At 46.5% G+C, this 143,650-nt stretch overlaps 2 protein-coding genes across 2 annotated transcripts; one reads left to right on the top strand and one right to left on the bottom strand.

The window, feature by feature from the left end:
* The first annotated feature begins 13,106 nt into the window (after nucleotides 1-13,106).
* Nucleotides 13,107-49,683, top strand: SMAD4 (SMAD family member 4). Its single transcript, XM_060236168.1, has 11 exons — nucleotides 13,107-13,408; nucleotides 17,663-17,837; nucleotides 21,820-21,849; nucleotides 24,242-24,457; nucleotides 26,341-26,460; nucleotides 26,592-26,705; nucleotides 30,238-30,288; nucleotides 30,684-30,867; nucleotides 41,009-41,177; nucleotides 44,873-45,011; nucleotides 48,438-49,683. Exons 1-11 carry the CDS (start codon nucleotides 13,160-13,162, stop codon nucleotides 48,647-48,649), a joined length of 1,659 nt encoding a protein of 552 aa, XP_060092151.1. The 5' UTR covers nucleotides 13,107-13,159; the 3' UTR covers nucleotides 48,650-49,683.
* Nucleotides 49,684-69,367: 19,684 nt separating this feature from the next.
* MEX3C (mex-3 RNA binding family member C) lies at nucleotides 69,368-135,244 on the bottom strand. Its single transcript, XM_060236281.1, has 3 exons — nucleotides 135,030-135,244; nucleotides 134,543-134,906; nucleotides 69,368-72,957 (listed from the first exon to the last, which is right to left on the bottom strand). The coding sequence occupies exons 1-3, from the start codon at nucleotides 135,219-135,221 to the stop codon at nucleotides 71,729-71,731; spliced, it is 1,785 nt and encodes a 594-aa protein (XP_060092264.1). The 5' UTR covers nucleotides 135,222-135,244; the 3' UTR covers nucleotides 69,368-71,728.
* Between the last annotated feature and the right edge of the window lie 8,406 nt (nucleotides 135,245-143,650).

Below are 143,650 nucleotides of genomic sequence, written 5' to 3'. Positions count from 1 at the left end.
ATGTTATAATTCCAATGGGTAACAGTGCCTTGTTTTATTGGTTTCCAGCATGGTCCCTTTCCAGGTGCTCACTAAGGGTTTCAGAAAGTGGGAGGGGCTCTTGCCCAGCAGGGCTTCTGACTGGCCCTTGGGGATGCGACTGGCAGGTCAGAATGTTGATTCAGTTGTTGCCATCCAACTGTTGCTTTTATTCTCTCTCACTCCTCTTTCCCAGTGTATTTTTTTAAAATTACCCCTTTTCTCCCTGACCCCTGGGTGTCCTATGGGTGGTTGGCACTGCATTCTGCAGCGGCCATTTTGCAGTTATGTCTACCACCTTATGTCAGAATTCTGAAGGCACTGGCAAGCTCGAGAAAGTTTGGGGACTCCTGGTTTGGAGTATTGGAAATAAGCGGTTCTCTCCTTTCCCTCTCCTCTTCTGCATAGTTGCACTTTCATTTTACAGCTAGCCATGGTTTGCTGTGGCTTTTGCTTGGTTTGCGTCCCCCCCCCCAACCAGAATTGGAAACCATAGGTTGAAATGGTATACTTTGGCAGTTTCAGATGTCATAGCCAATGATGGTTAACTGACAGTCTGAGGGCCAAGACTTCAGTTCTGAACCTTCAAGCCCAGCAATTGAGACCCATTTAATTTTCTTGTTTCATGCCATTTTGAGGGCACACTTCAGGTTATCATGGAGTTGCCAGCTCTGGGTTGGGAAATACCTGGAGAATTTGGGGGGGGGCAGATCTGGGGAGGGTGGGGTTTGAGGAGGAAAGAGAACTCAGCAGGGTATAATGCAATGGAGTCCACCGTCCAGAGCAGACATTTTCTCCAAGAAAACTGATCTTGGTGGTCTGGAGAACAATTGTAACAGCAGGAGATCTCCAGGAGCTACCTGGAGGTTGGCAGCCGTAGATTATCATCTGACATTCTTCTCATAAAATCTTAATTTTATTTCTGCTGTTGTGCCTTCTAAGCACTCCTGCCATCCTTCAGTTTGACTGTTCCTCTTTCCCTTGCTTCTTCTTTTCTTGTTTAATAAAATGCCTGCTGTTTGGTCTGAGCAATTCTGTCAATACAGCTGATGAGTCTTTGTTTTGCTTCTGAATTAGGAGCATCTATTTGTATCTCTTAGCCTTTGCACTCTCTTATCTCAAGGTATTTATACTGCCTGGCGAAATCTCTCCTTTATCTTTTCTTTATTTGCTCCCTTTTCATTATCCTTTTGTTTTGATGCTAAACTATGCCTGCTTCTCACCCAGCAAATCTGGTGCTTGTTTTTTTCGCAGTGCCTGGGGGCTTTGGAGCAAGGCTGACCATCATTTTACATGCTGCTTTGGCACAGAGTGTTAAAGCTGCAGTACTGCAGTCCTAAGCTCTGCTCAGGACCTGAGTTTGATTCCTGGCGGAAGCTGGGTTCAAATAGCCAGCTCGAGGTTGACTCAGCCTTCCATCCTTCTGAGGTCGGTAAAATGAGTACCCAGCTTGCTGTGGGAAAGTGTAGATGATTGGGGAAGGCAATGGCAAACCACCCCGTAAAAAAGTCTGCTGTGAAAACATTGTGAAAGCAACATCACCCCAGAGTTGAAAATGACTGGTGCTTGCACAGGGGACCTTTCCTTTCTTCTCTTTGTGATTTGTGGCTTGCGTCTTGACAGCTGATTTGAAATAGTGAATTTCTTGTACTTCTCCTATTAGGAAACCCAATCTGTGCACAGCAGTCGAAACAGAACAACTTCACTTATGTTGATTAGATTCCTGCAGTTGACCTTGGTTCCCAGTTAATTATCGCTTTGGTTTTTGCGTATTGTAACTTTCTAACCAAGAGACATTTTGTGTATGCATGAATCTTCTTTGTTAGACTTGAACAGCAAAAAGGGTTTATTGTAACACAAAGAACTCGGGCAGTAAGGCACATTTCTGTGTAAATATGTACATCTTAGTGACATTGCTTGATGTAGAAGCACTTGCTTCCTAAAGATAGATCAAGACGGGTAGCTGTGTTAATCTGTCTGTAACAGTAGAAAAGAGCAAGGTCTACTAGCACCCTTAAAGACCAACAAAATTTGTGGAAGTGTATGAGCTTTCATGAGTCACTGAATCTGAAGAATTGAGCAGTGACTCACAAAAGCTCATACCCTGCCACAAATTTTATTAGTCTTTAAGGTGCTCCTGGAATCTTGCTCTTTTCTATTGCTTCCTGAAGTAATCTGTAATATTACCCAGGCTTTAAATTTAGCTTGTAAATAGCATATTCCCCAGGGCACTTGAAAATTACCTGGAGAGGCCTTGTTTAGAGTGCCCGTGAAGTCAGAGGTGAGGCCACAAGGAACAGGACTTACTCAGTATGACCTCTTGCTGTAGAACAGAGGCAGTCAAACTGCGACTCGGGAGCCACATGTGGCTCACACGTTTAGTGTGGTCTCGAAGCCCCCACCGCCCCATTAGCTGGTTTGGAGAAAACATTTGTTGCTTTAAATCACTTCGCCAAGCCAGCTAGCTGGGGGCTTGGAGAATGCATTTAAAGTTACTTTCTTTCCACCTCCCTCCCTCCCCTCATGTAGCTATTATATTAAGCAAGTCTGACCATCCCTATAGAACATTATTGAGTTTTCATAGGATAATTAAGAAGTGGCTTCCATGCAGGCCTTTGGTGCTTAGTGGATATACTGCTATTTGATAATCATGATGACTTCATGCAAACCTTTTGAAGAGTTTTGAGAAGTTACAAAATGAGAATAAAATGTCTTTTTTTAAAAAAAAAAAATCCAGGTTTTACAGAATTCCACCCATGTGCTCACGGTTGTCGAACGGAAGGGAGTACATGAGCATATAGAAGAATCACATTTGGATTGGGGTGCTCTTTGATGGCTGTGGTATTTGGCACTGAGAGGAGAACACATGTTGGGACACCTGTTAAGACTCTCTCTTTCTGGATTCTTTTTCTGCAGTCACCAGAAACACTTAAATCCCCTTGGTAGTAAAGATGTCCTGATTTTTGGAAAGAAGGAAAGGTCTTATAAAGCGGGAAGAAGCCAGCTGGAGACATACCCAAGGCTGACGTATCTCCAGAATGAATCTAAATTGGATTTAGCCCAGTAATCTAAATAACGATTTAAATAATAAAGCAAAAAAGGTATAATTATTTTCACTAAACCCACATATTTTTTAAAAAAATCTTGACAGTGGTGGATGTCATCTTTACATTTATTTACGGTAGAAATTAGTAAACATTTCAGACTCTGAAAATAAATCTTTATCTTGTTGGGTGTGTGAATAATATTTTCACTAATACAGCCTTGCAGTTAAGCCCAAGTAGCAGTGGCAAACCCTGACCTGGATGGTTGAGGCTCTCCCGTTCTTGTCAGATCTCAGAAGCTAAGCAGGGTTATCCCTGATTAGTCTTTGGATGGGAGACCACCAGAGAAGTCCAGAGATACTAAGCCAAGGCAGGCAACGGTAGATCCCCTCTGACTGCGGATTTGAGCCTGGAGAGAAGGCGGCTGAGAGGCGATATGATCACCATCTTCAAGTCCTTGAAGGGCTGTCATATAGAGGATGGTGTGGAATTGTTTCTGTGGCTTCAGAAGGTAGGACCGGAACCAGTGGGTTGAAATTAAATCAAAAGAGTTTCTGGCTCAACATTAGGAAGAACTTCCTGACAGAACGATTCCTCAATGGAACAGGCTTCCCTGGAAGGTGGTATGCTCTCCTTCCTTGGAGATTTTTAAACAGAGGCTAGATGGCCATCTGACAGCAGTGAAGATCCTGTGAATTTAGGGGGAGATGTTTGTGATTGTCCTGCATTGTGCAGGGGGTTGGACTAGATGACCCTGGAGGTCCCCTCCAGCTCTATGATTCTATGAGTGTCTCTGCCTTGCAAACCCTACAGTGGTCGCTAGAAGTCGACTGCAACTTGACAGTTCTTTACACACATCCAGCCGTGGGAAACCACCTCTGCTAATCTCATGCTTGGAGGAGGGTCTTGTGGAAGCATTTACAAACATGGATTAATTTGTATATTCAGAATATTTTCATACCTATTAAAAATGGCAACTATTTACCAGGGCTTACTTGAAGTGAGGCCATGACCTGGATAGCCTAGGCCAGGGGTGTCGAACTCATTTGTTATGGGGGCCAGATCTGACATAAATTAGACTTTGTCGGGCTGGGCCATGTGTGTCATAAAACGCAATGCCAGGTAGCAGACACAGACAAACACAATTAAAAGAATTATTTTAAAAAAAACTTAAAACATGCTTAAAACATTAGCACTCTTGCAATATTTTGTTTATTTAAGTCTCTGATAACTGACACTCCTTGTTCTGAATTACTGCATCAAAAACTGGAGACAATGTCTGTGCTGTAGCAATCTTGAGTATGCTGCTCAAGTGTGGGCAAATGTGTATCTGTAAGTTGCAAAGCTACTTTTGATTTGTTTGTGGGCCTGATAGGACCCCTCTGGAGGCCTGATTTGGCCCCTGGGCCACATGTTTGACATCTCTGGCCTAGGTTAACTTAATCTCTGGAGTGAAGCAGGGACAGCCATGGCTGGTATTTGGATGGGAGACGTGCAAGGAATACCAGGGTCATGACACAGAGGCAGGCACTGGCAAGCCTCCTCGAAATGTCTCCTGCCTTGAAATTCCCTGTGGGATTGCCGTAATTCAGCTGTGACTTGGCAACACTTTCCATCACCACCAGTGAAAGGAGGCTGTTGTTTTCTGAAGTAAGTGAAAATAACTTTTGTGAATCAATATCAAGGCCTGATGTTAGGTATGAAAATAAAGAATCGAGCATTGTGTGCCCAGAAAAACAGTAAAGATATCATTTAAAAATATCAGACGTTTCTCGAATGTAAATAGCAATGCTGTCTCAGGTCACTATGGTGAAATGTACAGATATATAGCAGGGGCAGGGTGTGCTTCTTGTTTTTAAAAACCCAATTCGTCTTCTCTGTGCTTAATTTTTCTATGGAAGAGAGACACATTTTCTTGACGCCCCCCCCCTCCCCGTTTTGAATGAACTGGTCCATATGAAAAACCTATTGCATCTGTACAATGCTATCAAAAACCCGGTTATCGCTTCTATAGCCTGTAATAGATCTAAGTGCTTGAAAGGCTTCCATCAGTGTAGTGGTGTGACTTTCTTCCGCAATGACTCACCCCCTAGACCTGAAATTTATTGTAGCTGGTGTCAGTGATGAAAACTACAGGATTTAATAGCTGTGTTTTCAGCAGCTAAGCAATTACCCTTCCTATGAGTTTATCAGTAGTACTGGTGATTTCATTTTGTTTGGGCGTTTCTTCAGTGTTTTATCAAATATTTCAGTAACAGCACATGTTCTTTACATCACGGTTGAATGTCTTTTCCATTGACATTTTCATTTGTCTAAAGATTTTCTCAAGAGTGTATCCAAAGATGCCGGTTCTTAGTATATTCAACACAGCCAACTGTTTCAGCATAATTTATCCATATAACGTTAATGTATGTTTATGAGTGCATGTTTGTGCACATTGTCCTTCTATGCCACTTCATTGGCTTGGGGTGTGTGTCGGTGCACATTGTCCTCCTATAACACTTCAGCAGCTTGGGGAAGGAATGATCAAAGCCTTAGAAAGTGGGGAAATGGTGGACTGGATTTAGTCTCTCTCAGTCCCATGAAATACTAATTGTTGTTTATTTAATTCTTTTGTATTCCACCTTTCTCCCCAATGGAGACCAAGAGTGGCTTACATAGAGAGCCAGTTTGGTGTAGAGAGCCAGGTTGGTGTAGTGGTTAAGTGTGTGGACTCTTATCTGGGAGAACCGGATTTGATTCCCCACTCCTCCACTTGCAGCTACTGTAATGGCCTTGGGTCAGCCATAGCTCTTGTAGGAGTTGTCCTTGAAAGGACAACTTCTGGGAAAGCTCTCTCAGCCCCACCTACCTCATAGGGTGTCTGTTGTGGTGGTGGTGAGGAGGTAAAGAAGATTGTGGCCACCCTGAGACTCTGAGATTCAGAGTATAGGAAATTGTATTTATATTATGTTATGTAAGCTGCCCTGAGCCTGCTTCGGCGGGGAGGGCAGGATACAAATTAAAAATTATTATTAAAGGAAAGGAAAGGTCCTCTATGCAAGCACCAGTCATTTCCGACTCTGGGGTGACGTTGCTTTCACAGCGTTTTCATGGCAAACTTTTTACGGGGTGGTTTGCCATTGCCTTCCCCAGTCATCTACACTGTCCCCCCAGCAAGCTGGGTACTCATTTTACCGACCTCGGAAGGATGGAAGGCTGAGCCAACCTTGAGCCGGCTACCTGAAAAACCAGCTACCGCCAGGGATCGAACTCAGGTCGTGAGCAGAGCTTAGGACTGCAGTACTGCAGCTTTAACACTCTGCACCACAGGGCTCTTTCCTGAGTATAGAGCGGGATATAAATCCAATATCATCATCATCACTTCCTCCTCCCATTTTATCCTCATGACAACCCTGTGAGGTAGGTTAGGCTGGCCCAAGGTCACTTAGAGAGCTTCCATGGCATGTGGGGAATTTCAGCCTGGGTCTCCCAGATACTAGTTCAGCACCCTTAACCACTATGCCCCACTGGGAACTATGTCGAGGCTGAGAGTGAGTGTGGGGAGCTCACTGGATGATCTCAGTCATGGCAGAGCAGAGTTTCAAGCCCAGCTCGCTCTCCCACCCGCTCCCCCACATTCCCAATATATTGCCTCCGGTTGTTCTGCCTGAATGTTGTCTACTTGTGGTTTCAAAATAGCTGCTGTTAGGTGGTGTGCTTTCTAGCCTTTTCTCCATCCTCAACCAATACGCTACTTGCATCGCTTCTTATAGTATCTCTGTGCTTATCACCATCTCTCCATTGATCTGAGCAAGTCATATATGCAATTGCCATCAACCAAAAGGACCACATGGCTACTATATGCACTGTGACTCACCCCTAAAATAGAGGTAACATTTCTGGAAATATTGAAGGTGGAAAGAAAAAAAAGCCCACAAATCTTGGGGGAAATATGCCATATCTACTTTTCCATCAAGCCTAAATATAAGTATAAATAGTATAACGTATACTATTTATATTTATTTAAATGTTTTCTGTAAGAAAAATTGCAGGTAAACCTTGTCCTTGAGAAAGAGTTGTCAGCTGCTGTTCTCTATACTGCTGTCACACATGCCACAAGTATTGCTTTCTGAGAGGTAGGGAAAAGTAAAAGTTCAAGGCACAAATGCTCAACAGAAATTGCAATACCTGTCACAAAGAAGAGGAGGAGGAGATTAGATTTATATCCCACCCTTCACTACCCGAAGGAATCTTAGAGTGGCTTACAATCTCCTTTCCCTTCCGCTCCCCAAAGCAGACACCCTGTGAGCAATACTCCCTCTTAGATATGGAGTCTTGTGAGCAAAAATTCTACTTTGTGAGCTACTGGCGTTAAAGTTTCGTGAGCTACTGATGTTATGAGCTTCTGCATAAATTAGTTTGCTCTGGGGCCATTTTACCTGAACTAAGACAAAAATGTGTGCGCCAGAGGCTTAAAAACTGTGAGCTAGCTCACACAAACTCAGCTTAGAGAGAACACTGTCTGTGAGGTAGGTGGGGCTGAGAGAGCTCTGACAGAAACTGCTCTTGAGAGGAACAGGCCTGAGAGAACTTGTGACTGACTCCAGGTCACATCAGCTGGTGCAAGTGGAGGAGTGGGGAATCAAACCCAGTTCTCCCAGATAAGCTTCCGTGCACTTAACCACTACAACAAACCAGCTCTCTGGTATCAGCATATTTGAATATTAAGTTAAACTATATCATCCCCGACTCCACGCTCTCTGTTGCTGCACTCTGCACTCTTTCTTCATGTAGAAAAGAGCAAGAGCCCGGTAAGACCGTTAAGACTAACAGCATTTGTGTTTTTTAGCACACAAGAGCTTACATCCTGAATAAAACATTGTTGGTCTTAAAGGTGCTACTGGTCTCCAACAAGGTATGGGGCTACTGCACGCAAACTTTGTCTGAGACGCACAGATAGATTGCCATTCCCAGAAAAAGTAAAGATGTTGGAATGAATTCCCCTGGAACTACACTGTGTTGGGGCCACCTGGAAGCTGGCAGAGGTGAGCAGACCAATGAAAACAATTAGGAAAGGGGAATCGGGCTCTAAATACGTGCACCCTCTGAAGCTAATGCCGCTCCCTGTGACTCTGATCAGTCTAGCAGAATAAGGCTGCCTCTCTACAGACCCAAGGAAACATAGGAAAAAGGGGGGATTGGACATATTTGAATGATCAAGAGATAATTTTTCCATTTGTAATTGGCGTGCTGATCACAGTCTCCTTTGAAGTTTGATATTGGTCTAAATACCAGTTCATAGAAAGCACTCTCGTTGGAGCTGTACAGAAGCCCGTAATGACATTTAAAGCACGCACGGCATAATCTTTGTAATGCACGCTTGCAAATGCTGTCCCTTAATCGTTCAAATGACCTTTTGGGTCCAGAAATATCCCGAGGAATGAAGAGAGGCAGCATGCCGCACCGACACAAGTGCTGTTAATTGGAAGAACTCCCTGTCTGCTTTGAATTCCATTGCCTTTTTAAAAAGACCAGCTTAATCCCCTATCAAACGGATCCATTGATAAACTGGAACTGGCAGTTCGTAGAGACCAGCAAGTCACCCACGCAGGGGGAAAGTCTTGGTGACGAAGCAGTGATTCAACAAGACACTTGTATGTTACTAATGTTTTCTTGGAACTGATCATTTTGCATTTCCTGGTGATCCTGAGTGTCAGAGGTAATGTAATTGGAGCATTTAGGCCTGGACAGGAGAGATGGACACAGTAATGCCGCCGCAATGTGACAGAGTAAATTGGTACTGCTTATCAGGATTGTAAAACGGTTTCACTTGAGGTACTGAACAGAAGAAAAGGCATTTATGAGAATCAGAAATACTGTTGTGATTCCCCCAGCTTCTTACGGAAGGGCGCTCATGAAATTGATGTTGTATCTTTGAAATTGTTCGTGGTGGCTGGCGCTCACCATTGCATTACGGTGGAACCTGGATTTGCAGCTAATGACATCTGTCCTTTTGCCCCAGGAGGTTAGTGCATCCAAAGGGAAAGTGGATCAAACTAGAAGTGGTGGGGCACACTTGAAGCATCTCTTAATGGGAGCCTTGCGTGAACATAAGAACATAAGAGAAGCCATGTTGGATCAGGCCAATGGCCCATCCAGTGCAACACTCTTTGTCGCACAATGACCAAAACAAACAAACACCAAGTTCCATCAGGAGGTCCACCAGTGGGGCCGGGACTACTAGAAGCCCTCCCACTTTGCGTGATGTAGTGGTGAAGAGTGGCGGACTCTGATCTAGAGAACCTGGATTTTATTCTCCCCACCCCCTTCACATGAAGGGTGCTGGGTGATCTTGGGCTAGTCACAGTTCTCTTAACTCATCTTCACCGGCCTTACAAGGTGCCTCTTGTGAGGAGAGGAAGGGAATGGGATTGTAAGCCCCTTTGAGAAAAGCATGGTATAAAAATCTGCTCCTCTTCAATTTTGCTTTGTTTTGTCCACAGAAATCTCCAGATTCTCTTCTGATTGCACTGGTAGGACCATGTTGTACCACCAATAGTTTTCTCAACCGGCCTTTTGCATTCCCCGCAAAACCATTCTGAGAGACTATAGCGCTGATGCACACTTTTGTTCCACAATATTTTGTGTTCCCTGTCAAAACTGATGATATGATTATGAAGAAGAGTAGGTTTTTTTATACCCCACTTTTCTCTACCTTGAGGGGTCTCAAAGTGGCTTAAGGTATAAGAAGATGATGATACTGGATTTATATCCTGCCCTATATGCTGAATCTCAGAGCGGTCACAGTCTCCTTTACCTTCCCCTCCCCCCCAGAACAGACACTCTGTGAGATAGGTGGGGCTGAGGGAGCTCTTGCAGCAGCTGCCCTTTCAAGGACAGCTCTGTGAGAGCTGTGGCTGACCCCAAGGCCATTCCAGCAGCTGCAAGTGGATTGGGGAATCAAACCTGCTTCTCCCAGATAAGAGTCTGCACACTTAACCACTATACCAAACTGGTTTACAATTGCCTTCCCTTCCTCTCCCCACAACAGACACTTTGTGAGGCGGGTGGGGCTGAGAGAGTTCTGAGAGGACTGTGACTGGCATGTGAAGAAGTAGGGAAAGTGGTACAGCAGGGCTTCATCTGGAGGAGTAGGGAATCAAACCCGGATCTCCACGTTAGAGCCTGCTGCTCTTAACCGCTACAACAGTCCGATGCCTGTTAATGTGTTTTGATGTGTGCTACTTCATTGATACAATTTTTAAAATGGTTCTTTCATAATAGTAGAAATATTTGGGGAGTACAGTAACAGTTGAAAAGACTAATTCAGACTAAATATATTCAGAACTTCTTGCCTTTGGCACTTTTGCTGGCACTCCATTTCTCCTTTATTCCCCCCCCCTCCCATTTTCTCCTCCTTCACTTCAGCTGCTAGAAGATTTATGCTAATAACTTGGACGAAAATAAGTTGTTAGTTGCAGCTGCTTACACATTTTGCAGTCTTTGTTCATCAGTAACTCCCACCACCTTGGAATTTAATTCCTGACTTGTGTAACAATCTACATAAGGACAGTAATTTTAGTGTCTGTGTGCAGGAGGGCATTTACAAACAACACGGTCTCCGGATCGGCTCATGATCATTTGCTATTTACACACTGAAGTGTGTAAACAGAGGTCCCCAGCTGCTGGGGCAGGACAGGCATAGTTTAACCGGGAACGACAGAAACAATTTCTAGCATTATTTTTCATGCTTTTCTGCATATATCACTGGAGTTGAGCTCAGCTCTTCCTTTAATAAGAATTGGCTTTAATGTGAATGTCTTAAAACAGCTACCGCTTGATACTAATTATGTCTTTGACTGTGTTGATTTGTTATCTTAAAATGGTTGGTGGAGAAGAAATTGGTAGTTGCTTCTGCTTACAACGCTTGCAACTTTTGATATTCAGTAATTCCCTCTGACTCAAAATTTGATTCCTGTGGAAGAGACCACAGCTCATTGGTAGAATATCAGCTTGGTACTAAAAAAATCTCAGGTTCAGCTCCCAGCATGTCCAGTTAGAAGGACCAGGTAGTAGGTGATTGAAAGAACTCCACCTGAGACCCTGGAGTGGAGAACCTCTGCTTGACTTGGCAATACTGGCCTTTATGGACCAAGGGTCTGCCTCATTATATAGAATGTCACATATGCATTGACTGTAGACTGTGGTCAGTTATTAATATCACTGCACAGGTGTAAGATCCCTTTTTATTTTATTAGTGTTTGTTGGCACAGGTAAGAATGAAGGGCTGCTTATCCCCTTTGGTCAAAAAGGTAGTCCCCTTTGCAAGCACCAGTCGTTTTCGACTCTGGGGTGACGTTGCTTTCACAATGTTTTCATGGCAGACTTTTTACAGGGTGGTTTGCCATTGCCTTCCCCAGTCATCTACACTTTCCCCCCAGCAAGCTGGGTACTCATTTTACCGACCTCGGAGGGATGGATGGCTGAGTCAACCTGGAGCCGGCTACCTGAGCCAGCTTCTGCTGGGATTGAACTCGGGTCGTGAGCAGAGGGCTTCGACTGCAGTACTGCAGCTTTACCATTCTGCGCCACGGGACTCTTCCCCCTTTGGCAAACCACCCCATAAAAAGTCTGCAATAAAACGTCATGATGCGAGGTCACCCCAGAGCCTGATACGACTGGTGTTTGCGCAAGGGTGTTTGTTTACCTCTACAGCAAACCTTGCAGTATAGCAGAATTTTTCCTTCTGGCCATTTGCTAAAACAGGGAAGCTTGCTGCCTACTTAGCAAAACTGCATTTTTAAAGATAGCATCTTGTTGTTGTATTTTTTTTAAAAATCAATTGCTGCTCGTTGATTCTTTTTTGTTGTCCGTTTTAAAGCAGAACTTTAGGCTGACCTTGTGTTCCAGGATAAATTCCAAAGAGGAGATCTGTTTAATGAATCATCCATGTATACGGGAACCTTGCCTAACTGCCACCCCTCTCATATCACACCTAATCCAATCACTCCTGCTATTGTCATTTACCTGCTGTTGTCATTCAGCGTCTGAAATCACTCCACTTTCCAATATATAGGACAGATGGAGTCACATTCTACCTGTATCTGAAGAAATGAGCAGTGACTGATGAAAGCTAATAACCCTGTCACAAATGTTGTGTCTTTGAGGTGCTACTGGACTCTTGGTTTATATAGTCAACAATAACACAGCACATATTTTTTTAAAAATGTAATTTCATTGGGTTGGACCCAGAGTTTGGTGTCCTAGTGACAAAAGACTCCTTGCACCAGATGAAGACTCTGGTGGTGTCTTATTATTAAAATCTGATGGTGGTTATTAATATAAAAACAACACTGTTAATGTGTTTAAACCACTTGACTAATATTTGACTGGTCAGTTAGCCAACCGGAGTGGGGACAGAAGGTTGAACTAGGGCAGCCTTTCAAACACTGTAAAGGTCTCCAGTGGGATCGCACCCCTTAATCCACTGAGGTTGGTTTAGAGAGTAAGGATAAAGCAGCATAGCCATAACCAGCATGCCATCTGAGCTACTTGGAGAAAGGATACCATACAAGTTTAGCATGTAAGTAATAATGATTTTGGCTAGGCTGATACAAATCTTCAGGTGAATGGGAATAGATTGTCTTTATTTAAACACACACACGCAGGTACATGCACACAGAGTCCTCTTTGAGTAACACATAACACATATCTAAACATTGATTCAGGGAGTGACATGGGCTGCAAATAAGGAATATCCCTGTTTGTAATTCAGTGAGACAAGCAGAGTGTAAATAAAATTGCTAACTTACTGAATTTTTATAAGGTAAGGTATACATCTTGATTAACCTGCTTGTATAGAATTAAAAAATAGGGAATAGGTTAAGTGTTAAAACAAATGAATGCACTAAAATTTTGACAAGGCAAATGAGGTACGATAATGTTGATAGGCAGAGATGCTGGCTAATGTAGTCGAAAGAATAACCCAAATTTTGTGGCCACTCCTGTAAATCTTGTTTTTGTTTCCTTTCTAGGTGTGTGTATCCCGGATCTGCTCCTTTTTTTTTTTTTTTGGTGGTCAGGCATTTTTGGTCTGGAAATAACTTTTCTACCAAATGGACAATATGTCGATTACTAACACGCCAACAAGTAACGATGCTTGTCTGAGCATTGTTCACAGTCTGATGTGCCATCGACAAGGAGGGGAGAGTGAAACATTTGCAAAGCGAGCAATTGAAAGCTTAGTGAAAAAGCTGAAGGAGAAGAAAGATGAGTTGGATTCTCTGATTACAGCCATTACAACCAACGGAGCTCACCCGAGCAAATGCGTTACAATTCAGAGAACATTGGATGGAAGGCTTCAGGTTAGTAGAACCATGTGCCTCAGTGATTGCTGTGTGCATGCAGGAACAGAGGAGAATATGTCACTACAGTGTAATTATCCTGGGATTCCAGAGCTTGCAGGTTTGGCTGGGCTGTTGCAGTAACATCCTACAGGGCATAAAGCTTTTTTTTCTTTTGCACTCCCCCCTTCATAATAAACTTTACTAAATTGATAAATGTTACAGAAAGAGTAAGAATTAAATAAGAAACAAAGTAACAACTTTTCATTGATGAGCTGAGTTACAAAAAATAACTTGGAAAAAAAAGGAAAAGAAAAAAAAGCTAATATAAGAATTTGTTGCTTCTAGTAGCATCCAGTATTGGTCTTTCTTTGCAAGATACTCTAGAAAAGGAAACCATACAGTCACAAATCTTGAATTTTACGAATCTGAGGCCTGTTGGATAAGAGAGTCTGTAAGCTTGTTGAGCATATTTCATGAGCGTTATTAATCCAATTCGAAGCTGATAGAGGTTCAGAGGATTTCTAATTTGCCTCAATTTCAAGGCAAGCTGCAGCGCTGAATTTTTCTTAATAATTTATAATTAGTGAATCCGGCCACTTTCAATGCCCACATGTTTAAAACAAAGTATTCAAATTACAAGGGTATTGTGATGTGTAGAATTTCACGCATATATTGCTGAATTAAGTGTTCTGCTACTTTAGGGGGCCCCCTAAGTTTTTGATCCTGTGGGCACCTTTGGAATTCTGGCAACAGAGAGGTGGGCACAGTGACAGAATGGCTGGCATATAATGGCTGCCAGAGTTTACCTTCAGTCACTCAGTGAACTGTGGTGGCAGCTACTGCCAGGGCAGCATTTTTAAGTATCTGCACAGCCTTGCTGGAGAGAAGCCCCAGCTGGCCCAGCCCGCTTTCTGAAAACGTTAGGCAGGTGCCATGGCACCTATGGGCACCGCAGTGGGGACCCCTGCGCTACTCCAGCATCATTCTTGGATTCCAGGGAAAGGGCCGTAGCAGTGCATCCACTTGGTATGCAGACGATCCCAGGTTTAATCCTTGGCACGTCCATTTAAAATAGGACCAAGTGGTAGAAGATGTGAAAGACGTAAGAAGAGCCTTGCTGGGTCAGACCATTGGGCCATGTAGTCCAGCATCGTGTCTCAAATGGTTACTCTGGAGGTTCAAGCTGCCTAAGAACATAAGTTATCATCTCTCTCACACCTCTCATCATTCTGGCCTCCATTGCTTAAGAACATAAGAGAAGCCATGTTGGATCAGGCCAATGGCCCATCCATATTTTTATCTAACCCCCTCTTGAAGCTGCCTATGCCTATGCCTATACCACAAATCATAAAACGTATAGCATTTAATATAGGACACACGCAAAAATGAATTTTAAAACATATGGTCTCAATATCAGACTGCATAAAATTTGCCACCCTATACAATTTCACATCTACATTTGATGAATTTCTAATCACTACAATAACCATATGTGTTTCAGCCCCTAAGGGCCTTCCTCAGTGGTTAATATATAAAAAAATGTACAAAGATCCCCATCTAGGAATGAAATGATAGAAAGCCAGGTGTTGCTTCTTATATAACATGTAGTTACTTAAAATTATATGAAGTTAAAAGTATATGAAGTAAAGTAATGCACATTGGGGCCAAGAATCCCAGCTACAAATACAAGTTGATGGGGTGTGAACTGGCAGAGACTGACCATGAGAAAGATCTTGGGGTCGTGGTAGATAATTCACTGAAAATGTCAAGACAGTGTGCGTTTGCAATAAAAAAGGCCAACGCCATGCTGGGAATTATTAGGAAAGGAATTGAAAACAAATCAGCCAGTATCATAATGCCCCTATATAAATCGATGGTGCAGTCTCATTTGGAGTACTGGGTGCAGTTCTGGTCGCCGCACCTCAAAAAGGATATTATAGCATTGGAGAAAGTCCAGAAAAGGGCAACTAGAATGATTAAAGGGCTGGAACGCTTTCCCTATGAAGAAAGGTTGAAACGCTTGGGGCTCTTTAGCTTGGAGAAACGTCGACTGCGGGGTGACATGATAGAGGTTTACAAGATAATGCATGGGATGGAGAAAGTAGAGAAAGAAATACTTTTCTCCCTTTCTCACAATACAAGAACTCGTGGGCATTCCATGAAATTGCTGAGCAGAAAGGTTAAAACGGATGAAAGGAAGTACTTCTTCACCCAAAGGGTGATTAACATGTGGAATTCACTGCCACAGGAGGTGGTGGCGGCCACAAGCATAGCCACCTTCAAGAGGAGGTTAGATAAAAATATGGAGCAGAGGTCCATCAGTGGCTATTAGCCACAGTGTGTGTGTGTGTGTGTGTGTGTGTATTTGGCCGCTGTGAGACACAGAATGTTGGACTGGATGGGCCATTGGCCTGATCTAACATGGCTTCTCTTATGTTCTTAAATAGTATCTGAGTAGTCCAGAAGACATCAGAATATTCACCTTATGGTTCTCTGGTGCAGAGTATCTAATACCACTGGATGTGAGGTAACACCATCAAAAGTTGTGTGGGTGAAGTCTTCTGGACTATTCAGATACGATTTACTTCATATAATTTTAACTAACCACATGTTGGATAAGAAGCAACATATGGCTTTCTATCATTTCATTCCTGGATGTGGGTCTTTGTACATTTTTAATTTAATGACCACCAGTGTTCCCTCTAAGCTGCAGAGTCTTGTGAGCAAAAATTCTACTTTGTGAGCTCCTGGCATGAAAGTTGTGAGCTGCTGCATCAATTAGTGTGCTCTGGGGTCATCCTTCCTGAGCTAAGACAAAAATGTGAGAGCCGGAGGCTAGGAATCTGTGATCTAGCTCACACTAACTCAGCTTAGAGGGGACACTGTTGACCACTGAGGAAGGCTCTTAGGGGCTGAAACACTTATGGCCATTGTATAGATTGGCAAATTTTATGTAGTCTGATATTCAGACAATGTGTTTAAAAATTCATTTTTGTGTATGTTCTATATTAAATGCTATGCATTTTGTGATTTGTGGTATAGGCAGCTTGACCCTCCGTTACACGGTAAATTTGGGTTGAGTTTTTCCTCTTCCCCCTTACTTTACTCTGGAGGTCCAACAACAGGCTGAGATCTTCCCCTGACGTTACCTCTTGGTGCCGGTATTCAGAGGTCAACTACCTCAGAACGTGGAGGTTTTCTTTAGTCGCCATGGCCAGTAGCCACTGATAGATCCGTCTTCTACGAATCTGTCTAATCCCCTTTTAATAAGAGCATAAAAACCTCTCTTTGAGACCTGGAGAGCTGCAGAGTAGGTGATGTTGACCTTGATGGACCGTTGTCCGATTCAGTCGAAGGCAGCTTCATGTGTTGTAGTGCCGGGGGGCACGTTTTAAAGAAGACTTGAGTCTCACAGTCACGGAACCTTTATTGGCATAACAACAACGGCATCAAATCAAGGAAGCAGGAAAAAAGGTGGTTAATTAAACATTCTAAACAGACTTCTCTTACAAGCACAGAAAAGGAAGTTTGCCACCGCTTCGATGGTTTCAGCCTTATTTGAGGCTAGTAAGCTTACTATCTTTGCTTTCATCAGATTTACCCTCCAGGGTAAAGAAGACTTGAGTCATATTAGGATGCCTTCTTTGTTGGATGGCCGCATGGTGGAGCCACCAGCTGTAGGTAATTAGTTCTGGAGGTTGCAGGCTGGTGGCTAGAAAAGGGGAAACCTTTTTCCCCATGATAGCTCTTGTTAAGTCAAGAAGCTTAGGTGACCTGAGGGTCAGTTTGGTATTTCTTGGTAACCCTGAAGGGTGCTTGTCCAATCCTGGAAAGAAGCTTGGAGAGACTCAGCCTGCTGGACTTTTACCTGTACCTTAGGTTAAGATAATTAGCTAACATATGTTGTTTTGTACGTGCACGATGTTGAGACTTTACCTGCCCTACTGAAATAAATTTTCTTAAGTTTCTGTGCTAGTGGCTTGCTTGGTAACAGTGCCTATTCGGCCCTGTTACAGACAAAGCGAAATCGTTGCCAGCTTTGGGGAGCTGGAATTGGGGAGCCCTTAATGGGAAGATAAGAGTAGGCTGGGCCCTAATTAGTAAAAATCTAGCCTGGTGGCAGCATAGAGATAGTGCCCTGGCAATAAGACTCAGGCTGGCCTCCCTTCAGGGAGTGGGGAGGTGGTTTGGGGAACCCCTGGGCACTACATGGGTGTTGATTGTTATTTTAGAAAGGACTGTTTTTCTCATCCGGTTTTATTACTCTTCCAGGTGGCTGGTCGCAAAGGTTTCCCTCACGTAATTTACGCTCGGCTATGGCGATGGCCGGATCTCCACAAAAACGAACTCAAGCACGTCAAATATTGCCAGTACGCTTTTGACTTGAAATGCGACAGTGTCTGTGTAAACCCATACCATTACGAACGTGTTGTGTCACCTGGCATTGGTAAGCATGTTTGTGTTATCATCAACGGTGTGCCATTGGGGGGAGGGGCGGGACTTAGTGAAGCATCTTTTTTCACTCTTGTCTCTGTCCTTTTCATGGTGGGTAGTCCTCTTCCACAACTGACTGATTAGATCAGGGGAGACAAACATGTAGCCTGGGGGATGGAACTGGCTCAGTCAGGGCTCTTATCCAGCCCGCAAGCAACTGGTGTGAGAGAAGGAAGGCAGAAGGCTGCTGCGGGGTGTGTGTGGAGATTAGGTTCAGGTGTGCAGGCGCACACTGTGATTTGCGTGTGATCAAAGTTGTGGAGCAATTAAAGGAATTGGCTGGGGGGCAGGTATGGTGTCCCTTGGAGAAAAAAACTTAAGTTTTGCATATGATTAAATACATTTAGTGGGGCTTTTGTGGGTTCTCCAGTAAATCAATTGCTTTCGCTCCTAGGAATCAATTGCTTTTGCTTGTAAAAAATAATACTGTTGATTCGGTTTGCCTGTGTCATTTTATAGAGTGTGTATTTCCGGTACCCAGCATTACATTTTATGGCAGACATAGCCTGGCCCACTAACATAACTTTTATGTCCGATCCGGCCCTCATAACAAACCAATTTGACACTCTGGATTAGACTTTTTTCAAAGTTCCTGGAGGCTGAATTGGGGATAATCTCTCCAGGGGCTCAGTTGTCTTTCCTTGGTCTGGGAGACAAAGGAGGAGAGAGAGATAATTTAGCCTGCATTTCAGTTATATCTGCAACAACTTCCTTTTGCCTTTTTCTGCTACCTCTGGCGGTTCTCTCTGCAGCAGCCAACCTTTGGCTTGAGTCGTTTTGTTCCTTTGCCTCCCCAAACGCAACATCAGTGTAAAAGATAACTGATAGAACAACCACTGGTGCTATTACAATAGCCCTAACCTGTCCCTGGCCGTGTAATAGAGGTGCAGCACAAGACTTCTAGATTGCTTCAGCAGGCGTAGGATCCTACCCTGCTGGGAGGAGTGGTCAGAGGATCGATCAGCCGTGCACACGGCATGAGTAAAGAATGTCTGGCTCCTTGGGTGGTGTTTGAAAGGTCATCACAGTGAGGACCAATGTTCCCTCTAAGCTGCGAGCAAAAATTCTACTTTGCGAGCTACTGACGTTAAAGTTGTGAGCTACGGCATAAATTCTTGTGCTCTGGGGCCCTTCTTCCTGAGCTAAGAGAAAAATGTGTGAGCTGGAGGCTAAATATCTGTGAGCTAACTCAGGCTAACTCAGCTTGGAGGGAACACTGCTGAGGGCTCCGGTAGTTTCTCACTGGCCTCAAAAATGGAGGTGTTCTAGGTCTCGTTATCTTTGCCCTTAAGAGATCGAAAGAAGCTGTTGCATCAGTTTTGTGTGCTGAAGCGTTCCTGTTCCAAGTCGGATCAGCTCCTCCACATCTTCAGAGATTTAGGGCCAAACTGAATTTGACGGCCTCCTCTTGACCACCATGAGGACGCTGCTGCTTTGAAGTGATTTTAAAATGCTGGGGTGGCAATCCTGATCAAGCCTGCAGTGTGGCACACTTATCGTCTCCCCCCCCCCCCTCAAGCACCTTTTCAAGTGCTGAAACAGCTGCTCTGTGTGTATGCGCTTGTGTGCAGCCATCGGGCAGTTGATGAGGCTTGGGGGGCGGCTGGGCTGGGACAAAGGCATCTGAACCTGCTGTGCTGTAGGTCGGATTAGGATTGAGCTCTCACTGCATTTTAAAATCATTTTTAAATGGTGGCAATGTCGCATCTATTTTGGCCCTTAGATCCTAACAACAGGCTGCATAGTGCGCACTAGAAGACCATGGTAAACTGGTGCGACTCATTAAACTAGTGGCAGAGAGGAGAAATGTACGAGGAAGAAGTTACTCTCCTCCCCATGACCTTATGCTGGGGTTCCTCTTCCCTTCAGCCTGGCCAGAAGCTGTTCCTCCCCGTAGAGCAGGGGTGGCCAAACTTGCTTAGCGTAAGAGCCATATGGAATAAATGTCAGATGTTTGAGAGCTGTGAGACATGAACATCAGATGTTAGAGAGCCATAAGACAGGGAGGGAAATAGATGGAGGGGATGGAGAAGTGGACAGAAAGCAACTTTAATCTTAAATGCATTCTCTAAGCCGGCCAACAGGATGGAAGGAGCTTGGAGAGCCACACGATATGTGTGAAAGAGCCACATATGACTCGCAAGCACCCATTCTGACTGCTGCAAGTGCAGGTTTCTTGGGTATGGGGTGTGGTGGTGGTGTGCTTACAGGGGACTTGGGGGGAGAACAGCCACCTCAGCTGCCCAACAGCAGACACCTTACACTGAGAAACCGACCATCCATACAATTATTATCTTAAACTGCCAGTATATAGTGCATAAATATCGTTGTTTAATAATATTCTCAGTCCATGGTCAAAGACCAAATATGGAACCTCTGTAAAGATTCCACAGTGGCGCTGAATAACATAACACAGTGTGCATGAAATTCTTTCTCTTTAAATGCAATAAAGTTTGTGAAAAGTTCCTAGAGGCATGTATGCTCAGTTGCACACATGCCGTGGCAGTATCTCTTGTACTTTAGATGAAGCTGAGAGCACAGAAGCAGGACGAATCTTCTTTTACATAAAGCAGATGCCAGTTGCACAAGAGTTGTAACGGTTACCCTTTTGTTAATATCAAGCGATTGTACAGAGGCAGGACATTTCTCCGGTTATATGGCTGTTTTGTGTGTAACACAGTCAGAATAAACACCGACTGACTTTATCAACTCACTTTTATCTCCTCCTGCTTGATCTTTAGATGGAACCCAATGAGAATGGGTTCCATCTACAAGGTCTCTATCTTTTCTTCCTACGAGGTCTCTATCTTTTCCCATCTCAGAGGTGGAAAAAGATAGAGGTATTTGGTCTTTGACCAAAGCAGGTATATGGTCTTTGAGCGCAGACTGAGAATATTATTAAGCAACAATATTTATGCACTTTGTTAGAAGTGCAAGATAACAATTATATTGATGGTCTGTTTTTCAGTGTAAGTTTCCGTTGTTGTTTTCTATTTTAGACACTGGCAACCTCAGTTGCCCAGCCTGACAGCCTCTCTTCCTCTACTTTGCTTCCCCACAGGCGGGAAGGTTTCTTTTCTGTTTGGCTCCAGCCCCCTCTCCTCCCTTCCCCAGCTTTCAGTGTTTGCTGTTACTGGCTTGTCTTTTGGTCTGTTCCCAGGCTAGGTGTGAGCATTGCCCAGGTTTGCTTGCCAGGGGACATCCCTGCATATCTTGATAGCAAGCTGCCTGTGCTGAGGAACAATATAATTTGGAAGGTACCCCAAAGAGTAATGGCTTGGCCAGGAGCCCTGGAACAGCCTTGCAGGATGACTTTCTAAGAACATGAGAAGCTGTGTAGGATGAGACCAGTGGCCAAGCCAATCCAACACTGTGTCATACAGTAGCCAAAACCCAGGTGCCATCTGGAGGCCCACCAGTGGGGCCGGAACTCCAGAAGCCCTCCCACTGTTGCCTCCCCCAGTCATTAAGAATATGGAGCATCACTGCCCTAGACAGAGTGCTCCATTTATACCTCGTGGCTAAAAGCCACTGATGGATCTCTGTTCTTCTCATGGTCGATCCACATGATTTTCTCTGAAGGTGCATGCTAAAAGGTATCCCTTGCTTGGTGGCTCTTGTTCAGGCCGTGGGGATCTTGTGCTAATTTGTCGCTTCATTGGCTGGCGTGGGAGCTGTTACTCATGGAATGGCACCTGGGGATGACACGGGGAAGCTCGCAGGAACCAGGTTTCCATTTCAGTGTAAAAAGGTACTGTTTAAATCTCATATCCCTGCAGTGATTTACGAGTACAATTTAATTGTGCTTCACAGAAGTATGTGTTGGGTCTGTGGTTACTTACCCCTCTTCCATCAGGTTGGGTTAGTGAATGATTTATATACAGGTGGTTAGAACTGGGCTAGTGACTAAACATGTTTTCTTTCCCTCTTTAAAGATCTTTCAGGACTGACACTGCAGAGTTCTGGTAAGTTGTGCACAATACTGTTTGTCCCATAGTCTCTTAAGCATCACACGTCTTTAATTTAAAGCAGTGATACTCTCTAAATCACGGAGAGCTACATTTTCCATTCCTATCAACCTAAAGAGCTGTGTGATTCCTGTATACCCTTTCTACAATCACAGCACACACAAGCCATAATTTATAACTATATTCTAACTCTTTCACTTGCTGTAGTACTTCTCAGCATGTAGGGTTGTCTCTCCTGTCTTTTGTTGCACTGTTACTCGGTGTCTGGGGTGAGGGGAAGGACTTGCAAGTCAGAATTACGACACAAAGCAACCTGTAAGCTTTCAAGTTCTCCACCCTATTTGGCTGGATATTAAAAAAGAAGTGCTTCTCTGTGTTAAAAGTTCCCTTCAAGTTTTACTCTGGCTGTATGAAAGAAGAGGTGGTTAGTATCTCCCTCTAGAATCTCCCTCTGTGCTAAGTTTCCTGATGGCAAAGTATTTTGTTTTATGAGTTAGCATTCAGCAGTGGCATGCCTCGTTTCTCCACTTCATTCAACTGCATATGTTGACCCACCCAGAACCCCTGTGTCCCTGTGATGTTGATATGGTCATCATGAGCAAGCTGTGTTTTAAAAATTAAGAACGTAAGAGAAGCCATGTTGGATCAGGCCATCCGGTCCAACACTCTGTGTGTCATACAGTGGCCAAAACACAGGTGCCATCCGAAGGACCAGAACTCCAGAAGACCTCCCAATGTGGCCCCCCCCCCAAGCACCAAGAAAACAACGCATCACTGCCCCAGACATAGTTTTCCAGCTGTACCTTCTGACTGATAGCCACTGATGGACCTCTGCTCCATATGTTTATCTAATCCCCTTGTGAGGCGATGCTTGTAACTGCTACCACTTCTTACAGCAGCGGATTCCATGTGTTAATCGCTCCTTAGGTGATGAACATTTATCTGTTCTAGGCCTGCTGCTCACTAATTTCATTGAGTGCCCCACAAGCTCTTGTTTTAACTCCTTTATATTGGACCAGTAGAAATGATGAGATTGTTCCAGGTTCTAAAGAAACAGGCTGCTTCCGGAAACACAGGGTGACCATAATGGGGAACAGTGCTCAGAAGAGCTGTATGTCGTGTGGCTCCCAAGCCTTTTGAGTGTCGCTGATTTAAAGCTTAAATTAAATGTTTCTAGGAAAACTACGCTTTCGCCTCTGGTGATTTACAAGTGCCACTAGAAAACATGCTGCCTTCTCCTTCAGATTAAATACCCTGACAACAGAGAGGGGGGAAAGGTGATGTGGTTATTGGTGGTCTTGTTCTGTCTTGAGAGGAAGGGGAAAAAGAAATCAGGCGATTTAATTTAGATGCGTTTAAAAATAGGTAACAGTTTTCCTTAGCTGGAGACCACTGGTTGCCCCTGGTAAGTGGCTTAGCTTTAGAACAGCTGCCTCTGATAAGCAGCTAATGAAAGCTCTTCTTTAAACAGTTAACCATTTAAAGTTATTTAGAGATCTTGGTGAGGTCCTGCATATATCTAAAACCACCGCTTTCTAATTCCAGCTATTTACTCTGCCCATTGAATTTGGAACGGATTTGTGAATCGCTTTGTCTAAACGAGCAGGTTATCCTGCGTAGAAAGTATCTCCCATGGGCGCTTGTCTAGCCTCCTTCCCCAGATCTCCCTTTGGCAGCGTGCTGCACTGCAGAACTGCTTTTCTAATTAGGGAGATTCATATAATTCGCTTATCCTGAGTTGATCTCATTGCAAATTAAAACCGTTGCCCAGAGGTGGCAAACATGTGGCCCAGAGGCCGAATCAGGCCTCAGGAGGGCTCCTATCAGGCCACCGAGCAACTGGCTGTCATCTGCTTCTTTCTCCCTCTCTCTTGCTTCCTTCCACATAACAACTTGCTTTGCAAGGCTCTGTCAATCACACAGCAGAGCTACTGAGTGAAGCCTCTCTTCTGTTGGCTGAGGCTCCTCCCCCTCCTGGTCCCCTGGGGAAGCAAGGAAAGAGCCAGAGCTTCCTTTGCCCAGTTCCCTGAATCCCATGGGAGAAATACCAAGAAAGCACCTTTAAGACAAAGTGCTAATGTTTTAAAGATAAGGTTTTTAAAAAAACGTTTAATTGTTTTTTGTGTTTCCTTTATAAAGCTTATATTTTTGCTATCTAATCTTAAATAGGAACACACATGGCCTGGCCCAACAAGGTCTCATTCATTTCAGATTTGGCCCTTATAACAAATGAGCTTGACACCCCTTCCGTTGCCACTCCTCCCGTCCCTTATGGAGTCACAAGGCTAATTCTCCTCTCGAGTTCCCTTTCAGTAGGGTAGCTCAGAGCAGAGTCTCTCCTGCAATCTTCTCATCTCTCTTAACCGGCACCTTTTTTATTTCCTCGCAGCACCCTCCAGTATGTTGGTGAAAGACGAATACGTTCATGACTTTGAGGGGCAGTCGTCGCTATCAGCTGCCGAAGGCCATTCGGTCCAGACCATCCAGCATCCTCCGAGCAACAGGGGGCCCACGGAAACGTACAGCACCCCGGCCATGTTGGCTCCTTCGGAGTCCAGCACTCCCAACACCACCAACTTCCCCAACATTCCCGTCGCTTCCACAAGTAAGAGAGCTCTGGCCGTTTGCAATCCCCACAACTCTCGTTTCCGTTTCTTTGCAAGCCGACAGAACAAAACAAAGCAAGAACAAAAACCTAGTTAGTTTTGGCTTTGGTATCAAAGAAGAAGATGAAGATACTGGATTTATATCCCACCCTATACTCTGAATCTCAGAGAGCTGTCACAGTCTCCTTTACCTTCCTCCCCCACAACGGACACCTTGTGAGGTAGGTGGGGCTGAGAGAGCTCTCCAGGAGCTGCCCTTTCGATGACAACTCCTACGAGAGCTACGGCTGACCCGAGGCCATTCCAGCAGCTGCAAGTGGGGGAGTGGGGAATCAAACCCGGTTCTCCCAGATAAGAGTCCACACACTTAAGCACTACGCCAAACTGGCGCTAGAGATAAAAGACTCAGTGCTCAAAGTGGTTTGGCTACAAATGACGGCGAGGGAGAGTAGTGGAGAGCAGTTACAAAGTCGTGATCCAGCAGCCATTTGGCTGATAGTCCTGCATTTCATTATTAGCTTTCCTGCAGCTTAATTAGCAGAGAAAGGTTAAAAAATTCTGTAATGATGTGGCATGCACACTTCAAGTAACCCCTTGGCTTGAGTAATAACGCTGGTGACAAGCACTTTCTTACTTCGACTGCCAGCACGAAGACAGAAGGTAAACAAAAAAAATAGTGAATGTCTACTAAGAACACAAGAGAAGCCATGTTGGATCAGGCCAATGGCCCATCCAGTCCAACATTCTGTGTCACAGAAAACAAGAGAAGCCATGTTGGATCAGGCCAATGGCCCATCCAGTCCAACACTCTGTGTCACAGAAGAACATAAGAGAAGCCCTGTTGGATCAGGCCAGTGGCCCATCCAGTCCAACATTCTGTGTCACACAGTGGCCAAAATACCCCAGGTGCCATCAGGAGGTCCATCAGTGGGACCAGGACATTAGAAGCCCTCCCACTTTGCCCCACCCCAAGCACCAAAAATACGGAGCATCACTGCCCCAGAGACTTCCATCAATACGCTGTGGCTGATAGCCACTGATGGACCTCTGCTCCATATGCTTATCCAGTTCCCTCTTGAAGCTGTTTCTGCTTGTGATCTGCAGTCCCCAAACCAGCAGCTTGAAAACAAAACCCTTGGCTGTCCTGCAGTAGGGGTATGGTTTCACACTACCGTAAATGGGGGTTGGTGGACTGAACAGGTTCTTCAGCCTGTCGAGAGAGAGGCTGTGCAGAGTCATCACCCTTGACCTGCCTTGCCCCACTCAGTCACCTCTCCTCTAGAGTGGTTAATTCTGAGTGTGTGAAAAAAGCCTCCATATACAAGTTTTCTTGGCATTAAGCAGCCGCCTCAATGCCGAAGCTTGTTAGTGCCACTACATTTTTTTACAGCCAGTGACAGGATTTGCAATGAAAGTGCCTCACGCTGGGTCAAACCGTTGGTCCATCTATCTCCGTGTTTGTCTGACTGGAACTTGCTCCTCCCAAGTTTCAGCAGAACAAAGTTTTGGTCCAGTTGCACCTTTAGAATCAATGAAGTTTTATTCTGGGTACAAGTTTTCTGGGTATTTATACCCGGAATAGAACTTTGTTGGTCTTAAAGGTGCCACTGGACTCAAACTTCATTTTGCTGTTTCAGACCAATGTGGATTCCCAATACCCATCTCTGTGTTACTCTTACCTGGGGGTGACGGTGATTTGAGCCTCTAGGCATTTTCTGCATGCAGAGCAGATGCTCTGCCACTGAGCCAAAGTGGTTCCAAAATTATAGCAGTCATCTCTTGCAGAACCGCTCCAAGACTCTTCTGTCTCCCTCCCCTCCTTCACTCCCCAGGGGTGGAGCTCTTCTCACAGAATGGACTAAAATCATTGTGAACTTTCCAGGTCAGCCCGCCAGTATGTTGCCAGGTAGCCACAGTGACGGACTCCTACAGATCGCTTCTGGGCCTCAGCCTGGGACTCAACAGAACGGCTTTGCTGCTCAGCCAGCCACTTACCATCACAGTAAGCGAACTCACCTATTCCTGTCTTGTACCTGCGGTTTGCTTGCACGCTCTTTTTGTGCTTGTGCAAGTGAAATGGGGGGCGCAAAACACACTGGACAGACCTCCCTCCTGTCTCTTTTTTTTTTCCAGATAGTACAACAACCTGGACTGGGAGTCGAACCGCAGCATACACACCCACCATTCCTCATCATCAGAACGGACACCTTCAGCATCACCCGCCCATGCCCCATCCTGGACACTACTGTAAGCACTTTTGCACTAACCACTGAATGGATGATTCACTTACCTGATACGAGGGCTATGGGAGAGCCGGTGTGATGTAGCAGGCAGAGTCTGGGACTTAGAAGAGGGAATTGTAACTTCAGATACCGGGCAGGAAATCTGCTGGGTGGTGTTGGGCGAGTTGCTCTCTCAGCCTGGCTTACCCACAAAGTAGGGAATGGAGATGGCCCCCTGGGTGCTGCTCTGGCCTTTGTGCTGGAAGGATGGGTTATAAAGAACCCAAGCTTAGATAAGCCCAGGGCTTTTTTGTAGCAGGAACTCCTTTGCATATTAGGCCACACACCCCTGATGTAGCCAATATTCCACGAGCTAACAGGGTTCTTCTTACAGGGCCTACTGTAAGCTCCAGGCAGATTGGCTACATCAGGGGTGTGTGGCCTAATATGCAAAGGAGGTCCTGCTACAAAAAACGCCCTGGATAAGCTTATTATAGCATCGGAAAAGGTACAGAAAAGGGCAACTAAAATGATTAAGGGGGTGGAACATCTCCCCTATGAAGAAAGGTTAAAGAGGTTAGGGCTCTTTAGCGTGGAGAAATGATGGCTGAGGGATGACGGGATAGAGGTTTACAGAATATACATGGGATAGAGAAAATAGAGAAGGAAACCCTTTTCTCCCATCTTCACAATACAAGAATTTGTGGGCATTCAATGAAATTCATGAGCAGTAGGCTTAGAACATAGAAAAAAAGAGTAAGAAACGCATGGAGTTCACTTTTGCGGGAAGTGGCAGCAGCTGCAAGCATGGACAGCATCAGGGAGGGGATTGGATAAGCACACGGAGCAGGCGTCCATGAATGGCTCTTAGCCCCATGGCATAGATGGAACATTGGCCTGATGGAGCCAAGGTGGCTTCTCTTATGTTCTTAAGCAGACTTGAGCTTGTTTTTCCTAAGCCGCTGTGGGTCTCCTGTAGCAACCGTGGCCTTCGAGGAAAGTTCATAGGCTGTTGTTCGACATGCCCTTTCTGTCTTTAAACACTGGCGTGCTCCCCCGATCCCTTGAGGCTGAGTTTATTTGTGAAGGCTACTGTACATCGCACTGACTGTTAGTGTCGGTGGAACCTGCCATAAAGTCACAGCCAGCTTATGGCGACCCTGTAGGGCAGGGGTGTCGAACTCATTTGTTATGAGGGCCAGATCTGACATAAATGAGACCTTGTTGGGCTGGGTCATGTCGGGTTGGGCCATGCGTGTGCCTACTTAAAATTAGGCAGCAGAAATATAAATTTTATAAAGAACACAGACAAACGCAAATATATATATTTTAAAAAACTTAAAACATGCTTAAAACGTTAGCACTCGTTGGTCTTAAAGATGCTTGCTTTGTGTTTCTCCCATGGGATCCAGGGCACTGGGCAAAGGAAGCTCTGACTCCTTCGTTCCTTCCCCAGGGAACTGGGTGGGGAGAAGCCTCACCCAATAGAAGGAAGAGAGGGTTGGCTCGGTAGCTCTTCTGTGCTCTCCCTCCCCGCTTCTCCCCAAGGCAAGAGCCTCAGCCAATGGAGAAAATAGAGGTTTTTCTCTGTAGCTCCTGTGCGATTGAGCAAGCCTGGCAAAGTAAGCTGTGATGCAGAAGGAAGCAAGATATAGGGAGAAGGAAGCAGATGACAGCCAGTTGCCTGGGGGCCTGATAGGAGCCCTGATTCGACCCCCAAACTGCATTTCTGACACCCCTACTAGGGCTTTCAAGGCAAGGGTCATTCAGAGGCGGCTTGCCATTGACTGCCTCTGTGTCACAACCCTGGTCTTCCTTGGCTCCCATCCAAGTCCTAACCTGGCCTGACCTTGCTTAGCTTCCAAGATCTGGCAAAATGGGGCTAGCCTGGGCCATCCAGGTTAGGCAAAGGACTCTTCATAGTAACTTTCAGACTTGAAAGGGCAGATCCCTTCTGCTTACGACAGCATGTTCTTCTGGAGTACAGAACCTTCTGCCAACGGAAGAGAATACACGAGAATCTGAAGATTCCAACAGTCCTTCAGCTGAAAGCTCTGGGGATTGCAGATCTCTTCCTGTCCCAGGGTCATGGGATCCATGTTAGGGGCAGTGTGCCCTCTAAGCTGAGTGAGTGTGAGCTAGATCGCAGTTTTTTAGCCTCCGGCTCACACATTTTTTGTCTTAGCTCAGGAAAAATGGCCCCAGAGCAAACTGATTTACACAGTAACTCACAGCTGTAATGCTAGTAGCTCACAAAGTAGAACTTTTGCTTGCATGACTCCACCACTTAGAACAGGGGCATCAAACATGCAGCCCAGGGGCCGATTCAGGCCCCTGGAGGGCTCCTATCAGACTCCCAAGCAACTGCTTTGCAAGGCTTGCTCAATCAAACAGGAGCTACAGAGCAAAACCTCTGTTTTCTCCATTGGCTGAGGCTCCTCCCTGGGGAGGAAGGGGGGGAGGAATGACTTGATTTGCCAGACTCTCTCAATCCCACAGTAGAGCTATTAAGCCAAGCCTCTCTTCCTTCTATTGGCTGAGGCTCCTCCCCCTCTTGGGGAAGGAAGGAAAGAGCAAGAGTTTCCTTTGCCTGGTTCCTTGGATCCCATGGGAGAGATACAAAGAAAGCACCTTTAAGACCAATGAGTGCTAATGTTTTAAGCATTTATTTTAAGGTTTTTTTTTTAATAAAATATCATATTTTTCGCACCATAAGGCGCTCCAGACAATAGGACGCACCTTCCTCCTGGGGGGCGATCCCCTGCCTCCGATCCCGGCGCTTCCTCCGTGCCTGCCTGCCTGGCTCCAGCTCTGATGCTTACAGCAAACGCCGGGATCGGAGGGCAGAGGGAGCGATCCTGGCACTTGCTGTAAGCGTCAGAGCTGGAGCCAGGCAGGCGCGGGGGAAGCGCCGGGATCAGAGGCGGAGGCAGCGGATTCCCCCCCCCCCCGCAGGAAGGTAGGTACCAGTACCTTCGCTCCATAAGACGCACACACTTTCCCCCCCACTTTTTTTGGGGGGGGAGTGTGTCTTATGGTGCGAAAAATACGGTAATTGGATTTGTTTGTGTCCTTTATAAAGTTTACATTTCTGCTACCTAATCTTAAATGGGTACACACAGGGCTTGGGCCAACATGTTCCGACCCAACAAGGTCTCATTTATGTCAGATCCATCCCTCATAAGAAATGAGTTTGACACCCCTGGCTTAGAGGGAGTGCTGGTTAGGGGGTCTTGTATTGTGAAGGAGGATGAGATGGCCCTTGCTGCTGCTTCGGTCAGGATAGATCTGCTGACAGAAGAACAAGGGAGAAACAATTTTGGTCTCTTCCTGTACCCCCATCAGCCTGTCAATCCCAGTGGCACACATGGGCCCTGCAGCCCTGGGAGTAAATTTCTGCTAACTCCAGAAGGGATGCTGGGGAGGGAAGCACAAGGAAGCATCCACAACCGTCAGTGTGTTCTGCTGATGGATTGCAACGTGCCTCAATAGCAATCACTTTTCAAGAACGTAATGGTAGAGGATAATAGCGCAATCTTTATCTTTTCTCTTTAAAGGGCCAGTTCATAATGAACTTGCGTTCCAGCCTCCTATATCCAATCACCCTGGTAAGTGCCTGTTAATGAGCTTTCCGTTTGAATGGCTGTTCTGACGTACCTTAATAAAGTGAACTTGAATATTTGCAATTCTAAGTCTCTCCCGTAGCTCATTTGTGATATGGGCACACTTTAAAAAAAAAAAACCTGAATGCCAAGAAAATGGCAGGGAGGAGAGAGAAACCATAAAACCCTTGAAAGCTTCAAGGCAAAGTTGAGCAGCCTCAGTGTTTTGAAGGGCACACAGTGGGCAAGGTTTGGCAGAAGCTTGAGTGGCTCTGTTCTCAAAACTGGTTCCCGGCACTTTCTCCCCATTGCTTGCTTTTAAGCTCTGGTGGTTTCACGACTCTCTTCATTAGTTAAGTCTCTCTCTTCTGCCCTCCAATTCCCCTCCCCTTCACGCTCAGCTCCAGAATACTGGTGTTCAATCGCGTACTTCGAAATGGACGTGCAAGTGGGCGAAACGTTCAAAGTCCCTTCGAGCTGCCCAATCGTTACTGTCGATGGATACGTGGACCCTTCAGGAGGAGACCGTTTTTGCCTTGGTCAGCTCTCCAACGTGCACAGAACGGAAGCCATTGAGAGGGCAAGGTCTGTTTGGGCTTCAGAAAAGGAAGCATCTGGGTTCTCGCTTGCTTTTGATGGCATGTGATTTTAACAGCTGTGAAGTGTTCCTTTCCCTTTTCCTTCCCCTTTTCCTTCCCTTCCTCATCATGCAGTTTGGTGTAGTGGTTAAGTGTTCAGACTCTTATCTGGGAGAACCGGGTTTGTTTCCCCACTCGCAGCTGCTGGAATGGCTTTGGGTCAGCCATAGCTTTAGTAGGAGTTGTCCTTGAAAGGGCAGCTGCTGTGAGAGCCCTCTCAGCCCCACCCACCTCACAGGGTGTCCGTTGTGGCGGGAGAAGATATAGGAGATTGTAAGCCACTCTAAGCCTCTGCCTCAGAGAGAAGGGCGGGGTATAACTGTGCAGTCGTCGTCTTCTTTAGATGTGTATAACCTTTAGTGACCCAAGAATGTAGCTTCGGGTGGGTGTGTTTATAGCGCTGTATTTAGCACCTTTCCATTAAAAGTCCCAAGAGCAGCATGGGGGTGGTGGTGGTGGTGGAGGAAAGTGCCATCGAGTTGCCACTGACTTATGGAGACCCCATGGGGTTTCCAAGGCAAGAGACGAATTGAGGTGGTTTGCCATTGCCTGCCTCTGCTTAGCATTGCCTGAACTTCCTTGGTGGTCTTCCATCAAAATGCTAACAAAGATACCCTGACCGGAATAGCCCAGACAAGTCCAATCTCATCTGATCTCGGAAGCTAAACAGGGTTGACTGTGGCAAGTACTTGGATGGGTGACCTGGGAATACAGGGGCCGGGAGGCAGGGGCTGGCTTTATTCAGCCACCTCTCTGAATATCCTCCAGGCCCCCAGTTGGGGTCAGCCACCAGAGGTCGCCATGACTTCCAGGTGCACACACACACGCTCACGCGTGCACACACATGCACAGAATACAAAATTAAATACTAACAAGAGCCAACCCTGCTTAGTTTCTGAGATCTGATGAGATCAGGCTAGCCTGGGCCATCCAGGTTGGGTAGCCAAGGCCACAGGCATGTAATGAAAAGTGTATCAAGTCAATATCAACGGCGATCCTGTAGAGATGTCATGGCAACAGATGAATAAAAGTGGGTTGCCATGGCCTGCCTCTGAGTAGCGACCCTGGACTCCCTTGCTGGTCTCCCATCCGTGCACTGACTAGGGCTGCCCTCGCTTAGCTTCCGAAATCTGACAAAGTTGGGCTCGCCTGGGCCATCTAGGTCAGGGCAGAAGCAGTGCATCTCCCCCTACTCTGTCCAAAAACAAATTGCACAAAAGCAGGCCTAGGGGAGGGCAGGGCGACACAGAACACGGCGGACGGCTGAGGAAGATACTCCCGACTTGTTGTCTCTTTATCTTCGTCCCGTTCCCTTCAAATGCTTGTCTTCCACTCGGGCACGGGCAAACGGAACTCTGGAGGAACCAGAGCAGCCTCTAGAGCTCCCTCAAGAACCCAAAAGGTAACTAATTTTTTTTTCCGGCGAGCCCTGACGCGACCGCTAACTCTCCCCAGCCTAATACTTCTCAGAAAATGGCGTCCGAAAACTACTCCGGCTCAGACGAAGGCCTTTTACTTACCTCTCAGACGTTCTGCGCAGTCAGAGCTCGCTTGGAAGAGACTCTTGGAGACAAAATCTCCAGTGCTATCGCTCCTTATTCAAAATGAACTCAAAAATATAAATGAAACTTGAACGGCGGTTACTCAGACTGCTGACTCAGAATTTGAACTGGCTTCTAAAGCCCGGGATGCTGCGGAGAACCTTCAGCGTTCTGATCTCTGGCTCCAAGAAATGGTGCTGTATTTGAACAATAGACTAAGGGCTACAAACCTGAAATTTAGAGGGCTGAAGAAAATCAAGAGATCAGGATTTTCATCGCGACTTGGCTCGCCTCCGCTCTAAACCTCCAAGATGACGTTGCCCCGCTTATTGATTCAGCCTATCATTTGGGCACCCTACAACCTAATTCTAAGGACTTTCTGCGAGACATCTTGACCACGGTCCCGGATTCCAGGACCAGAACCTCGATTTTACGGAATGCCCGTTCCGAAGATGGCTTACTCTACATTGGAAAGAAGATACTGGTCCTGGCTGACCTTTCACCAGAGACTTTGCTGCACAGAAAAGAAATTAAGCTGATTCTGAATCTACTCGCTGAACATAAGATTCGCTTTCGATGGTCCTCCCCCACACAAATTTCTGTGGTTCATCAGAGCCAGTTTGGTGTAGTGGTTAAGTGTGCGGACTCTTATCTGGGAGAACCGGGTTTGATTCCCCACTCCTCCACTTGCAGCTGCTAGCATGGCCTTGGGTCAGCCATAGCTCTGGCAGAGGTTGTCCTTGAAAGGGCAGCTGCTGTGAGAGCCCTCTCCAGCCCCACCCACCTCACAGGGTGTCTGTTGTGGGGGAGGAAGGTAAAGGAGATTGTGAGCCGCTCTGAGGGAGTGGAGGGCGGGATATAAATCCAATTTCTTCTTCTTCTTCTTCTTCGGTTGTCAGCTTCTGACTTTGTTCTGGAGGTGAAATCCTCTAGCAGCTACATATTGACCCTCTTCCAGCTACTGACTTGAACCTGGCCAACTCATCTCGACCACTTAACTTGCCATTTTCTTACAAACCAAGAAGGCGACGTTAAGTACACTATAAACTTTTATTCCCCCCAAAGCCTAGCTTAAACTTTTGTATAGGAACGTCGTTCTTACACTTGTTTTTCGTTTTCTCATTTTAAAGGGAACGGATTTGTTAACCACTTTGCTCTACGTACAAAGGGACAGTCGGGATGTCCCTTCCTCCTGCTCTCCATATATTGAATAGTTCTTATTACTACACAGAGTTCTATTGTTCTCCATTTAGAGACAATGAACAGCTTAGTTAGTTTTGTGTTGTATTTGTTGTTGTTGTTAACCTTTTTTCAAGGGGAAAAATGTTACTCGGTGTTGTTGCCCATGGAAGGGCTTTTCAGCTTGCTACTTTTAGACATCTTTGGTTCAGTCAGGTACTTCCTTGTTACGGTCCACGAACTAAGTGGGGTAATATTGCAGTTTTATGGTTTTTGAAACTTTTTAGTCTACTCTTTCGGAGTGGTTTGAGAACTATCAAAACTACAATGTTAAGTTTAGGCCCCAATCAAGATTCTGACCAATATATTTTTATTTTACCTTTAGTAGGTAACTCAACAGAGGATAAAATGGTTTTATATAGCTTTGTCCTTAAGGTTACTGATTCTATTCTTACAGTTATTGCATGTTCCTATCAAAATGTGAGCAATAAGATAATACAGCTGTTGACTGAATTTACTCAACCAAAGCTTCCTATCTTCACTGTGAAGAGAATTTGCGTAACGTCATTAGACCTCACAATCAATATGAAGCATAACTTAAAGGTTTTTTACTTATTTGTTTTCATTTCATTATCTTTTAATATAATACTGTTATGGCAGATTTAAAATTAATCTCTCTCAATTGCAGAGACCTTAACAATGTCATCAAGGCTAAAAGACTCTCTTCTGATCTGACCAAACTACAACCAGACCTACTTTTTTTTTTACAAGAAACCCATATTAAGGCAGCAAACAGCGCCATTCTTCGCTCAAAATGGTTTCACACACAATACACAGCTGCTGGCACATCCAAGTCACGTGGAGTGGCTATATTAGTCTCCAAAAGAATTCGGTTTGTACTTTCTGCCCAAGAAATTGACCCTCATGGAAGATATAGTTTCACAAAAGGTCTGCTTAACGACTCTCCATTCACCCTAGTTTCATTATACGCCCCTAACACCACACAACTTACCTTCATTAAAGAAATGCTGTCTAAACGTGCCCTTTTCCAAGAAGGTGCAGTTATCATAGGGGGAGACTTTAATCAGATAGTTGACCCCAAATGGGATGGATCATTTAAGCTACACCTCCCCACAACTGTTTCTTCAGCTCCTTTGCAATCCATTCTGCAAAACTTTAACTTATGTGATATCTGGAGAATACAAAACCTTGGGGTCAAAGACTACAGTTATTTTTCGGCTGTACATGACATTTTTTACGAGAATTGATTATTTTTTCATCTCCCTCTCTTTAATAAACCATCTATCTCACACTAATACAGGACTCAGAACACTTTCCGGCCATGCTTGGCTGGAGTACACTAAACATTACACCCCAAGGAAAACCCACATATAATTGGGTGTTGAACAAGACTCTTCTCTTAAACCAAGAAATTTGAACACAAATCGAGCAAGAGATTAAACTTTATTTTGAAAATAATTTGGATTGTGGTGTCTCCAAAGACATTGTATGGGACGCTATGAAGGCGGTCATCTGAGGCAAGTGTATCTCCCTGAACTCTGCCTATAAGAAGAGAAAACTAGAACTTAGAGAAAACATACTAGATAACATTAAAACATCAGAGCAAAAACACAAGCAGACAGCTCAAAAAATATACCATAAACGTTTGCTTGAAAGGAAAAAATTGGATATGATGGAATCCTCCACTATTAGGAAAAAATTACTTTTTTAAAAACTGAGATATTGGCATAATCACCCTCGTTCTTTAAAATTGCTGTCTTGGAAACTTAGGAAAGAAATAGGTGAAAGACATATCTATTTTATCAAGGATCACCTAGGTAAAGTACATTCCTCCAACAAAAAAATCTTAGAAATTTTCCATCAATACTATGAACAGCTGTACGCTTCAACTAACCCTTCCTCCTCTAATAGACAAAATTTTACAAGACCAAAACATTCTTAGCCAACTATCCCTCGAGCACCAATGCTTCTTGGACTCATCCATAACCTCTCTAGAAATAAACAAAGCTATTAAAACTACTAAACCCAATAAAACTTCGGCAGAGACAGATTACCCTCAGAATTTTACAAATTCTTACCACGGTATGTAATTTCATCATGGAGTCAGGTCGTATGCCTCCTCCGTGTTCTCAGGCGAAGATAGTCCTTATACCTAAAAAAGAGAAAGACCCACTTAACACCAAATCCTACCGCCCTATATCATTACTTAATAATGATTACAAATTGTTCACTTCAGTTTTGGCTGCTAGACTAAATCGTATAACAGGTTCCTATATTCACATCAATCAATCAGGCTTCATCCCAAATCGAGACATTACTGATAATACGAGACAAACACTTAATCTGATACAATACTGTGCCTTTCAACTGTATGAATCCTGTATTCTTGCTTTTGACAGCGTAGAGCCACAATTCCTACACAGAGTATTACATCACATGGGCTTTTGGTCAAAGTTTGTGACAGTCATAAAAACACTTTACTCTTGTCTATCTGCTCTTTTACAAATCAGCGGTCAACAATCTCCCACACTCCTTCTGGAAAGAGGGACATGCCAAGGCTGTCTTCTCTCACCGTTACTATTCGCCATGGTTATAGAACCTCTCACGAACATGATACGGTCCTCTCCAGAGATTCCTGGCATTATAGTTCAAAATCTTACCTTTAAAATCAGTTTATTTGCAGACAATATTGTTTTATACAATTCAAACCCCATACAATCGTTGCCAGTTATTTCCAATATTTTGTCTGACTTTAGAAAGTTGTCTGGTCCCTCCAAGTCAGTCCTTAACCCAATCAAAATTCTTCCTAACTCTAAAAAGGCTATAACTACTAACTATTCATTTCATTGGGTCACAGATACATGGCCATATTTAGGACTGAAAATTCCCTTACAACTCTCTGGCTTACTAAAAGTAAATTACAAATCTACCTTTTCTGATGTTTACAAAACTTTAAAAACAATGGGACAAGCTACAATTGTCATGGATCGAAAGAATTCAAGTAAATAAGACTTTTATTTCCCCTAGATTTTTATACTTATTCCGGGATCTCCCCATAGAGAGATCTCCATTTATGCTGAAGTCTTGGCAACAAGAGCTGACTTCTTTTATTTGGAAATACAAGAAAGCCAGAATAAAACTAACAACTATATGTAGGTCAAAAGTAAAAGGAGGAATGGCTATTCCAGACATTACACGTTACTATAAGGCTACAATTCTGTCTCAAATAGTCAAACTATTATACCAACAACCTCCACCCCTTTGGAAGTCTATAGAAGAAGCTCATTTCACCCCCTCAAATATTATGAGCTACTATGGCTTAAGAGATCTGAATGGCCACCATGGCACTTTATAAACCCCTTTCTCAAGGCACTCCTAACTGTCTGGGACTCTGAACGCTCCTACTTAGCACCACGATATTCTATCATTTCTTCTTTCATAGGTCAAAAATGGTTTCCCCCAGCTCCATTACCTTCCTCTTATAAAATCTGGAGAAGTTCTTCAAGAGTCTTTCTCTTTGACCTCCTTTCCACCACAAGACAAGTTTACCTAAAGAAAAGTTAGATAAAAAATTGGTAACGCCATCTCCATGGTTTGAATACTTTCAAATTAGACATTTACTACAAGACTCCAGAATGAGTCAATCAGTTTCTCGCCCTTTGACAGACTTTGAACATCTGATCCTCCATCTGTCAAAAAAGAAAAAGAAAAAAGGACTCACAATTATACCAAATTCTTTTATCTAAATTAGAAATCTCTTTACCTTCATATACCAGTTTGTGGCACAAAGACTGTAATGTTACACTTTCTCCAGAACAATGGGACTCCATATGGGCCAGTGAAACTTTACAATCCAACATAATAAACATATCCCAACAAAACTGAAAGTTAATAGCTCGTTGGTACCACACACCTCAATGGCTCTCCCACATATAGCCCCACGGCTCCTCCGATAGTTAGAGGAGCTGTGGCTTCAAAGCATCTTACATCCACTGCTGGTGGGACTGTCCAAAAATCAGATCTTTCTGAACTCTAGTATCTGCTCATCTTTCAGCCTTAATAGGCATTATAATTCCCGATACTCCAGAAGTTATACTTAATAACTGGTCTGGCATACAACTGACATCCTCTAAAAAATCTCCAATTGTCAAACTTTTAACGGCCGCAAAAACGACTTATCGCACAATCTTGGAAAAACCCAAACAATTTGTCACTTGATTCCTGGTTCCTCAAGATTTGGGGACATATTGGTATGGACAAAATTCAGGCGGCCTTGGATCAAAAAGATCCCTATCAAGCGTATACCAATTATATAGCAATCTGGCTCCCGATTCTGGAAAAACTATATTAATTCTTTCACAAAAAAATAAGGTGCATAAAGACCTCCTATTGCTATAATTCTAGGGATTTCTTTAGATATACCAAGATTGTATAATAACTGTATAGTCATGTTTATACCCTTCCCATTTCGCCATTGTAGTTGATATTTAGTTATTTAAGTAATTATATATTTGTAGACCGAATTGGTTCATATTTCTGCACTAGCTTTCATATAATACTGATAGGTACTGTATTACTATCCTTCACCTTGTTATTTTGTAAGATATATACTTACCTGTCATATGTAAAGTGCATTACAATCAAATAAAGTTGTTTAAATTGTAAAAAAAGCTAAAGAAAAAAGCAGGCCTATATAAGAGAGAGAAGTTGCAGCCGCACTTGCCGCTGCTCAGAAGCTTGTTGGTTTTAGGAGTGGAGCATATTCTCTGTCACCTGATCTTAAAGACCTGGAAGGTACACATAGGAGAAGGTGCTCAGTAAGGTAAAAGTGGACCCGGGCAATCTGCTAAAAGGTGCTGATAGTTAGGATGATGATGAAGGAGGTATTGGATTTATATCCTGTCCTCCACTCCGAATCTCAGAGTCCCAGAGCAGCTTACAATCTCCTTTATCTTCCTCCCCCACAACAGACACCCTGTGAGGTGGGTGGAGCTGAGAGGGCTCTCACTGCAGCTGCCCTTTCAAGGACAACCTCTGCCAGAGCTATGGCTGACCCAAGGCCATTCCAGCAGGTGCAAGTGGAGGAGTGGGGAATCAAACCCGGTTCTCCCAGATAAGAGTCCGCACACTTAACCACTATGCCGAACTGGCTCTGGAACCGTTGCCTGCCTTTGCATAGCGACTCTGGACTTCATGGGTGGTCTCCCAGGTACTGACCGGGGTCAGCTCTGCTTGGCTTCTGAGATCTGATGAGATCAGGCTAGCCTGGGCCGGGCAGCTGGAACCAGTTTCCCAGGGGCTGTTTTAGACAGCCATTTCTGTCATAGGAACTGCAGCCGTCATGTGTTACTTTACAGAATTCACGCCCGTGGATCGGCTCTCCCAGAGTTTTATTCCCTGAATGGGTTGAGAGTCAGCTTTCTAAGCAATTAAATGCCGATCGCTGGCTGATCTCATGAAGTGGTGCCGGGTGTGGATAAAAGCTTTTATCGCTGTGAAAGGGCTGCGGCAGAGGCTGAATGTCGGCGAGCTGAAGTGGCTAAGCTCCACCGAATAAAAAGCAAATGACTGTTTTTACAGTGACTCCCGGCACACTTGAGATTGTGGAGTGGCAACAGCAAAAGTCCAGAGAAATGCGTCTTGGGATTTAATTCCTTTCCCTGCAACACAAAAAGGGATAGAAAAGGAATAAAATAACAGAAGTACTTTTTTGTTTCTTTCAGTTGAATGAGAATTCTGAAGTCGTTTGGTCTTGTCGGAATTGGTTGCATTCCCCCCCCTTGTTTGTTTCATTGATGAAGCTAGTCCTCATGGAGAGACAGTTTGGTGTAGTGGTTAAGAGTGCGGACTCTTATCTGGGAGAACCGGGTTTGATTCCCCACTCCTCCACTTGCACCTGCTGGAATGGCCTTGGGTCAGCCATAGCTCTGGCAGAGGTCCTTGAAAGGGCAGCTGCTGTGAGAGCCCTCTCCAGCCCCACCTACCTCACAGGGTGTCTGTTGCGGGGGAGAAAGGTAAAGGAGATTGTGAGCCGCTCTGAGACTCTTTGGAGTGGAGGGCGGGATATAAATCCAATATCTTCATCTACCTCACAGAGTGTCTGTTGTGGGGGAGAAAGGTAAAGGAGATTGTGAGCCGCTCTGAGTCTCTTTGGAGTGGAGGGTGGGATATAAATCCAATATCATCTTCTTCTTCATGATGCCTGGGCTCTAACTTTGGAAAGAAGGACCAAAATAAGTGGCTTGACATTAGCTGCAAAATTCCCCCCCTCCAAATCTTGACAAAATGCTTTATTTATAAACAGAATGGGCCAACAGAACAGGTTAAGGGTGTTTTGAAGAACCTCAAAAATAATCTTCCAGACCAACGTACCCTTAGCTAGGCCATGAGCCCAGCCATGATTCCTCCCTCCCCCCCCCTCCCCTCCCCATCATTGTGTCAAGGGAAGTAGTCTCACAGTGGCCAAAAAAACCAGGCACCATCAGTGGGGCCAGGACACTAGAAGCCTGGGCCATCCAGGCTGGGGGTAGATTATAGTAGGTGCATATATACAATTTACAGAAAACCCTTGTTAGTGGGGCTTCCAAGCATCGCAGACTGTAAACAAGATAGTGCTACGACGCCCAGAAGGAGCAACAGCATTAGTTTTTATACCTTGCTTTTCTCTGTCTTCAGTCTCATTCCGTTCCCTTCCCCACAACAGGTACCTTGTGAACTGGGTGTGGCTAAGAAAGCGGAGAGAGAATTGGGACTGGCCGCAAGATTACCCAGCGGGCTTCATGTGGAGGAGTGGGGAAGTAAACCTGGTTCTCCAGATTAGAGCCCTTTGCTCTTAACCACTATATCACACTGGCTCCCATCCTCAGAAGCACACATAACATACTCTTCTGCTCAGAAGAAATACTATTGCAGTTCTTTGTTAGCCTCATAATACTATTTTTTTTTAAAAAATGTTGTAATGGTTACAGTTATGGCCCACATGGATATCATTATTGCAGACAGTAGCTTATTTTAGCCCCCCTTCCAAACTGTAGAGTTGAGTTTCATGCTTGCTGTTGCCCGACTCATTTTAAAAATCTTTTTTGTGACACTCTGTTTAGCATAATGCCTTGATCATTTTTAACCTCTTGCCAACTAAACGGCAAAGCAACTCCTGTGGTTTGTGCTGGAGCGAGAACATTTTGTATAGCATTGATACCGCCGTCCGTGTTGAGAATAAGTTACACGCCTTTTGAGTGCATCTGCTGTTCATCCATAGTCCTGTAATGCACATCTTGGTGAAAAATTCACGAGGAGTATTTTGCTTGTTCATCCACAGTGCATTGGAGTGCTCTCTCTCTCTTCCAGATTGCATATAGGTAAAGGTGTGCAGCTGGAATGTAAAGGTGAAGGCGACGTCTGGGTTCGGTGCCTCAGTGACCACGCAGTCTTTGTCCAGAGTTACTACTTGGATCGAGAAGCAGGACGTGCCCCGGGAGATGCGGTTCACAAAATTTATCCAAGCGCATACATAAAGGTGAGTGGCCGCTTGAAGGAATAACACACAGTGAAGAATGGCATGCATGTCGAATAATGCGCAGGTGAGAAAGCTAACTTACCTCGATGACCTGACTTGCTTTGGTCGTTCCAGATAAGTTTGGCATAAGATCTGCCTGTTCTTTTCAGAAATTCATGATATCCATTGTCATCTGTGGTCAGTCTGACTTTTCACTATCGCAATCAAGAATTTGGGTCAAGGATCCCCAGTGTGGTATTTGTGGGCGCTGCGGCACCCGCCAACAGCTTTCCTTGTGCCCACCAAGCGTACTTTGAAAAGTGGGCATGGCCAGGAGCATTGGAGATTTGAGTGGCTGCGCAGGTTTCTCACAGCTTGGCATGAAGCTGCCACCATAGAAGAATGATCTCCATTGTGCGGTTGAAGGTAAGCGGTGGCTACCATTATGACTGGCCCCACCACCTTCAGCAGCCATTTTGTGGCTGTAGTTCCAGAAGTCCCCTCAGGCTCAGAAAGGCTGAGGACTAGCTGTGGCTACCATTATGACTGGCCCCACCACCTTCAGCAGCCATTTTGTGGCTGTAGTTCCAGAAGTCCCCTCAGGCTCAGAAAGGCTGAGGACTAGCTGTGGCTACCATTATGACTGGCCCCACCACCTTCAGCAGCCATTTTGTGGCTGTAGTTCCAGAAGTCCCCTCAGGCTCAGAAAGGCTGAGGACTAGCTGTGGCTACCATTATGACTGGCCCCACCACCTTCAGCAGCCATTTTGTGGCTGTAGTTCCAGAAGTCCCCTCAGGCTCAGAAAGGCTGAGGACTAGCTGTGGCTACCATTATGACTGGCCCCACCACCTTCAGCAGCCACTTTGTGGCTGTAGTTCCAGAAGTTTCCTCAGGCTCAGAAAGGCTGAGGACTAGCTGTGGCTACCATTATGACTGGCCCCACCACCTTCAGCAGCCATTTTGTGGCTGTAGTTCCAGAAGTCCCCTCAGGCTCAGAAAGGCTGAGGACTCTTTGGTTTGGGTCATTTGAGTTTTTGTCAGATGATGACAGTCTGTTTAGTTCTGAAACAGTTATTTTTCATTACAGTCAGAACTACGATTCCCAGATGTGCGTGTGAAATCACGCTGACCTTCATGAAACAAATACCTCTTTCTCGGAAAAGTACAACCCATGGGGGGGGCACATTATCAGGAGCCCAGAGCCTCTCCTCTTAAGACCTGTAAGGACTTGTGTGCATATACACATAGACTTGCTCAACCCAAATTGTTTCATATACAGATTCCCAGTGCTGGAATTAGTGGAATTGTTACCTGTAGGCCTCCTTCGCTGGGCGCTATTCGCCTCCAGCAGCCTTGGATCTTGCTTGATCCTTGAAGATCCACACCGTCTTGATTACATTGGCACTCAGCCATTGGTGAGAAGTCTCACTCCCAAAGCGCTTCATCTCCTGCGGGGGGAGGGCTTCGGCTATCCATGTGTGTTTCTGCAACCAGTTGCCATTCTAAGCGCAGCCCTCGTCTTCTGCTCTGTTTTAGGGCAGCGTGTGCTCTACAGCCGAGAAACGTGGAAACTGCGTGCTCTGAATAAAATACGGGAAGATAATATCCTGGCGAGGCCATGAGAGTCCAAGGGAGCTGGGATAGGGCCACCTGCAGTGCTCTTCCTCAGTTTCCAACACCTGTCTCGCGGCAGCTGCTTTAAAAAAAAAAACAAGCTAGATTCAAATCCGGTATAGCACCTCAGAGAATCCAGGAGCACCTTGCAAATTGACAGGATTTCCCCTGGCTTTGACACTCAGAAGCTCATCCCCCCCCCCATCACACCCCACACCCCAAACAATCTTGTTCCTCTCTAAGGTGCCTCTGGACCCCAATCTAGTTCAAATGCAGATCAGCAGGGCGAAGCTGTGAAACGTCAGAGCATAAAACTTCAGAATTCTCAAGGGGGTGCCAGAATTGCACCAGATTTTACTTTTATGCAGGAAAGATTATGCGTGGGATGGAGAAAGCGGAGAAAGAAGTACTTTTCTTCCTTTCTCACAATACGAGAACTCGTGGGCATTCGATGAAATTGCTGAGCAGTCGGGTTAGAACGGATACAAGGAAGTACTTCTTCACCCAAAGGGTGAATAACATATAGAATTCACTGCCACAGGAGGTGGCGGTGGCTACAAGCATAGCCAGCTTCAAGAGGGGATTGGATAAGCATATGGAGCAGAGGTCCATCAGTGGCTATTAGCCACAGGGTATCGATGGAACTCTCTGTCTGGGGCAGTGATGCTCCATATTCTCTGTGCTTGGGGGGCACAGTGGGAGGGCTTCTAGCCCTACTGGTGGACCTCCTGATGGCACTTGGGTTTTTTTGGCCAATGTGTGACAGAGTGTTGGACTGGATAGGCCATTGGCCTGATCCAACATGGCTCCTCTTATGTTCTTAAAGTAGTCAGTGCATAGGGTGGAAGGGTGACCACATGGCACCTGCCTAATGGAAGTAATGTTGGGGGGCTAACCTCTGCAGCCCCTGTTTCTGGATCATATGATTGACATGAACTCTTGCAAATGGGCACCCACGACAACACCTGATGCGGAGCATCAAGGCTTGGCTTGCTGTGAAGTTTACAAGCAGCCACTGCCTGGCACCTTTACAAGGGCTGCTGGTTGGTTCCTTGCCCTTGTAAATAATATTTTTCGCAGAGAGCGATTAAAATGTGGAATTCACTGGCAGAGGATGTAGCAGTGGCCACAGGAATAAACAGCTTTATAAAGGGATTAGAGAGATTCTTGGGAAATGTCTATCAAAACGTCTATCAAAGAATTCCAGAGCCAGGAGGCAACATCGGCAAGGCCTTGCCCTCTGCCATTTTGGCTGCCCAAAGGAACTGGTTGACCACAGCATGAGACAGGATGCTGGACTAGGTGGACCACTGGTCTAATCCGGCAGGGCTCTTCTCATGTTTGTATGGAGGCCTTGGCCTCCCTGCCTCTGTTGTTTTGCCCTCCAAAAGAGCTGGTCGGCTGCTGCGTGAGCTAGCCTGTCTGCAGAATCATGACTCTTTATGCTGCAAGAGCAAGAAAGACACAAAACGTTTCATTGGCAATTGCAGTTTAATTGCATTGGATGACACTTGAGGTGAAGAGGAGTCTCCTTCAATAAAGAGCATCACGTTATTGGGACTGTGTTTGTCAAAGACTGAGTGATTATCATGTATGTGAACTTACAGAAATGTATTAATATTTATCAAATGCTTGAAAAATTGAATTAGCTTTTTTGTAAATACATCAGTTATCACTTGTTTTTCATTTACCAATCCTGTGGTCTCTCTGGTTATCGGAAGTCGTGTACACAGAAGCACCACCATCCGTTAGCCGAGGCTTGTGATGTCCATGTGTTCATGCTACATGACATAAGCAAGAATTAAGTCGATCTATTTGGGAGAATTCCTTCCGTCTCCGTGTTTGAGTGTGAGGTAGCTCGCTGGCACCGGCACTCGCGTTTCTGTTGAGCGAGCGCTTCTTCTAGGTATGACCTGGCTTGATAGAAGACTGAAGCCGTGGGGGATATTTCTGTGGACCGTCCAGCTACCTGGCCTCTCTTTTTAAGAGCTTTTTGTCCCTCCACTCCAGTTGTAGTCTGGCTTGATGGGGGGGAGGGGTTGGTTTGGTCAGCGCTCTGTTGAATTCTGCCCTAACTGCTTCTCTCCGTTAATTTCCAAAGGTGTTTGATCTACGCCAGTGTCATCGCCAGATGCAGCAGCAGGCGGCCACGGCGCAGGCGGCCGCAGCAGCTCAAGCCGCCGCGGTGGCAGGCAACATCCCCGGGCCGGGGTCTGTAGGGGGAATCGCTCCTGCCATCAGTAAGTGGTGCATAAAATCGTCCGTTCTCCGCTCTGGTTTGCTAAACAATAGCTCCTGGGAGGGAGAAAATAAAATTCAGCGAGACGTGCCATCTTAGTTTACAGCAAGGGTAAGGAACTGGAAGGAAAAGGGCTGGAAGAAGCAGCAGCGTCTTCCTGTGAAGAAATTGGTGTGCCTGCAATAAAGGGGGTGGGACGGGATGAGGGTTGCACCAGGCCAGACATACTTGGAGCAAGCCAAGTCGTAAGAGAAGCCATGTTGGATCAGGCCAATGGCCCATCATGTCCAACACTCGGTGTCACTTAAGGACATAAGAGAAGCCATGTTGGATCAGGCCAATGGCCCATCCAGTCCAACACTCTGCGTCACTTAAGAACATAAGAGAAGCCCTGTTGGATCAGGCCAGTGGCCCCTCCAGTCCAACACTCTGTGTCACATAAGAACATTAGAGAAGCCATGTTGGATCAGGCCAGTGGCCCCTCTAGTCCAACACTGTGTCACATAAGAACATAAGAGAAGCCATGTTGGATCAGGCCAGTGGCCCTTCCAGTCCAACACTCTGCGTCACATAAGAACATAAGAGAAGCCATGTTGGATCAGGCCAATGGCCCATCCAGTCCAACACTCTGTGTCACATAAGAACATAAGAGAAGCCATGTTGGATCAGACCAATGGCCCATCCAGTCCAACACTCCGTGGCACACAGTGGCCAAAAAACCCAAGTGCCATCAGGAGGTCCATCAGTGGGGCCAGGACATTAAAAGTCCTTACACTGTGCCCCCCCCCCCCCCAAGCACAACAATACAGAGCATCACTCCCCGAGACAGAGAGTTCCAACAATACGCTGTGGCTAATAGCCACTGATGGGCCTCTGCTCCATGTGCTTATCCAATCCCCTCTTGAAGCTGTCTATGCTTCTAGCCACCGCCACCTCCTATGACAGTGAATTCCACGTGTTAATCACCCTTTGGGTGAAGAAATTCTTCCTTTTATCTGTTCTAACCTGACTGCTCAGCAATTTCATTGCATGCCCGTAAGTTCTTTTATTGTGAGAAAGGGAGAAAAGTACTTCTTTCTCTACCTTCTCTATCCCATGCATAATCTTGTAAAACTCAATCGTGTCACCCCACAGTCGACGTTTCTCCAAGCTAAAGAGCCCCAAGCGTTTTAACCTTTCTTCATAGGGAAAGTGTTCCAACCCTTGAATCATTTTGTTGCCCCTTTCTTCACTTTTTCCAATGCTATAATATCTTTTTTGAAGTCCCAGCAGTTTAGCCAGCATGTCACATAGACACACGAAGCCGCTTTATACTGACTCAGACCACAGTGCATCAAGGTCAGTCTTGTCTACTTAAGACGGGCAGCAACTTTCCAGAGTCTGAGGCAGAGGTCTTTCACATCACCTTCTGCAAAAGCCTTTAAGTGGTGATGCTGGGGATTGGACCTGGGGCCTTCTGCATGCCAAGCAGGTGCTTTACCGCTGAGCCACAGCCCCTCTCTAAATGAAGCTGCTTTTCACTGAATCAGACTCTTGATCCCTCAAAGTCAGAACTGTCTACTCAAACTGTGGCAGCGGCTCTCCAGGGTTTCAGGCAAAGGGTCTTTCATATCACCTCCTGCCCATTCCTTTTTAACTGGATCTGCCGGGGATTGAACCTGGCACCTTCTGCATGCCAAGCAGATGCTCTACCGCCGAGCAACTGGGATTTCCCTTGGACTTGGCTGGCAGCTTTGTTGTAAGATGTAGAGCATTTTTGTGTTTTTCAGGACTGGACGAGAGTTTAAAAATGAATAGGGATTGGTTTCCAGTCCTGAAGGACACAGAAATGCTCTACAGTTTACAACAGCACTACAGATAAGATTAGAATTTCAATAGCCAAACTATATACAAAAGAAACACCCCCCCCCCAGGTAAGCTCCTCCATTGGCATATCACAGCCTGGGAAGCTCCCACAAGATAGTGACTCAGCCCTACCCCACCTTCCTGAGTAGATATAAATTCCCTGCCTATCATCTTCTTCTCACTTTGACCCAGAGAGAACTCCAGTTTTCTGGGTTATACCTCTGAGGATGCCTGGCACGGTTGCTGGCGATATGTCAGGTCTCACAATGCCAAGACCACAGCCATGCAGCCTGGAAAATCTACAACTAATGCTCCGGCTCCGGAATTCTTCTTCGACGACATATTAGGAGACTCCTTTGCTTGCCAGCATTTTGAAGCTGCAGCAATCCTTAAAGCGCAGTCTGAAAACTCTCAAGCAGGAAACCAGCTGCGGCAGATCAAATGAAGCGGCCGTAACTCCTGCTGGTTTGACATAACATTTTCCTTGCTAGAAGTTGCTTTAAGGGGAAATCTCTGCAAGACAGGAACGGGGTTGAGAAGTATCACTGGGATCTGTTACTTAAAATCTGGTGAAAGACACTTGATCTCTGGCAGATAAGTCTCCTTGAAGCCATTTCAAGAAAACAAGATGGTGGTCTGTTCTACTTGTTTGTGTCATCTTGCTCTTACTGCCCTGGTCTCTAGTTCTGTAATCCCCCACTCTTTTTTTTGCACTGTTAACACGGGGTTTTTTTGTAGCCAGAACTCCTTTGCATATTAGGCCACACACCCCTGATGTAGCTAGTTTTCCTGGAGCTTACAGTAGGTCTTGTACTAAGAGCCTTGTAAGCTCTTGGAGGATTGGCTACAGCAGGGGTGTGTGGCCTAATATGCAAAGGAGTTCCTGCTACAAAAAAAGCCCTGACTACTAATAACAGACGTCTGATATTTTTGACAGCATTGTCTTCCACTGTGTAGTCTTCATAAACCAGCATAGAATCATAGACGCATAGAGTTGGAAGGGACCTCCAGGGTCATCTAGTCCAACCCCCTGCGCAATGCAGGAAACTCACAAATACCTCCCCCTAAATAAATACATTAAGAGCCCCGTGGTGCAGAGTGGTAAAGCTGCAGTACCGCAGTCGGAGCTCACGACCTGAGTTTGATCCCAGCGGAAGCTGGTTCAAGTAGCCGACTCCAGGTTGACTCAGCCTTCCATCCTTTCGAGGTCGGTAAAATGAGTACCCCACTTGCTGGGGGGAAAGTGTAGATGACTGGGGAAGGCAATGGCAAACCACTCTGTAAAAAGTCTGCCGTGAAAACGTTGTGAAAGCAGCGTCACCCCAGAGTCGAAAATGACTGGTGCTTGCACAGGGGATTACCTTTACTTTTTTTTTTTTTAATAAATATATACAGGGAATTGAGCCATGGTGAGCTGACTGCCAAGAGTGGAAGATAAAAATATTTGCAGAAGTCCGGAAGCGTCACAGTCTGTCACATGGTGGAAGGGTTGAGCCCCCAGATTTGGTTAGGTGCAGGCTCTTAGGATCTTCCTGCCGCTTGAGAGCCAGAATCCTGACAAATTCTGTGGTTTCCTGTCTAGGTTTGTCGGCGGCCGCAGGAATCGGCGTGGACGACCTCCGCCGCTTGTGCATCCTCCGGATGAGTTTTGTCAAGGGCTGGGGCCCCGATTACCCGAGGCAGAGCATCAAAGAGACACCTTGCTGGATCGAAATCCACCTGCACCGTGCCCTCCAGCTCCTGGACGAAGTCCTGCACACCATGCCTATCGCAGATCCACAGCCTCTCGACTGAGAGGAGGGGGGTGGGGCTTTGGCGGAGGAGGGCGGATTGTAAAATACGATTTCGTTTATTAACCGGAAGGTATAGGTTGCTTCTGTTCTGCTTAATCTCTTAACTGGGTTTATCAAGAGAAAAGATGTCTTTGCCACCTTGCACTCAGCAGAAAGAGCCTGAACCCGCAGCCCGTTTGAACCCGTCCGTTCCTTTGCAGCGTGCTTGAGGGAGGAGCTGTGTGTGTGTGTGGCGGGGTGGGGGGGGGAAGAGTCACCTGGCTTGTTCTCCCTTTGCCATCCCAATCGGATGGACTTTGCCAGAGGCCTGGCGTCCAGCCGAAGGATCATTAAGCCTGCAGGGAAGCCCAGAGTCAACACCCCCCCCCCCCCCCGGCTCGTATTCAGCCTGCCGCTCGCTGAATCCACCTCCCATGAGCAAAGTCATGTTGATTCATTCGTAGGGGATGACGTGGTGCTGGAGTGCAAGTCTCGCGGGAGACTTCTTCTTTGTAAAATATTTATGGAAGCATACTCTTTTAAAAAACACACACTAAAAGGAATAGGCTTCAGAGCCTGCACTCAATCTAAATGCAACATGGGAAAGTTCAGAGAGAGGCTGGCCCGTTCAGTTCACACAGCAAATGTTTAATAACAGAAGTGTCTTTTCGTCGCTGTCCCCAACTGGTTTCCAGTACAGCGAAGAGCAGTTGAGAGAGCGTGAATGAGCGCGTGCGTGAGTGTTTGTGCGCATGCGCATTACTGAACATGGAGTGCCATCTCAAAAGTCCTGGAAATCACGCTTAGCGGTTTGGTTTGCGTCACAGAGAACCCAGATTTCCTAACGTGTTCAGTATTTCTACTCAGGACAAGATGGCAAATTTGTTTTTTTATACCTCGTGGTTATTCTAAGCTCTTAATGCCATCGACGGTCTTAAATCGATTTGCATTTTGACTTTGTATAGAGAATTTCAGGTAGAAGTCGCAAATGTATTTGGCTGTATGACCGGCGCGATATTACGCTTTCTCTTAGTTAATAAAACTTACCAGTAAAAATTTTCGGAACTCGTATTGAAAAGTTAACAGGCTCAGTTCCTCAAGCGCTGCTGTGCTCTGGGGATCCCTTCATCCAGCGTCGCAAGCCAGCGTGCTCCCAGAAGCTCTTCAGGAAGCGACACAAGAGTTCTCGTGAAGCTGCCTGCTAGCTTTCAGATTCTCCAGTGCAGGGGGCCCCAGACAATGGGCACCTTTGGAATTCTGACACAGCATGGTAGGTGCAGCCACAAAATGGCTCCCTCAGCAGAACCGGACACAAAATGGCTGCCGCAGTTTCCCTTTGGTCACACTGTGAAATTCCTTTTGCTGTGATGGGAGCTGCTGCCAAAGCAACATTTTTTTTTTAAAACAAATCCACAGCTAGAAGCCTTGCTGGGGAAAAGCCCTATTTGGCTCTGGCAACTTTCTAAGAACTCGTCAGGAACCTGGAAAGGTGTTGGCGGGTGCCACGGCACTCACTAGCACCACTTTGGGGGACTACTGTTCTAGTGCCTAGGTTTGCAGAGAAAATTTCTTTCTTTCTTTCTTTCTTTCTTTCTTTCTTTCTTTCTTTCTTTCTTTCTTTCTTTCTTTCTTTCTTTCTTTCTTTCTTTCTTTCTTTCTTTCTTTCTTTCTTTCTTTCTTTCTCCCTTCCTCCCTTCCCTTTCCTTTCCTTTCTCCTTCCTTCCTTCCTTCCTTCCTTCCTTCCTTCCTTCCTTCCTTCCTTCCTTCCTTCCTTCCTTCCTTCCTTCCTTCCTTCCTTCCTTCCTTCCTTCCTTCCTTCCTTCCTTCCTTCCTTCCTTCTCTCTGTCTTTTTTTCTCTTCCTCTTTCTCTTCTTTGTTTCTCTCTCCCTCTCTCTCTCCTTCCTTCCTTCCCCGCTTCCTTCCCCTGGAAGTCATGGCAATTTCTTTTGGGCCCCTTCTGAGGGCCTGGAGGATATTCAGAGAGCTGGCTGAATAAAGCGTGCCCCTGTCCACCTAACTGCTGGTATTCCAAGGAGTTCTCCCATCTAAGTGCTTGCCGGGGCCGATGTTTCTTAGCTTCCAAGATCAGGCTATCCAGGTTAGGGCAACACCCGTCTGTTTTCCTAGAGGCCTGGTGGGAGGTGATGCTGTTTCCCTGCATGTCATACAGAGTTTCCCCTGGTGCCCTTGGCAGTCTGCGGTGTCTTCTGCATGGAGCAGCGGGGGGGCGGGGAGTGCTGAGATGGGCTCCAGGAACTGCCGTGCCCTGCAGGTGTCCAGGTCGAGGGTGGCAGCCAGTGTGCCCTCTGAGCTGAGTTAGCGTGAGCCAGCTCACAGATTTTTAGCCTCCAGCTCACACATTTTTGTCTTAGCTCAGGAAAGATGACCCCAGAGCACACTAATTGATGCAGCAGCTCACAACTTTCATGCCAGGAGCTCCCAAAGTAGAATTTTTGCTCGCAAGGCTCTGCAGCTTAGAGGGAACGTGGGGTGGCAGGTCTGCCCTGTGGCTTGACGGCTGAGCGCATTCTGCCGCTTTACACCGACACGTCTACCCACCTAAATTTTAAAACTGCATTAAGAGATGGGATGGAGGCTGCCCTCCACGGAGGAGGCCTTCCCCCTTTTTGCTCACAGGAGGAAACGCCACCTCCAGGGTGTTGCCCACTGTGGGGGGGTATAGCTCTCGAAGCCTGCCTCTTTCATTGGGAACTGTTTCTGTCTCCCAACAGCTAAAGAGGTTATCAGCGCATCGATTAAACCTTCTACAGCGAACGAACTAGGACGGCAGCTGCTGTGCCAATTAAATTATATCCATCGTTCCAAACGGAGGATGACTTCTGTTGTGCAAACAGCGCGGCATCTTTCAACGCTCTGCGATTGCTGCAAGGGAAGCGTGAGCTCTTACGTTGGCCGTTGGCATTCATTGCTGTGATCTCCCTAAGTGGATTTAGCCGAATAGTTTGTGTAGACCCTCATCATATATTTTCATTGCTCACAGACCATTTGGTCATAAGCCAATGACAACGAAATAAAAAAAAATTCATCAGTATTATAGATTTTACAGAATTTACAAAATAAAACGTTTAGAATCGGCGAAGTGCACAACATAAAACGTCATTTCCCATTTTCTTAGAATCTTCCTCTTGTCTCCTAAATCTAAACACTCCCAGAAAATTTTTGACAACTGAAACTGTGATGGTTCGATCAAAGCCACCAAGCAAAAGTGGGAGCTTATTTGCCACCGGCAGATCAATATCAGAAGTCAATGGGTCGAGAAACTGTTTCCTTAAGTAGTTATACCTTTCAACCCCAAATCAGACTTTTCCCTGCAGCCACTGTGGCCGGACCTGCCTGTCCCGCATTGGGCTTGTCAGCCACCAGCGAGCCTGCAGCAGACGTGGACTACTGCACCCTTCTTGAATCTTCGTTCGCGAAGTCAAGCCGAGAGAGCTAGCGAGAGAGATACCTTTGGCAAACGAAAACACATGTTCTACAGTTTCAACAGAGCTGGATCCACAACCATATATTCTCTCAGAATAGGGCTTTCTCATGTAAAAAAGGTAAAGGTAGTCCCCCTGTGCAAGCACCAGTCATTTTCAACTCTGACGTTGCTTTCACGACTTTTTATGGAGTGGTTTGCCGTTGCCTTCCCCAGTTATCTACACTTCCCCCCCCCCCCCCCCAACAAGCTGGGTACTCATTTTACCGACCTCGGAAGGATGGAAGGCTGAGTCAACCTGGAGCCAGCTACCTGAGCCAGCTTCTGCTGGGATCAAACTCAAGTCGTGAGCAGAGGGCTCCGACTGCAGTACTGCAGCTTTATCACTGTGCGCGACAGGGCTCTTCTCCTGTAGCACCCGCTAAGAACAGCAGTAAGGGAGCACATTAAACCTGGCTAAAAAGGTGGCTCTTCTGTAGACTGGTATGGTCAGAAAATCTATATAGGGACAATAGAACTTGGGATTTGTAAAACCCAAGAAGGCAGGAGAGCGCAGGCAACGGAGGGTCTGATGACTACACTAGAGTGCAAGAGAAGGCAAACTCTCACCGGGCTTTGGCCTCCGATGTAGCCGTTATAGGCATTGGGGAACGTCACAAGAGAGTTTTGACTGCCAGAGCTGCCAAACGGGTTTTCCTAGGCGAGGCGGCAGACCTCGGTGACGCCACATGCCGAGGCCCCTGGCTTCTTGTCAAGGAGCCAGAGAAGCAGGGCCGGATCTGAAGGGGGGCGGGGGGGGGGTGCTTGCCCTGGGCGCCGACGCAAGGGGCCCCCAAATTGGGTATGGAATCCATTGTACTCTGTGGGCCCATAAGACAGAATTGGCTCATAAGGGGGGAGTCATTTTTTAATCCCCCCCCCAAAAAAAAAACACCATGTAGATCTGGTCATGCAGAGAAGACATTGGGAGAGGGTGTGCGTGCCTCTCAGCAAGTGAGCTGTGCTGCCCTGGGATAACCAGTCATGGGGTGGGGGGGAATATTGTGCACAGCCGCTGCTTCCGTTCATGCCCGAGCTGCGTATTCTCTGCAAGAAGCAGGCCGTTTCCTCCGAAATTCAGGGAGACCGGATTGGACTTTCTGTGCTGGCGAGCAGGGCAGTTTCCCATTTTCAGTGGCCGTGGCTTCATGCAAGTGACCACTAGGTGTCCTCGCTGCTCAGCCTTCAGAGGAAGCTCCTCACGAAAAGAGCGGGTCTGTCCCCACGCTTCGCAAAGAAAGAAAGACGACTTTCCTTCAGCTGAAACTTTGCTCAGCCTTCAGTCGTAGAATGCAGACGGCATTTTCTCACCCAACTCGCTGCTTGGAGGGCGGACTGCCAGGCGCGCCTGTGCGCAGCGTGCAGCTGGAACGAGGTGCTTATAAAGGCAGTGAATGGTTCACTTGCGGATGCCTCTGAGCATGGCTCATTTCGGAGAAAAAGAGGCGCTGGAGCTCATTAGCACAACTCATTTGCATATGCCACGCACACCCCCGACATCACCAGAAGGGGTGCTAAATTATATCAGCATCTACCTTAAAATGCTTCTTGGATTATAATTGTCATAAGAAAACCTTCCTCCCATCATATTTTTCAAATTACTTTCTCCTGTGTGGCCACAGTGGCATGATGATTTCCATCTGTATAGGTTTCAGGGCTTTCAGAAAGCAAGCAAGAAAGAAACCTCTCAGCCCCACCCACCTCACAGGGTGTCTGTTGTGGGGGAAGGAAGCTATAGGAGATTGTAAGCCGCTCTGAGTCTCTGATTCAGGGAGAAGGGCAGGGTATAAATCTGCAATTCTTCTGGTTATTTTTTCATTTTTTTGTGGGGAAAAATATTAAAAAGTTTGTCAAATATTCTAAAAGGTAACAGGCAGTCCCCCTGTGCAAGCACCAGTCGTTTCCATCTCTGGGGTGACGTTGCTTTCACATTTTCACAGGACTTTTTTACGGGGTGGTTTGCCATTGCCTTCCCCAGTCATCTACATTCCCCCCGCAGCAAGCTGGGTACTCATTTTATTAACCTCGGAAGGATGGAAGGCTAAGTCAACCTCGAGCCGGCTATCTGAAAACCCAGCTTCCGCCGGGATCGAACTCAGGTCGTGCGCAGAGCTTAGGACTGCAGTACTGCAGCTTTACCACTCTGCACCACGGGGCTCTTAAGAAAACCCATCATATTTTTCAAATTACCTTCTCCTGTGTGGCCACAGTGGCACGTGGAAGATTTCCATCTGTCTACTTTATAGGCTTTGGTTATTTTCCCATTTTTTTGTAGGGGAAAAATATTAGAAAGTTTGTCAAATCTTAAGAGTTCAGCAAAATTCTTACAGGGGGTTTGAACAATGGAGAACACAAGGATCTTCGCTGTGTGACTGAAGGTGAACTGTGGCAATCATTTGTGTGACTGAAGGTAAGCTGTGGCAATTCAGACGCAGCACGGTGGGCCCAGCAACAAAATGGCGAAGCAGCCATTTTGTTGCTGGGCCCACCGTGCTGCGTCCGAATTCCAAATGTGCTCACAGGTTCAAGATTGGGGAGCCCTGCCCTCAAGCCTCCTATTGGATCAGTTCCCTTGACCTAAAATTCCCAACTTAGTCTTTCCCTCCTGTCTCTCAACTTCATCCTGTTAACTCCTCCTGTAGGTGACACATTTGATTGGTTTATTACTATTTTATTTTATGCCCCACTTTCCTCAGTGGGGACCAAAAGTGGCTTTATAACTAGGGCTTTTCTTTTTGTATCAGGAACTCCTTTGCATACTAGGCCACCCATCCCTGATGTAGCCAATTGTCCCAAGAACTTACAGGGCTTTTAGTACAGGGCCTACTGTAAACTCCAGGAGGATTGGCTACATCAAGTGGATGTGGCCTAATAGGCAAAGGAGTTCCTGCTACAAAAAAAGCCCTGCTTATAACATTCCTCCCTGTGCTGTTTTATACTTCCAACAGCCCCGGGAGGCAGGAGGCTGTGAGCGTGTCTGCCTGGTCAGAGGTCACCCAGTCAGCTTCCAGGGCACGAGTAAGGATGTGAACCTGGGTGGTACTTCAAGAAGAAGAAGAAGAAGGAGAGATCAGATTTATACCCCACTCTTCACTCAGCAGCTTACAATCCCCTTTCCGTCCCCAGAACGGACACCCTATAATGTAGGTGGTTCTTAGAGAGCTCTGATAGAAACTGCTGTTTCGAGAACAGCTCTGAGAGAATTGTGACTGGCCCAAGGTCACCCAGCGGGCTTCATGGGGAGGAGTGGGGAATCAAACCCGGTTCTCCAGATTACAGTCCGCTGCTCTTCACCACACTGGCTCTCGGTGTAACCTGGGGTCCCTAACCATGTTCCCGCTAAGCTGTGGTGTCCTGTGACCGAAAATTCTGCTCATTAAAGTTGGCAGCTATTGCATAAATTAGTGGGTTCTGAGGTCATTTTTCCTGAGCGAAGACAAAAGCGTGAGCCGGAGGCTTAAAAACTGAGATGGCTCACATTAACTCAGCTTAGAGGGAACTTTTTTGACTCTGTGGGCACATTTGGAATTCTGAAATGGTGGGCCCAACAACAAAATGGCTGCCACAGGGGGCGGAGCCTGCCACAAAATGATTGCCTCAGCTGAACTTCAGTTGCACAGTGTAGATTCTTGTGCTGGGGTGGCAGCTGTAGCCAAAGTAACATTTAAAAAAATCCACACAGCCAAATTCAATCTCCAGTGGCCAGTAAGAAGCCTTGTAGGGCAAAACCCTCAGCTGGCCCTACGCATTTCCTAAAAACACTTGGTGGGCACCAGGAAAGGGGTTAGGGGATGCCACGGTGCTCCAGGCACGTTGGAGACCCCTGCTCTAACCACTACACCTCATGGACTATTTGTGCGGTTGCCTACTTGGCTCCCTTTTGGTATTCTTGTCTCTGGCCTTTGTCTCGAAGTTCTTTTCCCCTTTCCTCAATGAAGCTGGACTACAGCTTTAGCGGAAATGCTTCAGGATATAAAATGCTTATATGATCACCATCTTCAAGTATTTGAAGGGCAGTGGAACAGGCTTCCTCGAGAGGTGGTGGGCTCTCCTTCCTTGGAGTTTTTTAAACAGAGGCTAGATGGCCATCTGACAGCGATGAGGTAAGTAATTGTGGGTTTCCTGCATTGTGCATGGGGTTGGACTAGATGACCCTGGAGGGTCCTTTCCAACTCTATGATTCTAGGAGGATGCTTGGCTTGGAAATCTCCCCCCCCTCATTTACTAATTGGCCTTAGCCCCCAAGTCAGCCATTTTGTGGTTGTTCCCACTGCCCTCTCTCCAAATCACCAGATCAATAAAGGTGGGGGCCCTGAGCAAAACATTCCATGACATCACAGCAGCTCAGCCAGTCAAAGATCAGAGGCTTCACTGCAACATACATGGGTTCATCAAAGATTTCAGGTTTTCACGGCTGGTAACATCATTAGGGTTTGTAGAATCTTTCGGGCTCAAGTGCCGTGTTCTACTGGAGAAAGTTTTCCTTCCATACATGGGTTCAGCCAGTAGTACTGCCTGTGTATTAAAAGGAAACATAATCTGTCCTGCAAGGGAGAGTGGTACTATTTTACCTCCAGCAGCTTGCGAGTAAATGGGAACCCACACTTTCTCCGGGTCTGTGAAACCTTGAGGTCTCTTTTCAACTCCTCCCCATCCTGTTCCCAGCAGCCAACCTCACCTACTCCCCGGAGTTTTGCTACTTCAGAGCCGCCCGCTTTATCAAGTCACAAAAGCAAGCACCCTCACCAGGTGTTGCAACATAATTGTACTTTTCTTTGGGTCACTTTATTTGCTGCTCAGGTGAGTCACCGATGAACTTGCCTGGAGGGAGCTGCGCTTCACAAAGGCCTTTCTGGAGCAGCCGGAGCCGCGCCCTGAAAAGAACAGACCCGAGCCGGCTGACTCATATCTAGTTATTTCTAACGCCAGTTCTGATCCCAGCAGGAAACATACAGAGAACACTCTGGCTGCTTCCGAGATGCTTGATGAAAGGCAACCGACTGTGTCCCTGCGCTGAAGGCTTAAGGGGGTGGCCGGGTCATGCTGGCGAATGAGGGCACTCCCAGGTAGACTGTTGGCCCAGGTTGGTGGAAAGGGCCAACACTTCGCAAATGACTTCTGACCAGAGTTGGCGCATGGGAGTCCCCTTTCAAGGACAGCTCTGCGAGAGCCATGGCTGACCCAAGGTCATTCTAGCAGCTGCAAGTGGAGGAGTGGGGAATCAAACCTGGTTCTCCCAGATAAGAGTCTGCACACTTAACCACTACACCAAAGAAAGAAAGAAAGAAAGAAAGAAAGAAAGAAAGAAAGAAAGAAAGAAAGAAAGAAAGAAAGAAAGAAAGAAAGAAAGAAAGAAAGAAAGAAAGAAAGAAAGAAAGAAAGAAAGAAAGAAAGAAAGAAAGAAAGAAAGGGTGGTGGTGAAAAGAAAGCAACTTTAAATGCATTTTCTAAGCCGGCCAATGGGGCGGAGGGGGCTTCAAGAGCCACACAATATGTGTAAAAAAGCCACATGCGGCTCCCAAGCCACAGTTTGCCCGCCCCTGTTCTATTGTGATAAACCATACGTTTAAGTAAAGAAATGTGTACAGTATGCAGTTTAATTGGGACTGATTCCTCCTCCGTAGTCAGCAACGGAGAGTAGATCCCAGCATTTAAACTATTCGTGCCTCAGGCTCTAGCAAACGTTCAGGATTGCCTGATGCTGTCACATCGCTTGAGGGAATGCGCCTTGGCCCAATTAATATTTCACAACCATTCAAATGAAGCCATTACTCTGGCACCTGGCTGTCTGGTTTCAGCTCCCTGGACAGCAAGAGAGGAAATGAAGGAGCGAGTGACTCAGCAGCCCTGTGCCTGGCAAGGCATCATCCAACCCAGGGGTGTCAAACATGAGGCCTGGGGACCGAATCAGGCCCCCGGAGGGCTCCCATCAGCCCCCTGAGCAACTGGCTCTCGTCTGCTTCCTTCTCCCTCTTTCTTACTTCCTCTGCACCTCAGCTTGCTTTGCAAGGCTTGATCAATCGCACAGGAACTACAGAGCAAACCTCAATTTTCTCCATTGGTTGAGGCTCCTCCCCTTCCCCCAGGGAAGGAAGGAAAGAGCCAGAGCTTCCTTTGTCCAGTTCCCTGGATCCCGCCTCTTTTGTCCACCTGGGTCCCAGGCCAGCAGAAGGGGCAGTGCTGCTGCAACCTTATTTATAGACCTGCCCCTCATTTATAGACCCCTGCAGATCAACTGATCAACGGGGGTCTTTAAATGGGAGGGGGAGGCCGTTTGGCCTTCTGCCGCCTGGTCATGGGGGCAGGGACGTAGACACCGGTCAATGGACAAATTGAACATATGAACATACGAAGCTGCCTTCTACTGAATCAGACCCTCAGTCCATCAAAGTCAGTATTGTCTACTCAGACTGGCAGCGGCTCTCCCGGGTCCTAGGCTGAGGTTTTTCACGCCTATTTGCCTGTACCCTTTTTAGTTGGAGATGCCGGGGATTGAACCTGGGACCTTCTGCTTACCAAGCAGATGCTCTACCACTGAGCCACCGTCCCTCCCCAATTCTCTTCCATGAAACTGGTCCTTGGTGCCAAAAAGTTTGGGAGCCGCTGTGGAGGCAGACCCAGTTCCACGATCTCCCCCCCCCCCCCAAAAAAATCTAACGGGAACGAACCATGCTGGGCCTGCCTTACCATCAGTCCTATTCAAGGAAAGCACACTGCCAATTAGTATGCTCTATTTTTACCATCGTGGTGGTGCGCCATTCAGATTTTCTGCCTGAGTCACCAAAATGACTCGGATCAGCTTGGGAGCCACACAGACGTTCCTGCCCCTTGCAGGCCCCCCGTCAACAGGGAGGCTGTGACTCACGTAGAATGCAACAGGCACTTGGCGTCATAAGGGGCTGACGCTCCCATCTCTGCGGCAGCAAAGGCTGAACGACCTGGCCGTAAATTTTGCAGGGGCTGTTCTGCATGCGTGCATGCAGCAGCTTCCCAGCAGAGGATTCAAGAAGCAGGTGGAACTGTGGAGGGCGACTTCTTAAACTCAGGTTTCAAGCTCTGAGGACGTGGAAATGTTTTCTGCTCAGGGACGTCTACAGGAGAGCCTGTGTTAAGTGCTGCCAACTGGCTTCCGCCTTACTGCAACCCTATGAATCAATGACCTCCAAAACCTCTTGTTAACAGCCTTGCGTAGGTCTTAAGAACATAAGAGAGGCCATGTTGGGTCAGGCCAATGGCCCATCCAGTCCAACACTCTGTGTCACATAAGAACATAAGAGAAGCCATGTTGGATTAGGCCAATGGCCCATTCAGTCCAACACTCTGTGTCACATAAGAACATAAAAGAAGCCCTGTTGGATCAGGCCAATGGCCCATCCAGTCCAACACTCTGTGTCACACAGTGGCCAAAACCCAGGTGCCATCAGGAGGTCCATCGGCAGGACCAGAACTCCAGAAGCCTTCCCACTGTTGCCCCCCCCACCCAGCACCAAGAATACAGAGCATCACTGCCCCAGATAAGAGTGTTCCATCTATACCTGGTGGCTAATAGCCACTCATGGACCTCTGTTCTTAAGAACATAAGAGAAGCCCTGTTGGATCAGGCCAATGGCCCATCCAGTCCAACACTCTGTGTCACACAGTGGCCAAAACCCAGGTGCCATCAGGAGGTCCACTAGCAGGGCCAGAACTCCAGAAGCCCTCCCACTGTTGCACCACCAAGCACCAAGAATACAGAGCAGCCCTGCCCCAGACAGTGTTCCGTCTGTACCTTGTGGCTAAGAGTCACTCATGGACCTCTGCTCTTAAGAACATGAGAAGCCATGTTGGATCAGGCCAATGGTCCATGAAGGCCACCACTCTGTGTCAGTGGCCAAAACCCAGGTGTCATCAGAAGGTCCACCAGCAGGGCCAGAACTCCAGAAGATCTCCCACTGTTGTCCCCAAAGCACCAGGAATGCAGAGCATCACTGCCCCAGATATAAAACATAAGAAGAGCCACGTTGGATCAGGCCAATGGCCCATCCAGTCCAACATTCTGTGTCACGTAAGAACATCAGAGAAGCCATGTTGGATCAGGCCAATGGCCCATCCAGTCCAACACTCTGTGTCACAAAGTGGCCAAAAAACCAGGTGCCATCAGGAAGCCCACTAGTGGGGCTAGAAGCCCTTCCACTATGCCCCCCAAGCACAAGAATACAGAGCATCCCTGCCCCAGACAGAGAGTTCCAACGATAAGTTGTGGCTAATAGCCACTGATGGACCTCTGCTCCATAGGTTTATCTTGCAAACTGATGGTCGTGGCTTCCTTCATTGAGTCTATCTATCTCCTGTTGGGTCTTCCTCATCTGCCTTCCACTTTTCCTAGCACGATTGCCTTTTCCTGTGACTCTTTGTTTTCTCATAATGTGACCAAAAAAATGCAATCGTCTTCAGTTTGGTCACTTTAGCTTTTAGGGAACGTTCAGGCTTGATCTGATCTAGAACCCACTTATTTGTTTGGTGGTGCACAGGATCCATAAAACTCTCCTCCAACCCCAAACTTCAAATGAGCCAAGTTTCTTCGTTGTCCACCTTTCACACCCATACATCACAATGGGGAATCCAATGGCATGCATTATCTCGGTCTTGGTCACCAGTGACACATCCGTACACTCTTTTGTAGCAGGAACTCCTCTGCATATTAGGCCGCACACCCCTGATGTAGCCAATCCTCCTAGAGCTTTCAGCAGGCCCTATACTAAGAACCCTGTAAGCTCTCGGAGGATTGGCTACATCAGGGGGTGTGGCCTAATATGCAAAGGAGCTCCTGCTACAAAAGAAGCCCTGCACACTTTAATAATTTTTTTTCTAGTCTTCGTGGCTGCTGCTCTCAGTCTCAGCTTTCTTCTGATTCCTTGAATTGTGTAATATAATAATGAGAGAGACCCTCCCCATCCCCTTTGAGAGAAACCACAAGTGGGTGGGGTCAGGGGATCCCCTGGTTTGGAGGCCCTCCCTCCGCTTTAGAATCATCAGAAAATGGGGTGGGTGGGGGAGGGAAATGTCTGCCGGGCACTCCATTATTCCCTATAGAGATCAATTCCCAGAGGGTATAATGGTGAATCGATCAGTGGGTATCTGGGGCTTTGGGGAAGCTGTTTTTTGAGGAAGAGGCACCAAATTTGCAGCATAGCATCTGGTGCCTCTCTTGAAAACGCCCTCCAAGTTTCAAAAAGATTGGAACAGGGGGTCCAATTCTATGAGACCCCAAAAGAAGATGCCCCTGTCCTTCATTATTTTCAATGGAGGGAAGGCATTTAAAAGGTGTGTGGTCCCTTTAAATGTGATGGCCAGAACTCCCTTTGTCACAGCCTTGCTCCTGACTCCACCCCCAATGTTTCCAGGCTCCACCTGAGAGGAGCCCTCCAGGGCCTGATTGAGCCCCAGGGCCGCACGTTTGACACCCCTGCTTTAACCTTTTGTAGCTGACTCTGCTTCAGGTGGCTGCGATTTTGTGGTTGACTCCGCCTCCTCTGGAAGCCATTTTGTAGTTGTGCCCACCACCCTGTCAAAATTCCAACGGTGCCTGCAGGCTTTAAAAAAAGGTGTTGATCTCCAATATCCTGATTGGCTTTAATCCTCTCCGTTTTACAAAAGCAACTCGAAGGTGGTGTTAGGAACAGAAATGGCCCAGGAGCGATTGCCAAGTTTCCACAAGGGCAGTGGGGAAGCACACTTGTAGGGAGGAGGGGAAATGGCTGAAGAAAAGTATAATTAGCTGTCCAAACAAGGCTTCCCTTGTGGAGCCCTTAGCAGCTGGCAAGCTCAAAAGAGGGTCAGGGAAACTGTGTTAGGCTATCAGCTACTGAGCCAGCCATTTATTAGATGCCTGTAACTGCCAGTTCAGCAGAGTTTTTAAACCAGCTCACCAACCACATGAGAAAGCCTGGTGTAAATTTGAGATCTCTCCCTATGCCTTTTCATGCTTTTGAAGGAAAACTGGTTAGCAGGGCTTTTCTTGTAGCAGGTACTCCTTTGCATATTAGGATACACCCCCTGATGCAGCCAATCCTCCAAGAGCTTACAAGGCTCTTTGTACAGGGTCTACTGTAAGTTCCAGGAGGATTGGCTACATCGAGGTGTGTGGCCTAATATGCAAAGGAGTTCCTGCTACAAAAAAGCCCTAGGAAAGGGCCTTTGTGTGGAGAGGGCTTAGAGAAGAAGATATTGATTTATATCCCACCCTATACTCTGAATCTCAGAGTGGTCACAATCTTCTTTACCTTCTCCCCCCACCCCCACACACAACAGACACCCTGTGAGGTAGGTGGGGCTGAGAGAGCTCTCCCAGAAGCTGCCCTTTCAAGGACAGCTTTGTGAGAGCTATGGTTGACCCAAGAGGAGAGGAGGCAGCTGAGAGGTGATATGATCACCATCTTCAAGTACTTGGAAGGGCTGTCATATAGAGGATGGTGTGGAATTGTTTTCTTTGGCTCCAGAAGGTAGGACCAGAACCAGTGGGTTGAAATTAAATCAAAAGAGTTTTCGGCTCAACAATAGGAAGAACTTCCTGACAGATCGATTCTTCAGTGGGACAGGCTTCCTCGGGAGGTGGTGGACTTTTCTTCCTTGGAGGTTTTTAAACTGAGGATAGATGGCCATCTGACAGCAATTAAGATGCTGAGAATTTAGGGGGAGGTGTTTGTGAGTTTCCTGCATTGTGCAGGGGGTTGGACTAGATGACCCTGGAGGTCCCTTCCAACTCTATGATTCTAAGGCTATTCCAGCAGCTGCAAGTGGAGGAGTGGGGAATCAGACTGGTTCTTCCAGATAAGAGTCTGCTCACTTAACCACTACACCGAACGGGCTCTCTGTGGACTTTTCTGAAAGAGAGGCACTCGTCTGGTTGAAAAGCAAAACCCCGAGCAGTGTTCCTTCTAGGCTGAGTTAGTGTGAGCTACCTCACAGTTTTTTCGCCTCCAGCTCGCACATTTTTTTGCCTTAGCTCAGGAAAAATGGCCCCAGAGCAAACTAATTTCTGCAGAAGCTCACAGCTTTAATGCCAGTCACTCACAAAGTAGAATTTTTGCTCCCAAGATTCCATAGCTTAGAGGGAGTATTGGCTCTGAGCGCCTCCATTTTGTTTTCTTGAGTTAGGATGGAAGATAACTTAGCCACACCAGACTTGAGAAAACTGTGCAGGCAGTATTTCACTGCCTTGAAAACATCCCTATTTGGTCTGGGATGGGAGGGATAATAAATACACTGGATTGGGACCATCCTAGTCCTCTCAAGTATAACCTTAGGGCAATCAACCTTTGCAGCCTCAGTTTTCCCCCTCTGGAAAATGAGGATGACGGTCCTACTGGACAGATAGGGTAGACGACGTATGCAGAAAAGTAGGGTCCTCTCCAATTTTCCCTCTAAGCTGCAGAGTCTTGTGACTGAGCAAAAATTCTGCTTTGTGAGCTACTGGCATTAAAGTTGTGAGCTACTGCATAAATTCGGGGGTCATCCTTCATGAGCTAAGAGAAAAATGTGTGAGCTGGAGGCTAAAAATCTTTGCGCTAGCTCATGCTAACTCAACTTAGAGGGAACACTGGTCCCCTCCCTAAAATCACAACCAACCTATGGTGACCCTGTAGGCCAGGGGTTGCCAAACTGTGGCTCGGGAGACACATGTGGCTCTTCCACACATATTGTGTGGCTCTTGAAGCCCCCACTGCTCCATTGGCTGGCTTGGAGAAGGCATTTGTCTCTTTAAATCACTTCTTCTAGCCAAGCCAGCTGGCAGCTTGGAGAATGCATTTAGTTAAAGTTGCTTTCTTTCTAACTCTACCTCTCCCATTTGCCTACCTTTCTTCCTTCCTTCCTCCCTTCATGTCTTGCGGCTCTCAGACATCTGGCATTTATTCTATGTGGCTCTTACAATAAGCAAGTTTGGTCACCTCTGCTGTAGAGCCAGTTTGGTGTAGTGGTTAAGTGTCCAGACTCTTATCTGGAAGAACTGGGTTTGATTCCCCAATCCTCCTCTTGCACCTGCTGGAATGGCCTTGGGTTAGCCATAGCCATTGCAGGAGTTGTCCTTGAAAGGGCAGCTGCTGTGGGAGCCCTCTCAGCCCCACCCACCTCACAGAGTGTGTGTTGTGGGGGGAGAAGACATAGGAGATTGTAAGCTGCTCTGAGTCTCTGATTCAGGGAGAAGGGTGGGGTATAAATCTACAATTCTTCTTTCTTCTTCTTCTTCTTCTTCGTCTTCTTCTTCCTATCTGTTTACTTTTAACTGTTGTTAGCCACCCTGAGCCCATTAGGGAAGGGTGGGATATAAATACAAAGAAGTACTTGAAGGGCTGTCCTATAGAAGATGGTGTGGAATTGTTTTCTGTGGCCCCGGAAGGTAGGACCAGAACCAATGGGTTGAAATTAAATCAAAAGAGTTTCCGGCTCAACATTAGGAAGAACTTCCTGACCATTAGAGCGGTTCCTCAGTGAAACAGGCTTCCTCGGGAGGTGGTGGGCTCTCCTTCCTTGGAGGTTTTTAAACAGAGGCTGGATGGCCATCTGACAGCGATGAAGATCCTGTGAATTTAGGGGGGAGGTGTTTGTGAGTTTCCAGCATTGGGCAGGGGGTTGGACTAGATGACCCTGGAGGTCCCTTCCTACTCTATGATTCTATGAAATACTAACCAGAGCTGAGGCTATGTAGTTTCGGAGACCTGATGAGATCAGTGTGGTTTGGGCCATCGAGGTCAGGGCTGAAGACATACAGGGGTGGTTTGCCATTGCCTTCCTCTGTGTAACAGCCCTGGTATTCCTTGATGGTCTCCCATCCAAACACCAATCAGGGTCGTCCCTGCTTAGCTTCTGAGATCTGACAAGACCTGGCTACCCTTTTCTATCCAGAACCTTCCTCCCGAATTCCTAGTTTTCCATAAGCAGGGGACTAGGTTTGTAGGACACTGCATTTAGTCATGCTGAATATCCCCCTACGTTCCACTGTGTTGCAACCTACCTTGGTGTGAACCACATCGTGATACTGTTGTGCATAGCACCCTCTTTCCTCTCTTCTGCCCTCACCTGGAGAGCCCTGGCTAGCCCGATCTCGTCAAATCTCAGAAACTAAGCGGGGTGTGTGTGTGTGTGTGACCCTGTTTGTGTTTGGATGGGCCACCTCCAAGGTGGGGTCATGATGCAGAGGAAGGCAAACCACCTCTGAAATGTCTCTTGCTTTAAAAACCAGTCTCGTTCACCAATTAGTGGTGTGTAGCGCTTTAAAGAGCTAGAACCTCTGACTGCCAGACAATCTTAGGATCACTTGGCTATACTACACACACTGCCATACAATAATTATAAGCATTTCCTCCCTTCTACCCTGCCTCTGGGAAAGAATACCAGGGCTTTTTTAAAAATTAGGAACGCAGTTCCGGATGGTTTGGTGCCAGGGGTGTGGCCTAATGTGCAAATGAGTTCCTGCCAGGCTTTTCCTACAGAAAAGCCCTGCGGCAAACAATGGTGCCATCAGGGGGTGTGGTTGAATATGCAAACGAGTTCCTGCTGGGCTTTATCTGGGAAAACTGGGTTTGATTCCCCAATCCTCCACTTGCACCTACTAGAATGGCCTTGGGCCAGCCATAGCTCTCGCAGAGCTGTCCTTGAAAGGGCAGCTTCTGAGAGAGCTCTCTCAGCCCCACCTACCTCACAGGGTGTTTGTTGGGGGGGGGGAGGAGGGTAAAGGAGATTGTAAGTCAGTCTGAGACTCTGAGATTCAGATTGAAGGGTGGGATACAAATCCAGTATCATCATCATCTTCTTCTTCTCAGTGTTCACTCTGAGTTAGTGTGAGCTGGCTCAGTTTTTTAGCCTCTGGCTCACACATTTTTGTCTTAGCTCAGGAAGGATGACCCCAGAACACAATAATTGATGCAGTAGCTCACAACTTTCATGCCCGTAGCTCACAAAGTAGAATTTTTGTCCACAAGGCTCCACAGCTTAGAGGGAGTATTTCAGACCAGTGGGCATACATCCCCTTTCTGCGTAAGGATATTATTTTTGCCTTTTTTCCCTTCAAAACCACAAGTCATCAAGCTCACTGTTTTCCATTTTACGGAAGAAGTCTATACAGGGTTTCCATGTAGGTATAAATCTGAATAACGTCTTTTCCTTCATCCTCCTTCCCCCCTAAGGCACATCAGGGAAAGAATGAATCCCATGCCTGTACAATTTAATTGTCATGGAGCTGACAGTATGAAGAATAACTTTAAAAAACCCTCAGCATCTTCCAGAAAGACTGGAAAGTCTTACCACATGGAAACCATAACCTGGACTATATTAATCAAGGATGATTCGCCAGTATTGCATTTGTAGCATTGGCATTGCAGGGGGCGGGGCATGCAATGTCCCAGCGACTCAAGAAACAAAACTGTTGGCAACAGAAAAAGTTTGGATTCAAATTTGTTGGGAGCGGAGGGTTCTCTTCCCTTGGATGAGCTCATAAAACCCTCTGGGCTTCTTTTAGTACCAACTGGGCGCCAGGATGGCGTGGAATTGTTTTCTGTGGCCCCGGAAGGTAGGACCAGAACTAATGGGTTGAAATTAAATCAAAAGAGTTTCCGGCTCAACATTAGGAAGAACTTCCTGACCGTTAGAGCGGTTCCTCAGTGGAACAGGCTTCCTCGGGAGGTGGTGGGCTCTCCTTCCTTGGAGGTTTTTCAACAGAGGCTAGATGGCCATCTGACAGCAATGAAGATCCTGTGAATTTAGGGGGAGATGTTTGTGATTTTCCTGCATTGGGCAGGGGGGTCAGACTAGATGACTCTGGGGGTCCTTTCCAATTCCATGATTCCACCTTTTCCTTTTGGTTCAAGAGAGCTGCAAGTATTAAAACATCACAGACTAAAATCTGATAAGAACCCCAATTTTTTTTATGCCATTAGGTTGTAGCTGACATATGGAGAGACCCTCTGGGGTTTTCAAGGCAAGACATGTTCAGAAGTGCTTTGCTACTGCTTGCTTCTGTGCAGGAACCTTGGACATACTTGGTGGTCTCCCATCCAAATAGTTGACCAGGGCTGACCCTGCTTAACCTCCAAGATCTGATGAGATCTGGGCTAGCCAGGTCCCTCTATGTTGTGGAGTCTTGTGAGCAGAAATTCTACTTTTCGAGCTAGTGGCATTCAAGTGGTGAGCCGCTGCATAAATGAGTTTGCTCCGGGGATATCCTTCCTGAACTAAGACAAAAATGTGTGAGCCGGAGGCTAAAAAACTGTGAGCTAGCTCACACTAACTCAACTTAGCGGGAACACTGGCCAGGTCATACCCCATCAGAATTCAGGAAGGCAAAAAACCCAAGGATAACTGTGAAGTCTAGGTGATGAATACTGGAAGAAGGGGAAAAAACAATCAAGTTTAGGGTAACGGGTGTCTGAACTTGCTGAGACGAGAGGGAAAAATATCCTGGAGTCATTGTAGATAGCTCAGTGGAAGCGTCAACCCACTTATTCTGCAGCAATGGAAAAAGCAGGCTGTGTTATGGTTTATTAGGAAAGGGACTGAAAATAAAACAGAGGATCTTATAATGCCCCTGGTTTGGCTTCATTTGGAATCCTGTGTGTAGTTTTGGTCACCGTATCTCTAAAAGGACATCACAGACCTGGGGAAAGTACAGAGGAAGGCAACTGGCACAGCTTTCCTTTGAGGAAAGGCTGAAGACTCTAGGACAGGGGTGTCAAACATGGCTCAGGGGCCAAATCAGGCCTCCGGAGGGCTCCTATCAGACCCCCCACCACTTGGTGTCATCTGCTTCCTTCTCCTTCTCTTTTTGCTTCCTTTTGCATAACAGCTTGCTTTGCCAGGCTTGCTCAATCACACAGGAGCTACAGAGCAAAGTCTCTATTTTCTCCATTGGCTGAGGCTCCTCCCTTGGGGAGGAAGGAGGGAGGGCTTGCTCTTGAGCCGAGCCTCTCTTCTATTGGCTGAGGCTTCTCCCCCTCCTAGTTCCCTGGGGAAGGAAGGAAAGAGCCAGAGTTTCCTTTACCCAGTTCCCTGGATCCCATGGGAGAAATACAAAGAAAGCACCTTTAAGACCAATGAGTACGAATATTTTAAGCATATTTTAAGTTTTAAAAAAATGTGTCCTTTTAAAGTTTATATCTCTGCTACCTAATCTTAAATAGGCACATGTATGGCCCAACAAGGTCTCATTTATGTCAGATCTGGCCCTCATAACAAATGAGTTTGACAACCCAGTTTAGAAAAGAGATGACTAAGGGGGACATGATAGAGGTTTATAAAATTACGGGGTGGAGTGAATGGAGTGGACAGAGGAAACTTTCCCTTCATCTCCCAAAATACTAGAACGAAGCTGATGGGGAGTAGACTCAGGATGGACAAAAGGAAACGCTTCTTTACGCAGCAAGTGACTGAAATGTGGAATTCACTGCCGGAGGACGTGGTTATGTCTCCGGGGGCTTTTAAAAGGGGACCAGAGGGATTCATGGAGGATGGATCTATTGGTAGCGACTAAAGGCAATGTCCGTGTTCAGAGGCAGTCCTCAAGGAAAGGCCTTGGCCTCTCTGCCCTGTTGTTGGCCTTCTAAGGAACTGGTTGGCCACGGCAAACAACAAATCTTGCATTGCTTGCTGAAGATCCCCAATGAAGGGGGAGTCCACTCTAAGATGTGAATGAGCTTTTCAGGGAACCTACGCCACAATATATGTTTGTGTGTGTGTGTGGGGGGGGGGGTTTGCAATGGAAAAGGCCTGACCTCTGGTCAGGGATAGGGAGGGACAGTAGCTCAGTGGCAGGGCATCTGCTTGGTTAGGAGGTCCCAGGTTCAATCCCCGGCATCTCCAAGTTAAAAGGGTCCAGACAAATAGGCATGAAAAACCTATTTTTCTCTGCTATCTAATCTTGAGACCCTGGAGAGCCACTGCCAGTCTGAGTAGACAAGATTGACTTTGATGGACCGAGGGTCTAATTCAGTAGAAGGCAGTTTCATATGTGGGAGGGATGGTGGCTCAGTGGTAGACCAAGGTCCCAGGTTCAATCCGTGGCATCTCCAACTTCAAAAGGTCCAGGCAAGTAGGCGTGAAAAACCTAAGCTTGAACCCTGGAGAGCCGCTGCCGGTCTGAGTAGACAATACTGACTTTGGTGGACTGATGATCTGATTCAGTATAAGGCAGCTTCATATGTTCTGATTGATACCAGGGCCGACTGCCCCGAGTAGCTTGAAGACCGTAAAACAGCAAAGCCAAGGGTGAAAAAAACCCCCACATTTGAGTTAATGGAAACAAGTCTTTATTAAGTAACTTTTAATATCAGAAAAATAAAACTCTTATAATTCTCTTTACAGCAAATATATAATATCAGTGCTTTGGCCACCATAAGTTAAAGGCCCTTTATCATAAAATATATATGGTTTTTTTTTTAAACTTTACTCAAATTGAATTTATAATCCCTATGACCTCCCTACATATACATAACAAAAAAACAAGAGTGTAGTAAAATTAGCAAATACTAAACTATATTGAGAGCTGTCATTCTTGAGTCTGTGGTTTATAGAAAACGGTACACGCACCTAACTTCTCTTAGACTCCTTGGCTTTAGTAGTTGCCGTGTACAACGCAATAAAATACAAAAATCACATGCTCGGTGAACAAGATGGTTCGTATCTATCTACAAGACTGCCGCTAAAGATTAAAGGTTTCAATACTGACGTTTAAACTATCCTACAAGCGGTTAGCGTTAAAGTTATGCATCTCATAATAATAACAATACTAATATGCCATCAAGGCAACCTTTTCTTACTGAAAAAAAAAATAAAAACCGTTATCTGTAAACTTTTTTTTTTATACGAAATGTAACTCTTTCAAGTGGAAATAAAAAATAAAGATTTCTGTATATTTACTAGTCCGATACACATAGAATTTGCTTATACGGAGGAGGGAAAAAGAAAACTATTTTGTTTCGACTCGGGAAAATATTGCTCAAAAAACAAAAAAAGACAAAAAGATAAAAAAATAAAGAAATCCATCAGAACTTCTGAGTGTGTTTTGTTTTTGTTTTTTTAAATGCCAGCACAGATTTGGGAACATTCCGAGGATGAATAAGTTAGAAACATCCACAGGTTGAAATGTAAAGAAAAAATGGGGCTGGGAGCTGCTCGGGACAGAGAAGAGTTGCTTTGAAATGAGAGAAACAGCTTGGTGGGGCCGCAAGCACAACTGCTTCCATGAATGGGACCGGGGTGGGGGAAGCACACAGACGAGGGTTATTCCGCCCGCCTTACGTTACTAAAAACAAAATGCGTTTCAGATCATGTGCAAGTTCAACGGATGAAACGTGAAAAAGGAAAAAAAAAATTCACATTTTTTCGAACACGTTCTCCAACGGAGCTAAATTTAAGAACAGCTTGATCAAATGAGCCAATGGATCAAATGAGCCAATGGAATGTAAGCATCCCCGCTCTCGGCACTGATGGGTGCATTCAAACCCACCCCGCCCACCTGCATCCCCTCTAATGCAAATGGAAAAGGGGTGGGCAGGGGGGAGAAGAGCCAAATGGACTGCACTCAACATGGCGATGCTACAGCCCTTAGTGACGCTCGCCCAGATTCAGAATCCCATGCGTGCCCCACTGCACCCATAGAAGTTTCCAATCGTTTCAGCAGAGGAAACCGATCTGCTTGTGCAGAGAAGCGTACGTAAGACACCCGGGGGGGGGGGCCCTTTGCTTCGAATGTTATTGGGGAAGCAAAGCCGTTGCTGGTGGGAGAATTCTGGGCAAGCAGGCATGCATGATCAGCAGTGATGACCAAGGGGAGACAGACTTCCCCACAATTCAGTGGTGGAAGACCCACGCGTTCCTGATTCTCTTCAAATTTGCAAACTGGGTGAGAAAGGAGGTCAACAATTCATACCGTTTGCCTCCTCTGTCCACCCACCCCACCCCAAACAATGATTTCATAATATATATATTTTTTAAAAGTTACCACTATGTGACTCTTCCAAATGCCAGAAAATTGGATTTGTGCATCGTAACGATTATTGGCAACTGCTGGATAAGGGAAGCCGATGCCTTAAAGGAAGGGGGAGGGGGGAAATGCCCCCAAACCTGTTTTGAAAAACTGGCAGTGTCAAGAAGGCAGCATTGGAAGTGTGTCTGATACATTGATAAACCTTTGCAACCCTCCCCCTTCGCTGGGAATTCAGGGTCCTACAGGGCTTTCTGCCCTTGCGAGCGGGAACCACTCAAGACAAGAGTCGAGACAATCCGCAAAGCCCACGAATATTCAGCACGTTTTATCATATTCCAAAAACTGATCCGAGATCCCCATCGCTCGCTCCTGCCACGTCACAGCTTCGTTCTCAGGCGTTAATTCTGCCACAAGGTGCCACAGCCGGAACCAAAACGGACAAACATCGGCTAGGCGTTGCGTTAACCGCACAAGCCTCGGTTTTTGTTTTGTTTCTTGTTTAAACAACAACAACAACAAAAAGAGTACATGCCTCACAAACAACGTTAGCCTAACCCCAAGAAAGCCCGATAACAGTCTGAATTCATTATAAGTTTACTTAGGGGGGCCACCATTACATCCAAGCCAAGAGTTTAAAAAGTCCATATATAATATCTTCTATATATTTAAGAGTGAATCTGAATCGCCTGAGTAACAGCTGTCTGGCAAACTGGACACGAAGGTGTTTCTTTTTCACAGATCTTGTTGGCACATTCCATGCAGAAGAGGTTGTGGCCACACGGAACCAGGGCAGCGATTACTTCGTTCTCAAAGCATATCACGCAGTCGTGCTTACGTCTCAGTTCCGGAGGGGAGCTAGATGTGGACCCGCCGTTGGAAGAAGAATAGCTGTTGGTACCATTGGAAAAAGCAGGGATGTAGATCGGGAGGCCGACCTGGTTGACTGTACTGGGCGGGTCGCTTCTGACTCTCCTAGCCAGGGGATGTTCGAGGGTTTCGGGAAAGGTCGGCGACAGACGAGGAGTGGATGGCTGACTGCCTCTCCGTGGAGCTTTTGTGACGCTAGCGGGGTCGCTACTGAAACTGGAGAGCGGGTTGACGGGTTCAAAAGGTGTCCAGATGGTTTGAGAAGGTGTCGGTAAGGAGTCGTATGCGGGAGAGTCAATGACGAGATCTTCTGCCCCTACGGAAGGCAACGTTTCCCCGAACCAAAAACTGCCTTGGCTAAACGGGCTTGTCGGGCTGAAGTCAGCCAATCTATTGCTTCCAAAGTAGGAATCGGTGGAGCCGCTTCCTAAAGAGCTGGAGCTGTCGTTTCTGTAATTCGAAATCATCCTGGTACGGCTTGGAGGAGGTACTGGATTGGAAGCAAGCCAAGCCGATCCCAGGCTCCCCGCTTCGAAGCTCACATCTGTACCGTTGTAATGGAAGTCGTTTTCTTCGTTCAGTTCAATGTAGTTTCCAGTGCGCATGGCAATGTGCATTTCTATCTCTTCGCGGGCGCGGTCGACATTTTCAGGCATGCCGGTGACCTCGAAGACTGGCTCTTTGTCTCTGCTGGGAGTAACTATGTAGGTGTGAGTCTGCTGCTGGATCCTTTTGATCGTAGCACCTTTGGGGCCAACCACGAGCCCGACCACCCGGTAAGGCACCCTGACTTGAACGGTGGTTTGCCCCGGCAGGTTGGGGTTGCAAGACAGTCCCCCCAGAGCTGGGCCATTCTTGTTCCGCGATGCTCTTATCATGGAGAAGTGTTCAGCAGCAGAAAGAATTTCCCTTTTGGCCATGGCGACATCTTCTTTGCGTCCGGTGACGACGAAAACGGGCTCTTCTCCACGGACAGGGGTCTTGATGTAAGTATTCGTCTTGGCTCTCAAGGCCTTGATTTTGCAGCCTGTTTTGGAAAACACACACAAGGACAGAAAGAAGAACCACGTCAGTAAACAAACATGAACTGAAACAAAAAGCCTTAGCCTCTGAATAGAATCACAGAATCATAAGAGTTGGAAGGGTCCTCCAGGGTCATCTAGTCCAACCCCCCTGCACAATGCAGGAAACTCACAAACACCTCCCCCTAAATTCACAGGATTGCTGTCAGATGGCCATCCAGCCTCTGTTGAAAAACCTCCAAGGAAGGAGAGCCCACCACCTCCTGTGGAAACCTGTTCCACTGAGGAACTGCTCTAACAGTCAGGAAGTTCTTCCTCATGTTGAGCCGGAAACTCTTTTGATTTAATTTCAACCCACTGGTTCTGGTCCTACCTTCCGGGGCCACAGAAAACAATTCCACACCATCCTCTATAGGACAGCCCCTCAAGGACTTGAAGATGGTGATCATATCGCCTCTCAGCCGCCTCCTCTCCAGGCTAAACATCCCCAGCTCCTTCAACCTTTCCTCATAGGACGATCTCCAGACCTCTCACCATCTTCATCTTAAATTGGGTTGTATTCCCCTGTGGTGCTCCCCCGTCAATGTTAGCAGAAATCCTCTCATTAAATCACTTTTATTCTTGTTTAGTGGAAAAAGGAGGCAGAAGAACAACCTGACCGAACTCAGCCATCACCCCCCCAAACAGAAGGTTGTTTCTGACCATGTTGGGCTGAGTCAGACTTGCAAATAAATGCTTGAAAGCCAGCTTGCAGAAATCTTTGCCAGCATGTCTGCCCACAATTCTAATCACTTGGAAGTCTCAAAGAAGAAAAAACAAACACAAACGGAACAGGCTTTAGAAACGTTTCCATGCCTTTGTATGTTTCCTTGTCGCTGTTTACAAACCTTATTTAACCCACTGTGGTTAAGGGGGGGGAGGTTTCCCGCCCCCCCCCCTTAGTCTATTTCTATCCTGCCCCTCCAGTGTGGGATTCAAAGCAATTATTTTAGCCCCCAAATCCCCTTAGTCTGAGGAATGGTGGTTTGCCCCAGGCAACGCAGCTGAGATTCACAGCAGAGAACCTGACTGGCAGGTTCCCAAGTCCCTTCATGATAACTGCAGGATACTGATTCAGGATTTCTCATTTGTAAGTGGTTAGCTGAAACGGGACACAGTTACCAATCAAAGGCATAACGGCCGTTTTCTATTTCCTTCCGACTGGATGGAAGACAGGACAAGGGAAGCAGGGCTGGGATAGGGAACTCGACTTCAACCACTGAATTTTCTAGAGTGCTTGTGCATACTTCACTTATAGCGAGATTTCCAAGCACTGGTTTTATTGGTTATTGGTTTTAAGCTGTATTGTTTTATGGAGTGAAATGTTACTGGTTTTAATGTTTAAATGTTAATTATTTAATTGTTTTATATTTAAAATTGTTAAATTATGTCGATTAGTTGTTGGAAGCCGCCCTGAGCCACTTGTGGGAAGGGCGGGATACAAATCCCAAATAAATAAATAAATAAAATAAACTGTCTCCAGCGCCTAGTGTGAAAGGCTCGCAAGCCGGTGTGCTTCTCGGTTTCAAGTCCTTGTGTTATCACAGTACATTTCCCCCAAGTAAATCTGCACTTGGCATGTTTTGCCATGGGCAGGAAGCTGAGACAAAGAGACAGTCGGGGCTATGAGACCATGAAACCCAGGGTGCATTCAGACTACACGGAGACCGATTTCCCACTGGCCTTGTGCCACTCTCACGCTCCTCTTCTCCGCGGGGCTTCCGTCGGATTTCACACTATCTGCCCCGGGGCTGCAACTAGCTTTGCCTTTTTTGCGCGGCAAACAGAAACTGCCGTGCGAAAGAGGTGGCGCAAGTTGCGGCTCTGGGAAAGATAGTGTGAAATCCGACGGAAGCCCCGTGGAGAAGAGGAGAGTGAGAGCAGCATAAGGCTAGTGGGGAATCGGACTAAATAATGCATTTTGCAGCTGGATTTAATAGCAATAATCCACTTGCAAAACGCATTAATTAGTGTAGTGTGAACGCAACCCCCTAGACAGTGGGGGGGGGGGGTGTTTGAGAAAAAGAAGAATTGTTAGGAACTTCAACTTGATCCATTACATCTGGGCCTCCCAGCAATGGTCCATTCAAGTTGAGTTATCTGAGCTCTTTCTGAGCCCAGAGTTAGAGACTTCTAACTAATGATTAAGTGCACCTAGTATATAGATAGGAGAGCCCCGTGGTGCAGAGTGGTAAAGCTGCAGTAGTGCAGTCAGAGCCCTCTGCGCATGACCTGAGTTCGATCCCAGCGGAAGCTGGTTCAAGTAGCCGGCTCCAGGTTGACTCAGCCTTCCATTCTTCTGAGGTCGGTAAAATGAGTCCCCAGCTTGCTGGGGGGAAAGCGTAGATGACTGGGGAAGGCAGTGGCAAACCACCCCATAAAAAGTCTCCTGTGAAAACATTGTGAAAGCAACGTTGCCCCAGAGTCGAAAACGACTGGTGCTTGCAACAGGGGACTACCTTTACCTTTTTAGTATATAGATCTGGGGTGGAAAATTAGGAGCAAGAATGGTACCTCCTCCTCCCTCCTCGGGTAAAAAAGGATACACCCCCTGCTGTTTAGAGAACCCTTTTCTTCTCACCCAACACATGGGAAATTTCAAGGGGCAAAAAGAATAACAAAAACCAGTCACGCTTTCCCATTTCCCAGTACGCCATTCAGATCCTGCTGTTCCACAGTTGCCTGGCACAGGTGTAAGGCTTCCAATGACAGCCTCTAAATAAAAGCTGATGCAACGCCATTTCTCCTATATGTGCTCACTGCTGCCCCACACATCTAAACTGAATTATCTGGCAGGATTCAAGATTACGTTAGTGCTTTGCTATTAAAAAAAATTGCAGAATGGTTATTACCCTTAGCAGTTTACACTATTTGCACGATATAGTTATTGGTAGCTTCTTCTTTAAACAGAACATGTCTGATCTCTGCCTGATGCTGCGTGCGGCAGCAGTCTAGAAATAACCTTCTGTAACATCTCAAGAGCCCCGTGGCGCAGAGTGGTAAAGCTGCAGTACTGCAGTCCTAAGCTCTGCTCACAAGCTGAGTTCGATCCTGGTGGAAGCTGGGTCCAGGTAGCCGGCTCCAGGTTGACTCAGCCTTCCATCCTTCCGAGGTCGGTAAAATGAGTCTGAAACCCAGTTTCAAAGTGTAGATGACTGGGGAAGGCAATGGCAAACCCACCCTATAAAAAGTCTGCCGTGAAAACGTTGTGAAAGCAACGTCACTCCAGAGTCGGAAACGACTGGTGCTTGCACAGGGGGACTACCTTTATCTTTAACAATAGGCTGAAAAACAGAAGCTTAGCTTACTGATATGCAGAGTTTTCTTCATTGCCCCTGGGAAAGGGAATTTTCTCCTCTCTCTTTTTTTGTTAGAGTTATCACGCTTGATTTATTCAAGCATTTATTTGATGCTTTTCACCACAGTGGGGACTCAAAGTGGCCATCGCTACATCCTCCGGCAGCAAATTCCTAGAGCTTGGGGGTAAGAGCCAAAGGCCAAGAACCCTTTCGGCTTGCACCTCTGGGCCAGCTTAGACTAGTTTCAGTGCCGGATTAAACCCTGTGGGGGCCCCTAGGGAGTCAAAATCTTGGGGGGGGGGGCCTCACAAATTATCTTAGAGTCTGAGCACCCGCCCCACTGCCTACAGCCCCCACTGCAGCCTGGTGGCACCTTCTCAAAAGCCCCTTTTACTAAGCTGCAGGGAAGAGGTAGAGAGGCAAACTTGGCGACAACACCAGGAAAGTCAGACAAAGAGCAGCTGAGTTGCTGGCTGTGTGTGCAGGCTGGGAAAGCTAGCCCGGGGGCCCTAAAGGTGTGGGGGCCCATAGGCCAGGGCCTACTTGGCCTAATTGTTAATCCGGCTCTGAGGTTACCTGCAGGAAAGAGGACGAGCAGAGAAGCTATCAGGCACCCAGGTCTTAAGTTTAGTTATGCTATTAGGAGTCCTCCTTTGACTATCAGATCTATCTGCAGTCTTCAAACTGGTCGGAGGAGTGATGGAAAGCAAAGTTCCCCCCTTTCCTTGCACTGTCTTCAAAGGCAAAAATAGATCCTAACACAGCCTCTTGTTCACTCCCTCACCTAGGCATCCAACGAAACTGACACGATTCAAGACGGACACAAGGAAATGCTTCTTTACCCAGCCGGTGATTAAAATGTGGAATCTGCTGCCACAGGATGTAGTGATGGCCACAGGTATACACAGCTTTAGAGGATTAGACATGCAGAATAGGTGTATTAGTGGCTTTTAGCTATGGTCAGTCTCTGAAGCCCAGAGCCAGGAGGCAACATCAGAAGAAGGCCTCGGCCTCTATGCCCTGTTGTTGGCCTTTCAGAGGAACTGATTGGCCACAGTGTGAGACAGGATTGCTGGACTAGATGGACCACTGGTCTGATCCAACAGGGCTCTTCTGATGTTCTTATGGAGGCCTCGGCCTCTATGCCCTGTTGTTAGCTCTCCAGAGGAACTGGCTGGCCACTGCATCAGCCAGAATGCGGGACTAGATGGACTACTGGTCTGATCCAGCGGGACTCTTCTTTCATTCTTATGGTTGCCAGTGTACCACCAACAAAGTTCTGTGTGTTGAACATGGATAATGGGCAAGGCGGGGGGAGGGGGGAGGGGGGGAGAGAAGACCCAAACCAGCAGGTGACTGCCATGTAAAACTTAATTCAGTTTAACCAAATGCTTCAATGCCTAAGCAAACAGCACAATGAGGGAGATGGAAGGATGATTAGCTAATAATAATAATAATAATAATAAGTTTTTATTTATACCCCGCCCTCCCCGCCAAGGCAGGCTCAGGGCGGCTTACAGACATGATAAGATATCATGATATCACAATAACAGATCAATCGACAATATAAATACAAATATAAATTAGTTTTAAAAAGCTAAAACAATACAGTGGTGCTACAGTCTCCATTTATCCAGGCAGCGTAATATTCATTCTGGTTATGTCTTAAAGGCTTCTTGGAAGAGGGCAGTTTTGCAGGCCCTGCGGAACTGGTTGAGGTCCTGCAGGGCCCGCACCTCTTCTGGCAGCTGGTTCCACCATTGGGGCGCTTTTATAGAGAAGGCCAGCTCCCTAGTTGTTTTAAGTTTGGCCTCCTTAGGCCCAGGGATTTCCAAGAGATTTTGTTAACTGGAATGCAGTGCCCTCTGGGGAACATATGGAGAGAGGCGGTCCCTGAGGTAGGCAGGTCCCCTCTCTTGCCTCCTCGACTACTCGACTCACCCTCCATAAGCTCCAAGACCTCCAGGAATATCCTAATTTGGAGTTGGCAACAACTTACCAGAAACATTCAAGCCCCAATGCCTCTTTGATAATGTTAAAAGTTAACCACAAACGGGAGCCTTGCAAATCTAATTTTTCCACAGTGACTTTGAAAGGAAAGCTGACTCTACAGACTCCAAGGTCGACCTCTCCTCTCTGGCTTGGAGGGAAAAGAACTGCTATCAAAGGAAGCCGCAGCCTCCGACACCTGAAACTTCTGCATGCGTCATCAATCAATGCTAAGTGAGTTCGGTTCATAGGAAACCAGCGGCAAAACACAGGCCCGAGGACTACTGTAAAGGCGGCCAGGCCAAAACAAAGGCTGTTACGCGTCTCCGCCATCCCCCCGGCTGACCTTCGGGTTGGCGTCCACTCTTGAGTTCTACAACGTGCGGCTTCCAAACATGTTATCCGACAGCCTGGGGAGGCGTTAAGCTACAGTGAGTCACGCAGGGAGTGTATGATCAAAGATGTGTGTGTGTTTTGTTGCTTCCTGCGCACACCACTGGAAGTGGAAGCCCACGGCTATAATGAGGGAAACTTGCATCTCCTCCTTCCCACGCAGTTTCCAGGACCCTGGACGTGAGACTGCAAGGTGTGGTAGCAGTGATAAGGAAATGGAGAATCTGAAGCAGCTGGGATATAGCATAACAATAAATCAGTGACCTATATGAAGTTTTTACCTAAACCTTGTGTTTTATTTAAAAATGCACCCGGATCAAGGGGATTTACTTGGCACAGACTTACTTTTTATGTTCTTCCGGCCCCTCTCCAAGCCTATTCTTTGTACACTAGCTTCCAGCTGAGTACCGAGTTAGATTCAAGGTTTTGGTTTATGACCTTTTAAGGCCTAGAGTGATCAGGGACCAACGTATCTACTTTGTCTCATGCCTTGAAAAGCCTAGGGCAGGGGAGGCCAAACTGCGGCTCGGGAGCCACATGTGGCTCTTTCACAAATATTACGTGGCTCTCAAAGCCCCCACTGCCCTGTCAGCCAACTTGGAGAAGGCATTTGTCTCTTTAAATCACTTCTCCAAGTCAAGCTAGCTGGCAACTATGTCCCTGGAAGAGCATTACGCTCTACGGGCAGAAATCTACTGCTGATCCTTGGCGCCAAAGAAGTTTGGCAGTCCTCAAAGAGGGCCAGGACCTTGTCAGTACTGGCCTCGATCTGGTGGAATGCTCTGCCAGAGGACACTAGGGCCCTGCGGGATCTTCAAGAATTCCGCATTGCCTGCAAAGCAGAGATGTTCCAGCAGGCTTTTGCTTGAGGGCAGGGACAGTGGCTGGGCTGGCGCACCCCCCACCCCCCAAGTGGGGATTCTCTGCTCCTGATGCCTCAAAAGCTGAATTGTTGAACATATGAAGCTGCCTTATACTGAATCAGACCCTTGGCCCATCAAAGTCAGTATTGTCTTCTCAGACTGGCAGCGGCTCTCCAGGATCTCAAGCTGAGGATTTTCACACCTAGTTGCCTGGACCCTTTTTTGGAGATGCCAGGGATTGAACCTGGGACCTTCTGCTTCCCAAGCAGATGCTCTACCACTGAGCCACCGTCCCTCCCCAATACAATATATAATATATTTTTGCGCAATACAAAGGATATCATCAGGCTGTAAACAGTGTCCCCTCTAAGCTGAGTTAGCGTGAGCCAGCTCAGATTTTTAGCCTCCAGCTCACGCGTTTTTGTCTTAGCTCAAGGAAGGATGACACCAGAGCACACTAATTGATGCAGTAGCTCACAACTTAAATACCAGTAGCTCACAAAGTAGAATTTTTGCAGTTTAAAGGGAACATTGGTTATAAACGGTTTTTAATTAACCGGATTTACTGATTTTTATATGTACTTTATGTTGATGTACATCACCTAGAGCCTGGCACTGGGCAGAATAAGATGATTCGCAAATCTAATCGACAACAACAAGAACAACCCTTGCTCCTGAGTCACAATGTCCACAGGTTGTTCTTTGCCTCTCATTCCTCAGTCAAGCCCCACCTGTCCCTTACAGGTAACTAAAGCTATGTGCCTGAGAGCCATACATCAGGAAAATGTTTTAGGTAAATGTTTTAGAGGTCTGGAGACCAAGTCCTGTGAAGAAAGGTTGAAGGAGCTGGGCATGTTTAGCCTGGAGAGGAGGCAGCTGAGAGGTGATAGGATCGCCATCTTCAAGTATGAAGGGCTGTCATACAGAGGATGGGGTGGAATTGTTTTCTGTGGCCCCGGAAGGTAGGACCAGAACCAACGGGTTGAAATTAAATCAAAAGAGTTTCCGGCTCAACATTAGAAAGCACTTCCTGACCGTTAGAGCGGTTCCTCAGTGGAAGAGGCTTCCTCGGGAGGTGGTGGGTTCGCCTTCCTTGGAGGTTTTTAAACAGAAGCTAGATGGCCATCTGACAGCACTGAATATCCTGTGAATTTAGGAGGAGGTGTTTGTGAGTTTCCTGCATTGGGCAGGGGGTTGGACAAGATGACCCCGGAGGTCCCTTCCAACTCTACTGATTCTATGATTCTAAACTCAAGACTTAAAAAAGCTTTAGGAACACATTTAAGCAGATATACAATAACAGCTGAGATGCTAACATTATTCACTCATAGACTGTCCCAGGGTCAAGCCCTCTCCCTTTAAAAAGCAAAATAATTTGGATAAAGTAAAAATAGCTTTTTTAAAGAGTTGGACGACTCCTTATTTGACAGCACATAAACAAAACAGAAGGGGGAATGCCTGAAGCACCAATGCAAAAATGTCTCCCCCCCACTCAAGAGAGCTACTCTGATGAAAATTAATACTAAAAGAATGAACATTAAAAGCAACAAATGGATGTTGTTCTCTTTATCTTTTGATAGAACTAGTTGTCTAGAGGGGCCTCCGTTCCCCTAGACTTTATCTGAAACTTCCACGATACGGTGAATGATGTGGGCAGTGTGTTGTAGAGAAAAGACGAGAAAGCCACTGCTCCCCCAATGCACCCACCCTCCAAGATTTGCGTATGTACTCGAAAAGACTGCATTCAGCCCATGGCTCCTGTTACAACACGAAGAATATTAATGAGACACACACCCGGCAAGCAAACAGTCTTCGCAGTGGAGGACGGTAAGCAGTGGGGTGCCGCAGGGCTCGGTACTGGGTCCCATGCTCTTTAACTTGTTCATAAATGATTTAGAGTTGGGAGTGAGCAGTGAAGTGGCCAAGTTTGCGGATGACACTAAATTGTTCAGGGTGGTGAGAACCAGAGAGGATTGTGAGGAACTCCAAAGGGATCTGTTGAGGCTGGGTGAGTGGGCGTCAACGTGGCAGATGCGGTTCAATGTGGCCAAGTGCAAAGTAATGCACATTGGGGCTAAGAATCCCAGCTACAAATACAAGTTGATGGGGTGTGAACTGGCAGAGACTGATCAAGAGAGAGATCTTGGGGTCATGATAGATAACTCACTGAAAGTGTCAAGACAGTGTGCGTTTGCAATAAAAAAGGCCAATGCCATGCTGGGAATTATTAGGAAGGGAATTGAAAACAAATCAGCCAGTATCATAATGCCCCTGCATAAATCGATGGTGCGGTCTCATTTGGAGTACTGTGTGCAGTTCTGGTCGCCGCACCTCAAAAAGGATATTATAGCTTTAGAGAAGGTGCAGAGAAGGGCAACTAGAATGATTAAAGGGCTGGAGCACTTTCCCTATGAAGAAAGGTTGAAACGCTTAGGGCTCTTTAGCTTGGAGAAACGTCGACTGCGGGGTGACATGATAGAGGTTTACAAGATAATGCATGGGATGGAGAAAGAAGAAAAAGAAGTCCTTTTCTCCCTTTCTCACAATACAAGAACTCGTGGGCATTCGATGAAATTGCTGAGCAGACAGGTTAAAACGGATAAAAGGAAGTACTTCTTCACCCAAGGGGTTATTAACATGTGGAATTCACTGCCACAGGAGGTGGTGGCGGCCACAAGTATAGCCACCTTCAAGAGGGGTTTAGATAAAAATATGGAGCACAGGTCCATCAGTGGCTATTAGCCACAGTGTATGTGTGTATATAACATTTTTTGCCACTGTGTGACACAGAGTGTTGGACTTGATGGGCCGTTGGCCTGATCCAACATGGCTTCTCTTATGTTCTTATGTTCTTAAACATGGGACCTTTTCCCTTGGGTGACTCTCAAGAAAGCTGATAACCTTCTCAGTACCCCTTTCCCCCCTAGTCGTCACCCCAATTATATCCTCTCTTGCGTCTTTATCAACATCTGCAGAAAAGGACCAGGCTGACGATGCCCGAGAATGTTAGCTTGATGTGTATGGGAGGATGGAGGCAAAGGATGAACAAGGGCTGTTTGTATTTACAGAACGGTAGGCGTGCAGAAGACTGTAGGGCCGATTCCCCACTAGCCTCACCTCGCTCTCGCTCTCCTCTTCTCCGCGGGGCTTCCGTCGGATTTCGCACAAGCTGCCCCGAAGCTGCAACTCACTCTGCCTCTTTCGCGCAGCAAACAAGATCCTCTAAAAACCAGTTTCTGCTTGCTGCATGAAAAAGGCGAAGCTAGTGGGGCACATCGTGTGGAATCCGACACGGAGAAGAGGAGCGTAAGAGCGGCATAAGGCTAGTGGGAAATCGGTCTAGGACTACTGCCAGGGTTTCACAAGAGCTGGCCTCGAAGAACCGCACTCTTCAAGGCCAATCATCTGCTCCTGTTGTGATCCTTTAAGCTGAAAGTAGGCAGATGTACTCACAGGTTGGATCAGGGGTGGCCAAACTGAGGCTCAGGAGCCACATGTGGCTCTTTCACATACTGTGTGGCTCTCTGAGCCCCCCCCCCCACCCCCTTGGCCAGCTTGGAGACTACATTTAAAGTTGCTTTCTTTTCCTCCCTCTCCATCTATTCACCTTCCTTTCTTCCTTCAAACATCTGATGTTCATGTCTTACGGCTCTCAAACTTCTGGTTTTTATTCTCTGTGGCTCTTATGTTAAGCAAGCTTGGCCACCCCTGGGTTAGATGATGGGGAGGTGCACTGGGGTCAGAGGGTGCATGCCCCAAGGTGTCTGCCCTCTGAGCTTCACGTCCTCCTCCCTGTATTCAGACCCTCCCAAAGGTGGCCTTTCAAGCCTATTGGTCTGTCCGCTGTCCTCCATTGCCAGGATTCTGGGATAGCACAATGGCCATGGAACGCTGCCCCCTTCGGCCCTTACAGGTTTGGAGAGAGAATGTCATTCTGAGCCCCAACGTTATTTACCAAGAATGGAGTGATGGCAAATTACCCCTTATCCTTTCTTCCAAACTTTCTTAACATAAGAGCGACACAGAATAAACATCAGATGTTTGAGAGCCACAAGAAAAGGGAGGGAGGCAAGCAAATAGGTGGGAGAGGTGGAAAGGAAGCAACTTTAACTTTAAGTGCATTCTCCAAGCCACTGGGCTGGCTTGGCTTGGAGAAGTGATTTAAAGAGAGAAACGCCTTCTTCAAGCTGGCCAATGGGGTGGCGGCGGCTGAGAGTCGCACAATATTTGTGAAAGAGCCACATGTTGCTCCTAAGCCGCAGTTTGACCACCCTTGACATAGGGTATCTATAAATAAGCTCCTCCCCCTAGAATGACAAGGGTCTTAGTATGTTTGCAGAAAAGCTTTTAGAGCTACATACTCTAAGATGACTTTAGCATACATGCATGCAGGAAAGGGGAGTAAAAGGGCTGCTCCAGGGCAACGACTCACAATGCAAGAAATCAAATGAAAGGTTCTATACAAACCAACTGCCAAGCCATTCTTAGGTAAGAAAACTCATTATGTCAAAGGCCACCTTCTGAGCAAGCCAGTCATTCAAAAGCCAAGGTGAGTTGCTTCTATTTGCCTGATTAATGTGAAGACCAGGGAGGAAAAAAAAATTGGGGAGGAGGGTAGGCACTCCTCTCCTTTCAACAATGCCTTACTCTTGCAATTTTTCTCTTGCAATTGGGGTTGGACTAGATGACCCTGGAGGTCCCTTCCAACTCTATGACTCTATGATTCTGACGGAAGAACAAGACATTTCAGGTAACACTGTGCCTCCAAGTAGCAGCTGACTTACAATAAGCCCCTAGGCCAGGGGTGTCGAACTCAATTGTTACGAGGGCCAGATCTGACATAAATGAGACTTTGTGAAGCCGGGCCACGTTGGGCTGGGCCATGTATGTACCTATTTAAGATTAGGTAGCAGAGATACAAATTTTTATAAAGGATACACACAATTCTTTTTTTTTTTTTAAACCACCACCTTAAAACATGCTTAAAACATTAGCAATCATTGGTCTTAAAGTTGCTTTCTTTGTATCTCTCCCATGGGATCCAGGGAACTGGGCAAAGGAAGCTCTGGCTCTTTCCCACCCTCCCCAGGGGACCAGGAGAGAGGGCGCCTCAGCCAATAGACGGAAGAGAGGCTTGGCTCAGTAGCTCTGCTGTGCAATTGCAAGGGCCTGGTAAAACAAGTTCAGTCTCCCTCTTCCTTCCTCCCCAAGGGAGGAGCCTCAGCCAATGGACAAAATAAGAGGTTTTGCTCTGTAGCTCCTGTGCAATTGAGGAAGCCTGGCAAAGCGAGCTGTGATGCAGAAGGAAGCAAGAGAGAGGAAGAAAGCAGATGACAGCCAGTTGCTTGAGGGTCTGATAAGAGCCCTCCAGGAGCCTGATTCAGCCCCCAGGCTGCATGTTTTACATCAACGCCCTAGGCCAGGGGTAGGCAAACTTGCTTAATGTGAGAGCTTTATGAAATAAACATCAGGTGTTTGAGAGCTGTAAGACATGAATGTCAGATGTTTGAGAGCAGGAAGGAAGCAAATAGATGGGGACGGGGGAGGGAGAGATGAAAAGAAAGCAATTCTTACTTTAAGTGCATTCTCCAAGCTGCCAGCTAGCTTGACTTGGAGAAGTGATTTAAAGAGACAAATGCCTTCTCCAAGCCAGCCAATGGGGTGGCGGTGGCTTTGAGAGCCACGTAATATTTGTGAAAGAGCCACATGTGGCTCCTGAGCCGCAGTTTGGCCACCCCTGCCCTAGGCTTTTCAAGGCATGAGACAAAGTTGGTTTGCTGTTGGCTGCTCCACGTAGCAACCCTAGACTTCCTTGGCAGACTCGCATCCAAATGCAACCTAGGACTGACCTAGGTTGGTGTCCGAGATCTAACGAGAACAGGCAAGCAGAGGCTAGAGGGCCATCTGACAGCAATGAAGATCCTGTGAATTTTGGGGGAGGCGTTTGTGAGTTTCCTGCATTGTGCAGGGGGTTGAACTAGATGACCCTGGAGGTCCCTTCCAACTCTATGATTCTAAGCCTAGGGTATCCAGGTGAGAGCTCAGGTAACACCGGGGGGTGTCTGTGTGAACAAAATGACTCACTAAGGCTTCTTCCAAATGGTGATTTTCCTCCCCATGGAGTGCATGTATTAAAGCCCCCACACTCAAGGGGACATCATTTTAGCATGACTCCAAGGCTTCTCAGAGCTCTCCCATTTAAACTGGATCAACGACAAAACATCCTTTGACGGTTCAGAGCAGAAAGTGTGCGATGGCTGCGGGTGAAGCATCCGTGCACACAGACTATGCAGAGTCAAACTCCAGCTTACAGCTGCATGTCTTCCCCCACCCCTGCTTCCCATGTCCCAACACACCTTCGCCACACCCCTCACTGAGAAACAGAGGAAGGGGCAGAGAGAGTGCGGTTGTACACATGAAGGTGACCTACGAGCCCCAGAGCCAGGAGGCAACATCGGGGAAGGCCTTGGTCTCTATGCCCTGCTGTTGGCCCTCCAGAGGAACTGGTTAGCCTCTGCGTCGGACAGGAGGATGCTGAACTAGATGGAGGAACGCTGGACTAGACAGACCACTGGTCTGATCCAGCAAGGTGCTTCTTATGTTCTTAATCCACTGTGCCTCAATAGAGATGTGCCCGTTTGGAAACTTCATCTGAATTACAAAAATAGGAAAGATGCCCAATAATCAAGGTCATTTGCCCAGGCCCATCTGATCTTCACTTGTTCATACAAGTAGCGAAGGAATGAAAAAGTCTACAGCAGGGGTGGCCAAACCGTGGCTCTTTCACAGACATTGTGTGGCTCTCCAAGCAAAGACAGCTGGCAGCTTGAAGAATACATTTAAAGTTTAAGTTGCTTCCGTTCACCTCTCCCTTCCCTATCCATTTGCCTTCCTTCCTTCCTTCCTTCTTTCCTTCCTTCCCTCCTCCCTCCCTTCCTTCCTTCCTTCCTTCCTTCCTTCCTTCCTTCCTTCCTCCATTCCCTTCCTCTGACACTCATGTCATGTTGCTCTCAAACATCTGACATTTATTCTATGTGGCTCTTATGTTAAGTAAGTTTGGCCACCCTTGGTCTAGAGCATATTTCTCTGTTGAAAGGCAGCAGGCAGAACCCCAAACCTGAGTCTTAATTTCAAAATAATTGTGCCAGATCTACCGTACTTATTTCCCAAGGTTCATGATGTTAAAGAAGATGATGACATTGGAGTCATATCCCGCCCTATACTCTGAATCTCAGAGAGGTCACAATCTCCTTTACCTCCCCCCCCAGCCACAACAGACACCCTGTGAGGTAGGTGGGGCTGAGAGAGCTCTTACAGCAGCTGCCCTTTTCAAGGACAACTCCAACGAAAGCTATGGCTGACCCAAGGCCATTCCAGCAGCTGCAAGTGGAGGAGTGGGGAATCAAACCCGGTTCTTCCAGATGAGAGTCCAAGCACTTAACCGCTACACCAAACTGGCTCTAAAGTAAAGGACATTACTTGAGTATGAAGGAAAAAAGGCCAGCTACAGAGAACTCCTGTAAGGAGTGCATGGCACCTGTGTTTTTCAGAGCCATATACCCGATGAGTGAGCGGATTAACAGACCATTTTCCCTCACGTGATACCGAGTCTTTCCATTTCTTCAAATGGAAAATCTGGGGTGCACTAAAAAAAACAAAAACAAAAAAATCTTCTGATGAAATATTCTTTTAGTCTTTGTCTTGCACAGGATTTCACTCTGCCCAAATGCACAGCTCAAAAAGTCTGATGACTCATTTTTCCCCATCGGAAAAATTGAGTAATGTAGGGACACACTGGGGAAAACCCCATCTTATTTTGTAGACAATTTACCACATTATCAATAATCGCTTTTGTTTAAATGAAAATAATGTTTTGCAACGTGTTACAATTTCATGAATGAGATATGTTATTAAGAGTTCAGTGTAGTTTAGCTTAATATCCAAATATGCTCATATTCTCATACAATTTCATGAATGAGATATGTTATTAAGAGTTCAGTGTAGTTTAGCTTAATATCCAAATATGCTCATATTCTCATACATTGTGACTCTAGACGAGAGTTCCTGTTCGAATAACACATTTTAATTTTGTTCAAACCATAATTTGTTTTCTACTTTTGATTTTTAATTCTTTCCTACCTTTAGAATGGGAAGTGTGCTATGGTTGCATGGGGTGCAACAGACTACACTGCAACTCTTTCTCAAGCAATGGGGTACATGTGCATTTTTTTCTCACTGGAAATGTAGGCATTTATGATTTAAAATCCCAGAACTATGCCAAATGCTACAATCTGATATGTTAACTATGATATAAAGGATGAAAGGATATGTTATGAAAGGATGAAAGGATATGTTAACTATGATATAAAGGATTTCATTGAAATCTGCCTCCATTCCTGAGGACTGGAAGGTAGCAAATGTCACCCCCATCTTTAAAAAAGGTTCCAGAGGAGATCCGGGAAATTACAGGCCAGTCAGTCTGACTTCAATACCGGGAAAGTTGGTAGAAACCATTATCAAGGACAGAATGAGTAGGCACATTGATGAACACGGGTTATTGAGGAAGACTCAGCATGGGTTCTGCAAGGGAAGATCTTGCCTCACTAACCTGTTGCATTTCTTTGAGGGGGTGAACAAACATGTGGACAAAGGAGACCCGATAGATGTTGTTTACCTTGACTTCCAGAAAGCTTTTGATAAAGTTCCTCATCAAAGGCTCCTTAGAAAGCTTGAGAATCATGGAGTAAAAGGACAGGTCCTCTTGTGGATCAAAAACTGGCTGAGTAATAGGAAGCAGAGAGTGAGTATAAATGGGCAGTCTTCGCAGTGGAGGACGGTAAGCAGTGGGGTGCCACAGGGCTCGGTACTGGGTCCCATGCTCTTTAACTTGTTCATAAATGATTTAGAGTTGGGAGTGAGCAGTGAAGTGGCCAAGTTTGCGGATGACACTAAATTGTTCAGGGTGGTGAGAACCAGAGAGGATTGTGAGGAACTCCAAAGGGATCTGTTGAGGCTGGGTGAGTGGGCGTCAACGTGGCAGATGCGGTTCAATGTGGCCAAGTGCAAAGTAATGCACATTGGGGCCAAGAATCCCAGCTACAAATACAAGTTGATGGGGTGTGAACTGGCAGAGACTGACCAAGAGAGAGATCTTGGGGTCATGATAGATAATTCACTGAAAATGTCAAGACAGTGTGCGTTTGCAATAAAAAAGGCCAGCGCCATGCTGGGAATTATTAGGAAGGGAATTGAAAACAAATCAGCCAGTATCATAATGCCCCTGTATAAATCGATGGTGCGGTCTCATTTGGAGTACTGTGTGCAGTTCTGGTCGCCGCACCTCAAAAAGGATATTATAGCTTTAGAGAAGGTGCAGAGAAGGGCAACTAGAATGATTAAAGGGCTGGAGCACTTTCCCTATGAAGAAAGGTTGAAACGCTTGGGACTCTTTAGCTTGGAGAAACGTCGACTGCGGGGTGACATGATAGAGGTTTACAAGATAATGCATGGAATGGAGAAAGTAGAGAAAGAAGTACTTTTCTCCCTTTCTCACAATACAAGAACTCGTGGGCATTCGATGAAATTGCTGAGCAGACAGGTTAAAATGGATAAAAGGAAGTACTTCTTCACCCAAAGGGTGATTAACATGTGGAATTCACTGCCACAGGAGGTGGTGGCGGCCACAAGTATAGCCACCTTCAAGAGGGGTTTAGATAAAAATATGGAGCACAGGTCCATCAGTGGCTATTAGCCACAGTGTATGTGTGTATATAACATTTTTTGCCACTGTGTGACACAGAGTGTTGGACTTGATGGGCCGTTGGCCTGATCCAACATGGCTTCTCTTATGTTCTTATGAAAAAGAAATTAAGGTTTAAAAGGAAGGCAAGTATTGCAAACATTTCAGTTCTCCCTAAAATTCTCATTTTTCCTAGGCGGGGGCCATCGGAGTGGATTTTTTTTTTTAAAGTAGTTTCAAAATCCCCCTCCAACCCCCTCCTCCATTCTTTGAAATGCTGGTGTTCATCAGTGTGGGACACCTGAAAAGAGGGAGACAAAAGCTAAGCTGGGCACTGAGAGTGGGAGAGTCCAACTTGGATGCATCCCATGTGTTTTAGGCCGTTCTTTTTAAAACACAGTTCTGGGGACGTTTTTTTTTCCTGAATGGCTTAAAGTGGAGGACTGGATAGCACTTCCTTCCAATGTCTGGAGCCTCCTGTTTACACGAAGCTCTGTCCTCTTGTACAGTGGAACATGACTTGTGCCGAAGATAGTTTAGTTTAGTTTATTAAATTTATACCCCGCCCTCCCCGCCAAGGCAGGCTCAGGGCGGCTTACAACATTAGTCATAATAACAATAAAAGACTAACACATTGGCACCTCATAATAATAAAATCAATTAATGAATAAAGAACAATTTAAAACGGTTGGTGCTAATAACATTTTGGTGTTATTCAGTTACGATGACATCAGTATTTCCCGGATTCCTCATGCTGATATAGGGCTCAAAGGTCAGCTAAAAGCAAGCTGGAAGAGTGTTGAGACAGACATCAATCTGCTATTCCGCGTTATTGTTTCAGCCAGTCAACACAAACTAACAACCACCAGACCCCAACTTATGATTCTTTTAATCTCCATGATTTTGCATACTAATTCACTGCCCGCTTTCTCTATATTTAGGATATGCAAAGATCAGCATATCTTAAAGAGAAAGAGGCAGTTTTGGTGCAGTAGTTGTGCATGGACTCTTATCTGGGAGCACCAGGTCTGATTCCCCACTCTCCACTTGCAGCTGCTGGAATGGCCTTGGGTCAGCCGTAGCTCTCGCAGAGCTGTCCTTAAAAGCACAGCTTCTGGGAGAGCTCTCTCAGCTCTACCTACCTCACAGGGTGTCTGTTGGAGGGGAGGAAGGTAGAGATTGTGAGCCGCTCTGAGACTCTGAGTGAAGGGCGGGGTATAAATCCAATACCATCTTCTTCTGAAAGTCGCTTGCCATTCAACCCCCTTCAGAAGCACTGGCAAACAGGCAGGTCTTGCAATGCCTCCTAAAAATCTCCAACAAGGGGGCTCCTCTCACTTCTCCAGGAAGCCCATTCTAAGGAGCTGGAGCAACAGTGTTAAAGGCCTGGACTGTGGCTGATGCCAGATGGGCCACTCTAAGCAATTGGTCAACAGTTGGCTGCCTTATGGCCATCATTGGTGCACAGGGACATACGGAAGGAGCCAGTTCCAGGGTCCCAGACTATAACCAGCACCTTGAATTGAACTTGAAAACAAACTGGCCACCAATGTAGCTGTTTCAAAATGGGCAACACACGTTCATGGCGGCTAGCCCCTGAAAGCATACCGAAACAGTTGGGAGTTTCTGGGTTGTCTTCAAGTGCAACCCACACAGAGTGTGCTGCGGTAATCTAGCCATGAGGTCCCAGAAGTATGGATCAGCACGGCCACATCAAGCTGAGTGTGGTTAACGAGACAGCTGGCGAATCAGATGTATCTGACAGTGGCCATCATGCCAACCTGTTTTTCAAACAAAGTAGGGTCCGGGAGCACTCCCAAGCTCTTAATCTGTTGCGGGGGGGGAGGGGCTTGTACCATCTGTGGATCCAAACTGTAGCTGTCACCCATCAAAACAGCCAATCTGATGACATACAAATGAAATTATTTCCCCAAACATGTTGAATATACCATGTGAGATCCAAGGACACAGAAGTAGAACTGAGTAGAAAAGCTAACCAGGGGGCGACTACAAAAGCTCAGGCATTCGGACCATGAACTGCCACCTTGGCCTTGTGAACAATGTGGAGATCCAGGTGGGCAGCCATGTTGGTCTGAAGCTGTTTTGCTGCAAAGGAATTTCAAGAACAGAATGGAGAGGGAAATTGCTGAATTACAAATTATTATTGACACTTGGAACAAACACCTCCCCAGGACTGAATAGAGATATTGGGTTTTTTAAAAATCTTATTACATATACAAAACCCACTTTCACCAAGTACAGCTATATATCCACAGTATTCCAGTGTATTTCTCTCTTAGAACAGTGTATCAGAATAATGTTATTTGTATTGATATACTCAAACAAGGGATATGGGCTGTTTATCTCATTACATATACTAACCATCTTCTACTATATTTTAATATATTCTTTTTCTCTAATGGCAAACTAGAACGATGTTTATATGTGTTACGTGTTTAAATTAAACCTCTGAGAAACTAATGCCCTCAGGAATTGTGACTAGGGGAGGGACGGTGGCTCAGTGGTAGAGCATCTGCTTGGGAAGCAGAAGGTCCCAGGTTCAATCCCTGGCATCTCCAAAAAAGGGTCCAGGCAAATAGGTGTGAAAAGCCTCAGCTTGAGACCCTGGAGAGCCGCTGCCAGTCTGAGAAGACAATACTGACTTTGATGGACCAAAGGTCTGATTCAGTATAAGGCAGCTTCATATGTTCATATGTTTTAACCCAGAGCTAACATTACAACAGACTCGTATTTATTGCACTTCACACCTAGGATACCTAGCCAGTCAACACAAACTAGCAACCACCGGAGCCCAACTTATGATTCTTTTAATCTGCTAAAAAACATTTCCATGATTTTGCATACTAATTCACTGCCCACTTTCTCTATATTTAGGACAGCTTGCCATTCCATACTATTGTCTGATGAAGTGTGCTTCTAGCACATCAAAGCTTACATTCTGAATGAAACTCTGTTGGTCTTAAAGGTCCGACTTGACTCCTGATTCGTTCCAATGTGGAGAAGTGACACAGGAACCAATTTTTAAAAATGTGTAGCCAGCTATCTGAAATTCCCATGGAGCTGTTTGCGGAGCCGCTGCGATCACAGGAATTGTGACTAAGGGATGGAATGCATGCATTTCTTGGTTATTTAAGGTCCACATCTGTCACATGAACAAGGGGGCTCAAGGGCCCAAGGGCAGCCGTTGTGGAGGAGGCTGCTGCATGCCTGAACCAGCCAGCTGTCAACAATTCCACATCGGATAGTCACATGACCTGTTCTAAAGAATAAGGGCCTCCCAGATGCAAATACAAAGCAAAAATGAACTGTGCGCAAAACAGAACCAAGTCTCTAATTCTCTCTGGACTTGAATGCAGTACTTTTTGGAATGATTATTTAAAGTAACAGATTAGAACAGGGGTGGCCAAACTGTGGCTCAGGAGCCACATGTGGCTCTTTCACACATATTGTGTGGCTCTTGAAGTACCTCTGTGACCCTGTCAGCTGCCTTGGAGAAGGCATTGAACTGGGACCTTCTGCTTCCCAGCTGGTGGCTTGGAGAATGCATTTAAGGTTAAAATTGCTTTCTTTCAACCTCTCCTCCCTCCCCATCTATTTGATTTCTTCCTTCCTGCTCTCAAACATCCAACATTCATGTCTTGCAGCTCTCAGATATCTGACATTTATTCTGTGTGGCTCTTACGTTAAGCAAGTTTGACCACCCCTGGATTAGAACCTATTAATTCCCCAAGCTGGGTCATCAGACAAAATATATCAGGTTTGGGACATGATTTGATGATATTGGATTTATATCCCGCCCTCCACTTCGAAGAGTCTCAGAGCGGCTCACAATCTCCTTTACCTTCCTCCCCCACAACAGACACCCTGTGAGGTGGGTGGGGCTGGAGAGAGCTCTCACAGCAGCTGCCCTTTCAAGGACAACCTCTGTCAGAGCTATGGCTGATCCAAGGCCATGCCAGCAGGTGCAAGTGGAGGAGTGGGGAATCAAACCCGGTTCTCCCAGATAAGAGTCCGCACACTTAACCACTACACCAAACTGGCTCTCCTTTGGATACCAGATATGTTAGGCTACCTCCCCTTCTCTGTGCACCACCATAATCTCTATATGCTCTGTGAAGATCAGCGTTTTAAGCATATGCCAAGTGAGACAGGCAAAGGTTTGCAGAGATAATGGAGATTGCTTGATCTTCTGAACTGCAACTTCCTTCTGCTGAAGAACCATCTAGGAAGGCAAGAATATTTGGAATGGTAGAAGAAGATGATGACGATACTGGATTTATATCCCGCCCTATACTCTGAATCTGAGTCTTAGAAGAAGAAGATGATATTGGATTTATATCCCGCCCTCCACTCCGAAGAGTCTCAGAGCGGCTCACAATCTCCTTTCCCTTCCTCCCCCACAACAGACACCCAGTGAGGTGGGTGGGGTTGGAGAGGGCTCTCACAGCAGCTGCCCTTCCAAGGACAACCTCTGCCAGAGCTATGGCTGACCCAAGGCCATCTCAGCAGGTGCAAGTGGAGGAGTGGGGAATCAAACCTGGTTCTCCCAGATAAGAGTCCGCACACTTAACCACTACACCAAACTGGCTCTCTGGTCACCAGTGTTCCCTCTAAGCTGAATTAGCATGAGCTAGCTCACAGATTTTTAGTCTCCAGCTCACACATTTTTGTCTTAGCTCAGAAAAAATGGCCCCAGAGCACAATAATGTATGCAATAGCTCACAACTTTAATGCCAGTAGCTCACCAAGTAGAATTTTTGCTCGCACGACTCTGCAGCTTAGAGGGAACATTGGTGGTCACAATCTTCTTTTACCTCCCCACCCCACCACAGACACCCTGTGAGGTAAGTGGGGCTGAGAGGACTCATACAGCAGCTGCCCTTTCAAGGACAATTCCTACAAAAGCTTTGGCTGACCCAAGGCCATTCCAGCAGCTGCAAGTGGAGGGGTGGGGAATCAAACCTGATTCTCGCAGATAAGTGTCCGCACACTTAACCAGTACACCAAACTGGATCTAGAGACAGACTAAAGATAACTTTCCGGCTGTTTGAGTCACAAGTAAAATGGCAGAGCAAGTTCTAAGAACAGGAAATGAAGAAAAAATTAAAATCTGGATACAGATACCAAGTCAACTCTCCCGTCTTACTCTGCAACCGATCTATTTATTTTTAAGTATATATCTTGCTTTTCTGACCTGCGTCCTTCAAACCAGCAGAAGGCGACCTGGTTTTCCTGAACTCCACACATCGACATTCCAGCAGCACCGCTAAGCCCTTTTAACTGCATAAACAATCCAAGATGCATCCAGGAACCCAAAGAGACAGTTTTGCAACTGGAGGAGACCTGATTACCCCCAAGGTGAAGTCAAGCTTGACCTGCGTGCCTCAGAGAACAGTCTAGACAAGCATGTGGCAGATGAGCAAGTGGTTTAAAGGAAATGCCTCACTGGTTCCTTCTGTTTAAGACATAACATCAGGTCAGAAAAGCAAACAATGGAATATGCGAGATAAAAAAAAAATGCCAGATGCTATGTAGCAACAACAACAAAAAGAGGCTTTGTTCATTATGAGAGTGGTTTTGAGCCAAGAGAGAGAAAATTGATGGTTCTTCCATCTCAAATGTGTTTTGCCTCTTTCTCTCCTGCTGCAGCATAAAGCATTAATGAATCCTCACCCAACTATGAAAACATGCATAACACTGGCTCATTCTCTATACAGTTCTTTCCACTCTTGCCATTACAATCACGCCTATTATTTCTCTTTAAAACAGCCATAGTCTTCAAAGGTACTTCTGAACCGCAAAGAAAAACACACTTCTAGCTGTTAGAATCCAATTGTAATCTAAACAAAAACACAAGTCCACCGGCAACTTCAAGATTCTTCAAGTATGAGCTTTGGTCCAAAACTGCACAACCATACTGCTGGGGACACTGTAACCAAATCGGCTCCTACATTCATTGCTGCTTTGAATGCCCAATGATCCAACCCTTCTGGAAAGCAGTATTAAATGACATTCATACTCTAACTCAACAGAATATTTTAGACCAGAGAACAAAGCTCCCAAAGTTGTACAAGAAAGAATTACCTTATTACTATATTCAGCTAGATCAACTAGCCAGTACGTGGGAAATTGACAAAAAATCCTTAAAAACCCGGTATGATAAACCCTGGAATTTATATATCCTAGCAAAACTTAACGGCAAACTGAAACCATTTAAGGGGCTCCAACTACTGTTCTGATATAGTGACTGTCTGGTTTCCAATCTTAGAATTCCTGCTAGAAAGATCTGAAACACCTACTGGTATAGAAGCTCTTCATTTTATGGCAAATGTATGCAGTTATTTACTTGTAAAAATAAGTCCGACAACAGTGACAAAGAAAAGGATTCATTTGTTAATACTGTTAAATAATAAATAAGTTTATATTGCTACATAACAAAACAACCCATAAAAAATATTGAGCGGGGGTGGGGGGGGAGAACTATGAGTTTTGGTGAGTCACAAAAACTCACGCTGGAATAAGCCCTGCTCGTCTCGAAGGTGTTTCTGGATTGGTGTTTTTGTTTTGCTACAATAAACTAACATGACCACCCTCCTTTGGAACAATGAATGTAAACAGTCTTTTCAAAGTGTGCCCTCGTGAAGAGCGAGGTCATGGCAGAAGTGGCCAAAGTCCCCGCAGTCCAAACATCCCAGCTAAACATTTCTCAGCCGTTGCTAATCTCCAAGAGGTCTATCCAAGAGGCCTGTCTCAGTCTGCAGCTGTGTACAGTCATCACACGACTTGCGAAGATGTGCACAGCTCCTGCTAGCAGCAAAGTCCACCTGTTCCTTTCTACTGGGTCACTCTGCTTTATGGAGGTGGGCCAAAATAAGGAAGTCTGTGCTTGCAAGAGGCTTGCTGGGGAATAAGGAACTGAAACCTGAAACAAGCTGACTCCAAGCTTACCCTGAAGCAGCTGGCCAGGAACAGTGAGGGATCAGGCCAAAGAAAAGTCCCCCGTTACAGGTCAGATACCTCTCACTTCGCTTGCTCTCACTGTTTAGACCAGGGGTGTCAAACATGCAGCTCGGGGGCCAAATCAGGCCCCTAGATTGCTCCTATCAGGCCTGTCTTCTGCTTCCTTCTCCCTCTCTTGCTTCCTTCTGCATCACAACTTGCTTTGCCAGTCTTGCTCAGTTGCACAGGAGCAACAGAGCAAAGCTCTTCCCTTGGTGAGGAAGTGGGGGAAGGAGAGCTAGCTTTGCTAGGCTCTCTCAATCACACAGCAGAGCTACTAAGCCAAGCCTCTCTTCCTTCTGTTGGCTGAGGCTCAGCAAGCCAATGAGGTGGATTAGGCTAAATGCGTGTGTTTGTCTGTGTCCTTTATAAACTTTATATCTCCCTGACCTGGCATTACATTTTATGACACACATGGCCTGGCCCGACATGGTCAAGATATGGCCCTCATAGCAAATGAGTTTGACCCCCCTGGTTTAGACACACAGCGTCCTAGACCGAGCTGGCTTAGAATTACAGAATCATAGATGGAAGGAGTTATATAGGTAATTTAGCCCAACTCCCTGCTCAATGCAGGATTGGCCTAAAGCATCCCTGACAAGTGTTTGTCCAGCTGTACACAGTATGCGACAAGAATCCACTGTTTCCACATGTGGCCTAATGCCTCCTTGCACAGAATATATCTCACCTCTTTGGTGCAATCAAGTCAGCCTCTCAAATCCAGTTATTCAACAATAAAAAGAACGGTGATCAATGAAAATCCAACTGGGGCAGGCGTTTCCAGTTGGGTGACAATTCAGAAAGAAAGAGTTCCCACTTTTGGGAATACACAACTTTAATACTGGTACTCATAATGTGAGCCAGTGAGACACGTCAGCAGACTTACCTGCTAGCTCATCTCAAAGAGGAAATGCAGATGCATGCGTTACACAAATGGTACTTTGCTGTAGCACTGCCTTTTAATAATTCTGATAGTTGGCAGAGAATATCCAGAGCACACCTGAAAAATGCACTCTCTGCTCATGTGAATGGATATTTTGCCCTCCTTTCCATCAACAAGTGAGGATACAAGTGATTGTGTAAACCACTTAAGAACATAAGAATATAAGAGAAGCCATGTTGGATCAGGCCAACGGCCCATCAAGTCCAACACTCTGTGTCACACAGTGGCAAAAAATTTTATATACACACATACACTTGTAAAACTTACTGCAGGATACATGCAGCTATATAGGAAGCCATGTGGACTGGCAACATTCTGACCACATGCCTTCCCCCCATTTCTGATTAGCAGTAGGTACGCACCAGAATTCATCTCTGCAAGTGCTCAGTTCCACCACAGGTATCGCCCAGCAGTAAGTCCACAAGCAGTGACCAGATGGTGCATGCCTCACACTTGAGGCCATGCCAAAGACCTTCTAGACCCAGGATCAAGACTCAGGTCAAAGTCAAGACACACACAAGACAGAGTGCCACTAACAAAGTGAACATGATACTTTATTTATTTTTTGCTGTCAAGACACAGCTGACTTATGGAGACTATTGTAGGGTTTTCAAGGCATGAGATGTTCAGAGATGGTTTGCCATTGCCAGCCTCTGAGAAGCAACCCTGGTCTTCCTTGGTCTCCCATCCAAGTTCTATCCAGGGCTAACTCAACTTAGCCTCTGAGATCTCTGGCCTGCGGGGTTGACATTTTATAGAACAAAGAAAAACAACCGTCTTGCTTTGTTGGTTGATACTTCTCTAACATAGGGAAGGGGACTGTGGCTCAGTGGAATAGCCTCTGATTTTCACACAGGAGTTCTCAGGCTCAATCTCCAGTCAAAATGACCAGGAAGCAGGTGATGGGAAATACCACAGCCCGAGACCATGGAGAGCTGCTACCAGTCCGAGTGGACAACAATAGTCTAATTCAATATAAGCCAGCTTCATGTATATATTCATGTGTGTACTCATTACCAGAGCCAGTTTGGTGTAGCGGTTAAGTGCGTGGACTCTTATCTGGGAGAACCACGTTTGATTCCCCACTCCTCCACTTGCAGTTGCTGGAATGGCCTTGGGTCAGCCATAGCTCTGGTAGGAGTTGTCCTTGAAAAGGCAGCTGTTGTGAGAGTCCTCTCAGCCCCACCCACCTCACAGGGTGTCTGTTGTGGGGAAAGAAGGTAAAGGAGACTGTAAGCCGCTCTGAGTTTCTGATTCAGAGAGAAGGGTGGAGTATAAATCTGCGATTCTTCTTCTTACAACATAAAAGCCCAGTGAATAGCCACGTTCCTTTACAGTAGTATATCCATCCCCATTTCTACTGAATAGTAGGAACCAGTGTTCCCTCTAAGCTGAGTTAGCGTGAGCTAGCTCACAGATTTTTAGCCTCCAGCTCACACATTTTTGTCTTAGCTCAGGAAAGATGACCCCAGAACACAATAATTTAAGCAGTTGCTCACAACTTTAATGCCAGTAGTTCACAAAGCAGAATTTTTGCTCACAAGACTCTGCAGCTTAGAGAGAACACTGGTAGGAACCAACAAGATCTTCACTGTTTCCATGTTGAGCCATGTCCTTTCAGAAGAGAAGACACAGTAGCACTTAAGATTCCCCACTCACTCTCTCTAATCTCGACACTACTTGATTCCACTTTACTTGGCCATTCCAATAGTTTTCACAGTGCAAGGTGTCTTACATATAGGACACAGCTGTCTCCTCCACACTGGCAGCTCTGAGAAGCCATTTTTGTAAAGGGCCAAAAACAAACACACATATATGAAAAGTCTGGCAGCTATTCTTATATACTGCTGTGCAAAACAAGCCTGTACTAGCAACTGCCACATTTGTCAAGCAACTGCCATAAGCATTTCCAAACTGAAATTCAGCATTCAGCTATAAATCTATGCTCTACATAGCACCACTGGGAAGCCAGCACATAAGGAAACAATGCCCAGGAAAAGTACACACACATTTTTTTAACCCTTAAGCAAACTCTTTCTCACCATGCTGGGAGACAAAGTATGTGGCTCCAAATCAAGAAAATTTGGATGTCAAGTGTCATGTTCTGTTTTTATGCGAGTGACACTGGATGTTGAACAGACCTGGTTTAGAGATTAAGAATAGCTCATCCTTCCTAGGGATTCCAAAACAATAGATGAACACTAGCTTGAGTCTTATGTGCAAAGTGTTGTCAAATAGCTTTTGACTTCTGGAGACCCTATGAGCTAATGTTCTCAGAAACATCCTATAGCTAACAGCAGCGCCGGCTTGTGGGCAAATAGCGCCCTAGGCAGGCACCCCCCACCGGCACCCCCCAGGTGCGCTCAGCTCTCCCCCGCCACCGTGCTCCATTTGTCCCCCGCCACCGCTTCTGGCTCCTCTGGAGAGCCAGTTTGGTGTAGTGGTTAAGTGTGTGGACTCTTATCTGGGAGAACCGAGTTTGATTCCCCACTCCTCCACTTGCACCTGCTGGAATGGCCTTGGGTCAGCCATAGCTCTGGCAGAGGTTGTCCTTGAAAAGGCAGCTGCTGTGAGCGCCCTCTCCAGCCCCACCCACCTCACAGGGTGTCTGTTGTGGGGGAGGAAGGTAAAGGAGATTGTGAGCCGCTCTGAGACTCTTTGGAGTGGAGGGCGGGATATAAATCCAATATCTTCATCTACCTCACAGGGTGTCTGTTGTGGGGGGAGGAAGGTAAAGGAGATTGTGAGCCGCTCTGAGACTCTTCGGAGTGGAGGGCGGGATATAAATCCAATATCTTCATCTACCTCACAGGGTGTCTGTTGTGGGGGAAGAAGGTAAAGGAGATTGTGAGCCGCTCTGAGACTCTTCGGAGTGGAGGGCGGGATATCTTCTTCTCCAGCCCACTGCTGCCGCCGTGCTCTGCTCACCCCCCCTCGCTGCTGCTTGCGCAGCCGCCACCAGCCTCCTCTGGCCCATGAAAACCCTATGTCACGCTCTGCTTGCCTCCCCCACCTGCCACGCGCTCTGCTCACTCGCCCCCCACCCCCGCTCACTGCGACTAAAGCAAATGCACAGGTGCGGGCTGCTAGAAGCCAGTAGAGCTGAAGTCACGTTGAAGAGGGGGGAGAGAGCAGAGCGCGGTGTTTTGGCATTTCAGCTCCCAGTTGAGCCACCAGCATAGGAGCAGGTGGGGGGGCAAGCGGAGCACGGCAGCACAAGCGGTGACGGGGATAAGTGGAGCGCAGCGGCAGCGGTGGGCCGGAGGAGGCTGGTGGCGGCAGTGGGAGGCAAACTAGCTGGTTGCCTTGGGCACCAGGGCGGGGGGAGCCCAATTCGGAACCCTAGGCAACCGCCTAGTCTGCCTAGTGGGTGAGCCGGCCCTCGCCTTGCTCAGGTCTTGCAAATTGAGGGCCGTGGCTTCCTTGACTGAGTTGATCCACCTTGTGTCGGGTCTTCCTCTTTTCCTCCTGCCTTCAACTTTTCCAAGCATTACTGTCTTTTCTAGTGTCTTTTCTCATAATGCAACCAAAATACAATAGCTTCAGTTTAGTCGTTTTAGCTTCAAGGGAGAATACTGGCAGTGCCATTTCAGCTAACCTTGGTTAGTAGTGCACGAAAGAAGACAACGGTAAACCGCTTCTGATCATCTTTTGGCTTGAAAACCCTATGATGCAACAAGTCTTATACCGAACAGGTATAAAGGAAATTGTGAATTACCGAGAAGATACTAATCAGATCCAAACTTTACCCGCCTCCGCCCCCAGCAACATTAAAATACAAAATAACTGGAAGAGAATTAACAGCACCAGCATTGTAAATAGCTTTTATTTCTCTGACCAGCCATAGATATTGAAGGAGTAATTCTTATCACTAATATGCACTCTGCAATTGACAATCATGTAGCCAGTCTGGTGTAGTGGTTAAGTGTTAAAACTCTTATCTGGGAGAACCCGTTTTGATTCCCCACTCCTCCGCTTGCACCTGCTGCAATGGCCTTGGGTCAGCCATAGCTCTGGCAGAAGTAGTCCTTGAAAGGGCAGCTGCTGTGAGAGCCCTCTCCAGCCCCACCCACCTCACAGGGTGTCTGTTGTGGGGGAGGAAGGGAAAGGAGATTGTGAGCCGCTCTGAGACTCTTCGGAGTGGAGGGAGGGATATAAATCAAATATCTTCATCTACCTCACAGGGTGTCTGTTGTGGGGGAGGAAGGGAAAGGAGATTGTGAGCCGCTCTGAGACTCTTCAGAGTGGAGGGCGGGATATAAATCCAATATCTTCATCTACCTCACAGGGTGTCTGTTGTGGGGGAGGAAGGGAAAGGAGATTGTGAGCCGCTCTGAGACTCTTCAGAGTGGAGGGCGGGATATAAATCCAATATCTTCATCTACCTCACAGGGTGTCTGTTGTGGGGGAGGAAGGGAAAGGAGATTGTGAGCCGCTCTGAGACTCTTCAGAGTGGAGGGCGGGATATAAATCCAATATCTTCATCTACCTCACAGGGTGTCTGTTGTGGGGGAGGAAGGTAAAGGAGATTGTGAGCCGCTCTGAGACTCTTCGGAGTGGAGGGCGGGATATAAATCCAATATCTTCATCTACCTCACAGGGTGTCTGTTGTGGGGGAGGAAGGTCAAGGAGATTGTGAGCCGCTGTGAGACTCTTCAGAGTGGAGGGCGGGATATAAATCCAATATCTTCATCTACCTCACAGGGTGTCTGTTGTGGGGGAGGAAGGTAAAGGAGATTGTGAGCCGCTCTGAGACTCTTTGGAGTGGAGTGTGGGATATAAATCCAATATCTTCATCTACCTCACAGGGTGTCTGTTGTGGGGGAGGAAGTTAAAGGAGATTGTGAGCCGCTCAGATTCGGAGTGGAGGGCGGGATATATCATCATCTTCTTCTAAGATACACAATCTCTTCAGTCACTCAAACCAGGGCTCCCTTATTATGGAACTGACATGGGTCACTTCACCAAATGCCAATTAATCCCCCAACATTTCCAGTTAGAAAAAAAGATAATACAAGTTGGGGCAGTCTGAGATCTTAGGAGAACCACTGTCAGTCACAACTGACAATACTGGGCTAGATGGGCCATCTCCTTATATCCCTACTCCTAAAAATGAAACTGAACTGTTTTGGGAAGATTTCAGTGCCAGCGACCAGGTTATACTGGCTCAACTGGTCTCACAGCAACTACACAGAAAAGAACTAACCTCATCAACTTTAATTACGCCAAATGGGGTGGAGCACTTATTCAATGACAACTGTAATTATTCTGTGAGACTTTGACTTAAAACAAGGGAGACGGGGGAGTGGGAGAAGTCAAAATCAGGGTAAACGGAGAGTACAGCTGAAGAACTAATCCTGCACCCATTCAAGGGTACCTAAATGTTTAATGACCGTCAAGTACAGAATTGCTTAGTTTTATCTGGTCATTATAATTCAGAGACGAGAAGAATAAGTATTTAGGAGCTTTAAACAGAGGACTAACTTCCGAGGTTGGTAAAATGAGTGCCCAGCTTGCTGGGGTGGGTGGGGGGGAAGTATGGATGACTGGGGAAGGCAATGGCAAGGCCCCCTGTGCAAGCACCAGTCGTTTCCGACTCTGGAGTGACGTTGCTTTCACAACGTTTTCACGGAAGACTTTTTACAGGGTGGCTTGCCATTGCCTTCCCAGTCATTTACACTTCCCCCCCAGCAAGCTGGGTACTCTTTTTATCTACCTCAGAAGGATGGAAGGCTGAATCAACCTTGAGCCAGCTACCTGAAACCAGCTTCCGCTGGGATCAAACTCAGGTCGTGAGCAGAGCTTAGGACTGCAGTACTGTGGCTTCAGCACTCTGCGCCATGGAGCTCTCCACCCCGTAAAAAGTCTGCCGTGAAAATGTCATAATGAGACGCGTCAACCCATAGTCGAAAATGACTGGTGCTTGCACAGGGGACTACCTTTACCTTTAAGGTCAGTAAATGCGGGGGGGTTAGAGATCGCAGTGGGTCACGGGATTATGTGTTCTTCCTTTTAGAATGGACCCCCCTCCCCCAATCAGCTATGGATAAACGGCACTATCATTTAAAAGTGCGGCCAATCAAGTTTCCTCTTAGCTAGGATTTGCTAACCAACCTCACGTCCTGAAGAAACTCTCATTTGTACCTCATGAATATTGGTGACAGGGTACAATTCAGACGTGTTAACACAAGAGGAACAACTTTGCTGCAGAGAAGGGAGGCGACCAACCCGTAAAATGTCTGCCGTGGAAACGTCGTGATGCGACGTCACCCCAGAGTTGGAAACGACTGGTGCTTCCACGGGGGGCTACCTTTACCTTTAGACCTATTAGAGATTGCAGTGACTGAAGAAATCCAAACCTCTGTTGAAGACAGGGTGACGTGTGTTTAATTTTTGATGATTTCTAATTCAGCCTCTTTCATGTTGCCTATTGCCTTTTAAGTGTTTTCTTTTTTGCAGAACAGTGACTTTTAGGTCTGCTTCAAAGAGATTCAAATGTCTCCCCACTGGCTTCAAAATGTTGTAATTTCTTATGTCCGATTTGCATTCATTGATTTTCATTGATCCTCTCACACAGAGAACTGACACATTTGTCCGAAGCAGAGAGCAGAAGGGCACTGCTGGCAAATCTTGGTGTATATTAAACAGGATGATGGGCAAGTGGAAGAGCCCTGGACGGTGCAGTTCAGGGGTGTCAAAACATGCAGTTTGGGGGCCAAATCAGGCCCCCAAGCAACTGGCTGTCATCTGATTCCTTCTCTCTCTCTCTCTTGCTTCCTTCTGGATAACAGTTGCTTTGCAAGGCTTGCTCAATCGCACAGGAGCTAAAGAGCAAAACCTCTATTTTCTCCATTGCCTGAGGCTCCCCCCTGGTGAGAATGGGGGGGGGGAGGGAGAGCTTGCTTTGCCAGGCTCTCTCCATCGCACAGCAGAGCTACTGAGTCAAGCCTCTTATCCTTCTACTGGCTGAGGCTCCTCCCCCTCCCCAGTCCCCTAGGGAAGGAAGGAAAGAGCCAGAGCTTCCTTTGCACAGTTCCCTGGTTCCGATGGGAGAAATCCAAAGAAAGCACCTTTAAGACCAATGAGTGCTAACGTTTTAAGCATGTTTTAAGGTTTTTTTAAAAAAATCTTTAATTGTGTTTCGGTCCTTTATAAAGTTTATATCTCTGCTACCTAATCTTAAATAGGTATGGTACAGCCCAACCTAACATGGCCTGGCCCAACAAGGTCTCATTTATGTCAGATCCGGCCCTCACAACAAATGAGTTCGACAACCCTGAAGCTGGTGCTATTGGGTGTTATTAGTTCTAAGAGCTTTCTTGAGTGACAGGAACTGAACAACCCCTTCCTTCCAAAGCTGCTGTTTGCTCAACTGACTCATGGCCTCTTGCATCACTGTGACCCCCCCCCCCCCCGCCTTGCCCAGCTCTTGGTTTCCATCCCATGCAAGATTCCCAGGGCTGCTCACTATAGAGATTATAAATCACACAGCAAACAACAAAAAAAGCGATAAAGACCAGTAGAAAGAGACAATCGAACCTGGCAGTGTTTAAAGTAAGACGGATGTGACGGTATGTGTTAAAAATCAATCATTACTCAGTAACAATAGTCAACAGCCAAACATCAAAGCCTGCTATGCTTTTGAGAGCTGGCTGGGAAAGAATTCTTCACCAGCCAGGGAAACACAGGAAAGAAGGTGGCAAGAAGAACATCCTTCCGTAGGACCCGCTACAACTGTAACACGGGTATCAAAAAGGCCCTCTCTTTCTGGATGAGCCACTATGGTGTAGCTGGTTAAGTGTGCGGACTCTTAACTGGGAGAACCAGGTTCGATTCCCCTCTCCTCCTACTTGCAGCTGCTGAAATGGCCTTAAGTAGATGGAGACAATTCCCTTCAGCCTGAGAAATAGCCTTTCCTGTTCTGAAAAACTGGATTTTCAGGGCAAATGCAACCCCAACTACTGGATTACCCATAATGGACCAGTAGTGCCTCTGTCTTGTCAGGATTAATTTCCTTTGCTACTATCCAGTCCATCATTGACCTCACAAACTAGTTTAGAATTTCCACTACAGAGCTAGTTTGGTGTAGTGGTTAAGTGTGGTTAAGTGTGCGGATTCTTATCTGGGAGAACCAGATTTGATTCCCCACTCCTCCACTTGCAATTGCTAGAATGGCCTTGAGTCAGCCATAGTCCTCGCAGAGGTTGTCCTTGAAAGGGCAGCTGCTGTGAGAGTCCTCTCAGCCCCACCCATCTCACAGGGTGTCTGTTGTGGGGGAGGAAGAAGAAGAAGATATTGGATTTATATCCCGCCCTCCACTCTGAAGAGTCTCAGAGCGGCTCACAATCTCCTTTACCTTCCTCCCCCACAACAGACACCCTGTGAGGTGGGTGGGGCTGGAGAGGGCTCTCACAGCAGCTGCCCTTTCAAGGACAACCTCTGCCAGAGCTATGGCTGACCCAAGGCCATGCCAGCAGGTGCAAGTGGAGAAGTGGGGAATCAAACCCGGTTCTCCCAGATAAGAGTCTGCACACTTAACCACTACACCAAACTGGAGATTGTGAGCCATTCTGAGACTCTGAGATTCGGAGTGGAGGGCGGGATATAAATCCAATATCATCATCTTCTTTCAAAATTTGATGGAATTGAGAGAGTACACGAAGCCACCTGATACCAGAATCAGACCCTTGGTCCCTAAAGGTCAATACTGCCTACTCAGACAGTGTCACTCCAGAGTTGCAGGCATGGATCTTTCACCTACTGCCTGGTCCTTTTAACTGCAGATGCCAGAAACCAAACCTGGCACCTGCATTCCAAGCAGATGCTGTACTACTGAGCCACGGCCACTTCCCACGATGCCTAGGAAGCCAAAATCTCCACAGGACTTCCAGGAAGCAGAACAATTATTGCAAAACAAGGCCACACAACCTGGCCAAGCAGTCCTAAAGGACAGCGTAACTGACAATATTAAAAGCCACTGAGTCGCTAAGAGATCTGGAGTAGTCAACAGAGAGGGGCTGTGTCTTAGTGGCAGAGCATCTGCTTGGCATACAAAAGGTCCCAGGTTCAGTCCCTGTCATCTCCAGTTAAAAGGACTAGGAAGTAGGTGATGCGAAAGACCTCTGCCTAGCACCCTGCAGATTCACAACCAGTCTGAGTAGACAACACTGTCCTTGATGGACCAAGGGTCTGATTCAGTAGAAGGCAGCTTCATGTGCCCATGTGATGCACTTCTGTATTGATCAACCGGTGTGGACCATCTACCAGTGTGACTAAGACCATCAGTTACAAACCCATGACAGAAACCAAAACTGGAATGGATCTAAATAATCAAGGGACCTCTTTAGTTGAATTGCCACCACCTGGCTGAGCCCTTGCCCAAGGATGAAGAACTGGAGACTAGTAAAAAGCTATCAAGGTTGAAGGGATAAAGGGAAAGGTTCCATTATGTATCAACGAACCCTCTTTCAATGTGTTATGGAACTTACCCTCCCTTAGAACAGCATTTATACCCCCTTCCAACCAATCAACTCCTTCTCTGGAAGCTCTAATCAGCCAGGAAGGGCAAGGGTCAAATGAACACGAAGCAGCCCTCCAAGGATCCTGTCCACAGACTGTTTAGGCAGAAAGGCACATGGAGAAGGCATAGCTATGGATGGGGACTGCAGAGGAGATAGATGGAACCAATACTCCCTGCAAGCTGTGGAGTCTTGTGAGCAAAAATTATACTTCGTGAGCTACTGGCATTAAAGTTGTGAGCAAGTGATTTGGCTCTGGGGCCATTCTTCATGAGCTAAGACAAAAATGTATGAGTTGGAGGCTAAAAAACTGTGAACTAGCTCAGCTTAGAGCAGGGGTCGCCAAACTGTGGCTCGGGAGCAACACGTTCTTTCACACATATTGCGTGGCTCTTGAAGCCCCCAACACCACAGCTGGCGGCCTGGAAAATGCACTTAAAGTTAAAGTTGCTTTCATTCTACCTCTCCCTCCGCAATCTATTTGCCTCCCTCCCTCTCTCTTGCAGCTCTCAAACATCTGACGTTCATATCTTGTGGCTCTCAAACATCTGATGTTTATTCTGTGTGGCTCTTACATTAAGCAAGTTTGGCCACCCCTGGCTCAGAGGGAATACTAGATGGGACTGCAAAGCAATTATTCCCAACAAAGGAACCAATATACTTAAAAAACATGGCTTTAATAGAAAACCCTTTGCTTCAGACTCTTGTTTACATGTTCAAAAAACAATGAAAAAAATACTCAAGAACCAGTGTTCCCTCTAAGCTGAATTAGTGTGAGCTAGCTCACAGTTTTTTAGCCTCCAGTTCACACATTTTTGTCTTAGCTCAGGAAAAACGGCCCCAGAGCAAACTAATTGATGCAGTACCTCACAACTTTAATGCCAGTAGCTCACAAAGTAGAAGTTTTGCTCACAAGACGCCACAGCTTAGAGGGAACACTGTGTCTCAAAAATAATTTCAAAGAACACAGTTATTGCCCTTGCAGAAGGTGGTGGAATTCAAACTTCAGTGTAAAAAACTCAGTAAAGAATTAAATTCGATGTCTCTTGTCCTTTCAGGCCCGGGATGCAGCATACAGATCTGTATTTTTGGCTATTAGAAAAACCCCCAAGGTGGGCATCAAAATGCTGCTCTTTCCCCAACCCAAGGACCACAGTGGACTGATTTCGATCAAAGCCATTTAAATCACCAAAGGATGATTTAAATTATTGATTTCAATCAAAATGGTCCATTTATTTTTAGAAACTTCCTAAATAAGAGAGCATGCTAATTGGCTGCTATAACCATAAAACATTATTGATTTAAAACTAAATAGAGCTGTTACGCAACCTCAAAAGGTCTGGTACACATTTCTTAAATATTTAATTTAATATTTTTATTGTTTTAGAAAATTAATACTTATTTTTAGAAAACCTGGGACTTCAGCAGCATCTATTTTCTTACCAATGTCCATGACAGGTTATTTGTAGACAGTTACTGGGTGGGCATCAACCCTAGAAAGTGTTTTTTCTTTCTCCCATATTACTTTCTGTTTTGTTTGCCCTTTCTCTTAACTCTCTTATTAACTGCCTTTTCTCTATTCCAAAAGAAAGTTAATAATTTCAGCCACAAGCAAAGGCTGGAAGTAGTTACTGGCCAAATAATTGTTGTCTATGCAATGCAAGGTTCTTTGGTTGGCTAGATTTATCTGTGGGCTTTGATTCCATGGACCATCCCAATTTGTTGAGACTTTTAGAGACAGAAGTAGGTATCAAGGGGGGCATGGCTTGGGGTGGTTTTAACCTCAGCTTACAGCTTAGCGTCAATATGGTTGCTGTTGCAGGACCAGTTGTTATCAGCATGGGACTTGTCCTGTAAGAAGTTTTAATTCAGTCTCCACATGCTACTCAATCTTTATGTTAAGCTAGCAGGAGAAAAAACAGATTTAACATAAGAACATAAGAGAAGCCATGTTGGATCAGGCCAATGGCCCATCCAGTCCAACACTCTGTGTCACATAGTGGCCAGAATTTTTTTATACACACACACACACACACACACACACATATATACACACACTGTGGCTAATAGCCACTGATGGACCTCTGCTCCATATTTTTATCTAACCCCCTCTTGAAGCTGGCTATGCTTGTAGCTGCTACCACCTCCTGTGGCAATGAATTCCACATGTTAATCACCCTTTGGGTGAAGAAGTACCTCCTTTTATCCATTCTAACCCGACTGCACAGCAATTTCATCGAATGCCCACGAGTTCTTGCTTTATGAGGAAGGGAGAAAAGTCATTCTTTCTCTACCTTCTCCATCCCATGCATAATCTTGTAAACCTCTGTCATGTCACCCCGCAGTCGACGTTTCTCCAAGCTAAAGAGCCCCAAGCGTTAAACCTTTCTTCATAGGGAAAGTGTTCCAAACCTTTAATCATTCTAGTTGCCCTTTTCTGCACTTTTTCCAATGCTATAATATCCTTTTTGAGGTGTGGTGACCAGAATTGCACACAGTATTCCAAATGAGACCGTACCATTGATTTATACAGGGGCATTATGATACTGGCTGATTTGTTTTCAATTCCCTTCCTAATAATTCCCAGCATGGCGTTGGCCTTTTTTATTGCAATCGCACACCGTCTTGACATTTTCAGTGAGTTATCTACCACGACCCCAAGATCTCTCTCTTATAAGAACATAAGAGAAGCCATGTTGGATCAGGCCAACGGCCCATCAAGTCCAACACTCTGTGTCACACAGTGGCAAAAAATTTTATATACACACATACACTGTGGCTAATAGCCACTGATGGACCTGTGCTCCATATTTTTATCTAAACCCTTCTTGAAGGTGGCTATGCTTGTGGCCGCCACCACCTCCTGTGGCAGTGAATTCCACATGTTAATCACCCTTTGGGTGAAGAAGTACTTCCTTTTATCCGTGGTCAGTCTCTGCCAGTTCACATCTCATCAACTTGTATTTGTAGTTGGGATTCTTGGCCCCAATGTGCATTACTTTGCACTTGGCCACATTGAACCTCATCTGCCACATTGTGGTTTTGTAGCTAGGTGTCATCAATATGCTGATAAATGGGTAAGACTGAACAAGTTGAAACCTAATCCTGATGCGACAGAGGTAATGCTGGCTGAGGTCCTGAAGGACACTGTGCTTTCCACATCTGATGTGGTTCACCTGGCTCTTGGTTAACCCTGTTAACGCCATGGAGTTCTGGACCCAACACTACTGTTGGAGAAGCAAGTTAATCTTGTCAGACAATGGGATCTCAAGTCAACCAGACATTGAGTTGATACAAAGTTAGGCTTTATTTGATAATCCAAAGGTTTCAGAAGGAAGAAAATTGGGACTGATACTATGTAGCGGGGCAGAGCATACTTTAAGGGAAATACATCAAAGGGTGTTATACAAAGCCACAATTCTACACATTGCGTTTTATTTCATGAAAAGTTACATTGTCCGACAAATCTTCAGGACCACCTCTCCCCATATGAGCCCCCCCGTCCAGGCTCTGAGGTCAGCTGCACAACATTTTCTCGTGATCCCTGGTCCTAAGGACACCCGACTGGCTTCAACGAGGGCCAGGGCCTTTTCGGTCTGGGCCCCGACCTGGTGGAATGAGCTCCCGTTGGGAGATCCGGGACCTGCGGGACTTATTCAAGTTTTGCAGGCTCTGTAAGATGGAGCTCTTCCAACAGGCTTTTAATTGATCCAATCCAGCAGGTGTCCCCTGAAGTCAACACTTCCCCCAGCACCTTACTACCTAAGTGCTCAAGTTATGCTGAATACTATCAGTCTATACGTGGCTTTATGACTTGTTGCCAGTGAGTCAATGGTTTTGATCTAATTAGATAATTTTGTAATCATGATATTGTTTAGCTTGGATGTGGTTCATCTAATCTTGCTGTAAAGTTTTTAATGTTGTAAACCAGCCTGAGCATGCTTGCGGGATAGGGCGGGGTATAAATCGAAAAATTAAATATTAAATTTGTTTGTTGTTTGATTAATACAGCAGCATAACATGCTTTCTACTACCATCATCATTTAGCTCAAAAGATGTCTCCCACCATTATCTGGGCTGGTATGACTATGTGAATCCATTCAGAGTGACCTCAAGAAGACTAGACTACTGTAAATGCACTCTGTGTGGGTCTGCCCTTAGAAGACTACTTAGGAGATCTAGTTGGGACAGAATGCTGCAGTTCACATACTATCAGGAGCCATACAACATATATTGCTCCATACAGCAGCCATTCCATCGGCTAGCTCTAAGTTACTGGGTTCAGTTCAAGGTACTGGTTATCTTACAGGGGTGTCAAACGCATTTGTTATGAGGGCCAAATCTGACATGAGACCTCGTTGGGCTGAGCCATGTTGGGCCGGGCCATGTGTGTACCTACTTAAGATTAGGTATCAGAGATGTAAACTTTATAGAGGATACAGACAAACACAATTAAAGACATCGGACCAGTCACAGACTTTCAGCCTAAACTGCCTCACAGGGTTGTTGTTCAGAACAAAGGGGGGAGAGGAGAATGATATAAGCTGCTTTGACACCCCCCTTCTCCCCCCCCCCCCCCGTGGAGAAAGACTATCATTTTCCTATGCAGAGGCTGCAGGGAGGGGAAAGGAAATGGAAAGCTGAAGTCAGAGGGGGCAGATAAAGGGAAGGAGATAGGGTTGCCAACTCCAGGTTAGGAAATTCATGGAGATTTAAGGGATGGGGCCTGTAGAGGGTGAGTTTTGAGGATGGATAGGACCTCAGGTACAATGCCATTTCCTCCTGGGGAACTACTGTCATCAATTTCTAGCTGAGGGCTGGAGGTCACTCAGAATTACCACTGCTTTCCAGGTGGCAGAGATCAGCTCCCCTTGTTGGGCCGGGCCATGTGTGTACCTATTTAAGATTAGGTATCAGAGATGTAAACTTCATAGAGGATACAGACAAACACAATTAAAGATTTTTTTTTTTTAAAAAACCCTTAAAACATTAGCACTCATTGATCTTAAAAATGCTTTCTTTGCATTTCTTCCATGTGATCCAGGGAACTGGGCAGCTCTGGCTCTTTCCTTCCTTCTCCAGGGGACCAGGAAGGGGAGGAGCCTCAGCCCATAGAAGGAAGAAAAGCTTGCTCAGTAGCTCTGCTATGCAATTGAGAGAGCCTTGGCAAAGCAAGTTATTCCTCCCCCTCCCCTTCCTCCCCAAGGGAGAAGCTTTAGCAAATGGAGAAAATGGAGAAAATAGAAGTTTTGCTCTGTAGCTCCTGTGCAATTGAGCATGCCTGACAAAGCAAGCTGTGATGCAGAAGGAAGCAAGAGAGAGGGATAAGGAAGCAGATGACAGCCAGTTGCTTGAGGGCCTGATAGGAGCCTTCCAGGGGCCTGATTTGGCCCTCGGGCTTCATGTTTGACACCCTTGGGTTATCACATACAAAGACCCTCAGGGCTTTTGGACCTCCTTCTCTGCAGAACCGCCTCTCCCGCCATGCTCTGCCACAACAACTTCCCTCTTCTGAGTAAAGCCTTCCGAAGGTGCTGCAAGTGGATAAAATTGACAGCTGCCCGTTGATGTCCATTCTCTGCTGTGTTCCCTATCCTGGGAATCAGCCTGCCTGGGGAGGCCAGGAAAGCTCCCACACTTCTGTCGTTCTGCAGACTGTGTAAAACGGAATGGCTGAGGAGTGCATTTTAATAAAGGAAATGTGGCTGTAATACAACAGAATGATTTAGGACAGAGCTGTCAAACGTGCGGCCTGGGGGCTGAATCAGGCCCCTGAAGGGCTCCTATCAGGCCCCGAAGCAACTGGTTGTCATCTCCTTCCTTCTTCCTCTCTCTTGATTCCGTTTGCATCACAGCTTGCTTTGCCAGGCTTGCTCAATCACACAGGAGCAAAGCCTCTATTTTCTCCACTGGCTGAGACTCCTCCCTTGGCAAGGAAGGGAGGGAGGGAGGGATAGCTTGCTTTCCTGGGCTCTCTCAATCACGCAGCAGAGCTACTGTGCCAAGCTTCTCTTCCTTCTACTGGCTGAGGCTTCTCCCCCTCCTGCTGCCCAGGGGAAGGAAGGAAAGAGCCAGAGCTTCCTTTGCCCAGTTCGCTGGATCCCATGAGAGAAATACAAAGAAAGCACCTTTAAGACCAACTAGGGCTAATGTTTTAAGCATGTTTTATTTTAAGCATTTAAAAAAATCTTTGTGTTTGTCTGTGTCCTTTTATAAAGTTTATATCTCTGCAACCTGGCATTACATTTTATAACACACATGGCCCGGCCCAACAAGATCTCATTTATGTCAGATAACAAATGAGTTCAATGCCTCTGGTTTAGGAGATATTTTTAATAAAAGAATCAGGGATGTGGTCCATTCCAGTGTTTGCTGTATAAATCACTCTGCTCTCATCTGAAGAAGTGAGCGATAACCCATGAGAGCTCATTCTCTGCCACAAATTTTTGTTAGTCATTAAGGTGCTGATGGACTCTTGCTCTTTTCTGCAGCTAAAAAGGTAAAGGTAGTCCCCTGTGCAAGCACTGAGTTGTTACCGACCCATGGGTGACGTCACATCACGACGTGCAGACTAACACGGCTAACCACCTCGACCTGCGCTTATTGCGTTGCTTTCTATTTTTGTAATTCCATTTCCTTCACTGTTTTCTCCTTTTTTGCACTATTTTCCCAAGTTTCGTCATTCTAGTCCTATTGCATTGTTTATCGGACGTTTTACGCTGTCTGATTCCATTGTTCTATATTGCGTGATCTGCCTGTGTTGTCAGCCGGAAAAGTGGATTAAAAAATACATAAAAATTGATAACTGTAGAGATCAAGGAGTTTCCAGGCACAAAAGACAAGTAAAAGGTCACCCAAATGGATCAGTGGATGACACCTGGAACGACTTGCCAGAACCTGGGCCCACATCTGGGGTCAAACCATCATAATATAAACGTGTGAACTATTGAGCTATGATGATGGTTAAGTTGTTTACCAGATGGTCTTCGTCCCTCATAAAGCAAAGCGGCCTTTCATATATCTGTAACAAGGTCCTGAATTCAGTTTCGAAAGATGGTCTGTTTGTCAAAAACAGATTTCATTTTAAACCAGAATGTTAAAGCAGAAGAATACGGCAGAAAATTTTAAAAATTTGAGCTTCAGTAAAGGTCTTCAGATTTTTATCTACCCTGTACAGAACAGCTAAAGTAATCTGGAGGAAGTCACACACATTTCACCCACCTCGTCCCCAGATGTTAAGAGCAAGAAGAACTCAAAGTCTAGCTAATGGTGGAAGAGGGACAGAGGGCCCCATTTGTGAGTACTAATGGGTTCCTTCATCCTACCTGAACATCCAAACTTGGATTTTACAATATGCTAATAAAGTGCAAAGAAAGCACTTTAAAAAAAATAAACCATCTAAGTTCATGGTATCCTCAGTCTTACAAATTTTGAAAATTAAGATTTTAAAAGTTGGCTGAAATTGCATCAACTTCTAAGGTCCAACTAGAGTTCTGCACCATCATATTCATGCATACAAAACACTAATTGTGGAGAATTACATTTTAGGGAACAGTTTTCTTCAGTTAAGGAAGGGTCTCAGCGTTAAAACAGAACGCCAGCATTAGTTTCACCACTTTGCATCAGACTTCAGTCACAATCGCGCTGCACAGATAAATAATAAAATTTGCAGAAAACGAGGAAGGGCTAGAAAACAACCCTTTGCCCTGGCCTCTCCACAAACTCAGCTCTTATTAAAATAACCCTTAAAAAAAACCAAAACAACCCCAGACAGAGAAGTGCTTCCAGTCCCTAGAGCAGTCAAGCAAAGTTTGAGTCATATGACGCCAACATCTGCCAAAGGGCACCAAAAGCTAGAAAGGAAGCTGGCAGGAATCATGAGCACAATCTGTGAATCAGAACAATCCCCCAGGTCCGCTCCTTGTTGCCCCCAAATTTACTGTCTTGCGTCCGACACATTTGTACATCTTTTTAAAAACAAAAGTTTGCAATAACTCTTCCTTCACTTACATTGCAATAAGGATAAAATTATAAATCTAGGCTGAGAAAACATATTTTTATTATACTGTATTCTGCCCTTCTTTCTAAAAGCACCAGGCAGTGCACACAGACTATTCTATTTTACTTACTATTCAAAAGATTTATCTCCTTCATTTCGATCCTAAGAAGGTTCCCGTGACGGCAGTTTTATTTATTCGGAGCACTTTTATCCCAGCGTTAAGAACATAAGAGCGCTGTTTGATCAGATGAGTGGTCCATCTAGTCCAGCATCCTGTCTCACTCACTGGCCAATCAGTGCCTCTGGATGGACAACAACAGGGCTTAGAGGCTGAGGCCTTTTCTTGATGTTGCCTCCTGGCTCTGGGATTCAGAGGTTTAGGCCTCTGAATGGGGAGGTTTCCCCACAGTCACCATGGCTTGCAGCCACTGCCAGACTCCACGGATCCCTTTTAAAGCTGTTTATTCCTGTGGTCATCGCTACATCCTCTGGAAGCGAATTCCACATTCTAATCACTACCTGTGTAAAGTAGTATTTCCTTTTGTCCATCCTGAACCTACTGCCCGTCAGCTTCATTGGATGGCCTCGAGTTCTAGTATTTTCTCTTTGTCACTTCTCTTCACCTCCCATGCATGATTTTATGAACCTCTATCATAGCATGCTCAATGACACAGCAACCCTTGCGGTCAGGTTAGGTCAAAAGTGAAGCTTCATGGAGAGGGTGGGATGGAAGCCAGGTCTCTCTAATCCAAGTCCAATCTTTATACTATGGCACAAAGAACTCGTCAAACCCCCTGGCTCCACCGGGAACGGCGTCAAGATAGCTCACGTAGAAAACAGACTGGTCCAGCTTTGCACTCCCGGACTCCACCACTGCCGCTTTTAAACTTTCCTCTTTTTTTATCATTTGCGATATAAATGCATGGGGGAAGAAGGAGCAGAAGGAAGATCCAAGAAACATGTGAGGACTGGACAGAAAAGGATGAAACATTTGTACAGACAGTGACATTCAATAATAGCAACTTTTTAAAATGGAAAATTTAAAAAAAAAATTCCTTCTATGTCAAGACAGTCTACTTCAGCTTGGAACTGCTTATGCACGCTGGGCCTTTCCTGGTCTATCTTGACCTACAACTTCCTTCTCACAACATGAGGAGATTCTTAAACACAAATTTATCAAATTTCTTTCCCACACAGCAGAATGTTGCTCAGAAGAGAGATGGTAAGGCTTTGGAGGGGAGGGGACTTATTTGCCCAAGGACTTTTTTTCAGTATTTCTAATGGAAAAATTGGGAAATTTAGGGAGCCACTGCGTGTGAGCCTTCAATGAAACATTTTCTCTTTTCTTATCTTACACACTTTTCACTCAATCCAAATGCATACAAAGAAAAATGTGAGGGGGCTTTCCTAAACTTTTCAATGGAAAATTTTTGGGGAGCACTGTAAAAAAAACCCCTCTTATGAAATATTTTCTATTTTAAAATGAATTAAGTGCTTTTCAAGACAAGGTTTTCCTCATTCAAAAAAAATTGGGGCATTTTGGGAACTACTGAAAACAAACTATGATTTCACTTTTTGTAATGAGTAAAATGGGTGGGTGAGTGGGGGGAGAAACCAAGGTTTTACTCATGATACAAAGTATGAAAAGTTTATGGAAGACAATCTACAGTATTAAACAATGTTCATTCTTTTGAAAGTACATTTTCAATATTTTTTTTAAATGGAAATACTCTGGACAACAATGAACATACTATATGTTTAACAACAATACATTAGTAAAGGGTTCAGAGTTTCCACACTTATAAAGCTTAGCTTAATATTCAAATATGTTGGTAGCTCTTCCAGTTGTGACTGTATGAGAGTGTCTCTGTCCAAATAATACACTTCGTTTCTGTTCTCTATAGAATCTGTATTCTTTCTATTTTTTTTTCTGACTCCCAGATGGAAAAACTAAGCTATGTCCCTTAGGAAGCATAAGTCATAACAATCTGCAACTCCTTCGCAGGGACTGAGTATGCTTGCAATTTTTTGGTACAGAAAACAAAGACATTTATATTTTCAAATGCCATACTAATGTCAAGAGTACTATAATGTTATATGATACTGATAACCAAGTTATACATTATGCATTTTATATTCTGAAATGAGCAAACGGTGTTTTGATTTGACAGGAAAGTACTACAAATATTTCAACCTACCCCGCCCCCCCCATCTTACCCATTTCTCCCTCCAGTATACCCTGTTGTATACTCAGGTGCCCCACAAACTTCTGCTGACTTGGGGTCTATATACGTATATATGATAGTATTTTCATGTGCTATCTAATTTCTGAAAAACGTTGCATTGTCACCAGCCTTTTCTTTAATGAGAGCTACTTCTGAATAAAGCAAAATATTCCAAGATTCTTCCCCTGCCAACCTATGCCTTAGATATCTAACTTCCCCCAAATTACAACACATGCCTAGGATTTAAGGAAAAAAGGAAAGGTCCCCTGCTCAAGCACCAATTGTTTCCGACTCTGGGGTGACGTTGCTTTCACAACGTTCTCATGGCAGACTTTTTACGGGGTGGTTTGCCATTGCCTTCCCCAGTCACCTATACTTTCCTTCCAGCAAGCTGGGTCCTCATTTTACCGACCTCGGAAGGATGGAAGGCTGAGTCAATCTTGAGCCGGCTACCTGAAAACCCAGCTTCCACCGGGGATCGAACTCAGGTCGTGAGCAGAGCTTAGGACTGCAGTACTGAAGCTTTAACACTCTGCGCAATGGGATTTAAACATGGTGGTAAAACAACTACTGTATTCAGACAAGAAGCCGACTTGGCACCCGTGAGTTCCAGAGTACCTGCCAACACCTTTCCTGATGCCTATTTATAGAAAGCTGGAAGGGCCAGGTTGGTGTAGTGGTTAAGTGTGTGGATTCTAATCTGGGAGAACTGGGTTTGATTTCCCACTCCTCCACTTGCTCCTGCTGAGTGACCTTTGGTCAGTCACAGTTCTCGAAAGAGACCTCTTTATCTACCCTCACAGAGTGTCTATTGTGGGGGGAGGAAGGGAAAGGAGACTGTAAACCACTCTGAGACTCCAAGTGAAGGATGGGATATAAATCCAACTGTTCTCTTCTTTTTCAGGTGGGACTTTTGATCAGAAGGGCTTCTTCTTAGTCACTGAAGACCAGATTGGCTGTACAATATATATGTAAAAGCTGCTTCCACATTAGCTGTCACCACAGCACAGAAATATTTTTATGTATTTTATATTTTTATGCTTTAATGATACATTGCATTTTATTCTACTTGTAACCCGTCCTCCTGAGTCTGTCTTGGCAGGATAGAAATCCCATAAATAAAGTAATAAATACAAATATTCACCACAGGACTAAAGCTGTGTGCATGCAAGAAAATATACTTAAACAGTATGTATGCTTATTTCAAGGGACATTCTGTTGTGCAGAGCTTTACACTTATTGTATTTATTTGCACTCTGTTTATGTCTACTGTATTTTAAATGTTGTAAGCAGCCCTCAGTCCCCTATGGAGGGAGGGTGCAGGGTATAAATTAAATGAATAAAATAAATACCTGCAATATTGAAGAGTTACTATTAGAGCTATGTGCAATTTCACTCTCTGGCATTCTTCTATTGGCTCCGCCTCCCACAGTCGCACCCACTACCCCGTGTCAGAATTCCAAAAGCGGCCAGAGGCTCAGAAAGGCTGAGCCTTTTAGTAGATCAGTGTGATGGACCCTTGTAGAACACCAGTGTGATGTGACTTCTTTATGTGAAGTAGCATTTTAACTATTGCTGTTTTTATTATGTTTTGTTTTTCCTGCTTGCGTCGCTTTTTAATGTGTCTTACTTTTTTCTGTTGCTGGCTTTCATTTACCAGTTTAAATGATCAAGCGTTTCTAATGAGCTATTATTTGGCTATGTCCTGTCACTGTGGGCCTGTTCCAAGGATAGTGATGACCCCTCCCCCCCAGGCTGCCCCTCTCTACTATGCAATTTAAATTTGGTGGGAGGGGCAACTAGGAGCAGCCGCTGCCCCTCCCATGCCATTTAAAGGGCCCACAAATCAGCTGATTGGTGGGGTCCAAATAGCACTGGATGGGTGGCAGGAGCAGTCACCAGCCTCCTGAACTGTTTAAATGGCCCCCTTCCCTCATGGCCCCGGGCTATGGGGCTGGTGGTGACCAATATTTCCTCTAAGCTGTAGTCTTGTGAGCAAAAATTTTACCGTACTTTGTGAGGTATAAAAGCTGCAGTGAGCTACTGCATGAATTAGTTTGCTCTGCGGCCATCCTTCCTGAGCTGAGACAAAAATGTGTGAGCCGGAGGCTAAAAACCTGTGAGCTGGCTCACGCTAACTCAGCTTAGAGGGAACACTGGTGGTGACCGCCACCCCACTTCCAGCATCACGACCCTTCCCCCAATGCAAAGGATGAAAGGATGCTTCAGCAGAAGGCTGCATCGTTTGTAGGATCGCCATCATGCAACCGATTGTATTTTTCGTCTTACGGATCGTTTCACAATTGTTCGCTGCTGCCATGAACGCTTCCATGGGGAAGATGGGGAGAAACTCTTCAAAACGTCAAAGGAATAAACTCCATCTGCTGCTAAATCATGCTTGAAGACGCTAGCCCCTTGCTCGTTCAAGAATTACTCTCCAAGAAGCATTCTCTCTCAAAAGAATAAATTATTGATCATAGTTATGACTTGGCTTTCCTCCCAAGTTCAGGGCGGCTTCCACATGATTCTCAGACAGCTTCCACAGAGCCAAACTTAGCCTCAGAGGTGGAACAGCATCATGGGCTTTCAGACCATTCTCCAAGTTTCCATTTTGGAGATACGGAGAACAAAAGGCTCTTTCCCCCCTCCCTCTCCTCCTGACCTTCACAATCTTATTGCTAGGAGGGCGGAAGCTGGAAAGACTCCGAGAGTAAGACTCATTTGGGGGTTTCTGGTTCCTCCTTGGGCAGGGATCGCTATTAGTCTGTGATGTCATCACACACAATAAGCAGCGCCAGCCATTAAATTGAAGCCGGAGAGAAGCCGAGCCAATCAACGGGGTGGACGGGGGCTAATTCTGAAGGGCAGGTCACTAAATCTTGCGTCTGGCCTTAATCCTCTCCCTGCTGTCAACTGTGCTCAACTCTGTCCATGGGAAGGGGGGGGGGGACGACACTGGGGCACTAAATCATTCTGAATGACTCTCTGTCACACATTACAGAGCACAGTTTGTAGTAAAAGAGAAGGGAGGTGCCAGTGACTTACTGGAACCCTGACCAGCAGCCGTTTCCATCGACTGCACTGAACAGAAGGCTATAAATTCTCAGAGAGCTGCAGAAATGGGAGGTGTGAGCAACTTCCCACCCTTGAATCAGAGGAAAGCAAAAGACGAAAGAGGAGGAGGAGGAGGAGGGAAGGAAGACCTCATTTATCATGCACCTCGCTCCATGAATATTCCAGAGAATACATCAAATGAAATGGCAACAGCGTATTTTACTTGACAATACTTCAAGTTTGAAGATGTCTGTCATCAGGCTGTGGAATTACCTTACTTGGTTAGCTTGCCACTTTTCTGTTAAGTCCTTGCTCCAAAGAAACCATCTTTCAATAAACTGCAATCTTTATGCCTCCTGTGCCCACTTTTAAGTTGTCGTCACTGCCAATCTTAGCCATGACGAAAATTACTGTCACTTGAGCCCACTCTTTTGCCTGATTATTAACACAGATTAATTCCTCTTCCATGTCTTGCAGTGCAGATTCTACTGCAGGCGCCATAAATCTAGTTCTCCTGGATCAGGCAAAGGATCAGCTACAAATACAAAAGATCAGCTGGATCAGCTACAAATACAAGTTGATGGGGTGTGAACTGGCAGAGACTGACCAAGAGAGAGATCTTGGGGTCGTGGTAGATAACTCACTGAAAATGTCAAGACAGTGTGCGTTTGCAATAAAAAAGGCCAATGCCATGCTGGGAATTATTAGGAAGGGAACTGAAAACAAATCAGCCAGTATCATAATGCCCCTGTATAAATCGATGGTGCGGTCTCATTTGGAGTACTGTGTGCAGTTCTGGTCGCCGCACCTCAAAAAGGATATTATAGCATTGGAGAAAGTCCAGAGAAGGGCAACTAGAATGATTAAAGGGCTGGAGCACTTTCCCTATGAAGAAAGGTTGAAACGCTTGGGACTCTTTAGCTTGGAGAAACGTCGACTGCGGGGTGACATGATAGAGGTTTACAAGATAATGCATGGGATGGAGAAAGTAGAGAAAGAAGTACTTTTCTCCCTTTCTCACAATACAAGAACTCGTGGGCATTCGATGAAATTGCTGAGCAGACAGGTTAAAACGGATAAAAGGAAGTACTTCTTCACCCAAAGGGTGATTAACATGTGGAATTCACTGCCACAGGAGGTGGTGGCGGCCACAAATATAGCCACCTTCAAGAAAGGTTTAGATAAAAATATGAAGCACAGGTCCATCAGTGGCTATTAGCCACAGTGTATGTGTGTATATAAAATTTTTTGCCACTGTGTGACACAGAGTGTTGGACTTGATGGGCCGTTGGCCTGATCCAACATGGCTTCTCTTATGTTCTTATGGCTCCATTCAGACAGGCTGTATTTAAATCAAGATCAGGCACTGTCTCAGCCAGTCACGCAGTCACTCTTCCCAACTTGCCCTTCCTTCTCTTCTCATGCAGGGTGCTTAACTGAAAACTGCCAGGTTTGTTCAAACTGGGATTCTAAACCTCAGTTTCACCCCTGCTTCCAATCCTGGCTCGTAAGGCATAAAACCCAATTTTGTCCAGGTACTTGCAGTTGGCAAACAGGTGTGATCAAACCAGGAAGTTTTGAGAAAAGTACCATGCGCAAATGCAAGAGCCTGCAAGCATGGCAAACCAACAGTTTCCATCTCCAACCTTGGTTTAATCACAGCTTTCTGTGGCACCCAAGGCTGCATTCAAACATTACCATAACAGTGCTTTAAAAAGGTAAAGGTAGTCCCCTGTGCAAGCACCAGTCGTTTCCAACTCTGGGGTGACGTTGCATCACGTTTTCATGGCAGACTTTTTACAGGGTGGTTTGCCACTGCCTTCCCTGAGCCAACCTTGAGCCGCCTACCTGAACCCAGCTTCTGCTGGGATTGAACTCAGGTTATGAGCAGAGGGCTCAGACTGCAGTACTGCAGCTTTACCACTCTGCGCCATGGTGGTTTACAGGCTGCCTAAAGCTTCTTTCAGGTATCACAATACCAAACCAAGATTTTAAAACCAGTGTCTGTAGCTGGCTTTGTTTATACTTAGTGTTGCTCAGTGTGATGTCTGAATCCACAAACTACTGCTTACCAAATATGGCTTCCCCTTGTGGCCACTTGAGCAAAAGCAAGTTGTACATGGAAAATGTCCTCTCTGTCCAGAGTCCAAGAAAATATTGAATAATTATATCCTTTATTCATTTTCAGGCCTTATAATCAATGTGTCTAGGCACTAATACATGTTTATATGTCATAGTGTGCATTTATAAACCGAGGAAGGGCTTGGAGGCCGAAACGCCTTTGGTCCTGTTTCAATGCGGTTTAAGGTTATCATCCTAGAGATACTGAATTGTTGGTCCTGTTTTACTAGTTCAAGGCTCTTAATCTAGAGATACTGAATTGTATCACATTACAAAGATCCAGGAGTTCTAAGTTCACTACTACAAGGACAGAATGCGCCTTCGTTTTTAAAGCAGCGTTCTAGTGCACTCTGTATTAAATACATATTTTTGTCTAGCTTATTTCTCATAATTTTCTCTCACCCAGCCTTTGGGTACCCAACCCAAATGTCCTCCCTGTCCAGTGTCCAAGAAGAGGCAAGAAGTGAACAAACCAGGATTTGTTTTGGGTACCAGAGGGTTTCATTTTTTTGGGTGAGGGAGCACAATTCACAGTTTAAATCAGGCCTCAGATTCAGCAGGAGCTCACAGGAGCACAGCTCCTGAACCTTTCTGAGGGTTCCACCTCTTCCTCCCCACCTACGTTGTCCACTGAATAGTTGGTGCAGCTGCATAACAATCCCTAGATTAGGAGTGTGGGCAGCCAGCCACCAGGGGCTTTGCCATGCCCCCAGCAGCCCTCATTAACCCCTGGAGAAGCCCCTGCCACCCTTTCTCCACTTCTTATGTGATTTTGGGTGGCGGGTAGCTTGCTGGCCTTTTGAATGGGGGATGAGGGCCGCCCAGGAGAGCCCAAGCAAGCGAGGCCTGCTTAGGCTGGCTGGATCTCTAGCCAGCCCAAGCAGGCCTTGCTTGCCCAGGGTTCTCCTTTCTTGTATCGGGTTGCTTTTGGCAGGGGGATGGCATATGCTAATAAGCACCACCTATTTTTCTACAAAATGACCCTTGGTTTAAATTAATCACGATTTACCTTAATATCAGAATGGAGCCTAAAGGCCTCTCTATCCAGCATTTCATCTCTGACCATGACTAAGCAGATGCCTCCAAGAAGCACACAAGTAGAGCATGAAAACAACTGGCCCTTGGCCACTGTTTATCCCAAGCATCCGGAAAGCTGCCTCAACTTACGGAGACTACATTTAGCTACTATGGCTAAGAGCTTCTGGTAGAGACATTCCTCCAACAATCTGATATTATTTCTAAACTACTGTGCAAATGCGGAGTTGACAAAAGATAGATTACATAAATGTGGGCTTTATGGGAACTTCCAGCTAAGAAAATTGGCTCTGCGCTTTTCCCCCCCTTCTGCTTTGCAAAGCTCAGAGATCCTCCTCCACTACCTCTGATGACTTCAAGGACACTAAAAAAATGAAAACTTTTCAACTAAGCAAAACAAGAAGGCTGATGGAATACAGGTAACAACAAACAGCTGAGCAAGGAATCTATTCATACTTCTTAAAAACCTTTGCCTTTTAAAAACATTTGTTAAATTGCATTTTTTCCCAAAAATAAAAATTAATATTTATGTCAGTTGAGAGATGTGTAACGGCACATACCTTCAATTTTTCTTTTTACTGTTCTGTAGCATAGCATAACTTATACTTGTCCCAAACAAGAAAATGTCATGCTGGGAGAAATAAAGGGGTTCCTGATAATTCTGCTGCTGTGCTCAAAAATCAGATTTTAAGAGTCCACATTAGAGAGAGTGGCTATTATGCATGGGTGTTTTGCCTTGCTTTCACCCTGCATGTCCATCAGATTTTCATTCTGCATTGTTTTTCCTCCCTTCAGTGCTCAGTTAGCTTTCTGTTTGCTGTTTCCCCAGATTTTCTGAGAGTGCTTTTGGGCTGGTTTTTCCCTTGCTTTGCTTCTAAGTCAAAGGTAATTCAAAAGCATACAGATTCCCTTGGATTCCACCATTTCCTGCCCCTCATAGGCCACTCCAACATACAGGTTGCTCCGCCCACTTTCCACCGCCCATCATTAATTGGCGCGTCCCTTGTTGTTTTACATTTTAAATTTTTAGGAAAAGTACACATAGCTGAAGAATTGCACTTTTGGGTTATTTATTGATATTCCCCTCACCCACATGTCAGAAACATACAAAATCTTTTATTGTGTCAGAAGTGTTCTGGAATCATAGATTAAAAACATGCATCTGATGCACAGAATCAAAATTATGAATTGTCTTGTTTTGTGTAAATCAATGGAATCATATATGAAAGATGGATACGCTCATGTTCTGTGACTTTAGTGGTCTGGTTATAAAACGCAGCTGCATGCAATAAACTGGAGTAAAATACTTTAAAACTACTGAGGAAACTAAAAAAGTATGGCAAAAATCTTCAGTCTCTGATCAGTGGCAGATTGGATCCTTCCATTTAAGAATTAGTCAAAAATTGGTGAGCTGAATACACAACCTATTTAAAATAGTTTTATGGAAAGGAAAGGTCCCCTGTGCAAGCACCAGTTGTTTCCGACTCTGGGGTGATGCTGCTTTCGCAACGTTTTCACGGCAGACCGTTTTCACGGTTTGCCCTTGCCTTCCCCAGTCATTTACACTTCCCCCCCAGCAAGCTGGGTACTCATTTTTGACTGACCTCGGAAGAATGGAAGGCTGAGTCAACCTCGAGCCGGCTACGGGAACCCAGCTTCCACCAGGATCGAACTCAGGTTGTGAGCAGAGGGCTCCGACTGCAGTACTGCAGCTTTACCACTCTGCGCCACGGGGCTCTTGAAACATGGTTATCTTAAGTGTTTTCACTTGTATACAGCCTCTGAAAACTGCATTCATTTTTCTGACCAAGGAATGCATTGTTTCTGTGGAAGACTCTAGAGTGAATGAAACAAGTGCTGCTAACCCAGAAACTCGTCAAGAAGTTAACTGAACTGGGTAAGAACAGTTGGTCAGAACTGACCAGAAAACACCTGGACTATAAACTTACACATAATTCTTGTGAGCGCAGTGTAAACTTGTTTAAACAAAGCTGACCATGAAAATACTTTGTATATAATAAATAGTCATAGCAGAATTGCTACAGGCCTTATACGGTGTATTAGACTGATGTGGAAGTGTTAATGTTTAAAGATAATATTTTTTTTAGCAAATTAAGTAACTGGCTTTATTAATAGCGGCCACTAAGCCCGGTTTAAATCAGGCAGCAGGAGGTGGCAGCATAGAATTGCCCCTACGGGGGAGCCACTGGCCCCCCAAACGCACAGCGAGCCCAGCTGGGTTGCCCTCCCGCCATGCGGTTTAAGCCTAGGGGTGGGAGGAGGCAGCAGAGAGCGGCACCTGCGGGTTGCCATTGGCACGGCGAGTTCAGCCGACGCACAGCTTACTGCAGAGAATCTGAGCAGTCAAGCCTTTTTGTTTTGTAGCCGCGGAACAAATACACTGAAGAAAAAAGGACGGTGTGTACGGCAGCCACAGAATTTGAAGTCAAGCTTAAAAAGGCTTGACTGCTTGGATTCTCTGCAGTAAGCTGTGCATGCATAACTGGGGCAAAGAGAGATTTCTGGGATTTGTATGATAACTGAGTCAGGTGCAACACCCCAAGAGCAGTTCTCAGTAGTCAAGCTGAATGACTGCACCTTGAAGGAAAATATTTTTCATAAATGCATTTGGCACGCACCAAGAATTTTTAGATCAGGGGTGTCAAACATGTGACCAGGAGGCCGAATTAGGCCCCCGGAGGGCTCCTATCAGGCCCCAAGCAATTGGCTGTCATCTGCTTCCTTCTCCCTCTCTCTTGCTTCCTTCTGCATAACAGCTTGCTTTGCAGCCCAATTGCACAGCAGCTACAGAGCAAAACCTCTATTTTCTCCATTGGCTGAGGCTCCTCCCTTGGGGAGGGATAGCTTGCTTTGCCAGGCTCTCTCAATTGCACAGCAGAGCTACTGAGCCAAGCCTCTCTTCCTTCCTCCCCCTCCTCATCCCCTGGGGAAGGAAGAAAAGAGCCAGGGCTTCCTTTGCCCAGTTCTGTGGATCCCATGGGAGAAATAAAAGAAAGCGCCTTAAGACCAACAAGTGCTAATGTTTTAAGGTTGGGGCTTTAAAAAAAAAAAAAATCTATAATTGTGTTAGTCTGTGTCCTTTGTAAAGTTTATATCTCTGCTACCTAATCTTAAATAGGTACACACATGGCCCGGCCCAACATGGTCTCATTTAAGTCAGATTCGGCCCTCATAATAACGAGTTTGACACCCCTGTTTTAGATAGTGACTGGGGCCTGGTGGGACTTTTGCTCTGCCAGGAGAGATTGGCTGTGCAGATTTTTAAAACCGTTGCTTTAGCAGCAGCTACCAATAAGACGCAAGCACCGCAAGACTGAAGGTGAGCAACTGCCGCCGTTTCATGGCTGGCTCTACCTCCTGCAGCAGCTGTTTTGTGGCACCACGATGTGACAGAATTCCAAAGGAGCCTAAAAACTTGGATGCTCCTGCCCTGCGAAGTGACCTTTGCCACTGATGACTGTTTGTATTCTCCTCTGAATACACCTGCAGCTGTAGCAGGTGACCTACAGGAAATGTCTTGCTATGCTGCTAGAGATGGCCCACATTACTAAAGGGCTGGGAGGCAAGCAAACGTCACTCCTGTCCTTACTAACAAACTATTACACAGAATAATAAAGATAGTTCAGCCATGCTGGTCTGCTGCAGAGCAAGATTCTGTTCCAGTAGCACCTTAAAGATCCGCAGGATTTCCGGGGGATCACCTTTTGAGAGTCAAAGATCCTTCGCTTTGACTCTTGAAGGCTTAAACCCTGGAAATCTTGTGGATAAAGAAGAAGATATTGGATTTATATCCCGCCCTCCACTCTGAAGAGTCTCAGAGCGGCTCACAATCTCCTTTCCCTTCCTCCCCCACAATAGACACCCTGTGAGGTGGGTGGGGCTGGAGAGGACTCTCACAGCAGCTGCCCTTTCAAGGACAATCTCTGCCAGAGCTATGGCTGACCCAAGTCCATGCTAGCAGGTGCAAGTGGAGGAGTGGGGGATCAAACCCGGTTCTCCCAGATAAGAGTCCACACACTTAACCACTACACCAAACTGGCTCTTCAAGGTGCTACTGGAATGAAATCACGCTCTTGAAATAAAAAAAAGGAAACCTGCCACTTACACAGAATATTCGACCATTGACAATGGTCGCGTGTTGACAATATCGGTCCAACGTCCCATTTCTAGTTCATGACATGAACTTTGTCACATCTGCTATGTATTAGGGTCACACGCAGGGCTGTAGCCGGGGGGACACAGGTGTGGTGCCCCCTCGCGGGCTATGGCCCTGGTAACACGGCAAACCGCATAAACCCAACACAAACAGAATAGCCGAAGCCAGCAATAATGAAGGCGCTCCATCCTTAGTCTAACAACACTGAGAAGATTTTGACCATCGAGATCCTGAGAATGTACTTTACAAAAAAATTCCAACTAGGGAGAACTCACACAAAAGGTATATCCCAATTACAAGCTTTAATGGCATTTTGACTGCAAGAACAAAAATCATTTGCATGCCACTTTTATGACTGATACCAAACTCAAGTCATTGATGTGGTTCACCCACTAAAGTCCTCACACAGGCCAAAACATGAATCTGGTTCCATCTGTACTTGCTTCTTTGTTTCTGAGTTTGCTTGGAAGAGCTGGACATTTGTGTGCCCAAGGGATGCAGGCTAACATCAATACAGACAAGCAATTTAGGCGCTGCGGGTGGTACTGCTCACACTGCTACTAGATTAAATGGGTCAAGCCAGTTCCTCAATTTCACTCACGTTTGCGACTGTCTTGAAAGGAAAAGAGAAACAGAAACCCGCCATGTTTTATTCTCTGTTCTGCTTTGAGTAAAAGGACTGCATTTACACACTACTTCTCATTTTTTCTCCATGAAGGTACATTCTCTGTTGCACCTTCTGCCTTAATGGAAAACAGTATGACTCAAGATCTTCAAGGCAGCTATGAAGAGCAATCCAGAGCACATGGAGTGTGAATTTAGAGTGCAGAAAGGTTTTTTCACCGTAAAGAAGGAGTTGAAAAAGCACGGAACTCAGAAACTTCCACAATAGCTTGCCAAAGAATTTATCGGTTGTTTGACATGTGTTCTCAGAACTAGTTTTCTAGAAGGGTTATCCTATATTACTACTAAAGCCTCCTTGAGAATACTACTGTGCATGAATCCCCATTGGCTCTTCTAGAGACCAGTGTGGCCAGCAGGTCTGAGAAAAACACCTTGCCCCTTTAAGAGAGGAGGATGAACCCTTTCATGCATGGGGGTAAATAACATCACCTGGTAAATAAGATCATCTTGAGACTATTAAAGGGACAGGACATATTTTTTTCTCCAGCACCTGGCATACCTACTAGATACAGAACTGCTCATTCAACTTGTCATCTACTATGGGTAAAAGACACTGACACTAAACCCTTCACACACACAGCTTTTAGGCAGCCATTTATCCTCCAAGTAATATGTTAAAGAAGTCAGTTACATAACTTTTTATAAAGACTACAAGCTTTAATTGGTATACTGATCAACTACAGCGTTGATGATTAAATTGGTGGAGGTGGCTTCTTCAGGGGTGGGGGGGAGAGTGAGGGCAAATTTTATTCTTTTGGGGGCTATCTTGCTTCTGTTCTGTTACTGTAATATGGAACACTAAAAAATAAAATAATAATCTTTCCGAAGAATAAGAGGTCAACTTCTGTCTGGTCAACTCAACACTTCCCTCAGCATCTAAATGGCATCCCTGCTAAAGTTTTTAAATGCTGATTAACTGAACTCAAACGATTTATCAGGTAAAAGGCTGAGGATTAATCAGCTCGTAAATGGGTTACTTGCCTGTTTTTCAAACAGTCTTCATATAAAAAAAACATGTGATGGGCTGCTATGGGTTTATCAGCTATGTGTTTACCATAAGGAAGTGACTACATTTGATTTTACAAATCAAGCCCTTTTTACATCACAAGCCACGCCCTTATTGTAAAAGGCAGTTTGAAAAACAGGTTAATTGGCAGAAGCAATAACAGGAAGCTGGAGTAGGAGGGCAAGAGACCTTGGCCAGGCAAACAGCGAACACAACATGCTTTCTGTTCACAAACTCTTGCCTTTGGTTTTGGTCCGCTCCAGCATGAATGGAAATATGTCAGCTTAGAAGTCCAGAATGTCTTGTCTTTGCCCACACTAGCAGTCTTTCAGAAGTCAACAGAGGAGGGATACCAGTAGTTACATCTTTGCTAGCTTAAAGTTAGCAAATGGTTTAAAGTTGGCACATTTCACGTTCAGTCACAATCAAGGATGACCTTCTGTTTTTGAGGGCTTTATGAAGGAGTTTGCATTGCACCGAGTAACACCTGGCTTTTACAGCTTATCTTTGCATCTGCAAACTCAACTGCTCCTGTTTCAGCTCTCTGTTTATGCTTCGAAGGTCACTCTGGCCTGGCGCTTTGTTGCACTCTCAAAGAGTTCCTTCCCGCCAACTTCAGGTTATTGTATCCCCAGACCAAAAAAAAAGGACAGATGGGGGAACAGTTTTTTAAAAAGAGGAGGGGGGCGTTAGGAAAACAACTGACCTTGCTGGCTAAGAATGGATGATAAAAGAGCAGCATTAGCTCAACTGTTTGTGTTTGTAGGAAATTTGGAGGTGCTTTATCATATGCAGAGAAGGCGAGTGCAACAATTTTTATCAATAAAGTTGCTTTCTAAAAGCTGGAAAGACCTCACCCAACTTGTATGCCCCAGACTTGCTGCTCTTTACTTTCCACCACCAAGTCCCCCCCCCCTCTCCCAACTCATATTAGCATTATCACAGCCTAAGAAACAAAGTGTTCATAATCCACCAGAGAACTGCCTTTCTGTCCTACCACTACCATACACAAGTTACATGTCACAGTTTTGCTTGAGAGACTAACTGCAACAATGCATCATCATATCACTACCAAAGATGCAACAAGGTGTATCATTTCCTTTCTTGAAAGACGCCACAGAATGGTAAAGTTGAACCCTTGCTGAGCCATGGCCAAGCCATCTGCAAAAGGAGATATTTTAGCAAAGGGTCATGCATCCTCCTCTATAGGTCTGCATTACATTTACAACCCCTTCCTCACAGGAACATGGGAATTATATATTTGGTGGTAGTACTGTTATTCTCACAGCCAAGGCTGAGGCAATGATCTGCCCAGAAACATCCACTGATCTTCATGGCCAAGTTAGTGTCTGAACCCATGACCCCTTTAAATTTAATACTTTTAAGCGCTAACACCGCACAAAGGCCCTGCCTGACAGGTCCTCTGTTTTAGAGGTCCCCAACCCCCACCCCGGTCCCTGACCTGATAGCAACCGGGCCAAAACCATCCCAAAACCACCACCCATCCACTCCGCTAGTCTGTGGAAAAATTGTCTTCCACAAAACTGGTCCCTGGTGCCAAAAAGGTTGGGGACCACTGCTCTGTTTAATCCTCCTTAAGTACAAAAATTTAACCTACCAATTACACCAACCAAACTCTCGTCTCATCTGTTGAAGTGATGGAGACTCTAACACGCCCCAGGCACTCTGTTCAGAAACCCTGCTATTTTTAGACAGGAAGTTCTTAAGGACCACCCTAAACCTAATCTGGAATGAAGCTTGGAGAGCTCTTCTGCGCTGTGCACGAATCAGAGCCCTTGCACATGATGAATTTCATTTTTCTCTGACAAAACCTCCTCCAGAGCAACACCTCTTCAAAGGCTTGTATAGCTAACTCTCGTCCCTCAAAGGTGAGGCTTCAGACCAGGAAAGGGGAGGAGAACTGGGTAAAAGCAGAAAGAGGCAGTTACAGGAGTCCTGATGGCAAATTTGGGTCTTCATAATGCATTCTGTTGCCATTTTTGCACAGTACAGCTACTCTGTATTTATAAATGCCAAACGTGAAAAACAAACTATAAACTTGCTTAGTGTCGTCTTAGGTGAAATTCCTGTGTTATATCCAGCAAAAATAGCATGGAATGACTCTGCAAGTGGATTGTAAAACTACAGCAAGTATTGAAGCAGGTCCCACTTCAAGAAGTTTAAAAACTACTGCTCTAAAGCAATACAATCCCATTCACTGGGAGTGATATCTTATTCCCACCCCCAACTATTCTTTTTGTTTTCTTCGGAAACACTTCACAGACCCATGTAGTTCTACCGTTAGCAAAATCTGCTCGGTCTTTTGGTGAAACATGTCCAGGCTTGCTTTAGGTCTCCTGCATGATGTACTGAAATACCTGCAACTTCTGTTCTTAAAACCGACCAAGACAGCAGCTCTTCCTCTACCAGACACAAAAGGAACAAAGCATCTCCCATCCTCCCTGCTTCCATCCGTCTACCCACCCGCCCTGCGTAATCCAGAGAGCCTTAAGCGGGGAGTTGTCTTCTCAGCTGACAACCTCAACCCAGTCTCAAATGTCTCTTCCAAATTCAGTGTGATAAATCCAGAGGAGTAAAGGGTTTTCCCCTCACCCAGGCTGAACAAAACCCTTCTTCCCAGGTTCCAAAGTCACAGTTCCTTTTGTCCATCTAGTAAACACCAGCTTCATGCCCAGGCCCACTTAAACCCTAGATTCTCCACCTACCAAGCCCCTCCCTCCATCCAATACCCAAACCTTTCCCCAGGGTGCATTTCAGGTCTTGTTCTTCTGTGGGGGCTGTCAACTCTTTAGTCTAATTTGTAGGGCTTTCCTTAAACCCCCTACCCTCTTCAAAGCCACCCACCAAACCTATTCCATCCTCTGCAAGAATCAACACTTCCTCATATCAGTGCATGGGATCTAGCCCCCCCCCACCCCCAACTTTATTTACTCCTCAGAAAACTTGCATAAATTTCCTTCAGAGCAAATCTCATTTCATGTAACAGTGCATATTCTCGAACCTCACTTTGTTGAATAGGGCATAATATCAAGTGAAAGGCTCCCCAAAGTGCCCTCTCAACCCCCCACTCTCCGGTGCAATTTTTAGGATCAGGTAGAGCAACACCACCCTATCATCACCACTTGCAAACTTTCCTCTTGAGTAAATCTGTGTTCAACAGGCTTCAGTCCCAAATGTTTGCGAGTGCACATTCTCAAAAGCAGCCCAACAGTTTACTAGATCTGCTACAACCACCACTCCAAATCACTTGCAAGCTTCCTCGGGAGTAAACCTCACTAGGTGCAACTGGGGGCTTCACCCAAGCTCAAGGCGGCCCAGAGAGCAAACTAACACAGCCTCGGCTATGTATGTACCCTAGGGTTGCGAAGTCCAACTCAAGAAATATCTGGGGACTTTGGGGTGGGGGGTGGGGGGGTGGAGCGAGGAGCAAAGGTGTGACAAGCACAATTGAACTCTGAAGGGTGATCTGGCCATCGTATTAAAAGGGACCACACGCCTTCTCCATTTGGAATAATGAAGGACAGGGGCACCTTCTTTGGGGGCTCATAGAATTGGACTCCCTGGTCCAATCTTTTTGAAACTTGGGGGGGGGGGATGTTTTGAGGAGAGGCACCAGATGCTATGCTGAAAATTTGATGCCTCTACCTAAAAAAACAGCACCCCCCCCCTCCCGAGCCTCAGAACTCAATTTTCCATTTTGGTGAGAGAGCCAGTTTGGTGTAGTGGTTAAGTGTGCAGACTCTTATCTAGGAGAATTGGGTTTGATTCCCCACTCCTCCACTTGCACCTGCTAGCATGGCCTTGGGTCAGCCATAGCTCTGGCAGAGGTTGTCCTTGAAAGGGCAGCTGCTGTGAGAGCCCTCTCCAGCCCCACCCACTTCCCAGGGTGTCTGTTGTGGGGGAGGAAGGTAAAGGAGATTGTGAGCCGCTCTGAGACTCTTCGGAGTGGAGGGCGGGATATAAATCCAATATCTTCATCTACCTCACAGGGTGTCTGTTGTGGGGAAGGAAGGTAAAGGAGATTGTGAGCCGCTCTGAGACTCTTCGGAGTGGAGAGCGGGATATAAATCCAATATCTTCATCTACCTCACAGGGCGTCTGTTGTGGGGGAGGAAGGGAAAGGAGATTGTGAGCCGCTCTGAGACTCTTTGGAGTGGAGGGCGGGATATAAATTCAATATCTTCATCTACCTCACAGGGTGTCTGTTGTGGGGGAGGAAGGTAAAGGAGATTGTGAGCCGCTCTGAGACTCTTCGAAGTGGAGGGCGGGATATAAATCCAATATCATCTTCTTCTACTCTATGTGGATTGGTCTCCATAGGGAATAATGGACTGCCCAGCAGACATTTCCTTCCCCACCCCTGGTTTCTGATGACCCTGAAGCAGGAGGGGGGCCTCCAAACCGGGGGATCCCCTGTCCCCCTTGGGGACTGGCAACCCTAATACCCTCGTATCCAGACCTGCTATGTGCACCTCCAGGATGAATCCCACCCCCACTCAGAGCTGGCCCTAGACTGCCTGGCACCCTAGGCAAGGTTAACTTCTGGCACCCCCCCCCACTGCACTGATAACATCACCGAGTCACATGGGGGCAGTGTTCCCTCTAAGCTGTGTTAGTGTGATCTAACTCACAGTTTTTTAGCTTTCAACTCACACATTTTTGTCTTTGCTCAGGAAAAATGGCCCCAGAGCCAATTAATTGATGCAGTAGCTCACAAAGCAGAATTTTTGCTCACAAGACTCCACAGCTTAGAGGGAGTTTTGCATGGGGGGGGGACCGAATTCGGCACCCCCCCAAGGCCAGTGCCTTAGACCGGTCTAGACATTTGCCACTGCTCCAAAGTGCACCCCCCCACACACGCTAGGGTTGCCAAGTCCAATTCAAGAAATATCTGGGGACTCTGGGGGTGGAGCCAGGAGACTTTGGGGGTGGAGCCACGAGCAAGCACAACTGAACTCTGAAGGGAGTTCTGACCATTGCATTTAAAGGGGCCCCACGCCTTTAAAACGTCTTCCCTCCTTTGGAAATAATGAAGCATAGGGGTACAATTGTGACAAGCACAGCTGAACTCTGAAGGGGAGATCTGGCCATCGCATTTAAAGAGACCACACACCTTCTCCATTTGGAATAACGAAGGATAGGGGCACCTTCTTTGGGGGCTCATAGAACTGGACCCCCTGGTCCAATCCTTTTGAAACCTGGAGAGTGTTTTAGGGAGAGGCACTGGATGCTATGCTGCAAATTTGGGGCCTCTACCTAAAAACAACAACAACAGAGCCCCAGAGCTCAATTCTCCATTATAGCCTATGGGAGTGCCCAGCAGACATTTCCCTCCCCACCCAGTCTCCGATGACCCTGAAGCAGGATGGGCCCCGGGGGACTGGCACCCCTTGCACCCAGACCCGCTGTGCGCGCCTCCTTCCAGGACGGGGCTCCCTCTCCCCAAGCACCCCGCGCACACTCACCCTGCCTCCCCACGATCTCGGCCACATGCTCGGAGCTGGGCACCGGCACGCACTCGGTGGTGTTGACGCTCTTCCTCCGCAGCAGCAGCGCCGCCTGCTCGCCGTTCAGAGCCAGCCCGGGAGGGACGACCCCGGCCGCCGCCGCCACTCCTCCTCCTCCTCCGCCGTAGAGCATCGCCGCCATCATCCCGGGGTGGGCATCGTCGCTCGGCCCGTAGAGCGGCGGAGGCGCCCCGCCACTCACTTCGGGCGGCGGCAGCCCCGAGCCTAGCCCGGGGGAGAGCAGCGAGGGCGGCGAGGCCAGCAGCAGCGAGGCCGGGCCTCCTCCTCCTCCTCCACCGCCGGGCTCCAGCAGCAGCAGCTCCTCCTCGCCGCCTTCCTCCTCCTCCTCCTCGTCCCCTCCTCCCTCAGGCGGCTCCGACAAGTCCAGCTCTAGGCCGCCGCCGCCGCCGCCATCGTCCTCTCCTCCTCCTCCTCCTCCGCCCGCCTCGTGGAGGCCCAGGCCAGCCAGGCGGGCCCTCAGCAGCCGCGCGTCCGCCGACCCCGTCCCCGCCGCGGCGTGGTGGTGCTGGTGCTGGTGATACTGGAGCAGCAGGCCCGGCGGCGGCCTGGGCGGCGGCAGGAACACCAGCTCGGGCGACTCCTCCTGAGGCGACGGCGAGGCGCTGCCGCTCGGCATGGCCGGCGAGGAGGAGGAAGGCGGCGGCGGCGGCTCCTCGGCCCGGCCGGGGGAGGAGGAAGAAGAAGGAGGAGGCGAGGGCGGCGGGCTAGCAGGCTCCGAGCTGCATCCTGCTGCTGCTCCTTCTTCTCCTCCTCCAGCCGCCGCCGCCTCTTCCTCCTCCTCGGCCTGAGGGGAGGCGGGAGCGGCCTGGCCTTTGCTGCCGCCGCCGCCACGGCCCCCGCTCGCCTCAGCGCTTCTTTTGTGGCATGGCTGCGGCGGCTGCTGCTCTTGCTGCTCCTTCCCCCCGCCGGCTCCGGCAGCAGCAGGCGGCCCAGGCAGCTCCAGCCCCGCCCCGCGCCGCTCCCCCAGCCGGGCGATTGGGTGGTGGTGGCGGCGGCCGGGCTGCGGCGGGGGAGAGAGCCGGCGCTTGGGCAGGGCGAGGGGGGAGGAGGGAGAGGAAGGAGGCTGGAGGGCGGGCCGCGGCGGAGGCAGCGGCTTCCCTTCGGCCGCCTCGGCCTCCTCTGTCGTCTTCTCGCCGGCGGTCCCGTCGGGCACCATCCGCTCACGCGCGGCCCTCTTTGCTCTCTCGCGCGCAAGGCCTCGGCCTCTCCGGCCGGCTCAGGCGGGGCGGCCTCCCCGGGATTGTTGGGTGGGCTTGGCGCGGATTGTGACGGCGGGGGGACGGCCTTGGTTCCCCTCCTCGCGGCCTGGGGAAGGGGGGCAAAGAGAGGCCGAGGGGAACACGGTGGGCCCCGGCCCGGGGGGGGAGACGTGTGGGGGTGGGTTTGTGAGAAAGAGAGAAGAAAACAAAAGACGGAAAAGGGAACCCAGGAAAAGAAGAGAAGCGGAGGTGTCCCCTCTGAGTTGAGTTAGTGTGAGCTAGCTCACAGTGGTTTTGCCACCGGCTCACCCTTTTTTTTTGTCTCAGCTCGGAAGAGATGGCCCTAGAGAGGGGGTGGCCAGACTTGCTTAACGCAAGAGCCACATAGAATAAACGTCAGAAGTTTGAGAGCCAGAAGGAAGGAAAAAATAGGTGGGGAGGGAGAGATAGAAAGACAGCAACTTTAACTTAAAAAATGCGTTCACCAAGCCCCTGGCTGGCATGGCTTGGAGAAGTGGTTTTAAAGAGAGAAATGTCTTCTCCAAGCCAGCTGACGGAGTGATGGGGGCTTGGAGAGCCACGTAATATGTGTGAAAGAGCCACATGTGGTTCCCGAGCTGCAGTTTGGCCATCCCTGCCCTAGAGCTCGGGTGGCCAAAGTGTGGCTCAGGAGCCACTTGTGGCTCTTTCACACATATTGTGTGGCTCTCAAAGCCTCCCCCCCCCCAAAAAAAGTAATCTTTAAATCACTTCTCCATGCCAGCCGGCAGCTTAGAGAATACATTCAAAATTAACATCACATTCTTTCCACCTCACCCTTTCTATCTTATCTATCTTATCTTATCTATCTATTGTATCTATCTATCTACTTCCTTCCTTCCTCTCTCAAATATCTGACGTTCATGTCTTGTGGCTCTCAAACATCTGATGTTTATTCTATGTGGCTCTTACATTAAGCAAGTTTGGCCACCCCTGGCCTAGAGCAGACTAATGGATGCAGTAGCTCACAAAGAATTTTTGCTCACAAGACTCCACAGCTTAGAGGGAACCTTGGAGGGGGAGTGAAATTTCCCCACAGGGAAAGATTTAACAATAGTTTTATTCAGGGGTTGTTTTGTAAAAAGGAAAAAAAAAAGAAGGCAGTGGAGCTCATTAGCATAACTCATTTGCATATGCCACCTCCCCAGCCAAAAGCAACCCGATGCAAGAAAGGAAAGTCCTCCCCCCACCAGTCAAAAGGTCTGCAAACCATCCACTGCCCAAAATCACATAAGAAGTGGAGAAAGGGTGGCGTGCACTTCTCCGGGGGTTAATGAGGGCTGCTGGGAGCGTGGCAAAGCCCCTGCTGGCTGGCTGGCTGCCCACTCTCCTAATCCAGGGATTGTTATGCAGCTGCACCTACTATCCAATGGACAAGGTAGGTGGGGAGGAAGAGGGGGAACCCTCAGAAAGGTTCAGGAGCTGTGTTCCTGTGAGCTCCTGCTGAATCTGAGGCCTGGTTTTATTCGCTTTGGCTGTGGGTTGCCTGGGTCGGGGGGCTCGCTCGGGTCCGTTCAGCACAGCCAAGCTGACTTTAAAAAGCAACCTTTTATTTGCAAGGGGGCAACTCCGACACCCCCCCATAACTTATATTTCAAATATTGGAAACTGAAACGAGCTTTCAAGTTTTCTTGAAAAGTGGCTTGTTCATCCTGTTGATTTTTCCTTTGCCGTCTGCATTCTAGAAGATACCCAAGAGGTCTTGGGGTTCTGTGGCTAAGGTGGGGTTCTTTTGCAGTCAAGCTGAATATTTGAAAATCATAAGTCCAGGCAAAGACTGAAAGTAACCACATTAAAATTATTAGATAATAAAAAGGTAAAGGTAGTCCCCTGTGCAAGCACTAGTCGTTTCCGACTCTGGGGTGACGTCGCATCACAATGTTTGCACGGCAGAATTTTCTACGGGGTGGCCAGAAACTTACTCATTAGATTGTGAATTTTGTGTGGTGGTTATTCCATTTTTGCCTAATGAATCAGCACAGCTATCTGTACTACTTACCAGCTTTTGGAAATACCAAATTATGTTTGCAAAGAAGATGGCCCGTTGGACCGTGCTTATGTGCACATTGCATGCTATCTTGCCGCTAGGTAACAGTATCTGATTTGACTGGAGCGGGTCTTAGGGACTATACGGGTGATTACAGACCGGCACTTTGGACCGACTCAGAGACGCCTCTGAAATCGACCCCAAAAATCCTTCCAAACGGCAACGTCTGCCGCCCGTCTCCATCCCATTCCCCAAAGTGGCTCAAGTGCTACCATTTTGGAAGCAAATTTTTAAGCTGTATGCCAGTCGCCTCCTTGCTGTCTGGAGCGGCAGGGTGCAAGTGAGGTGTTTTGGCCTGTGAAACCACCAAGCCACCCCAAGTGGCTTCCGGCTTTTTTTTTCCTCTTAAAAAAACTGTTGGGAGCGCTTGGAACGCTTAACTTGTTGGAGGGAGGGGAAGAGCCATCCAGCCTCCGAGGCACCTCTGCGTCTGGAGGTGTCCAGATGCCTTGCAGATGGAATGCAAGTGCTTTACTGGGGAGCGGGTGGAGGCTTCAGAGTGGCTCTTTTCCAGCCAGCCCGATTTGAGAAGCCTCACAACTGCCCCAAACTTCCGGTCTGTTAGCAGCCTATCACTCCCTTCTTGGCCCATCTGCATTGGATCCCGGTCTGTTTTTGACACAATTCAAGGTGCTGTTGTTAACCTTTAAAGTTAACATGGGAAGGGGGCCGTGGCTCAGTGATAGAGCATCTGCATGGCATACAGAGGGCTCAGGTTCAATCCTCAGCATCTCCAGGTGAATGGAACAGATAGGAGGTGATGTGAAAGACCTCTAACTGAGACCCTGGAGAGCCACCACCGGGAAGAGTAGACAATACTGACCTTGGTGGACTGAGGAGCTTCCATGTGTTCATGTGTCCTACATGGGTTGGGGCCAGCAGGGGTGGAACTCTAGCAGGAGCTCCTTTGCATATTAGGCCACACCACCTTGATGTAGCCAATCCTCCAAGAGCTTACAGGGCTCTTTTTTGTAAGGTCTTGGAGGATTGGCTACATCAGGGGGGTGCGGCCTAATGTGCAAAGGAGCTCCTGCTAGAATTCCACCCCTGGGGACCAGCATATCTGAAGGACTGCCTACTCCTTTATGAACCTGACTCCCTTATCTACCTGACCGCGAGAGACATTTTCCAAGGCCCAGCTTGGGTACCCCCACCTTTGGAGATTAGGTGGGTGGCAACTTGGGAGAGGTTCTTAGTCTTGGCACTTTTTGGTGCGGCTTAATATGCAAAGGAGTTCCTGCTACAAAAAAACGCCATGCTTGGCACCAAAACTTTGGAACTATCTCCAATCCTCGAGGAGATTCATCTGCCCTGTTTTGTTGCCATCCTCTGCCAGCCGGTGAAGACTTCGGGGGGGTGGGGTTTGTCTCGCATTCCCTCAATCTCTTCATTCCTGCCCTGTTTTTAATGGTTATCTTAAGGTATGTCTATTTTATTGTATTCCAGGCCTTGAATTCAGCAGGAGCACACAGGAATGCAGCTCCTGAACCTTTCTGACGCCCCCCCCTCCCTGCTCCTCCCCACCTACCTTGTCCATTGAATAGTAGGTGCAGCTGTATAACAATCCCTGGATTACGAGATTGGGCAGCCAGCCAGCCAGCCACCAGGAGCTTTGCCACACCCCCAGCAGCCCTCATTAACTCCTGGAGAAGCCCACGCCACCCTTTCACCACTTCTTATGTGATTTTGGGCAGCGGGTGGCTTGCTGGCCTTTTGACTGTGTGGGGAGGAGAAGCCAAGGAGAGCCCCAGGTGAGCAAGGCCTGCTTGGGCTGGCTGGATCTCTAGCCAGCCCAGGCAGGCCTCACTCACCCTGGGCTCTCCTTTTTTTGCGTCGGGTTGCTTTTGGCTGGGGGGGGAGGGGGTGGCATATGCTAATGAGTTATGCTAATGAGCTCCACCACCTATTTTTCTACAAAACCCCTGTGGTATTCTGCGTGAGTGATGCACTTTGTTTGGCTTGAACAGTTTTTAAGATGTGTTTTTATCATGTTTGTTTAAAATCTGTTAGCTACCTCGGTGGTCCTGATGCGGGCAGAGAGGCCACAAACAAATAAATGAAATCGCCTTTTACTGACTTTTTACCTTTTGTAGCACCTGTGATTAATCTCTGGCTTTGCCATTCTGAATGCACAACCGAGTTGGAGTCCAGTTGGCATCTTTCAGGCCAGCAAAATTTTATGCTAGGTTTAAGCTTTTGTGTGTACACACACACTTCAATTGGCAAGCTTGATACTGCAGGACAATTCAGATGTTGGGAAACTCTGAATATAACACTGCAATCTTCAAAGCCACTCCACTGGCACAAACCCATTTATTGCACCGGGCTTTCAGGTTTGAGCGGCTGATCTGTACTTAAACACCAAGGGCGGAAAAGCTACGCCTCAGCTTTCCCAGAAAGAGATGTTTATCCAGGTTCATTTTTGAGAGCCTTCCTGTGAAAAAGTTGCATTCCACTATCTGCTTTCTGGATTTTTGCTCCCCCCACTTAGCATTTCTTTAAGTTGCTGTGTGGGCAGCAATCTGAAAGGGGGGGGGGGAGAAATATTTTGTGGTTTTGTCCTTTATTCATTTCTTCATTTTCTGTGGCTGGATCCAAGCATGGGATTTTCAGTTGCACATTAAGAAGCAATTCCTGAGTTTCAGAGGTTTCCTCAGTGGAACAGGCTTCCTCAGGAGGTGGTGGGCTCTCCTTCTTTGGAGATTTTTTAAGCAGAGTCTAGATGGCAAGGAGATCAAATCAGTCCCAAGGATCATTTTGTAGAAAAATAGGTGGTGGAACTAATTAGCATAACTCATTAGCTTATGCCACTCCCCCACCAGCCAAAAGAAACCCAACGCAAGAAAGGAGAGCCCCAGGCGAGTGAGGCCTGCTTGGGTTGGCTAGAGATCCAGCCAGACCAAGCAGGTCTCACTCACCAGGGGCTCTCATTTTCCACCCCCCCACCAGTCAAAAGGCCAGCAAGCCACCCGCCACCCGAAATCACATTAGAAAGGGTGGCATGGGCTTCTCCAGGGGTTAATGAAGGCTGCTGGGGCCGTGACAAAGCTGGTGGTTGGCTGGCTGCCGGCTGTCCTAATCCAGTGATTGTTATGCAGCTGCATCTACTATTGAATGGACAAGTTAGGTGGAGGGGAGGAGGGGGAACCCTCAGAAAGGTTCTGGAGCTGTGCTCATGTGAGCTCCTGCTGAATTCACGGCCTGGTCAGTTCTAAGGAAAATCAACCTTGACTGTTCCCTGGAAGCTTAGATGCTGAAGCTGAAGCTCAAATACTTTGGCCACCAAATGAGAAGGGAGCACTCCCTGGAGAAGATGCTGGGAACGACAGAAGGCAAAAGAAGAAGGGGATGGTAAAAGATGAGATGGGACAGCGTTACTGATGTAACTAACATGAATTTGAGTGGACTTTGGAGGATGGTGGAAGACAAGAGGGCCTGGCGTGACTTGGTCCATGGGGTTGCAAAGAGTCGGACTTGACTGTGACTGAACTACAAAAAAAAGATGGCCATCTGACAGCAATGCTGGTTCTGTGAATATAGGCAAATTGTGAGAGGAAGGGCAAGAAGGGATGAGCCAGCGCCCAGCTCTCGTGGCCTTTCCTTATATGCCCAGGGTAATGCTGATCTCTACTTTGGGGTCAGGAAAAAATTCCCCTCCAGCGCAGATTGGCCTAGGGATCCTAGAGGTTTTTGGCCTTCCTCTGGGCACAGATTGGGGGAACAGGAGGGGAAGGTATCTGTGAATTCCCTTCATTGTGCAGAGGGATAGACTAGATAACCCTGGAGGGTCCCTTCCAGCCCTGTGCTTCTGTGGTGTCCAAATAGTCTAGAAACAGACTGTGCAAGGGTCTATTTTTATGAAGTTTTCATAATTTTTTTTTCTCTCTCCCTCTGGGGGAAAAAAAAATCTATTTGAACTTTATGCACTCGGAGATGGTTAGGATGACACATATATCGCATGTGTTGCGAGTCTCCGTTTCTTGCATGCCTAAGGCTCTTCAAATATGCCTTTGAGTCACGCTGGCTGAAAACCCACAAACCACTTAAGATGACTTAAGCCCCATTGACACTGATGGGACTCCTGGCCTCATTCCAAGGATTGCAGCTCTAGTAAACAGTGGTCTCGGAATGGGGTGGAGTGAAGGCTGTGCAATGCAGGATGTCGGGATGTTCCTGTAGGAAGACCCAGCTATTTAGGACTGGTTTGCACTTGACAATTTGGGGCTGCCACCGGCTGGTTTAGGAGATCCGTCAGGGCTAGGGTTGCCAATCCCCAGGTGGGGGCAGGGGATCCCCCGGTTTGGAGGCCCTCCCTTCACTTCAGGGTCATCAGAAAGTGGGGGGAGGGGGAGGGGAAGGAAATGTCTGCTGGGAACTCCATTATTCCCTATGGAGACTTAGGAAATAATGGATAATTGAGCTAGGGCTCTGGGGAGGAAGCTGATTTTTTTATAGAGGCACCAAATTTTCAGTATAGCATCCAGTGCCTCTCCCCAAAATACCTCCCAAGTTTCAAAAAGATTGGACCAGGGAGTCCTATTCTATGAGCCCCAAAAGAAGGTGCCACTATCTTTCCTTATTTCCTATGGAAGGAAAGCATTTAAAAGGTGTGCCTTCCCTTTAAACGTGATGGCCAGAACTCCCTTTGTAGTTCAGTTATGCTTGTCGCAATCTTGCTCCTGGCTCCACCCCCAAAGCCTCCAGATATTTCTTGAATTGGACTTGGCAACCTAGTGATGGAAGATTTTTTTAAAAAAATAAAAAATAATTAATTGGGATCTTTATAAAATCAGGGTGACTTTATGGCCAGGAAATCCAGAGGGGTGTGTGGCATGGGAAAGACATATGGGCTCCTGGTTTTCAGGATCTTTCATGCCTGTTGAGCCAGAAAAAGAAGAAGTAGTTGGATTTATACACCGCCCTTCACTCTGAATCAGGGCCGGCCCTGCCACTAGGCAAACTAGGCAATTGCCTAGGGTGCCACCTTTTGGGGGCACCAAATTGGGCGCCCCCCATGTGACTCAGTGTTGTTATCAGTGCAGGGAGGGGGGCGCCAGAAGCTAGCCTTGCCTAGGGTGCCTGACAGTCTAGGGCCAGCCCTGCTTTGACTCTCAGAGTGGCTTACAGTCTCTGTTGTGTTCCTCCCCTACAACAGACACCCTGTGAGGTAGGTGGGGTTGAGAGAGCTCTCCCAGAAGCTGCCCTTTCAAGGACAACTCCTACAAGAGCTATGGTTGACTGAAGGCCATTCTAATAACTGCACGTGGAGGAGTGGGGAATCCGTGCACTTAACCACTACAAACTGGCTCTCAGCGGACAAAGTAGCAACTGTTGCAGACTGTTGGAATTGGAGTTGCCTGCCTCCTGTTGGGCCCTGTACACCCCCAGATCACAGAGATCAATTTCTCTGTAGAAAGCAGCTGCTTTGCAGGGTGGCCTCTGTGGCATTAAGCTCAGCTGTCCTCCCCAAACCCTGCCTTCCCCGAGCTCCACTTTCTAATATCCAGGATTTCCCTGACACTGTTGGCAACCCTAGTTGGAGTAGGATGAGGGAGACCCAGATTTGAATCCCCATTCTACCATGAAAGCTTGCTGGGTGACCTTGGGCCAGGCAGACTCTCTCACCCTAGTTGGAAGGGGCCTCCAGGGGCATCTAGCCCCATCCCTGCACAATGCAGGAAATTCGCAAGTACCTCCCCCACATCCAGGGATGGAATTCTAGCAGGAGCTCCTTTGCATATTAGGCCACACACCCTTGAT

Source organism: Heteronotia binoei, chromosome 4 (assembly GCF_032191835.1).
Source record: "Heteronotia binoei isolate CCM8104 ecotype False Entrance Well chromosome 4, APGP_CSIRO_Hbin_v1, whole genome shotgun sequence".
Lineage (NCBI taxonomy): Eukaryota > Metazoa > Chordata > Lepidosauria > Squamata > Gekkonidae > Heteronotia > Heteronotia binoei.
Note: the sequence above shows the minus strand (reverse complement) of the source record. Positions and strands in the feature narration are given on the sequence as shown.

Bases quoted from the DNA above. Each gene is read 5' to 3' on its own strand.
- SMAD4 (XM_060236168.1), top strand. From the start codon at position 13,160: ATGGACAATATGTCGATTACTAACACGCCAACAAGTAACGATGCTTGT. The intron at 24,458-26,340 runs GTAAGAGAGCTC...TGAACTTTCCAG, and splicing joins CATTCCCGTCGCTTCCACAA to GTCAGCCCGCCAGTATGTTG. The intron at 30,868-41,008 runs GTCTGTTTGGGC...TCTCTCTTCCAG, and splicing joins GAAGCCATTGAGAGGGCAAG to ATTGCATATAGGTAAAGGTG.
- MEX3C (XM_060236281.1), bottom strand. From the start codon at position 135,221: ATGCCGAGCGGCAGCGCCTCGCCGTCGCCTCAGGAGGAGTCGCCCGAG. The intron at 134,907-135,029 runs GCGGGCGGAGGA...GGCGGCGAGGAG, and splicing joins CTGGCCTGGGCCTCCACGAG to GAGCTGCTGCTGCTGGAGCC. The intron at 72,958-134,542 runs GTGAGTGTGCGC...TTTCCAAAACAG, and splicing joins CGAGATCGTGGGGAGGCAGG to GCTGCAAAATCAAGGCCTTG.